The sequence below is a fragment of the Pan troglodytes genome, chromosome 1 (genome assembly GCF_028858775.2).
Source record: "Pan troglodytes isolate AG18354 chromosome 1, NHGRI_mPanTro3-v2.0_pri, whole genome shotgun sequence".
Classification (NCBI taxonomy): Eukaryota; Metazoa; Chordata; class Mammalia; order Primates; family Hominidae; genus Pan; species Pan troglodytes.
Genome location: NC_072398.2, coordinates 195,910,927 through 196,053,163, shown reverse-complemented (window position 1 = coordinate 196,053,163; position 142,237 = coordinate 195,910,927). Strand labels below are relative to the sequence as shown.

The following is a 142,237-nucleotide window of genomic DNA, read 5'->3' as shown; positions in this document are numbered from 1 at the left end:
TTTTGGTATAAATATGTAAGACTATAAACTATCTTTAAAGAACTGTTTTAATTCCTAAATTTTCAGCTTTTCTTCTTTTTTAATATAAATATGTAAGGCTATAAACTATCTTTAAAGAACTGTTTTCACTGCATCTCATATGTTTTCATTATCATTTAGTTCCAAGTATTTTTAAATTCATATTATGATTTTTTTGACCTATGAGTTATTTGGAAGTGTATTTTTCATTTCTAGATAGTAATATTTAGTTTATATTTTTGTTGTTAACTTCTAACTTAATTGAATTGTGATCAAAGAATCTTGCCTGTATGGTACTTATTCTTTGAAGTTTGTTGAAACTTGCTCTGTGACTAGTATGTGATCAAAGTTTGTAAATGTTCTGTGTGTGTGCGCAGCTGTCAGTCTCCAAGGTGGCTTCATTTACTCTCATCTGGTTGTATGTCTGACCTTGGGTAGCCTCCTCCCACATTGGATAATAGGGATAACATGTACAAGCAATAGAATTTGCAGAAATGACAGTGTATGACTCCTTAGGCTAGATCATAAAATACATTGCAGCTTTCACCTTGCTGTCTGAGGTAGCTCAATAGCTAACTCTGGGAAGCCAGCTGCCATGTCATGAAGACATTCAAGCAGACCTACATGGGGAGGAAGTGAGCCCTCCTTCTGAGGTAGGAGGTGGGACTCAACTCCAGAGGTGGGGACACGGGACCAAATAGACAACTAGCTAAAACAGGGCTGCGGTAGAAGCAGCTTTCTATAAGACATGCCCCCCGCAGTGTGCCATGTCAGTTTACCATTGCCATGGCAATATCCAGATGTTACTGCCCCTTTCCATGGCAATGACCTGACCTGGCAATGAATCCAGAAGTTAACACCCTTTTCCTAGAAATTTCTGCATAACCTGCCCCCTAATTTGCATATAATTAAAAGTAGGTATAAATATGAGTGCAGAACTGCCTCTGAGCTGCTACTCTGGGCACACTGCCAGTAGGGTAGCCCTGCTCTTCAAGGAGCAGCAGCTCTGCTGCTACTGTGCACGGCCACTTCAATAGAAGTTACAAGGTGCTGTCTAACCACCACCACTAGCCCTTGAATTCCTTCCTGGGTGAAGCCAAGGACCCTCCTGGGCTAAGCCCCAATGTGGGGGCTCATCGGTCCTGCATCACCTCCAGCCATTAGCACCAACCTGGTGATTATGTGAGTGAGTCAGTTTGACAGCAGATCCTTCAGCTCCAGTCAAGCCATCAGATGACTGCAGCTCCTGACAACATCTCTCCAAATTTCATGAGAAATCTTAAGCCAAAATCACCCAACTAAACCACTCCTAAATTCTGACCCACAGAATCTGAGAAATAATAAATACTTGTAGTTGTTTTACACTACCAAGTTTCTGCAGCAATTGGACAACCAAGACAATTCTGAAGATTTTGTAGTCTCTGACCGTAAGAAGCAGAATTATGTATATGTTAAGTCTCTGTTTTTCAATTTCGTTGTTCATATCTTCAACATATTTACTAAATTTCTATCTGTTTGACCTATCAACAACTTTTTAAATGTATTGAAATCTCCCACCATGGTGGAGGATTGTCTACCTCTTGTCTTTTGTAGCCCTATCAAATTTTCTTTATATATTTTAATTCTATTTTATTAGGTGCACGCATATTGGGATTAAAAAGGCAAAAATAAAACTATCATTATTTTCAGATGACATAATAATTAACTAGAAAATAAAAAAGAATCTAAACAAATTGTTAGAGTACTTGTATTTAGCAAGGAGTCTGGATAAAATATCAATATACAAAAGTCATTTGCATGTTTATATTTGCACAATAATAAAACATAATTTTAAAAGTATACCATTTACAATCATTACAAAAAGTTATATATTAATAATAAATATAATAAAAGATTAATAAAATTATGAATATTTACTGATAGTCATTTTAAAAGACTGAATAAATGGAGAAATATTTCACATTCATGGATTAAAAAATTATAATTTGCAATGATGTCAGTTCTTCCAATATTAATCCCTAGATTCAATGCAATTTCAATCAAAATACATGCAATTTGATAACCTGATTCTTAAATTAGTATGAAAAAGTTAAGAATCAAGAACTAAGTTACAATTTAACTTTTTATCATGACAAGTTTCAAACATATTTTTTAAATAAAATAGAAAAATATCTCCCCATGTATTTGTTACCCAGATTCAATTATTATAAACTCTTAGCCAATGTTGTCTAATCCATATATATACATATATATACATATAGTTTTTGAGATGGAGTCTTGCTCTGTTGCCCAGGCTGGAGTGCAGTGGTGCTATCTCAGCTCACTGCAACCTCTGCCTCCCGGGTTCAAGCAATTCGCCTGTCTCAGCCTCCTGAGTAGCTAGGACCACAGGTGGGCACCACCATGCCCAGCTAATTTTTGTATTTTTAGTAGAGACGGGGTTTCACCATGTTGGCCAGGCTGGTCTCAAACTCCTGACCTCGCTGGTCTCAAACTCCTGACCTCAGGTGATCCACCTGCCTTGGCCTCCTAAAGTGCTGGGATTACAGATGTGAGCTACCATGCCCAGCCGTAATCTATACTTTCTACTCTTCCTCTCTTTGTACTATTTTGAAGCAATTGCTAAACATTGTACTTTATCAATAAATATTTTAGTAGCTATCTCTATAATAAAAAAAATTTTGTTAAACATAATCACAATACCATTACATCTAAAAATTTTAATAATTTCTTAATATCATAATAATCATTAAATATCTAGTTAAATATCCAATCAAATTTCTCTGATTTTTCTTATACATTATAATCAATTGATGTAATCTAAGCTTTTTTTTTCTGAGATGGAGTCTCACTCTGTTGCCCACGCTGAAGTGCAGTGGTATGATCTTGGCTCACTGAAACCTCCACCTCTTGGGTTCAAGCAATTCTCCCACCCCAGCCTCCAGCGTAACTGGGATTACAGGCACGCGTCACCACACTCTGCTAATTTTTGTATTTTTAGTAGAGATGGATTTCACCATGTTGGCCAGGCTGGTCTCGAACTCCTGACCTCGAATGATCCACCCACCTCGGCCTCCCAAAGTGTTGGGATTACAGGCGTGAGCTATGGCTCCTGGCCCACTTAAGTCTTTTTTAATCTGTAGATTCCCTCCTTCTTTTTTATTCCAGCAATTGTATTTGTTGAAGAAACCAAATCGTTTATCCTGAGAATTTCCCAGTTTGGATTTTGCCTCTGAAGTTTTATCATATTTCTCTATCACCTATATTTCCTGTAAACTTGTAATTAGTTTTAGTGGTTTGCTCAGATACAGGTTCAATTTTTGGGCAAGATTTCATTAGTAGTGTTGTATATTTCCATTAGTAGATATATATATCTTTTGAGTAATGGTTACATAGATATACATACAGGTCAATTTTCATCAATCAATACATTTAAGGTTGTACATTAGGTTGTATATATTAAGATCTATACTTTTAAGATGCACTTTAGTATGTGTCTTTTTTAACTCAATAAAAATGAAATAAAAGTAATAATTTGGTTCTCTTGCATATTACAAAGGTGACTAATAAGGATTTTGTGGGGTTTTCTTTGGTAAAGTTATAACTTTTTTTTTTTTTTTTTTTGAAACAGGGTCTTACTCTGTCACCCAGGCTGGAGTACAGTGGCACAATTATGACTCACTGAGGTCTCAACCTCCCAGGCTCAGAAGCTCCTCCTGCCTGAGTCTCCAGAATAGCTAGGACCACAGGCACATACCAACACCTCCAGCTAATTTTTGTATTTTTTGTAGAGACAGGGTTTTGCCATGTAGCCCAGGCTGGTCTTGAACTCCTGGTCTCAAGTAATCCACCCACCTCAGCCTCCCAAAGTGCTGAGATTACAGGCATGAGCCACTGTGCCCGGCCTTTGGTAAGATAATGAACTCATGCATTTAAACATGTTTGATATATTTTAATCCATTGAAGGTATTCTTCTATTATGCTCTATTTTTCCCAAATTTGACCAAAGGTAGCTTCTTTAAGTTGGCTGCTGGGTCCTTCACAAGCCCATATTTGGTAGTTTCCTTGCTTTTTAATACAAGAAAGCATTTCAATTAATTTTGTGCATTTTCTGTACAAAATAGCCATTTTTTCCAAGGATTTAGAATGCTTTTAATTCAAAATGGTATTAAAAGCTCCAAACTGGGTACTAGGAGATCTCATTAATTAACCTAAACACTTCTGAAGAAGAAGAATAAAGAGGTGTTATTTGCCTTATCAGGATCAGGACTTATTAAAAAGATATAGCATCAAGACCATGTGATGCTGGCTCAGAGAGACAACATGATCAGTACAATAGACTAGAGAGCTCAAAAACATATTTATATGTGGAACTTAGATATGTAACAGAGGCAGCATGGCAGATAAGTGGAAAAAGGAGGGGAAAGGATTACCCATTTGGAAAAGTAATTAATTGAATTCCTACTTCACACAATACACAATTCATCTCCAGTTGGATTGGGTTAATGATTTAAATGTCAAATGCAAAACTCTTAACAGAAGTTGCGGGCAGGCACAGTGGCTCAAGCCTGTAATCTCACCACTTTGGGAGACCAAGGTGGGTGGATTACTTGAGGCCAGGAGTTTGAGACCAGACTGGCCAACATAGCGAAACCCCGTCTCTACTAAAAACACAAAAATTACCTGGGTGTGGTGGCGCGCACCTATAGTCCCAGCTACTCGGCAGGCTGAGGCACGAGAATCACTTGAAGCCAGGAGGTGGATGTTGCAGTGAGCCAAGATTGTGCCACTGCACTCCAGCCTGGGTGACAGAGGGAGACTCTGTCTCAAAAAAAATTAATAAATAAAAAGAAGTTGCATTTGTCTGGGTTCTTTTGACAAAGAGAACCAACAAAGGTGTGTGTGTGCGCGTGTATGTGTGTGTGTGTGTGTATGGATGGATAGATAGATATAGATAGATAGATAGATAGATAGATGATAGATAGATAGATAGATAGATAGATAGATGCATAGATGCATAGATAGACAGACAGGTAGATAGATAAGTATAATGAATTGGCTCACACAATTACAGAAGCTGAGAAGTCTCAAGATCTGCAGTAAGGCAAGCTGGAGACCCAGGAAAGCTAATAGTAGAGTTCCAGTTCAAGTCCAAAGATGGAAGAAGAACTGATGTCCCAGCTTGAAGACAGTCAAGCAGAGAAAAAGAATTCTTTCTTACTCAGCTTTTTTATTCTACTCAGGGCTTCAATGAACTGGATGAGGCCCATCCACATTGGGGAGGGTGATCTGCTTTCTCAGTCTGCAATTTAAATGTTAATCTCATTCAGAAACACTCTCACAAACACACACAGAAATAATGTTTAACCAAGTATCTGGGCACTCCATGACTCACTCAAGTTAACACATAAAATTAACCATCACAGATGTATAGGTAAATGTCTTTCTGACCTTGAATTAAGAAGATTTTCTTAAACAAGTTGAAAAAAAGAAAAGCACTATCTAGGAATGAAAAGCTGGATACCTTTGACTATATTAAAGTTAAGAACTTCTATTCATAAATCATCTTAAAGAAAGTGAAAAGATAAACTATAAATGGGGAGGAGATATTTGTAACATACGTAACTGACCAAGAATCAGGATCTAGGATTTTTTTTAATATGAACTCCTTCAAATCAATAAGAAAAAGGCAATCAAATAGAAAAATGCATGATACATAAGATATATAAGCAAGATACATAAGCAGGCACTTCTCAGAGAAAACACATATAGCAGATACATGCTTGAGGACATGCTCAAATTTATTAGTAACAAGGGAAATGCAAATGAAGACCAGAATGAGAAACCAATGTGCTCTCATCAGATTGGCAAAAATTAAGAAATCTGACAATCTCAACTGTTGGACAGAATGTGAATCAATAGGATTTCTTACACATTTTTTGGTGGTGTATAGATTAGAATAAGCATTTTAAAATAATTTGGCTTGCAAAGTTTGCCATTCATAGTCCCTCAAGGATAACATACAAAGTTTTAACAACCAGTACCACACGGGACTGACCGAGCAGAACAGATCCAGCCAAACCAGATGCTAGCCAATAGTTCTGCTGATGTGTACTGGCCGACTACTAATCTTTCATACACTTAAAACTTAGCATTTCACCACTAGTTATTAATATGTACCCAATGGAATTTCTGCTCATAGTTAATCAAGAGACAGATACAAGAATATTCATAGCAAGATTGTTCGTGGTAGGGGAAAGAAAACTAGAAACAACCAAATGCCCACTAACAAAAGAATGGATAAAATAATCACAAAATAGTCACACAATGAAATATTATATAGAGCATGCAAAAATATGAATAAATCTAAGTGAATATAACATTGAGGTTTTTTCTGAAAAGTCCTAGAAGATTATATATACCATAAAGTGACTAAAACTGAATAATATTTAGGCCACATATACATTTGATAAAACTATAAAAACAAAGGGAATGTAAATCACAAATTTGGTAAAAGGCGAAAGATTTATACAATTTGAAGAGAAACCAGAGTATAAATCACAAATTTGGAAAGGAGGAGGCAGAGTTGTAGGATAGGGGAGAGTTGGGGAGAGTACTCTTGTAGCTCTTGGGTTGGGTGGTGGGAATCTAGGCATTTATTACATTCTTTTACAAATATCTGCAGATATATACTCATACACAAATAAGAGGTCCATGTGCACTGATGACAGTGAACCATAAACCAAGAATTATGATTTATCCAATTCTATGAATCTTAAGTCCATTAAAAAATAAGACAAAATATGAGCAGAAAACAGAAAATTTTAAAGAATGACCAAGCAAATAAGGAAAGGACCTAAATGGAACATCTAGAAGTGAAAAATATAACTGAAACATAAAACTCAATAAATTGGTTTTACAGCCAACTGGAAGCAGGTGCTAATAGAATCAAAGAGCAAGAAAAGAGAGCTGAAAAATACACACAAAAAGCATCCTAGAGAGAGACTGTGAGAGACAAGTTAAGAAGGGAACATGAAACAGTCCAAGGTATGTCTAATTGGAAGCCCAAAAAAGAGGGAGAGAATGGAGCAGGAACAATACGTGGAGAGACAAGGGCTGATGATTTTCCAGAACTGATGAAGATATCAAGCTATGGACGCCCAACAAATTTCAAGTAGAATAATTAAAAGGAAATCCAGATCAGGCACAGTGGCTCACGCCTGTCATCCCAGCACTCTGGGAGGCCAAGGTGGGCAGATCACTTGAGCCCAGGAGTTTGAGACCAGCCCAGGCAAGAAAGCAAGACCTCATCTTCACATAAATACAAAAAAAAATTAGCCGGAGTGGTGGCATGCACCCGTAGTCCCAGCTACATGGAGGCTGAAGTGGGAGGATTGGTTGAGCCTGGGAGGTTAAGGTCGAGGCTGCAATGAGCCATGATTGCACCACTGTACTCCAGCCTGGGTGACAGAGTGAGATCATGTCTGGAAAACACACACACACACACACACACACACACACAAATAAGTTCTGGTGGATTTCATAAACACACACACACACACATACATAAAGCTTAGATTATATATATATTATATATTTTATACATCACAACCTATGAGGTCGATTCCTATATCATTAACCTCATCTTTTACCACTATCCCCACACAGTGTAATCATTCTGAAATGGTACTTGGATTTCCACTTCTCTTGAATGTCTCTTATTTCAAATTTCCTACAACTATTTTGGAATTTATACATTCTTTCTATTCTTTTAATGATTGCTCTAGAAATTTTAGCATATATACTTAACTTATCAAAGTCTGAAGTTAATCAGACTCCAAAATACAAGAAACTTAAGACACACTGTAACTCCATTCTTTCCTCTCTCTCTATATATATATATGTATACCTACACACACACACAATTGTCTTATGTTTTAATTGTACCTTTGAAAAACCCACTAGACCTTATTATTACAGTTTTATACACTCAAGATCTACTTATATTTATCTTTTTTTTTTTTTTTTGAGACAGAGTGTCTTGCTCTGTTACCCAGGCTGGAGTGCAGTGACACAATCTCAGCTCATTGCAGCCTCTTCCACCCAGGCTAAAGCGATCCCCACCTCAGCCTCCCAGGTGGCTGGGACTACAGGCACACACCACCATGCCCAGCTAATTTTTGTTTAGTTTTTGTAGAGATGAGGTCTCACTATGCTTCCCAGGTTGGTGTCAAACTCCTGGACTCAAGCAATCCTCCTACCTTGGCCTCCTAAAATGCTGGGATTATAGGTGTGACCCACCATACCCGGCCCTATTAATCCACATATTTACCATTTGCTTTTTTATTATTTCTTGCATCCTAGACTTTCATTCTGAGGTATTATAAAATCTCACAAAGGTTTGGGTGCAGGGGCCACTTCTGAGTAGTCCCAGCTACTTGGAAGATTGAAGCAGGAGGACAGCTTGAGCCCAGGAGTTTGAGGCTTCAGTGTGATATGATCATGCCTGTCAATAGCCACTGAACTCCAGACTGGACAACATAGTCAGACTCCATCTAAAAATAAAAAAAATAAAAATTTCATAAAGGTAAGCAGAAATCTCAAACTTTCTGAGATTTTTCTTTTCTTCTTCTTCTTCTTTTTTTTTTTTTTTTTGATACAAGGTCTTGCTCTGTCACCCAGGCTGAAGTGCAATGGTACAATCTTGACTTACTGCAACCTCCTCCTCCCAGGCTCAAGCAATTCTGCCTCAACTTCCCAAGTAGCTGAGACAACAGGCACACACCACCATGGCCAGCTAATTTTTGTATTTTTTGTAGAGACATGGTTTCACCATGTTGCCCAGGCTGGTCTCAAACTCCTGAGCTCAAGTGATCCCCCTGCCTCAGTCTCCCAAAGTGCTGGGATTACAGGCATGAGCCACCATGCCTGGCTAACCTAGAATTTTTGCAAGCAAGCAAAATGTGGAGGCTTTAGGCCATGGCTAGCCAAGCCATAAATCTGCATACTCAGAACCCAACCATTCAGGGAAGGGCCTCTCCACAGTGGCAGTTGACTCCAATCATTGCCATGTGCCATTGTTAGTGGAATTGAAATGCTGCTGCTTTGGCTTGATGCCTGAGATTAAAGTTATCTCTTGTGAAATGGAGAGAATGATTTTTCTGTGTTATGCTCAGTTGGAGAAGTCCTGCAGTGAAATTGCCTGAGCTGTTAGTTATATGGCTCTTTTTCTCATTGCCATGGACATCCAGGCAGGGACTCCATAACCTCAGGCCCTAATAATTTCACAAGAGTCAAACTCCTGTTGTAACTCTATGCCTGCTGATGTTATCACCACCACCACCACCGCTAGGAACCAATGAAGCAGGAACGCAGCCATGCCACATGCAGGTGGAGCGGGAATTCGGCCGTAGCCTGAAGGCCATGGAACTTGGAGGCTGCATTGCATTCAAGGGAGAAGGTTTGTGTTTTTGCTCCTTGGAAGTAAGAAAGAGATGCTCCCTTTGAGGAGTACTCAGTGGAAGAGAGGAGGGGATCGTAGTAAGGTTGACTGAACCTCATTACGTTTTAGAGATCAGTGGTTTCATTCTTTCAACTCAAACTCATAACCCATGTCTCCCAGGGTGCACATCTACCACTGGAGTGACCAAATTTAAATCATCTCCAGTATCAGCCTCTGTCTTGTACCTGGAACCAGCACTCCGTTCCATTACTTACGATCTATTGCTAGAGTTGGTTCATGTGCCAACTCCTTCTATTTATAGTGAGTCTCCCTCACTGACTTCTGATCTCCTTCCCTGCCCTCCGGCTTCTGTGGGGGTCACCCGCAGTCCATAGTCATATTTGAATATGTCTGAAATAGGTCACGACTTCTCTTCAGAGATTACTCAGGCCTTATGTAAATCGTAAATACAAATGGATACAAAGGGAAGAGATTTGCCTAACTTTTCTCCGAAAGACCTGAGCCCTAATTCGTACCTAATCATGGCATTCTGTTACATTTATATAATTTAAAGCAGTTTTAGAGGTACATTTTTAAAGTACATTTTTCATTTTTAATGAATTAAATTTTTAAAATTTAAATAGTTTTATTAAATTGTAATTGCATTGTATATGTATATAGATGTGTATATATATCTGCATACAGTGCATAAATTAGAAGTGTACAATTTGATAACTATGTCACAAAGTAAACATATGCCTGTCACCAACCCTGATCAAGAAACAGAACATTGTCAGTATGCATGTATATGTTCAAATAAGAAGGACTCGGTGGTAGGAGAAAGAAGAGCCCTAGATCATCCCAGAGTTTGGCGTGGATGACTGAGCGGATTGTGGTGCCATTCACTAAAATAAGAAACACAGGAGGGAAAGGAGGTATGGAGGAGAAAATTATAAGTTTGATTTTGAACATGAGTTGAAGATGCCTATGGAACATGTAAAATAACATTTCTAGTACTCGGTTGGACTTATGGGATTAGAACTCCAGGGGAATGTTGGGGCTGGATAGGTAGATTTGATGACAAACACGTTTTTGTGCTTCTCCCAGACTTAAGAGAGAAGCTTTTAATACCAAAGTGTTGACATTCTTGGGATGTTTCAATGATTTAGGAAATTTGCTTAACCTCTCTATCCAGTCTCTTCATCTGTAAAATTGGGATAATCATGGTACCTACTTTATAGAATTCTTTTTTTTTTTTTTTTTTTGAGACAGGGTTTCGCTCTTGCCACCCAGGCTGGAGTGCAATGGCACGATCTCAGCTCACTGCAACCTCCGCCTCCTCAGTTCAAGCAATTCTCCTGCTTCAGCCTCCCAAGTAGCTGGGATTACAGGCATGCACCATCACACCCAGCTAATTTTTGTATTTTTAGTAGAGACGGGTTTTACCATGTTGGCCAGGCTGGTCTCAAACTCCTGACCTCAAGTGATCCACCCGCCTCAGCCTCCTAAAGTGCTAGGGTAACAGATGTGAACCTCCACGCCTGGCTAATTTTTGTATCTTTATTAGTGATGGGGTTTTGCCATGTTGATCAGGCTGGTCCCGAACTTCTGACCTCAGGTGATCCACCCACCTCGGCCTCCCAAAGTGCTGAGATTACAGGCATGAGTCACTGCGTCCGGACTTACAGAATTCTTACGAGTAAATGCTGAGTATTTAATGAGTAAATAAATGTAAAATGCTTAGAACAATGTCTGGCACATAGGAAACACTCAGTAAATGTTAGCCATTCTTTCCTATGGGGACAACAGAACTAAATATTTGAAATGAGAAGTGCTCTCAATATCGGGATATTTACAACTGCTTACTACAAACAGGTGTTAGGGGAAAAAAACAGATGAACCCCTCTCCCTCTCCCCCTCCCCCTCCCCCTCCCCGGTCTCCCTCTCCCTCTCCCTCTCTCTCCACGGTCTCCCTCTGATGCCGAGCCGAGGCTGGACTGTGCTGCCGCCATCTCGGCTCACTGCAACCTCCCTGCCTGATTCTCCTGCCTCAGCCTGCCGAGTGCCTGGGATTGCAGGCGCGCGCCGCCACGCCTAACTGGTTTTTGTATCTTTTGGTGGAGACGGCGTTTCGTCGTGTTGGCCGGACTGGTCTCCAGCTCCTGACCGCGAGTGATCTGCCCGCCTCGGCCTCCCGAGGTGCCGGGATTGCAGACGGAGTCTCGCTCACTCAGTGCTCAGTGTTGCCCAGGCTGGAGTGCAGTGGCGTGATCTGGGCTCGCTGCGGCCTCCACCTCCCAGCCACCTGCCTTGGCCTCCCAAGGTGCCGAGATTGCGGCCTCTGCCCGGCCGCCACCCCGTCTGGGAAGTGAGGAGCGTCTCTGCCTGGCTGCCCATCGTCTGGGATGTGAGGAGCGCCTCTTGCTGGCCGCCATCCCGTCTGGGAAGTGAGGAGCCCCTCTGCCCGGCCGCCCAGTCTGGGAAGTAAGGAGCGCCTCTTGCTGGCCGCCATCCCGTCTGGGAAGTGAGGAGCCCCTCTGCCCGGCCACCCAGTCTGGGAAGTGAGGAGCATCTCTGCCCGGCCGCCCATCATCTGAGATGTGGGGAGCGCCTCTGCCCCGCCACCCCGTCCGGGATGTGAGGAGCGCCTCTGCCCGGCCGCCCTGTCCGAGAAGTGAGGAGCCCCTCCGCCCGGCAGCCACCCCATCTGGGAAGTGAGGAGACCCTCAGCCCGGCAGCCACCCCGTCCGGGAAGTGAGGAGCGTCTCCGCCCAGCAGCCGTCCCGTCCAGGAGATGGGGGGCAGCCCCCGCCTGGCCAGCCGCCCTGTCCGGGAGGGAGGTGGGGGGTAGCCCCTGCCCGGCCAGCCGCCCCGTCTGGGAAGTGAGGAGCCCCTCTGCCCGGCCGTCACCCCGTCTGGGAGGTGTACCCAACAGCTCATTGAGAACGGGCCACGATGACGATGGCGGTTTTGTCGAATAGAAAAAGGGGGAAATGTGGGGAAAAGAAAGAGAAATCAGATTGTTACGGTGTCTGTGTAGAAAGAAGTAGACATAGGAGACTCCATTTTGTTCTGTACTAAGAAAAATTCTTCTGCCTTGGGATGCTGTTAATCTATAACCTTACCCCCAACCCCGTGCTCTCTGAAACATGTGCTATGTCCACTCAGGGTTAAATGGATTAAGGGCGGTGCAAGATGTGCTTTGTTAAACAGATGCTTGAAGGCAGCATGCTGGTTAAGAGTCATCACCACTCCCTAATCTCAAGTACCCAGGGACACAAACACTGTGGAAGGCCGCAGGGTCCTCTGCCTAGGAAAACCAGAGACCCTTGTTCACATGTTTATCTGCTGACCTTCCCTCCACTAATGTCCTATGACCCTGCCAAATCCCCCTCTCCGAGAAACACCCAAGAATGATCAATAAATACTAAAAAAAAAAAAAAAAAAAAAAAAGTATTCTGGACAATTCGCCAGTCAGTTGTTAGACTGTTGGTAGCTTGGCCCAGCCACGGTGCAATATTTACACCATGAGCATTGGCAATGGCTACGGCTCAGAGCTCTGAATTTTTCTGGAGAGCTGGTTTTTCAGCTCACCAGGCGCTCACCAGCCATGCTATTCTGTAGCCACTCACTCATCTGGACGTCCCAGTGAGGACAAGGTCCAGTGCATATGTGAGGTGGACACAGCAGGCTGCATGCTGCGGATTGTGGGGAAAACAGAGCGAGTGTTAGAGTGTGTGTGTTTAGATGTGTGTGGAAAGCCTCTTAGAGGAGACACAGTGCCCAGGACCGGATGCTGCCTTGGGACGCAAAGGCAGTGGGAATGAGCGAGAGAAACTCACTTTTTCTATATATCCTTTTGTAGTCTTTGAATTGTTTCCACATTCCAATTTTTTTTAATGTAAAAGACAAAAAAACAGAAAAATCTTTTTTCAGAAAAAAAAACAAAAACAAAAACAAACAAACAAAAAAAACAGATGAACCCAGCCAGTAGCCTCTTTGAATTGAGGCAAAAGGAGTCTATCTCTGGTCCCTGTGCTTTAGAGGGCCTTACATCACACACACATACACACACACCACAATTTATTAAAGAACACATCGATATCTGTCTCTCTGAATCCAGAGCTGTTGAAATTGTATCTAATAATTATATCTAAAAAAAGGCTTAAAAATAGCAACAATTGAGAGTATTAAATGAATATAAACTTTGATATAAAACGTTGGCATGATATTCTTAATAATGTTATGTTTTGATATTTAGCCAACAAAAGCACATTATTTCCAGGAAAGAAAAATATCTATTTTCTAGGTTTAGTAGAAAAGATTTTGAAATTTGATGATAGAATGGACAAACATGTAAAATGGATAAAAAAAGTAATGATAAACAATCACTGTCTGAGATGGCGAGTTCAAAATGAAATTAATAGTTTAACGGGCAACATAGTGAGAGAAGAAATAACAGTCGGCCCTCTGTATCCACAGTTCTGCATCCAAGGATTGAACCAACCAGGGATCGAAAATATTCAGGAAAAAAATGAATGGTTGTGTCTGCACTGAACATACACAGACTTTTTTCTTTGCCATTATTACCCAAACAATACAATATAACAATTATTTATATAACATTTACCTTGCATTAGATATTATAAGTAATCTGGAGATGATTTAAAGTACACAGGAGGCTGTGCATAGGTTACATGCAAATACTATGCCATTTAATATCAGGGACTTTCGCATTTGCAGATTTTGGTATCCAAGAGGGTTCTGGAACCAGCCTCCCATGGATACCAAGGAACCACTGCATACATAAAATTTCAAAATGTAACTATTACTCCATTCAACTAGATTGTGCAGGAACCAGAGTCATGTTGAACAACTAACTTTAATATATATAATGTGAACTACCAGAAGAAAATATGGAAGTCAAAAATAATTAGCACATCATTAGTTTTATGCTTGCTGTAAGAAATACAAGATTTTTTAAAATTGGGATGTAATTTATAGGCAACAAAGTGCACAAATCTTGAGTGTACAGATCCATTGTTACATATGTAATTTCCATCAGATAAAGATATAGGAATTTTCAGAACCCCATAATGTCTCCTTATGCACTATATCAGCTAATACCCCTCAAGAAATATTATCACTATTCTGAACTCTATCATCATACAATAGTTTACCTGAACTTTATATAAAAAGAGAGCCCAAAGAGGGTAATTTTTCATGTCTTCTTTTGCTCAACTTTATGTCTGTGAGGTTCACCCATGTTATTGCATCCAGTTAATCATTTGTCATTGCTGTGTAGTATTCCAGATACAACTATACCACAATGTATTCATTCTACTGTTGACTAACATTTGGTTCACTTCAAATTCGGGGCTATTACTATTAATGCTGCTATGAGTATGCTATATACATGTCTTTCAGTGGACATATGCATTCATTTCTCTTGGGTATATACTCAGCCCAGGAGCTGAGTTGCCCAGTCATGCATTATATGTTTGCTTAGCTTTAGTAGATGCTGCCTAGTAGTTTTCTAAAATGTTTATGGAAATTTATACTCACATAAGCAATATATGAGACTCCTAGTTTCTCTATATCTTCACCAACTCTTAGATTTCTCAGCCTATTCACTTTAGTCATTCTAAAATTAGATGGATATGAGGTGCTACCTTATGGTAGTTTTAATTTGCCTGTACTTGATAGATAATGACGTTGAACACTTTTAGAAATGTTTATTAGCCATTTGGATATCTTCTTTTGCGAAATGTCTATCCAAGTCTTTTGATCTTTTTGAAACTTGTGTTGTCAGTCTTTTTAAAAAATTGCTCTGAAAAGGTTCATGATATAGTCCAGTTATGAGTTCTTTTTCCAAAATATGTATTGCAAACATTCTCTCCCCAGTTGTGGTTTGCCTTTATACTGTCTTAAGTTTGTGATTGGTTGAGGAGAAGTTTTTTATTTTAATGAAGTCAATTACTAGTCTTTCTTTCAGTTATTCTTATGTCCTGTTTAAAAAATCTTTGCCTCGCCGGGCGCGGTGGCTCACACCTGTAATCCCAGCACTTTTGGAGGCAAGGTGGGCAGATCACCTGAGGTCAGGAGTTTGAGACCAGCCTGACCAACATGGAGAAACCCCGTCTCTACTAAAAAATACAAAACTAGCCAGGCATGGTGGCCCGGAGAGCAAAACTCCGTCTCAAAAAAAAAAAAAAAAAAAGAAAAAGAAATCTTTGCCTACCTGAAGGTTATGAAGATATTCTCCCATGGTTTGTTTTGAAACCTTTATCCTTTTACACATACGTCTATGCTCCATCCCCAATTAATTTATATGGATGATGTAAGGTAGGGATATAGTTCATTTTTTTCTCTATCATTTATTTAAAAGATCTTCCTCCTCCCACTAAATTGCAGTAGGACTTTAGTAATAAATCAGAGGACCGTATATGTGGGGGCCTGTCTCTTCCTCTCTATTCTGTTCCATGGGCTATCTTGTTTTTGGGTTTTCTTTTTTTTTTTTTTTTTTTTTGAGATGAAGTCTTGCTCTTGTCAACCAGGCTGGAGTGCAATGGCACAATCTCGGTTCACTGCAACCTCTGCCTCCCGGGTTCAAGCCATTCTCCTGCCTCAGCCTTCTGAGTAGCTGGGATTACAGGCCCATGCCACCATGCCTGGCTAATTTTTGTATTTTTTTAGTAGAGACGGGGTTTCAGCATGTTTGCGTGGCTGGTCTTGAACTCATGACCTTGTGATCCACCTGCCTCGGCCTCCCAAAGTGCTGGGATTACAGGCGTGAGCCACCGCGCCCAGCCTAATTACACACTCTTAAAGCAATACATGTCTTGACTTTCGCTTTGAGCAATGATGGAGTAATAGGGCCCATGCTTATGCTTCTACCAAAATAACTAGGAAACATGACAAAATATAAGAAACTATTTTTTTCATACATCAGACAAATGGTACAGAACTGTGAACTTGAGAAAAGGAAAATAAGCATAGTAAGCCCTATGAATCCTAAACTTTCTCCTTGAGGATTCATTCTGGACCATGGTGCAGGATAACAGATCCCAGGAGAGTATGGAAGTCTTGTTTAGTTGAGGTGAACAGAAACTGGCACTCATGGAGCCTACAGTAGTTGCAAGTAGCAGGGCAAAGTTATACATAAGAAGAACTCTATAGAAAAGGAGCTTCAGAAATCTGTTTAGGGGTCCCCTTGAGTTTATGCCAAAGTCTAAGCCATGCACAAAAGGGTGAACACCACAAAGCTAGATAAAGAACATGTAGAGGGTTGTAAAGTGGAAATTTATCAGAGCTCACACAAGGTTAGGACACATTCAAGCTCTGACCAGCCAGAGTGAAGAGTCTTCATTAAACACCCTTGGCATTTAGTAAAGAACAGAAGGGTCATGTATTAGTAGTAGAGCAAAATTATCTGTAGATCTGGCTGAGCACAGTGGCTCAAGCCTGTAATCACAGCATTTTGGGAGGCCAAGATGGGTGGATCACTTGAGGCCAGGAGTTTGAGACCAACCTGGCCAATACGACAAAACCCCATCTCTACTAAAAATACAAAGCTTAGCTGGGCGTGCTGGCGCATGCCTGTAGTTCCAGCTACTCAGAAGGCTGAGGCATGAGAATCACTTGAATTCGGGAGTTGGAGGTTGCAGTGAGCCAAGATGGCGCCACTGTGCTCCAGCCTGTCTGGGCAACAGAGGGAGATTCTGTCTCAAAACAAACGAACAAACAAAAATCTGTAGAGTAGAGACTATTCCAGACCAGCTCTCATAAAACTTAAAAACAAGACTCAATTCTCAATATCAAGAGGATCAATATGATCTTAAAGTAACTTAGCTGCCTCACGGGATAAAGGCCAAATTTCTTTAGAGAAAGCCACTAAAATTCTGTAACATACATTTCACAATGCCTAACATCCAATCCAAAAATAACAGATACACCAAGAAACAGCAAAATGTGATCCATAAACAACAGAAAAAATAGTCAATAAAAACAACATCAGAAATGAGAAAGATTATGGAATTAGAAAACAAAATAGCTATCATAGATATGTTTAATGTATTCAGGAATGTGAAGAAAAACATGAATATAATGAAAAGAGAATTGGAAGATTTAAAAATAACTAAGCCAGGCATGGTGGCTCACACCTGTAATCCCAGCACTTTGGGAGGCCAAAGTAGGTGGATCACCTGAGGTCAGGAGTTCAAGACCAGGCTGGCCAACATGTTGAAACCCCGTCTCTACTAAAAATACAAAAATTAGCCAGGTGTGGTGGTGGGCACCTGTAATCCCAGCTACTTGGGAGGCTGAGACAGGAGAATCACTTGAACTTGGGACGCGGAGGTTGCAGTGAGCTAGGATGACACCACTGTACTCCAGCCTGGGCAACAGAATGAGACTCGTTTCAAAATAAATAAATAAATAAATGGAACTTCTAGGTATGAAAAATACAACATGAAAAAAATCACTGGATGGAATTATTAGCAAATTAGAAACTGGAGAAAAAATATCAGTGACACAATAAAAACTACTCAAAAGGAAAAATAGAGAGAGGAAGAAAGGGTGGGAAAAATAAACAGAGACTCAATGGAACAATTTCAAGGGGTTGAATATATTTGTAATTGGAGTCACAGAAAAACAGGAGGAGGAAGACAAAATACTATTTTAAGAAACAATCCAAAACTTGTCCAAATATGGTAAAACCTCTAAAGTTGTTGATCCACAAAGCCCAAAGAACCCAGAGCAGCATAAACACCAAAAAAAGCACATAAAGGCACATCATACTTAAATTCCTAAAAAGTGGTGATAAAGGGAAAATATTAACAGCAATCAGGACAAAACACAAAATACAAATAAGAGAAACACAAACAAGGATGGAAGCAAATTTCTTATCAGAAACACAGCAAGTTCCAGAAGACAAGGAATAACATCTTGAAAGTACTGAACAGAAAACAAAAGCAAAAAAACTCCATCAACCTAGAACTCTATATGCAGAGAAGATATTCTTCTAAAATGAAGAAAATGAGCGAATCGATGGTATGTAAATTACACTTCAATAATGCTGTTTTGAAAATCAAGAGAAGCTGAAGTTTGTTTCAGACCAAAATAAACTGAGATAATTCATAGTCACCAGGCCTGCACTTGCAGAGATATTAAAGGAAATTCTTAAGGTAGAAGAAAAATTATCCTAGATGAAAACATGGATCTACACAAAGGAATAAAAAGTGCTGGAAACAGTGCCTATGAAAACATTTTTATTATTTTTTAAAGTCTGTAAACCATAATTAACGGAGGGGACATGGGGAGTTATTCAGCGGATGTAGAGTTTCAGTCACGCAGAATAGGGAGGTTCTGGGGATTTGTCACACAACAAAGGGCACGTAGTTGATAATATTATAGTTTATACTTGGAAATTGTTGGGAGGGTGAATTGTATGCTATGTGGTTTTTTTCTGCCATGATAAAAAAAAACATAACTGATGTTTAAAGAAAAAATAGTAATGATTTGTTATAGGAGTTTATAACATATGTAGAAATAAAATGCATGGCAACACTAGTACAAAGGATGGGAGGGAGGGCACAGAAGTATACTCTTGTGAAGTTCTCATATAATAGGTGAAATGTGAAGTAGAATAATATTAGTTGGAAGTTAATAGAAATAAGTTTATATATATATATATATATATATATGGTAAATCCTAGAACCACCACTAAACAAACAAAACAAAGAATGTAGCTAATAAGCCAGTAGTGCATGGAGATTAACTAAGAATTTTAAAATACTAACTCCAAAAGAAAATGGGAGAAGAGGATAAAGGAAACAAAGAAGAGATGGGAGAAATAGCTTACCAACCAAAAAGAGTCCAGGACCAGATGGATTCACAGCCGAATTCTACCAGAGGTACAAGGAGGAACTGGTACCATTCCTTCTGAAAATATTCCAATCAATAGAAAAAGAGGGAAACCTCCCTAACTCATTTTATGAGGCCAGCATCATTCTGATACCAAAGCCTGGCAGAGACACAACCAAAAAAGAGAATTTTAGACCAATATCCTTGATGAACATTGATGCAAAAATCCTCAGTAAAATACTGGCAAAACGAATCCAGCAGCACATCAAAAAGCTTATCCACCATGATCAAGTGGGCTTCATCCCTGGGATGCAAGGCTGGTTCAATATACACAAATCAATAAATGTAATCCAGCATATAAACAGAGCCAAAGACAAAAACCACATTATTATCTCAATAGATGCAGAAAAGGCCTTTGACAAAATTCAACAACCTTCATGCTAAAAACTCTCAATAAATTAGGTATTGATGGGACATATTTCAAAATAATAAGAGCTATCTATGACAAACCCACAGCCAATATCATACTGAATGGGCAAAAATTGGAAGCATTCCCTTTGAAAACTGGCACAAGACAGGGATGCCCTCTCTCACCACTCCTATTCAACATAGTGTTGGAAGTTCTGGCCAGGGCAATTAGGCAGGAGAAGGAAATAAAGGGTATTCAATTAGGAAAAGAGGAAGTCAAATTGTCCCTCTTTGCAGACGACACGATTGTATATCTAGAAAACCCCATTGTCTCAGCCCAAAATCTCCTTAAGCTGATAAGCAACTTCAGCAAAGTCTCAGGATACAAAATCAATGTACAAAAATCACAAGCATTCTTATACACCAACAACAGACAGAGAGCCAAATCATGAGTGAACTCCCATTCACAATTGCTTCAAAGAGAATAAAATACCTAGGAATCCAACTTACAAGGGATGTGAAGGACCTCTTCAAGGAGAACTACAAACCGCTGCTCAAGGAAGTAAAAGAGGATACAAACAAATGGAAGAACATTCCATGCTCATGGGTAGGAAGAATCAATATCATGAAAATGGCCATACTGCCCAAGGTAATTTACAGATTCAATGCCATCCCCATCAAGCTACCAATGCCTTTCTTCACAGAATTGGAAAAAACTATTTTAAAGTTCATATGGAACCAAAAAAGAGCCTGCATCACCAAGTCAATCCTAAGCCAAAAGAACAAAGCTGGAGGCATCACGCTACCTGACTTCAAACTATACTACAAGGCTACAGTAACCAAAACAGCATGGTACTGGTACCAAAACAGAGATATAGATCAATGGAACAGAACAGAGCCCTCAGAAATAACACCGCATATCTACAACTATCTGATCTTTGACAAACCTGAGAAAAACAAGCAATGGGGAAAGGATTCCCTATTTAATAAATGGTGCTGGGAAAACTGGCTAGCCATATGTAGAAAGCTGAAACTGGATCCCTTCCTTACACCTTATACAAAAATCAATTCAAGATGGATTAAAGACTTAAACGTTAGACCTAAAACCATAAAAACCCTAGAAGAAAACCTAGGCAATACCATTCAGGACATAGGCATGGGCAAGGACTTCATGTCTAAAACACCAAAAGCAATGGCAACAAAAGACAAAATTGACAAATGGGATCTAATTAAACTAAAGAGCTTCTGTACAGCAAAAGAAACTACCATCAGAGTGAACAGGCAACCTACAAAATGGGAGAAAATTTTCACAACCTACTCGTCTGACAAAGGGCTAATATCAAGAATCTACAATGAACTCACACAAATTTACAAGAAAAAAACAAACAACCCCATCAAAAAGTGGGCAAAGGACATGAACAGACACTTCTCAAAAGAAGACATTTATGCAGCCAAAAAACACATGAAAAAATGCTCATCATCACTGGCCATCAGAGAAATGCAAATCAAAACCACAATGAGATACTATCTCACACCAGTTAGAATGGCAATCATTAAAAAGTCAGGAAACAACAGGTGCTGGAGACGATGTGGAGAAATAGGAACACTTGTACACTGTTGGTGGGACTGTAAACTAGTTCAACCATTGTGGAAGTCAGTGTGGCGATTCCTCAGGGATCTAGAACTAGAAATACCATTTGAGCCAGCCATCCCATTACTGGGTATATACCCAAAGGACTATAAATCTTGCTGCTATAAAGACACATGCACACGTATGTTTATTGCGGCACTATTCACAATAGCAAAGACTTGGAACCAACCCAAATGTCCAACAATGATAGACTGGATTAAGAAAATGTGGCACATATACACCATGGAATACTATGCAGCCATAAAAAATGATGAGTTCATGTCCTTTGTAGGGACGTGGATGAAATTGGAAATCATCATTCTCAGTAAACTATCGCAAGAACAAAAAACCAAACACTGCATGTTCTCACTCATAGATGGGAATTGAACAATGAGAACACATGGACACAGGAAGGGGAACGTGACACTCTGGGGACTGTTGTGGGGTGGGGGGAGGGGGGAGGGATAGCATTGGGAGATATACCTAATGCTAGATGACGAGTTAATGGGTGCAGCGCACCAGCATGGCGCATGTATACATATGTAACTAACCTGCACAATGTGCACATGTACCCTAAAACTTAAAGTATAATAATAAAAGAAAAAATAAATAAAATAAAATAAAATGAGTGGCACTTACATATACACCATGGAATATTTTGCAGCCATAAAAAAGGATGAGTCCATGTCCTTTGTAGGGACATGGATGAAGCTGGAAACCATCATTATCAGCAAACTATCGCAAGGACAAAAAACCAAGCACCACATGTTCTCACTCATAGGTGGGAATTGAACAATGAGAACACCTGGACACAGCAAGGGGAACATCACACACCGGGGCCTGTCGTGGGGTGGGGGAGGGGGGAGGGATAGCAGTAGAAGATATACCTAATGTAAATGACAAGTTAATGGGTGTAGCACACCAACATGGCACATGTATACATATGCAACAAACCTGCACGTTGTGCACATGTACCCTAGAACTTAAAGTATAATAAATAAAATAAAATAATAAAATAATAAAATAAAAGAAAAAAAGCAATATGGTAAATTTAAAATCAACCATGTCAATAATTACATTAATTGTAAATAGTCAAAACACTCCAATAAAGTGCCAGAGATTGTCCACTTTATTTTTATTTTATTTATTCTTTATTTATTTATTTTTGGAGAGAGAATCTTGCTCTGTCACCCAGGCTGGAGTGCAGTGGTGTGATCTCGGTTCACTGCAACCTCCATCTCCTGGGTTCATGTGATTCTTGTGTCTCGGCCTCGAGTAGCTGGGACTACAGGCAGGCACCACCACTCCCTGCTATTTATTTTTATTTATTTATTTATTGTATTTTTAGTAGAAATGGGGTTTTGCCTCGTTGCCCAGGGTGGTCTTGAACTCCTGAACTCAGGCAATCTGCCCGCCTTGGCCTCCCAAAGTGCTAGGATTACAGGCGTGAGCCATATTTATTTATTTATTGGAGCTTTGTCATCCAAGCTGGAGTGCAGTGGCACAATCATGGCTCACTGCAGCCTCAACTTTCCGAGGCTCAAGTGATCCTCCCATCTCAGCCTCCTGAGTAGCTGGGACTACAGGCACACGCCACCACACCTAGCTAGTTTTTGTATTCTTTGTAGAGATGAGTTTTGCCATGTTGCTGAGCCTGGTCTTGAACCCCTGGCCTCAAGTGATCCTCCCACCTCGGCCTCCCAAAGTGTGGGGATTACAGATGTGAGCCACTGAGCCCAGCCAATTGTCCATGCCTGGCGCAGTGGCTCATGCCTGTTAATTCCAACACTTTGGGAGGCCCAGGTGGGCAGATCACTTAAGGCTAGAAGTTTGGGACCAGCCTGGCTAACATGGCAAAACCCCATCTCTACTAAAAATACAAAAATTAGCCAGACATGGTGGTGACATCTGTAGTCTCAGCTACTTGGGAGGCTGAGGCACAAGAATCGCTTGAACCTGGGAGGCGGAAGCTGCAGTGAGCCGAGATCATACCACTATACTCCAGAAAGCGAGATCCTGTCTCAAAAAAAAAAAAAAAAAAAAGACAGGCTAAAAGTCAAAGGATTGAAAAGATACAGCATGCAACAAAATAAAGTGAAGTGACTATATTAGTATCTAACAAAGTAGACTTCAAAACAAGGACTATTACCAGCAATAAAGAGCTACATTTCATAATAGTAAGGAGTTGATTAAACAAGAGGGCATAATAACTCTAAATTTACATTCATCTAATAAAAGAGCTTTAAGCAGGATAAAGCAAAAACTGAGAGAAGAGAAAAACAATAGACATATCTGCAATTATAGTTAGAAATTTCAATACTCCTCTCTCAGTAATTGATAGAACAAGGAGACAAAAATTAGTAAATACGTAGAAGACTTGAAAATTATCAACCAACCTGACCTAATTGGCATTAATAGAAGACTCTACCAACACAGAAGAATAAATATTTTTCTCAAGTGCATAGGGAACGTACACCAAAATAAGACCATACACTGAGCCACAAAATAAATCTCAATAAATTCAAAAGGATTTCAATCATACAGAATGTGTTCTCTGGCCATAACAAAATTACATTAAAAGTAAAAAACAGCCATATATGAAAATAACTTGTGTCTAGGAATTAACATAGTTTTAAATAATTCATGGTCAAAGAAAATATCACAAGAGAAATTAGAAAATACTTAAAACTGAATAAAAATGAAAGCACAACATATCAAAATGTATAAGGGTATGGCTAAAGTAGTGCTTAGCAAAGAATGTGTACTTTTTTTTTTTTTTTGAGACAGAGTCTTGCTCTGCTGCCCAGGCTGGAGTGCAACGGCGTGATCTCAGCTCACTGCAACTTCCACCTCCTGGGTTCAAGCAATTCTCCTGCTTCAGTGCCTGGGATTACAGGCACCTGCCACCACGCCTGGCTAATTTTTGTATTTTTAGTACAGACAGGGTTTCACCATGCTGGCCAGGCTGCTATCGAACTCCCGACCTCAGGCGATCTGCCCGCCTCGGCCTCCCCAAGTGCTGGGATTACAGGCATGAGCCACCGAGCCCGGCCAAGGTATACTTCTAAACGCTTATATTAGAAAAGAATACAGGTCAAAAATCAATAATCTAAGACTCCACCTTCAGAAAAAAAAAAGAAGCATATATTAAACTCAAAGAGAGTTTCCTTCTACTTATTAGTAGAAAGAAAGAAATAATGAAGATAAGAGCAAAATTTAAAAAGTAGAAAACAAATAATAGAAAAATCGCCGGGCACGGTGGCATGTGCCTGTAATCCCAGCTACTCGGGAGGCTGAGGCAGGAGAATTACTTCAACTCAGGAGGCAGAGGTTGCAGTGAGCCGAGGCCAGCCACTCCAGCCTGGGTGACAGAGCAAGACTCTGTCTCAAAAAAAGGAAAAAGAAAAAAATCAATGAAATTTAAAGCTGTTCTTTAAAAGGTCAATAAAATTTATAAACCTTTAATTACAAAAAGAAGACACAATTTATTGATGTCAAATATGAAAGGGGAAACATCATGATCCTACAGGGATTAAAATGATAACAAGATAATCTTATGGCGATTTTGTCTAATAAATTCAACAATTTGGACGTAATTGACAAATTCCATGGAAGAAACAAATAGCTAATACTGACTGGAGAAAAAATGGAAAACTTCAATAGCTCTATATTCTTGAAGCATTGGGCCAGGCACGGTGGCTCACACCTGTAATCCCAGCACTTTGGGAGGCTGAGGTGGGAGAATCACTTGAGTTTGAGACCAGCCTGGGCAACACAGGGAGACCTCATCGCTACAAAAAATAAAAATAAAAATAAAAAAACAATTCAGGTGTGGTGACACATGCCTGTGGTCCCAGCTACTCAGGAGGCTGAGGTGGGAGCATCGCTTGAGCCTGGGGGGGTCGAGGCTGCAGTGAGCCATGATTGCAACACTGCACTCCAACCTGGGCAACAAAATGAGATCCCATTTAAAAAAAAATTGATTTTCTAATTAAAAACCTTCCCACAAAGAAACCTCTCAACCCAGATGAATTCTGGTGAATTCTATCATTGTTCCATCCAGCTGAACCCATAGCTAGAGTTTCCCCAAAAGTAATGGCAGGGGAATTCCTTCAAGGGTCTACTCCAGACCTTCTGGATATGGGGCTGGTTCGAATTCCAAAGAAAGAGGCACTAAACACCAAGGTGATCAGTCCAAAACATGTATTAGGGCAATTTATAGCCTGATGCAGTGATCATTGCATTGAACAGTGAGAGAAAGAGAGGTTCTGCCTAAGTATGTCTGTAAGGAAGGGGATCAGGTTATGGAGTTGATATGAGGGTTTAAGGAATTTGGCTCAGAGTAAGAGCTAGTTTTTTCTACATGTTTAGCAATGTGTATTTCAGGCAACAACCTAAACAAGTTTATCAGTGTCTGGAAATATTCAAGGCCCAGGTTTGGGTTCAAGCCTGCATATGATAAAACATGCAGCTGGCCAGGGCACAGAGCAGTCAAGGCACTCTGTGTTTCTGTCCGAACAAGAGGAAAAATGGGAAGAACTGAGGGACCCTAGAAACATCAAATAAGAAATAATACCTTCTACACAAAACGTTTTCAGAAAATAGATAAAAACACTTCCCAACTTGTTTATAAGATCAGCATTACTGTATTACCAAGGTCATACAAAAACCTCTCAAGAACAGAAAGCTATTGGTCAACATACCTCATGAATATAAATACAAAAAGTCTACAACAAATATTAGCAAACTGAATCAAGCATGAAATTTAAAATATGTCTTGATACCTGAAGTGTAAGTATTCCAAATTAGTTCTACTGTCAAGACTGCCTTGGCTATTCTAGGTCTTTTATATTTCTAATATGAATTTTCGAATCGGCTTGTCAATTTCCACAAAAATAACCCTGTTTGGATTGTTACTGGATTGTATTAAATCTATGGATCAATTTGAGGGGCACTGGCATTTTAAAAACATTGAGACTTCCAATTTATGAGCATGGTATATCCCTTCATTTATATAAATCTTCTTTAAGAATATCTTAAACATTTTGTAGTTTGCAGTTTATAAGTCAAGAACATCTTTCATTGGCTTTGTTCATAGGATTTGTGTGTGTGTGTGTGTTTGTCTGTGCGTATGAGTGTATACACTATAGTGACTGATACTATTTTATTTTATTTCCTAATTATATGCTTCAATACCATTGTTTTTGCACATTGATCTTATATCCAGTGGCCTTGGTAAATTCATTTTTAAATTCTAATTGTCAATTCTTTGGATTTGTACACAATTATCTACAAGTATTGATAGTTTTATTTCTTCCTTTCCCATCTTTTTAATATTTATTTCTTTTTCTTTCTTTATTGCACCAAGCAACGAAACTAAACCTCATAGGCACATAATAGTCAAACAGCCAAAATCCAAAGACAGTAGGAAGTCTTAAAATCATACAGAAGAAAAGACACATTTCAGTCAAAGGAGTAATAAGACTGATAAATATTTTTCCAAAGGAAATATACAAGCTAGAAGACAATATAATGACATCTTTAAAGTGTTGGGGGGGGGAAAACTGGAAACCTAGAAAAAATTCTTCAAAAATAAAGGTAAAAAGGTCAGGTGAGATGGTTCATGCTTGTAATCCCAACACTCTGGGAGGCTGAGGCAGGAGGACTGCTTGAGGCCAGGAGTTCAAGATCAATCTGGGAAACATAACGAGACCTCATCTCTATAGAAAATTTAAAAATTAGCCAGGGGGATAACATATACCTGTAGTCCCAGCTGCTCAGGAGGCTGAGGCAGAAGGATTGCTCCTGCCCAGGAGTTTGGGTGGGATTGGGCAATGATCACACCACTGCACTCCAGCCTGGGTAACACAGTAAGTGAGACTCTGTCTCTAAATAAATAAATAATTAAGGTGAAATAAGAAATTTTTCAGAGCTAGGCTGGGTGCTGTGGCTCACGCCTGTAATCCCAGCACTTTGGGAGGCTGAGGCAGGTGGATCACTTGAGGTCAGGGGTTCGAGACCAGCCTGGCCAACATGGTGAAACCCGCCTCTACTAAAAATACAAAAATTAGTCGGGCGTGGTGGCTCACACATAATCTCCACGACTCGGGAGGCGGAGGCAGGAGAATTGCTTGAACCAGGGAGGTTGCAGTGAGCTGAGATCGCACCACTGCAGTCCAGCCTGGGCAACAGACTCGTCTCAAAACAAAAACAACAAACAAGCCACTCTCATGGTAATGGATCCAGTCCTGAGAGAGCTGCAGAGTCCCCAGGACCAAAACACCTCTTAAAGGTCCCACCACTTCTCAACACTATTACACTGGGAATTAGGTCTTCAATACATACATTTTGGGAGACAAATCGTATTAAACCATAGCAATGCCTTTTATCAGTTTTGAAAAGTTCTTGGCTTTCATTTCTTTAAATATGCCGTCTGCCCCATCTCTCCTCTCTTCTGGCACTACATTTACAAGCATAATGGCATTTTGATTGATCCCACATGTCTTTTATGACCTATTCTTTTAAAAAAATAATAATAATAATGCTTGGCTTGGCACGGTGGCTCACGCCTGTAATCCCAGCACTTTGGGAGGCCACAGCAGGCAGATCACTTGAGGCCAGGAGTTGGAGACCAGCCTGAACAACATGGCCAAACTCATCTATACAAACAATTAGCCAGTATTGGGTACTAGGCTTAATACCTGAATGATGAAGTAATCTGTACAACAAACTGCCGTGACATGAGTTTACCTATATAACAAACCTTCACATGTACCTCCAAACCTAAAATAAAAGTTAAAAAAAGAAATTAGCTGGGCATGGTAGCTCACACCTGTAGTCCCAGCTGCTCAGGAGGCTGAAGTGGGAGGATCGCCTGAGCCAGGAGGTCAAAGCTGCAGTGAGCTGTGATCGCACCACTGCACTCCAGCTAGGGGACCAGAGTGAGACCCTGTCTCAATAAATTAAATCAATAAATATAAAATAAACAAACAAATAAACAAATTTATTCTTAATTCTCTTTACATTCTGTTTGGATATTTTCTAATGACCCGTCTTCAAGTTGGCTAATTTTATTATTATCTACATTGAGTCCTCTCATATCCATTCAAGGAATTCCTAATTTCAGATATTGTACTTTTTAGTTCGAAATGTCCATTTGGTCCTTTTTTTTTTTTTTTTTTTTTTGGAAAAAGGAGAAACTCAGTCTTATTTTTTGTTTTCTTGGCAAATGGTGATACCTGGGGAGTTTAATCAGAGTTGGGCTGTAGGCTCAGTTTGGAAGCCCAACTCTGACCAGTCACTGCCAATCACAGTCTTTGCTAAGAAGTAGTGTTAGAAGGGGACCCTTCTGGCAAACACCATTCTCTGTTCCATTTGCAGTGGAAATCTGTAAGCATTTCTTTTAGCAGGGGTATAAGCTGCTGTTCCCATTTGCTCAAGTTTGTCCCACCTTGTGATAACAGCAGGCTTTTCAGAATGGTCATTCCTCTGAATTAGCCAGAGGAATCTATTTTTTCAGCACAGCCTCTTGTTTTAGTTAAAATTCACAATGCAGAAGATAAATTATAGCACAGAATTTCAAACGTCTCCGCTTCTGACATTTGTGCTGCTAATTAGTTTCTGCTCATTGTTACATTCCATCTTCTCTGTTTTACTTTGGAAAAAAATACATAAATGTAAATACATTTTCACATATTCAAATTTCCATTTCAATATTCAGAAGTAGATGTATAGTTTCAGAGTCTGTTCAGAGCATGTGACATGTGTTTAGATGCCACATTTCATATTCAATCATATTGTATTTTATTTATACAGCACCATAGAAGCAAATCTGCTCAAACAAAGCCCAATTAAAAACAAAATCTTACTTGGGAGGCTGAGGTGGGAGGATTGCTTGAGCCCAGGAGGTCAAGGCTGCAGTGAGCCATGATCACACACACCACTGTGCTCTGGCCTGGGCAACAGAGCGAGACAAAAAAAAAAAAAAAAAAAAATCCAGCATTCCATAACCTCCATTTTTTAACTGGAGGTTAAAAAAAAAACTCAAAATAATGAGTATTTTATCTCCAAATATCAGTTGCATCCCACTTGTAAGAATTATCACCACTACCAATTGACCCCTGATATATCCAAGCACTATATGAAATGTCTTATGGATGCTGCCTCCTCCTTTACACCTGGGAAAAACTGGGCATGTGGAAGGGCAACATTTTGCTAAGAGTCTATAGTTGGAGCATGATGGAGCTGAGATTTTATCCTAGGTCTCTCTAACTCCAGATCCCATGCTTTTTCCCATCTGTATTCCAGGCTTTCATCATGCCTTAATTTCCAAGCAGAATTTGACAATCCAAGCAAAATGATTTTAATTAATTGGAATATTAGACTTTCCATTTTCTTTCAAACCAAAATGATATCTAATTTTTTCTCAGCTGACATTTTTACAAAGACAGTTTTCTCCTGTGATTCCCCCTTGCCTCCGAAAACTGCTGCTGTACTTAAGAGTGTTTAAGGGTAACCTACCCCACCTCTAACTTCCTCTAATGCCCCAGGATAAAAGCCCTGGCAGCTTACAGGATGTCCGGAGGACCTGGAACACTCATCCTCCTGAATGGCTGAAGCCAATAAAATATTTCATAGCAGACTTTTCTTACTTTGTTTCCATCAGTGTTGAAATGCTAGTGATTCCTTCTTCCCAGATATCTCTGGTGAAATTTTACCATGTAACATAAATTACTAATGTTTATTGATAGATTTGCTTCTGGCAAGAGGTCAATTAATTTGTTGTACTTTATAGGGTTTGGACTGAGAGAAATTATACAACATCGAATTCTGTTTATTAGCTGTTATTCTATTGTAAAAGAATCCCACATCCTGCTAATGTTATCTATAGTTGTCAAATCAATAATTTTATTCCTTTTTATGAATTCCAATTGTTAAAAAATATCCATTTTTCACTCATTTGTTAATATTTTCCTCTATTTTAAAATCACTTTAATTATCATTATATCATTACATTATTATAATTATTTAAATATAGTTTGGGTTTTTTTTTTAATAGTTTGGGTTTTTTTTTTTTTTTTTTTTTTTTTTTTGGAGACTGTCTCTGTCTGTTGCCCAGGCTGGGGTGCCGTGGTGCAACCCACCTCAGCTTCCTGAGTGGCTGGGACCACAGGCATGCACCACCACCACACCCAGCTAATTTTTAGATGTTTTTCATAGTGACAGGGATCTCACCATATCGCCCAGGCTGGTCTCAAACTCCTGGGTTCAAGTGATCCTCCCACCTTGGCCTCCTAAAGTGCTGGGATTATAGGTGTGAGCCACCACACCCAGCCTATAATTATTTAATTACAGTTACTGAAAGTCCGTGTCTTATTACTTCAACATCTGGATCATTTATGGGTCTATTTCTATTGTCTCTCTATTCTCTTGATTATCAGCCACATTTTCCTGCTTCTTTGGATATCTAGTGGCTTTTTATTTAAAAAGAGCTGCATAGACCCGTATATGAAAGACCTGTAGAGGTTCTGCATGGTATCTCCCACCAAGTTCCACCTTTCTGTTAGGCAGATAGGTTGAGGGACTGATCACCTCAATCCAATCAGGAGTTAACTGAGGCAGAGCTGGGCTGCAGTTTTAATATGATGCAGTCCATGGCTGGGCGTGGTGGCTCACGCCTGTAATCCCAGCACTTTGGGAGGCCGAGGTGGGAGGATATCTTGAAGTCAGGAGTTCGAGACCAGCCTGGCCAACATGGTGAAGCCCTGTCTCTACAAAAAATGCAAAAATTAGCCAGGCATGGTGGCGCACGCCTGCAGTCCCAACTCGAGAGGCTGAGGCAGGAGAACTGCTTGAATTGCTTGAACCCGGGAGACAGAGGTTGCAGAGTCAAGATCACACCACTGCATTCCATTCCAACCTGGGCAACAGAATGAGACTCTGTCTCAAAAAAATATAGATAGATAGATAGATAGATAGATAGATAGATAGATAGATAGATGGATGCAGTCCACCTGCAATGCATTCCTGTTTTCATGTGAGGGCTTCCTAGGCTTTTGATTAACAGTCTTGTGGCTCTCTGTCTCCTCAGCCCTGTTAGACACAGGAGATTCCCTTGGAAGTTTCTGAGCTTAGCACTTTAGCCTTTTTCCCAAACTCCTCTTCACCCTCGGAGCTATAAACTGGCTACTTTTTTGAAGGGGATACCATCATGTTTTTGTATCAGGCCTCATTCCTCTAGTGGGACTTTGTGTTCTAAGCATTTCAAGATTAGTGGGGATATCACCCCAGCTTTTAGAAGCCCTCAACCTAGCTTCCCAGCCTTCCACACTCAATCTCAGGACCTGGAAAATGTCATACGGCTACAACCAGCTGTGTTGTTGTTGTTGTTGTTGTTGTTGTTGCTGTTGTTGTTGTTGTTTGAGATGGAGTTTCGCTCTCGTCTCCCAGGCTGGAGTACAATGGTGTGATCTCGGCTCACTGCAACCTCCGCCTCCCAGGTTCAAGCAATTCTCCTGCCTCAGCCTCCCAAGTAGCTGGGATTACAGGCATGTGCCACCACGTCTGGCTAATTTTTGTATTTTTAGTAGAGATGGGGTTTCGCCATGTTGCCCAGGCTGGTCTTGAACTCCTGACATCAATTGATCTGCCTGCCTCGGCCTCTCAAAGTGCTGGAATTACAGGCATGAACCACCATGCCCAGCAAGCTGTGTTTTTTGAGACCCCAACTTTTCGCAAAAGCCCCACTTAACTACCAAAAGTCTTGCAATTGTAGAAGCCCTCTGTACGAATTAAGCCCAATACTCAGTTCATACACAGAACAAGCAAATGTTCCCAGGAAGAAAACATCCCATGACCATCAGCTCAACTCAGAAGGGATACTCCCTGTCTGAATTCCAATTCTAGTCATTGTTGCTTCCACAGCTCTCCAGTATCTTAAACATATGATTTTTGTCATTTATTTGGCTTTTTCTCGTTATTGCAAACAAGAGTGCAGTGTTAGGGTGCTACCTCCTATACAAATCAGAATCTCAAAGTACAAGTATGATTTGAATGAGGAACTGAAAAAAAAAAAAAAACCAGCTTTCAATTGTCAGCAATGATTTAAAGGATTGCCAATGACAAGCCTACAGTCATGATGCTAATGTGACGAACAAAGAAAGGTATGCCGGGCAAAATTCCGGCCAAAATTCTAGAAGTATTCTTTGGCCATGAAGACATAGTTTCAACTGTGCTAATACCAATGACATTTTTGGGTGTAATCTAGATTATACACAATATTTTCTGGATATACCCAAAGATGGAACATATTGATGAAACACATCAAATCTGACCTCGGAACTACTCTCAGACACATTATGGCAATCCCAACTAAATGCTGCTAAATAAATTAAATTGAATGTATTTAAGATATGAGATGTACTGAAAAAGTTAAATGAGACAACCAACATTCTCAAATAACAAATTATGGTCTTTGATGGAAAAACATATTAATTTTAGAGATGTATTATTGTTAGTTGATTTGCACTATTGTTTGCTATTTAAAATGTTAGTAAAAGCTTATGTAAACAATTGACTAATGCTGTCATTTGGATGTTTGTCCCCTAAGCCTCCTGTTGAAATTTGATCCCCAGTGTTGGAGGTGGGGACTAATGGAAGGTATCTGGATCACGGGGGCAAATCCCTCATGAAAGGCTTGGTGCTGACCTTGCAATTACGAGTGAGTTCTCACTCTGTTAGCTCCTGCAACTGCTCGTTACAATGAGCCTGGCACCTCCCTGCTTCTCTCTCTTGCTTCTCCTCTCACCATGGGATATCTGCACAGCCAGCTCCCCTTCACCTGCCGCCATGAGTGGAAGCAGCCTGAGGCTTTCACCAGATGCCCTATCTTGAACCTTCTAGGCAGCAGAATCATAACCCAAATAAGCCTTTTTTCTTTATAAATCACTCAGTCTCAGATATTCCTTTATAGCAAAACAAACAGACTTAGACAACTAAGTTTAACTACTTTACTTTTAAAATTAAAAAATATTTCTGTAGGTATCAGAACATGGTTTTTCTAGTTTGGAAGAAAACTGCATATGAAATATACAACCAAAGTGAAATTTCAATGAAATATAAGGCAATTAGGACAATGAAAGGAAAATGTTTGCAAGACAGTGACTGAGTTCACAGTCAAATAGTCTCAAAACTAATTTCTACAGAGACTATTTTTTGACTGTTACAGATTAAGGTATTAATTGATTGAAGAGAAATTTGAACAAGTTTAACAACAAACTGTCATTATACAACAGTGAATTTCTGTTTTTTAAATTAATAGACCATCATTGAAGATTTTGAAAAAAATAAGAAATACTGTATGAATATAAATATGGCTTGAAGAAATAGTAAAAAAAATCACATTACGGATGATAGTAATTTATATGATGAAATTCAAATATTTTATATTTTCTGTGATAATCATGTATCATACATGACCCAAACACAAAGTTTAAACACAATATGTAAAATTGAAGGCAGTCGTCTTTGATAATTTGCTTACTTTCAGTCCTGAAAACCACAGCTTCCCACATATTTTTCTATTTTGTCATCACAAAGGTAGATTTGTCAATGCAGAAGGATGAAATGCATTTTATTCAGCAATGTGTTAGCTTGACTTATAATTTTTAAATATATAGACATAGAGTATGTGGGCCACCATTCATACTCTTGCCACAGATGCTACGGGTCAACATGAGTCCAGCATCCCAACCACAAATACATTTCAGAACTAGGCTGGTGAGCACTGAGAATAAGGGGATGAGGAAGCCTGATTTAATGACAATAGTTCCCTGTCAGGGCTAGGTGATTGGCACGTGCCATACCAAAGGCAAGAAAGGGCAGGCCTAAGAGAGGCCTAGGAATGGTTGATCAAGAAAGGAGGCTGCTGTCCCTGAAGCTGGAATATAGTTCAAGGAGGTGGTTTCAAGGACAGCAAAGGACAGCTGCAGCCCAAGGGAGATCTGCAGGACCCAGAGGGGCAAACACTATCCTCCTCCTACGGCCAGAGGAGAGGGAGACAGATGTCAAGGCAAAGAATCAGCTGCAGAGAATGCCTTGAGGCCCCAAGACAGAGATCAAGCTTGACTCTGGCAGGCTTCCCTACAGAGGCCTGGGGAGCAGGTGGCACGGGGGCTGGAAGTGAAGGTCCCAGCAGGAGCAGGCAGGGTCACAGAGGATGCATGGCTGGTGGAAGGGCCCAGGTGGGTGTGTGCACAGCCAAGGACCTGGGCCAGTCCTGGCCAAGGTCAAGAACTGGGTTGGGCTGGGTTCAGAGACCTGGACTGTGACTGAGCTGAGGGAAAGAGTAGAGTCCAGTAGAGAAAGGGAATTTTGTTCTTTGTGTGCCAGGAGCAGCTTCCCTGGACCATGTCTGCACTTCACAGCCACAAGGTGTGGCCTGGGTGGGTAGGAGCATGGATAGGGTATTTCTGGCCCTGCAAGACTGTGGGGGAGTCTGGGGCAGACTAATTGGTAGCTACTGAGAACAGCTGCAGATGAGTTTTCCCTGAATCCTTGGAGAAAGTGGGTGTCCAGCATCTATCTAGTCAAGCTCCTTTCTTTTCTTTCCTAGAGGAAGGGAGCTCCCTTCTCCAACCAACCTGAACAACCTGGACTCCATTCTCTTCCTTGCTAGATTGAGGAAGGATCTTAGGTCAAATTCGTGATGGTTTGAAATAAGTATAAAGACTGAGAGTCCAAAAGGACTGCCAGTGCAAGGCAGTCTGTTCTCTCTCATTCCTCGGGTTCTTCACCTTTAGGTCCTCACCCAAGGTTCCTCCTTCCCTGAGTCAACGCAGAGGGAGGAGGGGACCCCCACACACTGTCACTCTAGACAGAGGCTTCTTTCCATCGTGTCTGACCTGCCAGAAGCAATCGACTCTCAGGCTCTTTTTCCCCAGGTAAGACACAAAAGACTAAGTTAGACATTTCCCAAAGGAAACTGACTACTAGGGGAAAAGTCACATCAAAAGCATGATAGTACAAGACTGCAGGGATGGGATGCGGCCATAAGGAATTATTTTTTATTTGGGTAGAACCAAATTCCGCCTCAGGAGATTCAGCTGGCTCTAGTGTGGATGCCAGGTTATTTCTCAAAGACCCAACCCTGCATGGCCCCTGGGGCTGAGCGACTCATTCCACCACAGCAAATGAATTCATGATGTGGGCCCAGGCTGCCTCCTGGCCTTGGGCTGAGATGCTGGTCAGTGCTGCATGGCATGAGCCAGCCTAATTCCCAATGAAGGGGAGGGAATTAATTATTAAGGACCTACCAGTTTGCATTTGGGTTTTCATTTAATCCCTTCAACAAGCAAGACAGCTAAGATTTGGCTGGTATGATATCTTAGTTTGACCCAGTCAGGTTTCAAATAGCTATGGAGGAAACTGAGAAGTCTTCTAGGAAAAAGAAACAAATTGACCATGCTCACAATTAGAATGCAGATATATTCAGATACATCTAGAGGAACTAGGGCACCAACAGAAGTCCAGACTCAAGAAGGGGCAGGTGATAATGCCCAGTGCTGGTGAGGGACCATTACATGCTTTTGATGTGTATAATTTGGTGCAGTGTTTTTTTTGCTATTGTTGTTGTTTGTTTGTTTGTTTGTTTTGAGACAGAGTCTTGCTCTGTCGCCCGGGTTAGAGTGCAGTGACACGATCTTGGCTCACTGCAACCTCTGCCTCCTGGGTTCAAGCGACCCCAGCCTCCCGAGTAGCTGGGATTACAGGTGCCTGCCACCGTGCCCGGGTAATTTTTTTGTACTTTTAGTAGAGATGAGGTTTCACCATCTTGGCCAGGCTGGTCTTGAACTCCTGACCTCGTAATCTACCCACCTCGGCCTCCCAAAGTGCTGGGATTACAGGCATGAGCCACCGCGCCTGGCCTGGTGCAGCGTTCTTGAAGGCAATTTGCTGTCATTAAACATTTGCACACAGATACTCTTTGACAGCAGTTTCGTTGCCAGGAATTTATTCTACAGATTTACAAGTACGCAAACATTTGTGAACAAGAGCATTCACTGAAGCATTGTTTATAACAGTAAAATAATGGCAACAAATGCCCATCAGTAGGGGACCAATTGAGTAAAATGAATACTCTGCATCTATTGAAAAAACGAGATGAATCTATCTATATGTGCTAATATGGAACGATATATAAGAAACAATGAGAAAAGTAAATTGCAGAAGAACCTTGCAATACTATCCCATTTGTAGGTTTTTAAAGAAAACTGATGACATGTGGACTTACAGTGGAATCGAAAATATCTGGAAAGCTACACAAATGAGAAGCTGTGAATAGTGGCTATCACTAGGGGACTTTTACTTTCTTTTTATTTCTTTTTTGACATAGGGTCTCCCCTGTCTCCAAGGCTGAAGTGCAGTGGCGCCATCACGGCTCACTGCAGCCTTGACCTCCCGGGCTCAAGCAAGCCTTCCACTTCAGTCTCCCGAGTAGCTAGGACCACGCCCGGCTAATTTTTGTATTTTTTGTAGAGACAGGGTTTCGCCACGTTGCCCAGGCTAGTACTTCCTATCTTACATTTTTCTCTACTGCTTTGAATTTACTTTTATGAACCTATATTGCTTTTAAAATGGAAAAGAAAAAAGTTAAAGAAGGAATTAGGGACCAATAAGAGGTAATTCATCAAGAAAAAAAGGAATTTACCAAATGTATCCTTAGAAGTCAAACTCAGCAACAGGACCTAAAGGCAGGTAAGACATGGTGGCTGATTGATGGACCCTTCCTGACAGGCTGACATGGCCAAATGAAGAGGGTTTGCTCTCATTCATTAAGCTCGATTTCCTTGAGACCCAAGCAGTCTTGCTGTGGGGCCCCAATAATGTGGCTGAGGAGAGTGGTGCCCTTTCCCATTAGAAGCAGACTGCAGAGTTGTCAAAGCACAGAAGGGGAAGCACTGGTAGCCGGAGCCCCTGGCAGAGATTGGCGCTCATGAAAGAGTCTGGAGGCAGCAGGCGTTGGATCTCCAGCAGCCTGGATCTCCAGCTTACTTCCCACCAAGTCTTGGTACAGTGGAGGTGATGGCAGAACTGCAAGTATCCAGCAACAGCAGAAGGAGACAGTCATCAGGACTGGGCTAGGAATGCATGGTCGGGGGTGGGTAAGACAAGCTTGGAGAATCTCAGAAACACTTGAGGAAAAGCTATCAGAGACTGGAATGTCTGAGTGAGTACTTAAGCAATTTAAATTAATGATATTCAGTTTTCACTTACGCATCTGATACACTGAGCTCTTATTATATGCAAGGCACAGTACCAACCACAGGAGATACAGCAGTGAGCAAGGTAAACACAGAATTTATTAAGTTGAATTGGGTGGAAATAAAATTTCCAATATTCAACTTTTGGGGACTTATAAAAATGATAATGTCTTATGGGTCAACATGAATACATTCTGGCAAGAGAGAAAGAAAACAACAACAACGCATTACCCAATTAATTGCTTGATTACAATTATGAAAAGAGCTATCAAAGAGCAATCCGATCTGATTCAGTCGTGTGTGTATGTGTGTGTGTGTGTGTGTTGCCAGCCAAGAAAGGCTTCCCTATAAGGAGTTACTTTAGAGGAAGTGAGGGTGAAGAAGAACTAACTTAGTGAAAGAGAGGAACAGAGATCATTCCTGGCCAAGTCAGGTACAAAGGCCGTGAAGAGTAGGAGACCGGCATTTTCCCGGGCCTAAGAAGGTGACTGCCTGCAGGGAGACGCAGGGGTGGTGGGTTAAGGTCTGGAGAGAAAGGGGAGCCAAATCAGACAGGGCCTTGTAGGCCATGATAAGGACTTTGGGTTTTATCCCAAGAGGTTTAAAAAAAACACAGTGGTATATTATTTGTATCCAAAAGCTGGCAACATCCAGGGAACATTCGGGTTACAAAGAATGTTCTATGTCCTTGGTACAGATGAGCCCGGAGGTTCACAGCTACAGAGGTAGTATGTGGTTGCGTCAGGATTAGAATCTAGGTCTTTCCAAAGAGCTTTCTCCACCCTGGATGCCACTGGGAGGGTGACAGGGGGGTGACACAGGAGGGGAGGCCAGGAGACTCTCCAAGAGGAGGCCAAGGAGGCCCCATGCGCCCTGGGCGCCCCCTTCACCAGGCGGCAGCTCAGTGCCCAGCAGCAGTCCTGGTGGAAGCGGCGCACGAAGAAGCAGCAGATGAGTGGGTCCAGGCAGCTGTTGAGGCTCAGCAGCGCCAGGCTGAGGGTGTGCAGGATGTCGAGCGTGGAGGCGGCGCGACACCGGTCTCCGTTGTCTTCCCCCCCAGCCACCTAGGGCGCCAGCAGCAGGTGGTAGGGCGCCAGACTGAGGGCGAAGACCAGCAGGAACCCCAGGACCATGGTCTTGGCCGCGCGCCGGTGCGCGCCGGCGGTTGCAGGGCCCGGGCCCGGGCCCGGGCCCAGGCCAGAGGGCGCCTTGAGCGCCCGCGCCAGGCTCACGTTGGCCGCGAGCACCAGCAGGAAGGCGGCCGCGAAGGCCACCGTGGCGGAGGCCAGCCCCGAGCTTGCCCAGCGGTGCTCCAGGCAGGGAGGGGCCAGGCCCCCAGCCAGGCGAAGGCGCAGGCAGCGCGCGCGGGGCGCCGTAGGCACCGGGCCAGGCGGGCAGCCGCCCTGGGCCCGGAGCCGCGTACGAAGCCGCAGCGGCACACGCTGATGAGCGCGGCGAAGACCACCGCCGCATAGGTGGACACGTAGTAGGTGGCCCCGGCCGCGTGGCAGGCGGCCTCCGGGCCAGGCCCAGGTAGTAGGTGAGCCACAGCTGCAGCGTGAGCGTGAAGAACTCATCAACCAGAGCCAGGTTGAACAGGTAGAGAAGCAGGGCCTGGCCCAGGCGCCCGCCGCTGCGGATGAACATTGCCAGGGCCGCCACGTTGGCTGGCAGCCCCAGGCCCAGTGCCAAGGCATAGGCCGCGGGCACCACGATGAAGCGAGCAGGGTCATCCCAGAGGCTGCAGGCGCCAACACCCAGGTCCCCAACACTGCTGTTCATCTCTGACCTTGAAGTGGCAGAAGAAAGTTTACTGCGGAGGCTAGCGACAAAGGCAGCCCCCATTCCACCTTCTCCCACCCCAGTCTCCTCTTCTTCAGCCCTTGCTGGGAGGGGACACTAGAGGCAGAGTCCATGTGAGAGGGAATGAAGACCGAACCTGGCCAGCAGCTGCTGAGAGGAGGGTATGGACTCCAGAGTTTTTGGTGACAAGCTGTGGGAAGCGAGGAAGAGGCAGGAGTCCTAGATAACTTGGAAATTTCCAACCTTAGTGACTGAGAGGGTAGAGATGCCCCTCACAGATGGAGTATGGTTCATACATGTTGGGCCACAGACCTGTGCAGTAAACCCACATAGCACTGAGCCAACAGGGAGTTCTGGAGAAACAGGCTGAAATATAAAGAAGAGGCCTTTCCAGAAAAAGCCCCAACACCCGCCCCCCCCTCCCCGCCCCCATCCCTGTGCCACCCAGATGAGAAGCATGGATGGAGGAATGGGCTTGCGGTGCAGTGCCTACGCACACTGACCTCGGACTTGCCTTGGTGAAGGTCCTCTCCCAGAGAGGTGCCCCAGCGCTTGCCTGGAGCACCCTTGGCTGGGCTGAAAAGCTTTTGCCACTCTCAAGCCTTTCATCCTGTTTCCTCCCCCCTCACTTTTTGACCACAAAGAGGTCCTGGGTCAGACTCAAACCTCTGGACAGAAAAGCAAAAAGTGCACAGACCCAGCAATCAGGCAGATTCTAGATAACACACATCTATTTGCCATGTGACCTTGGGCAAATTACTCAGCTTCACTGAGCCTGTCTTTGCTGCAGTAAAATGGAGATGAAAATACCTACCTCACAGGGTTGTTGGGAGGATTATGAGAAAACCTAAGTAAAACTGAGCCCTGTGGCTGACACTGGGGAGATACTTCATTACTGTTAGTTCCCTTCCCTTCTAGGCAGCACATAGATAAATGTGTACACTCACACAGGCATACACAGTGTGTCAGAGACACAGACACCCCAGGCACACAAAACAACACAAAAACATCTGGGCATATTCCTACCCTCTTCCCAAGGGAGTAAGTGCACAAACCAATGTCCTGTTACTATTTGTGACACACTTACACACTCCTATGATGTCCTAAAACTCAGTTCTTCCAAAATCTGCATTTTTGCCTTTGAGCATCTCAGGCTCCAATCCTTTCTGAGACCCTGGGTAACTGTATTTCCTTTCCCACCTTCTTCTATTCTGTTCTCCATGCCTGTAGCCCCACCCTGACCCATCCCCTGCCATCCTACCAGACTGTTCCTTTCTTGCCTCTTGCTATAATGGCTGCTGGAGTTCTCTCTGGGGTCCTGACTTTAAGGATCTGAGACAGGGGAGAATCCCCTCCCACCCACACATCCCAGACCCTCCTATCGCCAGCTAATCCCAAGAAACGACATGAAGAATGGGTCCAACAGCTGGAAGGGCTGGAGCCCACCTGTGGCAGCTATGAGCTGGGTTTTTGGGGCTGCAGTAGGGCCCCAAGGGAAGGGAGTGTCATCGGAGGACAAGAAAGCCTTCAGCACAGGGAGGGAGATAAAAATGTATTAGGAAGGGCAGGCAGCTGAACGTCATCGTGCTGAGCTGACCTAGATTTAGGCTGTAGTTTGGGGGGCACGTTTCCTGAGGCCTGGCTTCTCCTTGGGCTGCTAAGGAGGCACTGCTTGGGCTCAAGATCCTCCTGCTGCTGTCAATCCCAACTGCTCGTACACACCAGCTGCCCAGCCTACTCCTCTAGCACCCTGACTTTCCTGCAGCTGCTGGGCAGTCCTACAGCCAAGCTTGGGGGGCCCAGTAGCTGCTTATCAGCCTACAGACCCAGACTTGGTAAACAGGAGCCCTCAATCTAATGCTAGCTGCGAGAGGTTTTACTCAAAGTCCATCCTGGCAGGAGACGGGCTAGCGGTGGCATCCTGGAAGGGGTGGAGAAAGAATAAGGCCAGGATCCTCGGGGCTCCAGGCTCTACTTTCAGGGGCTTCAAAATTTTCAAGCAAGATGGGCACAGTGGCTAATGCCTGTAACCCCAGCACTTTGGGAGGCCAAGGCAGGTGGATCACCTGAGGTCAGGAGTTCGAGACCAGCCTGGCCAACATGGTGAAACCCCATCTCAAAAAAAAAAAAAAATTCCAATCAGAGGGGAAATGCTGGGAAAGCAGGGCAGATTTCATCACCCCAGACAGGTCATCCCATCTACCCTCAGATTGAAGAGAGCAGGGGTGCCATGCCTGTCCATTTTCAGCTTTGGCAGCTGGTGCAGTGAAAAGTTTGAGTTCTGGAATCAATTAGGACTTAGTTCTAGTTCCAGGTCTGATATATAGGCACTCAAGCTTTCCAAATGCATTTTCTCATCTGTAAAACAAATCAATATTTAATAATGACTAGCATTTACTGAACATTTACTATGTGCCAGGCTATGAAATAGTTACTATCATTATCCATAGTTTTCAAATAAGCTAGTAAGTGACAGAAACCATTGTCTACCCCCTCTTCTTCCTTGCTGACCAGTGTGGGTAAATCTTAGTCTAAGTCCATCATGGGAATTTCATTCTCCTGCCAGTCATTAGTCTAGGAATGGAAATGGGACATAGCTCTGCCCAGTGAGATCTATGCGAAAATCTAGGGTCTTCTAAGGCACCCTTCCTCTCTTTTCACCTTTCAATATTATAGCAAATGCACTGTCTGGAGCTGCTGCAGCTATTTCGCAATTCTGAGGGCAATAGCCAATACACTGAAAGCAGCAGAGCAGAAAGTTTAAAGAATGTTGATTCTTGATGCCATCATTAGGCAAACTGACCAACACTGAAACTGAAGTGGTTATCTCTGGACCTCTTACATGAGAGAAAAGGTTTCCTTATTGTTTTGACACTACCATTTATTTAGTGTAATCTATCTATCCTTACTATAGGCAGACTACACCACTATGCTTTCAGACTCAGAAGAAAAAAATCCAACTGAGAGTGTCACCTTGCCTGAGGTTCACACTAGTCAGAATGGGAATTAGCATTTTGTAGTGAACATGAAATGGAGTAACAGAGACTTCTTTTCCACCCTCAAAGCAATCTGTAGGCTGATAGCTAGAATATTTGCATAAATAAGTGAACTGTTTCTCACTATAGTCCCTCATGGGAGGTACATCACTTCCCAAAAGCCCACAGCCCTGCCAACCTAAGATAAAGATGGTGGTGACATAATAGCAGGTGCCCTAACGTGTTGTCCACTTTTCCCCCGAGAACTGTCACACATATGCACCCTTCCTACCCCCAAGGACCTCTGGGATTCCTCCCAGGCTTTGGGCCCTGCTGTACCATTCAGCATTTCATGGAGTTGGCTGTCCCTCATCTCCACGTAGGTGTCAAGGAGCACTGGACTGGGTGCCACAGATCACCACCAGAGCTTGATTTCAGGTCCTGTCAAATGACTCAATGCCTACCTGTTAGCTCTGCACATCTAATATGTCAGAGAAAAAAAGGAGTGGGAGGGAATCTCTAATGTGTCTCAAAGGGCATAGGCAGAAGCAAGTACTTAAGCTCTGCATACAGAACCTGTACGTTTTAATTATGTATTAAAAACCTTAAAAACATGCATGTGTTTTGAACCAGCACCCTCACTTCTAGGGGAAGAAAATAAGTATGCAAAAGTGATTTACTGTGAGGCTTACGAGAGCAAAAAATTGAGAATAACCCAAATGTTCCTCATGGGGGATTAAATACATTATAGTACATCCTTGCAATGGAATACTATGCAGCCATTAACAGCAATGAGGCAAAAGAGACATGAAACAGCGTTATAGTTTATAAGGTTTTAAAAGGAGGAAATAAAATAGGATATATGGTTTTATTTTCATTTAAAAATATATATATCTGTTTAAAGGCACAGAAAAAAGTTCAGAGGTATACTTACACCAAGGCATTAAAAGTGGTTATTTGGGGCATCAGAATTTTGGTTGATTTAAATTTCTTTTCTGCTTATTTTGTATTTTCATATGACATGAGGAATGTTAATATGCATAACATGTACTCCTCACAAAAGAGTAGTAAAGCTAAAAAGAGAAAGCAGTGCCAGGTAGACAAAATGTCTCTTTCAACACTGGCTGACCCTGGATATTATACTGGTAACAAGATGATAGACTGTGTTCTACCATGTTCCTGCTGTGACAGCTGCATGGCATAAAGAGACAGAGATGCTCTACTTCCAGGATTCCTTGAATGTACTTAGAGTCTTCTTCCTAGTGGGTCTGACCACCTTCTTAGTCTGGGCTAAGAGCTGGCCGACATTCAGCAGCAGCAGGAACCCCAGGCAGACAATGGCCGGGATACAGGTGCTTAGTGACTCTTTCAGAGCTGCCAAGGTGAAGATAGCCCCTGGAATGGAAAGTGAGGTCCCTGAGGCTCCTTGGAAGAACCCAGGAGATCCAGGAGCTCAGGGCTCTCTAGTTTAGGCTGACCCACTCCAGCCCAAGCCCTCCCATTAAACACCCCCACCACTCCTAACGCACATTCCCAAAACTAGCGGCATTCATCTCTAGCCTCCTGGAGAAAGCAGGACCAGGAAATTAGAAGCCTCTTGAACAACAGCAGCAGTGGCAACAGTTGCCCCTCTCAGAGGACAAGAAAGAAACGGGAATGACCCAGCCAAATAGGGCAGTGGCTAGAGTGGATAGATTTTAGAAAAAAAAATCTCCCTGATCCTTCTCCTTTCCTTTTTTTTTTTTTTTTTTTTTTTTGAGGCAGAGGCTTGCTCTGTCACCCAGGCTGGAGTGCAATGGCGTGATCTCCTGCCAGCCTTCTGAGTAGCTGGGCTACTGGGTTCTGGGTACTGGCTTCAAGCGATTCTCCTGCCTCAGCCTCCTGAGTAGCTGGGATTACAGGCGCGCACCACCACGCCTGGCTAATGTTTGTATTTTTAGTAGAGACGGGGTTTCATCATGTTGGTCAGGCTGGTCTTGAACTCCTGACCTTGTGATCCGCCCGCCTCGGCCTCCCAAAGTGCTGGGATTACAGGCGTGAGCCACCATGTCTGGCCCCTTCTCCTTTCTTAATCCTACATCTACTAAGATTAAGATGGAGGGAAGGACTAGCCCAGGGGCTGTTGGTTGGAGGTATGGGAAAGATCTGAAAATGGGAGAAGCTCCAGAGATGGAAGCAAGCCTGGTAGCAGTGGCAGCAATGGTAACAGATGCCAGGGCATATAGAAGAGCCTGAAGATATCTGGCCTTTGAAGCAACAGCTGTCTTTGTATATCAGCAGTTCCTGTGGGCAGAGCTACTTGAGGGGGACTCCCTAGGGAAATTCTCTGCCTTCCTGTTCAAGGTTCTCCAGCTTCCCTGCTCTCTACACCAATCTGCCAGACACATGCATCAAATGGCAGCTGCTCCTCCATCCCCTCATCCCAGGAGTGGATGTGTGGAGGAAGGAGCAGAGGCGCTGAGCTTGCAATATATCTTCACAAGGCAATACTATGCAGCCATTAGAATTGAGGAGGTAGAAGGTACACTTAACATGTGATAATGTTCTAGCACATTAAGTTTAAAAAGTACCTGTGCTAGGCCGGGCACAGTGGCTCACGCCTGTAATCCTAGCACTTTGGGAGGCCAAGGCGGGCAGATCACGAGTTCAGGAGATCGAGACCATCCTGGCTAACATGGTGAAACCCTGTCTCTACTAAAAATACAAAAAAATCAGTCGGGCGCTGTGGCAGGCGCCTGTAGTCCCAGCTACTCGGGAGGCTGAGGCAGGAGAATGGTGTGAACCCAGGAGGCGGAGGTTGCAGTGAGCAGAGATAGTGCCACTGCAGTCCAGCCTGGGCGAAAGAGCGAGACTCCATCTCAAAATAAATAAATAAATAAATAAATAAATAAATAAATAAATACCTGTGCTAGTTTGAAGACCATGGAAACTGTGGTAGAGCAGGAAGTGCTCTTGATCCCAGAGAAAAAAGAAGGGTGGCAACAGTAAGGGGGAACAGCCAGGTCTTTCCATAATCCTCCCCCAGAAGACCCCATTTTCTCAAGCCAGTTGGCCCCCTTACCCATCATGAGCAGAATCAAGAACAAGTTACTGATCTCTTGCAGCATCGGTGGGCCCATGACCAGCAGCAACCCAGCCAGCAGTTCCAGAAAGCCCACAGCTATTTGGTAGTTCAGGGGATCTGGCTGGTAGCCAAATACCTTCAGCGGGAACACCTCAGCAAACTGCACGAACAGGGCATTCTAGGGGTGGCAAGGAATGCCTGTTAGCCTCATTGTTCAACAAGGATGAGCTCCCCAGATGCTCCATGGCATATCTATGCGTGTGCCCTCAACTTCCCAGAGAAAAGAACTACTACTCTAGGTCAGGTCCAGGGCTGAGGCCAGCCTGAAGAGGAGAGGGCTGCCCTGTGGCGCTGAGCTTTGGAATCAGGAAACAGGCTCCATGCTCCAAGTGGTACAGAGATTGATTTTCTCACTAGACCTCTCAAGAGATTACAACCCAGCCCCAAATCCCAGGAGGAGGGGGCTGGGCTTGGCTCCCTAGTGCCAAGGCCTGGGGAATTCCACAGTTTCCTTCTTTGTGCCTGGCCTGGTTTCTCTTAAGGCTGCTGTACAGGGAATATTTGGAGGTGAGGCAGAGTTAGGTGGGCTCAAAGTGACTCTTCTTGTCAAGGCAGGCCCTCCCCTGAGTCAAATGACAACTTCATCCTTACTTTCGGGGATACTTTTTCCTGTTCCCACTCCTCAGCTCTACCTCCCCTCCTCAGCTCTGCTGGGAAGCAGCTCTAAGCTGTCTGTCTCTGGGGATTTATCCAGGCCTTGGAGAGAGATGCCAGCAGAGGTCTACAAGTCTGGCTCTTTTGAGGGACTGGGGAGATTGGTGAACAGGATATGAAAGCTTTCCCATGAGTCTGGAACTAGACAGAAGGCTGAAAGACGACTTCAGGGCATCCCTCTCAGGCTTCCGAGAGAGGCTTCCCTCTCTGGGTTCCGAGTTAGGAGTGTCTAGCTTGTGTCCTGCTTCCTGACTAGATGTGCAATCTTTAGCAGATATACCTGCCCTTCAGGGCGGACTTCCTTCCCTGCAAAGCCAGGATTACTACACCCCAACCCCACGAACCTCCCAAAAACTGAAGCAAACGGCGAAAAGAGGGAAGAGAGCGGGGAGTGAGCTCATTTTCCCACCGCATCATCCTCCCCCAGGGTCCGGGGTGGTGGGAGGGACCTCCTAAGGCTCTAGATTTGCCTGGGGCCACCAATATTCTGCAGGAAGGGGAGGTTCTGTCCCCTTCCGTCTAGGGAAGATCCAGAGAACTCGAGGAACTCCCCAGGCAGGACCTGCGCCTCAGTCGAAAGCCAGGCGCGTTCCCCCAGCTCCAGCTGAGCCTCGGAAGCCCGAAGGCTGCCTGCCGGGCCGGGGGCGAGGAGCGGCAGGGCGGAGCACACGCCGCCGCGGGCCCGATCCCCTGCCGCCCGCCCGCGCCTCTCACCATCCGCTCCGAAACTGGAGCCGAGATCTCCTCCGAGAGCTTGGCCAACCCCACGAGCGCGAAGAAGCCGCCCAGCAGTACACGCAGCACCGAAAGCAGGAGCGCCATGGCCGCGCTCCCCCCACCGTGGGTTGGCCCCGCCGAAAACCCGCCCCTGCCGCCGGCTCATTTCCTCCCTCCCCGGGGCAGCCGGAAGACTCTCGCCTGAGCTACCGTCCCCCACCCTCCAGGGGGTCGCGAGGCTGCAGTACTGGGGCAGGGCGCCCCCATCTTACAGGTGGGGACACTTGAGGACCACTGGCTGGTAACTGACTAAACCGGCACCTTTGGATTCAGGGAGTGTTTCCCAGCCAATACGGAGTGCTAGCAGACACGGGTGGGTGTCTGGGTGCGGTTCAGCTACCATCAAAAGACCCCGGGCTTCGTTCCTGCCTGTGCCACACTAGCTGTGGGATCTGAGCTGTCACCCACCCCAAAGGGCCTCAGTATCTGCATCTGTATATGGGGATAACTCAGTTCTCCAGAGTTTGTAACAGGCCTAGCACAGTGCCTGCACATGTTAAGAGCTCAGAAAGTTATTTGTAAATTAGTAAATTAATTTATAAAATTGTAATAAATCAATAACCATTAATTATTAAACAAGTCTCTTTGCCTGAGATATCTTTTCCCTCTAATTTATCTCGGCTGACAATGAAATGTGAAAGGTGTTTGAAAATTCAGATACTTGCATGGATAGAGAGGCTTTCACTGAACCAAGCCCTACAGTCCACTCCTGGCCCATTTGCTCTTACCTGGAAATCTGTCTAAAGCTGGGATGGGCAAACCATGGGCCAAATTTGGCCAGATGTCTGATTTTTTTCCATGCTTCTCCCCTTCCCCCAAGCTAATAATGTTTGTTTACATTTTTTATGATAAAAACATTTTTTAAAGAAGCTTGTGTGACATAGGAAAATTATATGAAATTCATATTTCAGTGTTCACGAATAAGTTTTATTTAAAAACAGCCACACATCTGCATATTGTCTATGGCTGCTTTTGCACTGCAACTGCAGAATTGAGTAGTTGTGACAGTATGGCCTGCAAAGCTGAAAATATTTACTATCTGGCTCTTTATTTAAAAAGTTTGCTAAGCCCTGGTATATTGGGCCAGAAAGCCCCAAGCAGGGGTCTCAAATCCCCCTGCTGCTTCCATTTATAGTTACCCAAGCTGCTTAGATCTATCTTTTTCCAGCTGGGCACGGTGGCTCACACTTGTAATCCCAGCACTTTGGGAGGCCGAGGCAGGTGGATCACTTGAGGTCAGGAGATAGAGACCAGCCTGACCAATATGGTGAAACCCCGTCTCTACTAAAAAAAAAATACAATAGACGGGCATGGTGGCACATGCCTGTAACCCCAGCTACTTGGAAGGCTGAGGCAGGAGAATTGTTTGAACCTAGGAGGCAGAGGTTCCAGTGAGCCGAGATCACGCCATTGCACTCCAGCCTGGGCAACAAGAGCAAAACTCCATCTCAAAAAAAAGATCTATTTTTCCACCTACTCACAACCTTGCAGGGGTAAGTAGCTGGTTGGCTAGAAGACTGAAATGTTCCACTTGCTTCTAAAGGCCAAGCTGTTTCAACATCCAGGTTGTGCTGTTACATTATAAACTGGGCTTCTCATTACCTGCAGTCTTTGTCACTAATCCAAATTTAATGAAATAACTAAATTTTCTACCCTAGATTATAATTATACATAATTATTTATAACAATCATAATTATTAAATTCCTCAACAAAAAGGGAAAAATTATTAAAACATTTAATAACTGAAAACACAAATCCACATTAGGAAATTATCTTTTAGGATACTTATACAAAACTTAACACAAGATTATTGACTTCACTGATAAGCAATGTGCATATTGCTACTCTTTCTCCTTCACTAATTTTTCTATCCTTGGAATTAAAGATGTGACTGCAAGTCTTAGGGCAGGGCCAGAACCCAACAGATTTTTTTGTTTTGACTCAGTCAAAGCTGAAAAGGCAGCATCACATAAATAAACAGTTGAAAAGGGTAATAAAAATTTCATTGCCCTTTCATGGAGTTCTGGGTAACTTGTCTTTGCATTTATCCAAAACTGAGTTACAGACACTGATTTAAATAGTGCTTGTAATCCTAAATCTGAAGATAGCTGTGTTAGCTTTTCTTCTTCGAAGTCGGTGAGATTATTATTTTGGTGATTCATAAAAGGGTGAATTATCCACAAATTTCCTGAACGCAAGTCTTGTTCTGGTGGAAAACAGTCACTGAACACTTGAGAAAGTCCTTCCAGGTGCTCAAAAATAATCCTTGTGATGTCTGTCATATTTAAGCCTGATGAATTTGAGAATTCAGAAAATGAAGGGAACATGTCATAATCATTCTCTTGTGTGCGCTTCAACCACATTTTTAACTTTCTCTTAAATACATCAATTTTATTACACAAATTGAAGAAAGTAGTCAAAGTTCCTTGGAGACTTAAATTTAATTCATTTATAAGTGAAAATATATCTGATAAGTAGGCCAGCTTTCCAACCCATTCCTCATCATGAAAATACTTGGCCAAATCTGAATGCTTTTGACTTAAAAATATTTCAATCTCATGTCGTAATTCAAATAATCTTTTTAACATCCTCCCTCTTGATATCCAACGTACTTCAGCATGAAGCGGTAAACTCACATGCTCAGATCCCATCTCTTCACACAAAATTGTTAACATACGTGAATTTAATGCATTGCTCTTTATAAAACTTAAAATTTGTGCTGACTGCAAAAGAATTTTATGTAAACATGGAGACAACTTTTCTGCCACTAAACGTTCACGGTGAATAAAACAATGTGTAAATGCCGCTGTATTCATGGCAACTTCTTGAATTTTTGCTTTTAAACCAGAATACCTGCCAGTCATGCTTGCAGCCCCATCGGTACAGAGACCAACACAATGTTTCCAATTCAGAGATTTACTATCAATATATTTATTTATTAGTTCAAATATTTCAAAGCCAGTTATTTGAGTAGGCATTTCAATGCAAAATAATAATTCTTCTTTTACATCACGACAATCATAATCAATGAAACGAATATAGCACAAAAGAAGTGTGATATTTGAGATTTCTGATGACTCATCTATCTGAAGGGCAAACCACTTTGACTCTCTGACCTTTTGAATCAGCTGGTCTTCAATGTCTGCAGATAGTTCATCAATCCTGTGTTGAATTGTAACATTAGAAAGTGGAATAGTTTTCATTTTGTCTCCAGCACTTGAACCCAAAACTTCTGAACACATTTCTACTAAATATGGTTTAATTAATTCTTCAGCAATGGAGAATGGCTTCTTGCTTGCAGCAGTTTGGAAAGCAATTAAATAAGAAGCTTTCACAAGTGACTTTTCAACTAGTAAACACTTTTTTAAAGAACTATTTTGACATTCCATTTCTAAAGATTTTTGTTCAAAAAAATCTACTGGTTTGTTTTCTAATTCTGAATGTTTTGTCTTCAAATGATGAGAAAGATTTGCTGGCTTCATGTTTTCACTGGATAAGATCTCTCCACAAATGACACACTGTGGCCTTGGTGAACTTTCTTTTGATCCAGGACAGATAATAAAACCAACTTTTAAATATTCTGTATCATAAGTCTGGAAAAAACCTAATCTTTTTTTCTTTGAAGGTGGAGAATCAAGTTCTGCATCATTTTTTTCATTAGGCATAGGTAAATCTAAATGAAATATTTGAATCACTGTTATTTTCAAGAACAAATAAGCAATGTTCTTTATGTATCTCCCCACATATTTAAAATTCATATTTTGTTACTATTTCTATTTATCAAAAGAATGCACTGGTAAAAGTTTAAGCACAAGTCATAATACTTCCAATGATGCTACTGAAAACTGAATTTCTCCTTTGCCCAAAGCTTGATCACTAGGTATAATAAAACTGTAGGATGTGGTACATGTACAAGTAATCCCAAGCACCCAATAGGTTATTGAAATTAGGGCTGAAGACCATGATACACATCAAATTAACAATAAACTTTTTGGCTGAGCAGGGTGGCTCACACCTATAATCCCAGTGCTTTGGGACGCCAAGGTGGGTGGGTCACTTGAGCCCTGGAGTTAGAGACCAGCCTGGGCAACATGGTGAAACTCCATCTCTACATTTAAAAAAAAAAGAAGAAAAAAAAAAATTGGCTGGATGCAATGGCACACACCTATAGTCCCAGCTACTTGGGTAGCTAAAGCAAGAGGATTGCCTGAGCCCAGGAGGTTAAGCCTGCAGAGAGCCATGATCACACCACTGCACTCTTGAGACTACGTCTCAAAAAAAACCAAAAAGAATAAATTTTTTATTGGTGATTGACACTGGTGTCAAAAAAATTTTTTAAAGAAAAAGAAAAAAAAGGCCAGGCATGGGGCTCACACCTGTAATCCGAGCACTTTGGGAGGCCAAGGCAGGCAGATCACCTGAGGTCAGGAGTTCGAGACCAGCCAGGCCAACGTGGTGAAACCCCGTCTCTACTAAAAACACAAAATTAGCCAGGCATGGTGGTACATGCCTATAATCTCAGCTACTTGAGAGGCTGAGGCAGGAGAATCGCTTGAACCCGGGAGGCGGAGGTTGCAATGTGCCGAGATCATGTCATTGCACTCCGGCCTGGGAGACAAGAGTGAAACTCCATCTCAAAAAAAAAAGAAAGAAAAGGAAGAAAAAGAGACAGAAAAATAATGTTTTACTTTCAAACAATCCAGAAAAAAAAAGAAAATAAATATTGCAAAAAGTTAACATTTCATTAATCTGGATGAAGAGTATACTAGTGTTGACTGTACTGTATATTCAACCTTTCTGAATTTTGATACTCAGTGTCAGTGAGGTTGTAGAGAAATGGATCCTCCTGAACACTGCTGGTTGGAGCATACATTGATGTAACTTTTCAGGAGGGCAATTTAGTCAACAGGTATCAAAATACTTAAGAATAGATGATAGGCCGGCGCGGTGGCTCACGCTTGTAATCCCAGCACTTTGGGAGGCTGAGGCGGGCGGATCATGAGGTCACGAGTTCGAGACCAGCGCTGCCAACACTGTGAAATCCCGTCTCTACTAAAAATACAAAAGAAAATTAGCTGGGCATGGTGGCGGATGCCTGTAATCCCAGCTACTCAGGAGGCTGAGGTAGGAGAATCGCTTGAACCTGGCAGGTGGAGGTTGCAGTGAGCCGAGATCGCGCCACTACACTCTAGCCTGGGCGACAGAGATAGACTCTGTCTCAAAAAAACAAACAAACAAACAAACAAAAAAAAACGATGATAGTCTTTGAATCAATACTTCCACTGATTAGGATTTATCCTAAGGACATAATTAGGCAAGTGGACAAAGATCCATTAACATAGCTTAACCCAACATTGCTTATAATGCAAATATCTAAATTTCCAATCTTACGGAGTTGGTTATATTATATACACTGAAATCTATGTTAAGAATCTCATACCCAGGTAACAAATCTGCACATGTACCCCCTGAATAAAATAAAATAAACATAATAAAATAAAAATTGGAAAAAAATAATCTCAATGTATATTTAAATTTATATTGTTGTGGAATAATGTTTCCAATGCAATGTCAAATGAAAAAGTAATTTCGATTGTTAGAAAACAATTCGAGATTTATTCTTTTAAAAAAGACGGAGTTTCACTCTTGTTGCCCAGGTTGGAGCACAATGGCGCGATCTCAGCTCACCGCAACCTCTACCTCCCAGGTTCAAGCGATTCTCCTTCCTCAGCCTCCTGAGTGGCTGGGATTACAGTCCTGTGCCACCATGCCCAGCTAATTTTGTATTTTTAGTAGAGATGGGGTTTCACCATGTTGGTCAGGCTGGTCTCAAACTCCTGACCTCAGGTGATCCGCCCATGTTGGCTTGCCAAAATACTGGGATTATAGGCATGAGCCACCGCGTCTGACCAACAATTCAATATTTAATCTAGAACTCAAAACATAAGCACACACACACACACACAAACATACACACACACATACACACATATAGATGCCCACAGATCCTTTAGTACTCTCCATGTGTGAACGTGTATATAATATAAATTCAGGTACAAATAATATATTGTTTTAATAGGAATATAAAATAAATTTCCTGAGGATGGAAAACAGGATTCTGCTTGACTTCTACCAAAATAAAGGTACCCTACATAAAAACTTACTACTTGTTGACAGACTAAGCTTTTAAATATAGTGTATTCTATGAAGTAAAATTATTATTAAAAACAAAAATCAGGCCAGGGGCGGTGGCTCATGCCTGTAATCCCAGCACTTTGGGAGGCCGAGGCAGGCAGATCACCTGAGGTCAGGAGTTCAAAACCAGCCTGGTCAAAGTGATGAAACCCCGTCTCTACTAAAAATACAAAAATTAGCCGGGCATGGTGGCAGGCACCGGTAATCCCAGCTGCTCAGGAGGCTGAGACAGGAGAATCGCTTGAACCCAGGAGGCAGAGGTTATAGGGAGCCAAGATCACGCTATTGCACTCCAGCCTGGGCAACAAGAGTGAAACTCCATCTCAAAAAAAACAAACAAACAAACAAAAAAAAAACCAATGCTTTAGGCACAGTAGACTATTAAAGCAATTGAAAATCTAAGGGTAGTGGGATTAAAAGTAATACTTCACAACTTTTTCAAGTAAAGCTCAAACAATTTTCATCGTCACCAATACCTCAGATAAATTAATTGTACTGTTAGCAACTGACAACTGAATTCGCAGTATTTAAAAAAAAAAACAGGTTAAATCATTAATGCTTTTAACTAAAACTGTATGTTAGTAATTATAATAGCTTGTTATGATAGCTGGTTATTAGTGTTAATAATTATGAAAGCAATAAATTAAGTATTCAAAGCATGTGATCCAAGAAAAGGAATGTTTTCACATTTAAGAATCTGTCAATTATTTTCTTTTCCTTTCTTAAAAAACAAAAACAAACAAGCCAGAAAACAAGCTTTGTACATGGGAACGCACAAGGATACATACCTGTCTGACATTCTTTGTGCTGTGTATGTGGTTTGCAAGAAGTGGCCTTGGTCTGTGTGACGGGTTTGCATGATATGCCTTTGTTCTTTAAAAGCCTGGAAGGCTGGGAAGATTGGGAAGATGGAAATTTCATAGCATCTGCCTGTGTACTTTCCTAGTTAAAAGCAAATTCAGAAACCAAAGAAAGATTTTTTTTAGTACCTTATCACTGACTATAATTGCTATCAATTGAAAGTTCATATACATCAAGAGAAATATAATTCCTCTGAAAGAGTGGTTGCAATAAAAAAGTCACCTTGGAAAATACACAGATTCCTACTTCTCCCAATCAGTATTAGTTTAATTTACTGATTTTAAAAAACATTTATAAATATAAATAAAAAAATATATGTATAAACTATAAATATAAAAATATATGTATAAACTATAAATATAAAAATATATTTATAAACTATATAAAAATTATACATATAATATATATTTTTAAAATAAGTATGATCAAAACAATGAAAACAATTGTTAATCTTGCTGATTAGGACAACTGGCTACTCAGAAAAATTAGATCCAACCTCAGACCATACACAAAAATATATTCCACATCAATTAAAGATCTCAGGAAAAAAAAAAAGAACTAAAGTCACTAGAGAACTTTCAAATAAACAGATCACAAAGTATTCTTTTCTTTTTTCTTTTTTTTTTTTTTGAGACGGAGTCTCACTCTGTCAACTCAGGCTGGAGTACAGTGACACAATCTCAGCTCACTGCAACCTTCACCTCCCAGGTTCAAGCAATTCTTGTGCCTCAGCCTCCTGAGTAGCTGGGACCACAGGCGTGCGCCACCACGCCTGGCTAATTTTTTATATTTTTAGTAGAGATGGTGTTTCACCATGTTGGCCAGGCTGGTCTCAAACTCCTGACCTTGTGATCCGCCCACCTCGGCCTCCCAAAGTGCTGGGATTACAGGCGTGAGCCACCACTCCCGGCTGGGATCACAAAGTATTCTTAAATAAAACACAAAAGAGTAAATCAAAGTAGAAAAGACTGATACATTTGACTACCTCAAAATTTAAAACTGCTCAGATGATCCAGGATAATCTCCCTATTTTAAGGTTAGCTGATTAGGAACCCTAATGCCACTTGCCACCTTAATTCACCTTTGCCATGTAATGTAACATATTCACAGATTCTGTGGACAAGGACATGGACATCTTTGGGGGGCTACTATTCTGCCTATCATAATAAAGCTCTTAAAAAGTAAATTAATTTTTTTTTTTTTTTTGAGACGGAGTCTCGCTCTGTCACCCAGGCTGGAATGCAGTGGCATGATCTCAGCTCACTGCAACCTCTGCCTCCTGGGTTCATGCCATTCTCCTGCCTCAGCCTCCCGAGTAGCTGGGACTACAAGCACCCGCCACCACGCCCAGCTAATTTTTTTTGCATTTTTAGTAGAGATGGGATTTCACCGTGTTAGCCAGGATGGTCTCAGTCTCCTGACCTCGTGATCCGCCCACCTTGGCCTCCCAAAGTGCTGGGATTACAGGCGTAAGCCACCGTGCCCGGCCAAAAAGTAAAGTTTTTTAATCCAAAAAAAAAAACTTCTGTAAACAAAGGTCTTTATAAAACAAAGTTATAGGGCAAACAACAGAGTGGAGGAATGTACTTAAAACATGTGTATTCACTCAATATTTATTTCCTGAATGTTTACTACAAGCCAGGCACTGTTCTAAGCCCTGGAGATACCGCAGAAAACAAGACAAAGTTCTGCTCGTATGAGCCTTACATTCTAGAGGAAGACACAAAAAATAAACAACTAAAACAAATAATATATAATTCTAGGTAGTGATAAGTGCGATGAAGAAAATAAAGCAGCGTACAGGAATGGAGAGTGATGGCATGGAGGAGGGGCAATTCTGAAGTAAACATCTGAGCAGAGACCTTTTGAATTATTCAAAAGAGTAAGCCATGCAAAGGTCTAAGGTCTGAAGAGTCCAGGCAGGCAGACTATAGGTGCAAAAACCCTGAAGTGGGAGAAAGCTTGGCATGCTTTAGGAACATCAACAAGAACAAGGCTGAAAGACAGTAAGCAAGGGGAGAATGATACATTTGGAGAGGTAGGCAGAAACTAAATTGTATAGGATCTGGAAGGTCTCAGTCAAAAACAAAATTAGGATTGTATTTTAAATGTGATGGGAAGCCATTGGAGGTTATATTTAAATTTAATTTAAACAAAAGTAATACATGAACTCAGTGCAAAATTCAAAATGTATAGAAGTATTGCATTGGTACAAAAATAATTGTGGTTTTTGCAATTAAAGTAATATATACATGAATGACTGCCGTCCACCCAGACTCAACCTTGAACACAACCACTGTTCCCAGTTTCTTAGACAGTTGTTCCCCCTTATCTGCTGGGAATATGTTCCAAGACCCCCAGTGGTTGCCTGAAACCATGGATCATACCGAACCCTATATACACATGTATATATGTGTGTATATATAGACATATATATATATATGTCTATATATATCCATAATATATCATAATATGGATATATACATATCTATACGTATATATGTATACATATATACTTACGTATATATAATATGTATACATATATACTTACATACGTATATATGTATATACGTATGTAAGTATATATGTATACATATACATATATACACACACACACACATACACACACACATATGTATGTGTGTATATATATATATAGTTCCAGGTAGTGGTAAGTGCTAAGTGCTCTCTCTCTATATATATACATATGTATATATGTATATAGGGTTTGGTATGATTCATGGTTTCAGGCAACCACTGTGTTGCCTGAAATATGTCTACAGGATTGTATACACATATACAATATATGTATATACGTTGTATATGTATATATGTTGCCTATATGTATATAGGGTTCTATATATATATACACACACACACTATGTTTTTTCTATACATATATACCTATGATAAAGTTTTATTTATAAATTAGGCATAAGAGGTTAACAGTAACTACTAAATAGAACAATTATAACAATATACTATAATAAAAGTTATGTGAAGGTACTCTCTCTCAAAATATCTTAATGTGCTGTACTCATCCTTCTTCTTGTGACCTGATAACTGAGATGGCTACTGACTAGTGATGGGTAGTATACACAGTGTGGATATGCTAGACAGAGATGATTTACATCCCAGGCAGAATGGCATGAGATTTCATCGTGCTACTCAGAATGGCACACAATTTAAAACTTACGAATTGTTTATTTCCGGAATTTTCCATTTAATATTTTCAAGCCACAGATAAGTGGCACTACTATATATCCTTCTAGAGATGGTGTATGTAATTAAACAAAGTTGCTTCTGACTACAAAGTGTAGCCTATTATTACCAAGATTCAGAACCTTGCTCTTGTCACTTAGCAAACTATCTTGGAGGTCCATTTACATAACATTGTATAAAGCTGCCTAATAACAGCTTGTATAGTATTCCATTATTAAATGTACCATAAGTAATCTGAAGAATCCCTGATGAACATATCTAGGATGTTATAAATATTTTACTATTATAAACAATGCTACAATGAGTATATTTAGACATAAATTAATTCTACATGTGCTAGTTTATCTACAGAATAAAGTCTTAGAAGTGTTGTTGGTGGGTCCCAAATATATAATTTTAATTCTGATGGTACTGATAGACATTATATCAAATTATGTGACCATTATCAATAGATGTGGGCCTTTCCCAGTATCCTAGTCAATAGAGTATTACCATTTTGTTATTTCTCAATGAGTGAAAAATTATTTTACTTTAGTGTAGTTAGATATTTTTCACATGTAAGCATTATTTGTAGTCCCTCTTCTGTGAACTCTCTATTCATATTCATTACCACTTTCCTTTATCTTTTGAAAAAAAAATTCTATGAATGTTTCTTTAACAGATGTGCCAAAAAATTCAAAGATTCACGTAATACACAATGAAAAAATAATTTTCCCTTTTAAAATTCTCCCCTAGTCATTCAATTATCCTTAGAGGCAACCACTATTACCCATTTATTAGTTGTCTTCCAGGGATAGTCTATACATATATACAAGTGTGTGTGTGTGTGTGTGTGTGTGTAGCACAAATGGCACCATGTTACACAATTGTGTCTTTTTTCACTTATGATATTTGAGACTGCTCTATGTCTGTATATACTGAGCTGCCACATTCTTTTTTAACAACTGTGTAATATTCCATTGTTATGGATATATACCTTGTTCAGTTTTAACTACAGCCTGAACAAGGCCACTGTGTATGCCTGCACAGCAACTCTACTTGCCAGGCCATATAAATAGGTGTGAAATTCAAAAAGGGTACATTTCAGACCCTGCCCATGTAGAGCTATTTTTTTCTAATTCACACAATAACTCAGAGTGAATGCACCATGGCCCTGACCACTGGTGAAATTTTAATTAGGTTGTTTTCAAGCTTCTGCTACTATAAACAATGCTATGATTAAAATCCTTGTACATGCTTCATTTCATAAATGTACAAAATGTATCTGGAAGATAAATTCCTAAAAATGGAGTTCCTGGGTAAATGGAAGTTAAAATTTTAACAGGTTCTACTAAATTGCCCTCTGCAGCACTTTTATCAATTTACACTCCTACTGGCAATAAGAATACCTTAGCAGTGTTATCCATCGTTTTTCTTTGCCAATCTAATTAAGCCATAGTTCTAACCAGCATTTCTCTCATTTTGAAGTTAAATATCTTTGCATATGTTACTTTTGCCCATTTTCCTACTGGCATTTAAAATGATTCATAGAAGCTCCTTGGGAATTTTTTGTTTTTGTTTTGTTTTTTGAGACAGTCTCACTCTGTCACCCAGACTGGAGTGCAGTGGCGTGATCTCGGCTCACTGCAACCTCCGCCTCCCGGGATCAAGCAATTCCTCGTGCCTTAGCCACCTGAGTAGCTGGGATTACAGGCATGTGCCAACACATTCGGCTAATTTTTGTATTTTTAGTAGAGAGAGGGTTTCACCATGTTGGCCAGGCTGGTCTTGAACTCCTGCCCTTAAGAGATTTGCCCACCTCGGCCTCCCAAAGTGTTGGGATTACAGGCATGAGCCACCGCACCTGGCCCATAGAAGCTCTTTACATATTAAAAAACACTAGATTTTTGTAACATGAGTTGTATGTAACCTTTTCATTTTGTCATTTGTCTTTTGATTTTGAAATATGGTTGAATTTCCCCATTGATTCTTTTATGGCTTCCGGGTTTTGTGACATATTTAGAAAGACCTCTACACTGTTAAAATTTTTTCCTATATTTTTCTGAGTACATACTTACAATTTCTTAAGTCTTTCTCCATCTGAACTTTATTTTGGTCTAAATTGTGAGGTGCAAATCTATATTTTCTTCCATATGTCTACTCAGTTGTCACAGCATTATTTATTAAATAATCTATATTTTTCCTACTGATCTGAAATGCCACCTCTATCATTACTAAATTCCCATATATTAAATATATATTTGGGCCAGGTGCTGTGGCTCATGCCTGTAATCCCAGCACTTTGGGACACCGAGGCAGGCGGATCACAAGGTCAGGAGTTCAAGACCAACCTGGCCAAGATGGTGAAACCCTGTCTCTACTAAAAATACAAAAATTAGCCAGGCGTGGTGGCACGCGCCTGTAATCCCAGCTACTCAGGAGGCTGAGGCAGAGAACTGCTTGAACCCAGGAGGCGGAGGTTGAAATGAGCTGAGATTGTACCACTGCACTCCAGTCTGGGCAAGACTCCGTCTCAAAAATATATATATATGTTTGGACCTATTTCTGGATTTCTTTTCTACTGGGTTGTCTGTCTATTCGTGCACCAGTACCAATTGTTTTAACTACGTAGCTTTATATCTGTAGTTTTCCTATAATTTCAATATGTGGAAACTTGCTCTTTGCCTCCCTTATTCTTTTCAGAATGTCATTGAAGGTTTTTGAGCGGAGGAATGACATGATCTGATTTGGGTTTTTAAAAGATCATTCTGGTAACAGTGTAGAGAAAAAACTGCAAAGGACAAAAATGGAAGCAGGAAGACAGATAGGTCACTGCAATAATCCAAAAGAATGATGATGCTCAGACTAAGGAGGTGGTAATGGAGGTGGTAAGAAGTAGGGATCACTGAAGAGAAGTCTGGAGGGATAAAAGGGTTCTGTTTTAGATATATTATTTGAGATGGCTGTTAATCATATAAGTGTAAATGTCAAGTTGGCAGCTGGATACAGGAATCTGGAGCTCAAAGGTCAGGGTAAGAGAAATAAATCTAAATAAATCTAGAAGGAATCAATCACCATCTAGGTGGTATTTAAAACCACAGGACTGGGCCAAGAGAAATGGCTCACACCTGTATCCTAGCATTTTGGGAGGCTGAGGCGGGAGGATGGCTTGAGTCCAGAAGTTTGAGACCAGCCTGGGCAACATAGCGAGACCTCATCTCTACTAAAAATGTACAAAGTTAGCCAGACATAGTGGCGTGCCGCTGTGGTCCCAACTACCAGAAGGCTGAGGTGGGAGGGTCTCTCAATCCCAGAAGGTGGAGGTTGCAGTGAGCTGAGATCATGCCACTGCACTCAAGACCCTGTCTCAATCAGTAAATAAATAAAACCACAGGACTGCATGAATTCACTAAAAGTAATGTAGACTGAGAAAAGGGCCAAGTATGATGTCCTGGAAGTTGAATGAAGAAAGTATTTCAAGAAAGGAGGAAAGAGTGACTGTGTTAAATACAGTAAATTGACTACCAGATTTGGCAATATAAAGACTGATAGCAATATTGACAAGAACAGTTTCAATGCAGTGGTGCAGACAAAAGCCTGACTGGAATGACCTAAGGAGAGATTACAGATAAGGAGACAGAGGTGGCAAGAACAGGCTACCTTTAGAGGAGTTTTTCCATAAAGAGAGCAGAGAAAAGGGATAGTTGCTGGAGGGCCATGGTGTTAAAAAAGGATTATTCTCAGATAAGATGTAGGACTGCATATTTTTGTGTTGATGAAAATAATGAGTTGAAAAGGGGGAAAATCCAGATTATAGAGAGACCACCTAAAAATCATTAAGAAAAAGATAATTCAACACAAAAATAGGTAAAAATTAAAAACAGGAAATTCAAACAAAATTCAAATGACCAAAAAACAGAAATATAAGCAAACCTACTGGTAATCAGTGACACATAAAATAAGATAACAGTAAGATACCACCAAACAGATTAGCAAAAAAAGTTTAAATTTGACAACACTAAATGATGGTGAGGCTGTAATATATGGGTACAGTCATAACTGTTGGTAGGGATAAAAGTTGGAACAGCCCTAAAAATGAAAATGCTCTTTGACCTAACAATTCTACTCTCCCATTTCTACACATCTACACACACAGGAGACATATACAAGGATATTCACTGTAGCGGATATTTTTATTTATTTATTTATTTAGAGACAGGGTCTCACTCTGTCACCCAGGTTGGAGTGCAATGGTGTGATCTCAGCTCACCGCGGCCTTGACCTACCTTCTAGGCTCAAGCAACCCTCCCACCTCAGCCTCCCAAGTAGCTGAGACTATAGGCGTGCACCACCATACCCAGCTAATTTTTTGGTATTTTTTTATAGAGATGAGGTTTCATCATGTTGCCCAGGCTGGTCTCAAACTCCTGGACTCAAGTGATCCTTGGCGTCCCAAAGTGCTGGGATTACAGGCGTGAGCCACCACACTTTGCCCCAGAGATTTTTTTTTTCTTTTTTTTGTTTTTGAGACAGGGTCTCTGTCACCCAAGCTGGAGTGCAGTGGTGCAATCAAGGCTCACTACAGCCTTGAACTCCTGGATTCAGGTGATTCTCTCATCTCAGCCTCCCAAGTAGCTGGGACTAGAGGCACTTGCCACCACCTAGCTAATTTTTTGTATTTTCAGTAGAGATGGGGTTTTGCCATGTTGTCTAGGCTGGTCTCAAACCCCTGAGCTCAAGAGATCTACCTACCTTGGCCTCCCAAAGTGCTGGGATTACAGACGTGAGCCACCGCGCCTAACTGCAAAGATTTTTAATAGCAAAAACCTGGAAACGATCTAATGTTCATCAGTAGGACAATGGATAAATAAAATGTGGTACCTATAGGCAAAACATTACTATAATCAACAGGAATGTACCAAACCTACTCAGTATCAACATGGATAGATATTTTTTAAAACAATATTAAATATTTTCCATTTAATATTAAATATTAAAGATTGTCTAAAAGAACACATGCTAAACTCATAATAGCAGTTGCTTCCAGGGATGTAAAAGGGAAACTAACTGGTAGTAGTGGTTAATTTTTTAAAAAAGAAGAAAAAGGTAGGGGAAAGAAACTGAGCAAATAAACCAAATCTAACAATGGTTAATTCTGGATAGTGGGAATATCATAGAGCAGGGGTTGCCAAACTATGGCCTGTGCACCACATCCAGCCCACCATCTGTTTTTGTAAATAAAATTTTACTGGAACACAGCCACACTCACTCTTTCATGTATTATTTATGGCAGCTTTTCACTACAATGGCAGAGGTGACAGAGTCTACAATTGCAACCATAGAGCCTGCAAAGTTTAAAATATTTACTATCTAGACTTTTATAGAAAAAGTTTGCTGAGTTTTACAGATTTTCCTCTTTGTAATTTTCTGTATTTTTCACCTTTCCCAAAAATTTAAAATCATTTAAGTAACTTGAGGGAGATTCACAACAAAGTTCTCAGAGAAACCAAGAAAAGATTCTAAAACTGTCAGGTGTTTTTTTTTTTTTTCACATTGTAAGAGCACTAGATTATTTATTATACTTTTTATAGACTAAAGTAAAAATATTAATCAAAACTATTCTGTAACATAGTTTAAATGACTGGTGAATTATAGAAATACTCCACATAGGGAAAACATATATAGGGCAGCTACATGAAATATGAGGTATATGTTCCTAAAGAACTAAATAATTCAAAACTAACATAATTCAAGACTAATTATCTCATATATACAGAGGAAAGAAGCATTCTCAGAGTACATAAATCTACAACTAATATAGAATGTTTTTATGAATACATGTTAATACTTACTAATATATAATAATACATTAATACCTTGATTATACAATTGTGTGGTTAATAATTAATGTACAACACAGTGATTTATTATGTAATTTTAAAATATAATTTAATGCACAATACATAATATTCAAATAAATACCAAGTTAACTTAATGACAGTTAATTATCTAATGTGGTATACTGCTTGAAAATAATTAAGGAGAAATTACTATCATCTTTCAATAACACAAATAATGAGAGAGTTACGAGACACTAAATTAGGATAAGCTACCTCTCCACATTACAGTGAAGGCTGGTCTGATTCCTTGGAAGATTTTTGCTAAAGAATGACTCTAATGTGGTTTGAGAGCTTTTTCTTTCTTTTTTTTATCACTGAGGATTTCTTGGTATGCAGACACATTTTTCATCTTTAGACTTGCCACCACGAACAGCAATCCACATTTAGATCACCTTCAAAAATAGTAATTGCTGCTAAAATATGGTCAAAAGCCTATGGCAGTCACTTTACTGTTAGTTGTGCCCAAGGCCCGGATTGACTGCAAAGCAACTCTTCCAGTTGCTTTTGTTCTTCTAATTCTAGCAAGACTTCCTTTATTAATCCATGGGGGACAACCCAAGCAAATATTCAATATCCTCTTCAGGAACTCTGTGCAAATCTACCTTCTGTTCTACTTACACAGATTCCCTATTAGCAGGTGTTATGTTGTCTTCCAAGTTAAAGCCTCTTTAAATTATGGTAAAGCTGAAATGTTTTCATAGCTTTGGAGTTAGCAGATACAGCTTGCCAGCGCATTTTTATATTCCTAAAACCTTGGTGGGCTTTAAAATTGGAGAACCAGCCATAACTTGTAGTAAACCTTTTGTCTCACTGTCACCTCTTTTCAAATCAAAATCAAAATACTGATGCCTTAGCATAGATGATAGATTGCCCTCAGGGGTGCATTATGGCAGCACTGATCTTGCAACTTGTGTTACCAGAATTTTTTTCCATTTATTCCATTATCATTGCCTGGTTATAATTTTTGTGAACTAAGAGGCATACCTGCTTTAATACTGCTTTCAGTTTTTTGAGCACTACTGCTAATATTCTGCTGGGTACACTCTCCTAAATTAATAGCATGAGATATCACAGCAGTGGTTTGGTCATCTTCATAGATTTTTTTATCACATCTAACTTTTGTTCTAAAGTTATTAAATTTGGGGCACATTTTTTAGCACTAGCACCACCACTTAATATAACACTTAAATGGCATTGTTCTACGATATAAAAAAAGTTTTAATTATATCAAGAGCAAATGTTAGGACAGCAGCACAAGCTGGGCGCCATCGGCTCATGCCTGTAATCACAACAGCTTGGGAGGTTGAGGCGGGAGGATCACTTGAGGCTAGGAGTTTGAGACTAGCCTGGGCAACATAGCAAGACTGAGACCCTATCTCAACAAAAGAAAAAAAACAAAATAAGCTGTGTGTGGTGGCAGACACCTGTGGTCCTAGCTCCTCAGGAAGCTGAGGTAGGGGACTGCTTGAGCCCAGGATTTCGAGGTTGCAGTGAGCTATGATCATGCCACCGCACTCCAGCCTGGGCAACAGAGCAAGACCCTGTCTCAAAAAAAAAAAAAAAAAAAAAAAAAAAAAAAAAAAAAAAGCATAACAGTCATCAAAAACATTAACCCAAGACCTGATACAGTATCATGTGATACTAATAAAGGATGATGGGAATTTTGTTTTCCTGCTAAAGTGATGCTGATACAGGGCAACAATGCCATAATTTGCAATCAGCCGGCCAGACTTGGAAGTATGCATTTCTTGAACGTTTCTTTTAATTTTGAGAAGTCTCACAATATTTCAAATTTGAGACATAAAGTGAAAGTCTAAATATATTTTTACTTTGCACTATTTTCAGTCTCACATAATTCAAAGTTGCATAAAACAGGACTACACTGAACTTTCAAAACTTAAAGGAAAATACTTGAATATAGTAAAAGAGAAAAATAATGTAGTTTTGTTATTTCCAACCAGGTGGAATTAACAAGAATTTAAATAAATTAAAGAACCTGAATACAAATAATAAAATAAATCAAGAATGCATTCTTACTAATGATCTAAGATTAAACTGTAAGATTCAAAACAAAAGCACACCATCTATTACTCCACTTTTTTAAAGACTAAGCTTGCCACTATGAACAGCAATCCACATTTACGTCATCTTCAAAAACAGTAATTGCTGCCGAAATATGGTCAAAAGCCTATGCCAGTCACTTTACTGTTAGTTGTGCCCAAGACCTAGATTAATGACTAGGACCCTCTTCCAGCAAAAAGAAAAGTATTCAGATATATTAGAATGCCATATCCAAAGTGAAAATAAGCCCAAGTGGCATTATCAAGAAAAGTATTAACAATTAAACTCACATCTTGAATGATCTTTGCTGCCTCTTTAGTAACTGCACCTGTTGTAAATTAAAACAAATATTATTATCCTTAGAATATACAGAAGTAAACACTGAAATCAAGAAGTTACTTTCCTCCCATTAAGCTGGGCTAGAGTCTAAATCAGAGTTTCTCAGAAAAATGGTACAAGGAAACTGCATCAGTATCACCCAGGGTGCTTAATAACGGTAAGGATTCCTGGGCCCCAATCCCATCCAACTGTATTAGAATCTCTGGCAGTAAAGGAGTAGGTATATTAAAATCATGTGGGCTCCTAAAAAAATATCACTTCCCAGGGAGTATCTCTGAGCCTTCTATGGCTCAAGAGCCTGCCTGATTAAAAAGAAAACAAACAAATTAGCCCAGTGTGGTGGCCTGTAATCCCAGCACTTTGGGAGGCCAAGGCGGGAGGCCAGGAGCTCTAGACCAGCCTGGCCAACATGGTGAAACCGCATCTCTACCAAAAATATAAAATTAGCTGAGTGTAGTGGCAGGCACTTGTAAACCCAACTATTCAAGGGGCTGAGACAGAAGAATCGCTTGAACTCGGGAGGCGGAGGTTGCAGTGAGCCCAGATTGCGCCACTGCACTCCAGCCTGGGTGACACAGTGAGACTCCGTCTCAAAAAAAAAAATTTTTAATTGAAAAAACAAAAATAAAAACACTTCCTTTCCCATCCACACCACCTTGCTTGCTACCCACTCCCCTGAGGCGGGGCTGGGGAGGCGGTGGGAGGGGGTGCATGTTCCCCTACATCACGTAAAGAAAGATATTACCAGTAAGAACTACTGGCCAGGCACGGTGGCTCACACCTGTAATCCCAGCACTTTGGGAGGCCGAGGCAGGTGGATCACCTGAGGTCAGGAGTTTGAGATCACCCTAGCCAACACGGTGAAATCCCGTCTCTACTAAAAATATCAAAATTAGCTGGGCGTGGTGGCAGGCACCTGTAATCCCAGCTACTCGGGAGGCTGAGGCAGGAGAATTGCTTGAACCCAGGAGGCGGTGGTTGCAGTGAGTTGAGATCACGCCATTGCACTCCAGCCTGGGCAACAAGAGTGAAACTCTGTCTCAAAAAGAGAGAACTACTTAGGCTAGACAACACTCACTTCTATGGCTCAGCCAAATGCCATTATATCAAGTCATACCTTTTAAAACACTGTTAGTGTTCCCTGTAGATAAGGTAGCAGGTATTTTTGCCAATGACATCACACTGGTTATAACTGGTGTTGTATCTGTCCTTGCAGAAGGGAGCTCCGTCACAGCAGTTTTTGCTTTAGAAATATTTACTGATTAAAATAAAAAGTTAAGATCTGGAATAAGCAAAAGGGTCTCTCTCTCATACACACTCACACTCACACACAAAACCCTGTTTAGTAACTAGGTTTTCAAGAAGCAATATAAATATCTGATTCTGTATCATGTTAGGTTGGGTGACTCTGGTCAGATTAGTGTTCTTTAGGACTTAAAGAGAGTCCAATTATATAAAGTCATAAACCTCAAATGACATTTAACAGGTAAAAATACAGGTGTTGGATACAGTGGCACCAGCCTGTAATCCCAGCTACTTGGGAGGCTGAAACAGGGGGATCACTTAAGCCCAGGAGTTCAAGACCAACCTGGGCAACATAGCAAAACCTAGTCTCAAAAAAAAAAAAAAAAAAAAAAAAGACAGGTATTAGCTTCAGGATTCACTGGACTGTTCTATTAGTGACTATTAAAACTCCTAGACCTAAGCATGCATCGTATAAAAACTTAACATGACAATTTTTATAAATAAGTTAATGAGGGAGCTGTCCAACCCCATAACACTAGTTTTCTTAACCCATATTATAAAATGAATATTCTACTACCAGCCTGACTGGTTCTGGGGAATGGAGGGCTAACACGAAAGATTAGCACAAGGCATTTATAATTAAGGTAATCATTAATAAGACTGCAGAGGTAGGCAATGGCCAGACTGCAAAGAGCCAAAGCTCTGTCAATCAGGTAGCACTCCAGGCTTTGATCAGAGAACATAATAGCAAGTGGCTTTTTTTTCTGAGAGAGAGAATATCGTTCTGTAGCCCAGGCTGGAGTGCCATGGCACGATCTCGGCTCACTGTAACCTCCATCTCTTGGGTTCCAGTAATTCTCGTGCCTCAGCCTCCTGAGCAGCTGAGCTTACAGGCACACACCACCACACCTGGCTAATTTTTGTATTTTTAGTAGAGATGGGGTTTCACCATGTTTACCAGTCTGGTCTCGAACTCCTGGCCTCAAGTAATTTGCCCATCTCAGTCTTCCAAAGTGCTGGGATTACAGGTGTGAGCTACTGCACCCGGCTACCAAATGTTTTTAATCTAATACTTAGAAAGAAATACTTAGGAGAGCTACTTTATGAATATATCATGGATCTATCTACTCACCTGGATATTCTGACCACATTAGCTGTCCTACTTGCAAAATTATTTTATTCTTAGCTAGGATAAACTTTGCTACCCATGAAGAACTGTTCCATTTTATATTTTCTGAGATAATTAACGTGTTGTCCTTTTCTCCTTGCCTATAAGCAAGCTCTGAAACAAATTTTACACTAGTCACAGCAACTATATTAACTATACTCTCCCTTTGTTTGCCCTGATTTTCTGTTTTTATTTCTGGTTTATTAACTAAATAGTATATATCCCTAGTTTAAGTTATTTATGTACAGATACATTCAATCAAAAAGCAATCAAATCTAAGTTTCCTATAAAAATTAGTGCATATACATTATTGGCCTTTTGGTGTGCTTGACTATCAGAGCAAAAAGTATTAGAATTACTTTTCCCTCAAGGGGAAATCTTAAAGACTTCTTAAAGAAAAATTTAAGGAAATTCAGGCTATTTGAATCCAATGAAATTTTGTTTTTATTATATTATTTATAACTGTATATGCTGATAGTGTCCTAGCACTGACATAAAAATCCCATTAGCTAAGTTTAATTTTACCTTTATTTTGTGGAAGACAGTCATTCATAATTTGCTGATGACAAAACTCCAAGACACAAAATAGGTTACAGAAATGTTTAATGTTGCCTCGCCACTTTATGGACTCGCTTAGTTTACCCTGTCGTTTACAACCATCACACTTGGCCATCTGAGAAAGAAATGTTAGACAAGATAGGCTTAAAACTATAAAATAATGAAAAGATAACATTAATCATAAAAAGAGGCACTACGAAAACAGGATATATGAGTCAGTTGAGACTACAAAATGTAAGGTTCTTACCTTAAAATACTGATTTTATTTAATTATTTGTTTTATATAGATGCCCTAAATCAAGATAATATAAAAATTGTGGCCAGGCACAGTAATTGTGGGATCACGCCTGTAATCCCAGCATTTTAGGAGGCTGAGGTGGGCGGATCATGAGGTCAGGAGTTCAAGACCAGCCTGACCAACATGGTGAAACCCCGTATCTACTAAAGTACAAAAATTAGCCAGGTGTGGTGGCGCACGCCTGTAATCCCAGCTACTTAGAAGGCTGAGGTAAGAGAATCGCTTGAATCCAGGAGGCAGAGGTTGCAGTGAGCCGAGATCGCGTCACTGCACTCCAGCCTGGGTGACAGAGTAAGACTCTGTCTCAATAGAAAAAAAAAAAAAAATGCTCTTCTGTTTTCAAAATTACCAATAAGGGAATCTATCTAAAGATAGGTTCATAACTGGGCATGGTGGTGCCCACCTCTCCTGGTTACTTGGGAGGCTGAGGCAGGAGAATCACTTGAACCCAGGAGGCGGAGGCTACAGGGAGCCAACATCGCCCACTGATCACGCCACTGCACACCAGCCTGAGCAATAGAACAAGATTCTGTCTGGCTGGGGGATGGGGGGTGGGCAGGTGGGATGGGGGAAGAAAAGATACACAATGAAAAAAATAAGTAAAAAAAAAATAAAGATAGGTTCAACTTCTAAAAAATTAAGAAGCAGCTTACAGTAGTTGATATAATATGGGCTTTGGAGTCATAAAGATTTTGATTCATTCAGCAAATATTTAATTAGACATCCTTTGTCTTAAGCACTGTGATTGGCCCTAATTATATAATCATGAAAAATATATGACCCTCCCCCAACAATAAAATTCTATTTTTTTAGAGGTAGAAAAACAAACAGTGATTTACCAGAGTGTTATAGATGCTGTCTTGCTGTCACCTACCAGCTTCCTCAAGAGCATATTACTTAACTTCCCTGGACCTCTCTCCTTTTCCTTATTTATAAAATGGCAGTAATATACTTACCTCTTGGGACTATGGTAAGGATTAAATGAAATGACACTTACAGAGCACCAGACATGTATTAGTGGTTCAATTAACTGTAGCTACCATTGTTAGCCTTTCAAAAAGTTAATCTTTTTAAAAATGAGGTAGGAATGGTTGCCAGCTATTGTCCTTTGACCTATGAAGTGAGACAAGGTCTAACTTCAAATTCCTCAGAGTAACCTGAATGAGAGAGCCACTTCAGGCAACATTATGTGAAGTTCTAACCTGAAAGAAGTCAAATAAGGGCAAAGTGCCTCATAAGAAGGCAAAAATAAAAGGAACGTATCCAACCAACAACAAAGTCTGCAGAAATCCTATACTTTTTATCCCGAAGATTTCATGTTTATATTCAATTGAATTTTTCTATTATAGCCCATAACTTATTTTATCCAGTGCTAAACACCAAATTTTTCTTCACATAATTTGAATACATTTTAAATAAAAACAATTTGCACTGATTTCAGAAAGCCAAAAAAAGTATATTATCACATTTACCTGATAAAACAGAACTGTAAATTTGGACATACAATCTTCACAACAAAACTCTTCTAACTTGCCCTCCAATCGATTTTCTACCAAATTTGGGGATGTCTGTGAACAGTAGCTGCACATCTTACAGTAGTTTCCCCATCGTTCTCCAAAGTCACGGGCAGAGAGGAATTTGCAAACTGAGGATCAGAGGGATGAAAGGAAGAAAAATCAAATTTACATTAACTGAGGAGGTATAATAAGTTTCTGTGGTCTTAGATATGAAACTTTAAGCTAATTTCTAATACACAATTATTTGCCTCTAGATTACAGGACAGTCTCTATATTCACAAAGCAAACTCATACCACCTTTTATTTTATTTTATTTTTTGAGACAGAGTCTCACTCGTTTTGCCCAGGCTGGAGTGCAGTGGCACAATCTCAGCTCACTGCAACCTCTGCCTCCCAGGTTCAAACGATTCTCCTGCCTCAGCCTCCCGAGTAGAGCAGCTGGGATTACAGGTACCTGCCACCACACCCAGCTAATTTTTGTATTTTTAGTAGAGATGGCATTTCGCCATGTTGGCCAGGCTGGTCTCAAACTCCTGACCTCAGGTGATCTGGCTCGCCTTGGCCTCCCAAAGTGCTGGGAATACAGGCGGGAGCCACTGCGCCCTGCCACCACCTTTTAAATATACTCTAAATATTAGGCCATTTATATTCAGAAACATTAGAGGTATAAAAGTTTTTTAAGCCAAGAAGCAGCAACTGTTTTAAGTTCCTCTTCACAAATGAGTGCAAGAACAAAAAGATCTCTGATGTCATAGCTAAACTTATGAAGAGATTTTCTTTATTAATACCACTGATGTAATCATTTTTACAGTTTTTTATTGCAATTACTGCAACATTTAAAAAGACTGACTTTCAGCCAGGCACAGTCGCTCACGCCTATAATCCCAGCACTTTGGGAGGCCGAGGCAGGAGTACCACCTGAGCTCAGGAGTTCAAGACCAGCCTGGGAAACATGGTGAAACCCCCCGTCTCTACCAAAAATAAAAAAAATTAGCCAGGCATGGTGGCACGCTCCTGTAGCTTCAGCTACTTGGGAGGCTGAAGTGGGAGGATCCCTTAAACCGGGGAGGCAGAGACTGCAATAAGCCAAGATCATGCCACCACACTCCAGCCTGAGTGACAGGGCAAGACCTTGTCTCAAAAAAATAAACAAACAAAAATAATAAATAAAAAGATTGACTTTAAAGTGAATTAACTATAAACACAATTCAAAAAAACCTTTTTTTTTTTGGAGACAGAGTTTCGCTCGTCGCCCAGGCTGGAGTGCAATGGCATGATCTCAGCTCACTGCAACCTCTGCCTCTGAGGTTCATGCAATTCTCCTGCCTCAGGCTCCCAAGTAGCTGGGATTACAGGCGTGAGCCTCCATGCCCGGCCTCCAAAATACTTCTAATTACACCTTGTAAGACAAAAAGAATGTGAAAACTAATCATGGCTTAATTGCCCAGGTCGTCATGAATTATAACAACCCATGCTCTATGAATAAAACAACTTTGTCTTTACCTTCACTACAGAATGGCTTATCAACCCCTGAGAATCGCACAGTCTCCTTTATAATTTTCTGCAGTTTACAGTAGTCACACATTGCCACAACTTTATTTTTCTTCTTGTATTCATCAGAGCAATTCTTGCCACAAAACAGAAACATTTTACCCTGCAGAGAAACAACAGTCATTAAGAGCCAACTAAACAGTTGCTTTATCTTTAAGAACTCCTTTTCATGTCAAAGCAAATTGAGTGATCAAAATTGAAAACACAAAAGTGTTTCTACTGGATGAGTTTATATACAATCCCTTTCATGATCTCTCTTTACCTTGTAAAAAAGAAGTTCTGGTTTTGTGGCAAACAGATGGTTACAGTGCTGACACTTGAGTTTAACAACTGTATGGGTTAAAGCAACTTGCTGGGATTGTTCAGCAAGAGGTTGGAGGCTGGCTGCAGCAGAGCCACGGATGGAGCTGGGGGAAACGGCAGAGGTGTTACCTCCTCCTATTGACACTGCTGACCTGGAGGAGGGCGGACTTACAACCACTTGGCCCTGAGACAGGGGCACCGCCGAAGAGTTTGTTCCTTTTGGCTTGCTAAATACATTCTGAATGAAAACAAATAAGGTAAAGATTTTATCAACTGAGAAATAAGATAACTTTGTACTTTTCATTTCCTCATTTTAATAAATCAAGTCTCCCACAAACATTTTTTAAAATTTTCTATCTCACAGAAAGAGTTTAAATGGTATACTTCCAGAATAAAAGGACTGAGAAATACAACATTAAAAGGTCAAGGACTGGAATTCAGGCTTTCCTGACAAAGACCTCCAGTATATGCCTCTAATAAATTAGAGCAGGCCTCTCCTTCCCCCTAAAACTTCCCCCTACCTGCACTCCCATCATCAACCAGCTTCTGATGGCTACTAAGACACAATAGCTACCAGCAGTCTCTTTCTCCCTAATGCCAGGGATACTACATCAGGCATGTTCCTACCCTGGAGATTACTAAACTCTACTCTTTGTGTGTGTATTGCAGAGAGGGAGGAGAAAATGGGACAAGTGGATGCTTACAATTCCATGCCAGGAGTCACTATGTTTCTGACATAGGATGAGAGGAAGGGGTATGTGAATCCCATCAGGCTACTGTTCTTCACCATACCACCTACCCAAACCACAATCCTAGCTTCCATCTTTTTGAAGGGGAGAGACCCAAGGGAGAAAGTGGGAGGGAATGACAGTTTAGGCTAGGATCCTAAATAAAGAAGAAACTGCTGAGACCCAATATCTGGGTTCAGATATTTTGTAGAAATGACCTGGTTGGGCCCCTGGATGAAACAAATTTTTTTCTTTTTAATTCAAATTTAAACTTTCGTAAGAACAGGCCTTCGGCAGTTAACACTGTGCCACAGATCGATGCCTAACAGAACCACATGCATGATGTGCTACCTTAGATCGTACCTGGAAAGCGACCACACAACTGGAGCTGCAGAAGCTGTATATAGTTCCATTTGACATGGCTAGGTGATACTGAGGGATTGCTGAGGTTTTACAACTATGACATGAAACCTGGACACCTTGGTGACAAAAAATTAAAAACAATGATTAAGTTATACCAATGAACAAACAATACAAAAATGTATTGGGAGAATGAAAAAATTAAATAATCAATAATATACCAAAAAAATCAAGGTACTTTATAAAAATCTGAAATCTAACCACAACTAACCTCTATTAAGTCCCACTTACACAAAAACTAACTTGGAAATTTTAAGTGTTTTTTCTTTCCTCTCACATATGAAATTATAAAATACCGTATATATTGCAACCAAGAAAATCGGGGAAAAACTATTTTCACATAAAAGTCAGTTATTTAAAAGTCAATCTTGGGTTTTTATTTAACTAAATAGATAAATTTAGCTTGTAACAAAATCAGAGAAAAGCAGTTACGTTTTTCTTCAATAGTTATTAAATCTATAAATTTATCAAATTTAAACATTACCTGAAGAAGTAACAGTCTTAACTCTGTAAGCAGATAAGCAATTAATAGAGCAGAAAAGCTCTGTTTTTCCTGAATCATTTGTAGTCTCAATCATTTCAGCTGAGGGCCTCAATGACTTCCCCAGGGCATATGGAGGAATTTGGGCAGAATTCTATTAAAATAAAATAACATTAGATACCTAGTACAAGCATACATATTTACTTATTGTTCAAAAAAGTAAAAAGAAAAGCTACCTACAACCACGGTCCTTGGTTGAAATATTTGAGCATGATGATGAAACCACACTATTGGGAGGTGGGAAAATAAGTTCTTCCAGACAATAATAAAATAGAAACTGAAGAAAATTAGTAACTATTCAGATAGAGATCTTAGCAAACAAAACACATGAATTCAAACACAAGTAATGAACTAAATAGTCATTACATACTTTTTAATCACCAATAACCAGAGAAGACCAGCTAACCCATGAACCAAAGGGCCATTCTTGGTATAGTCTTGTACATCAATCTAGAAGAGTCTACCACCTTTAAGGTTACTTAATTTGTGAGATTCTTTAGCAGGAGATAGAAATGATACTTAATGTATATTAATAGAGATACTACACAACTACCTATTTTTCAAGCTGAGTTTCATAATAAAATCTGCTTATAAGTTTATTCATGTTTTAAGAAATAATAAAAATAGCTACCATTTACATAACCAATATTATAACTTACTGAATGCTTACCATGAGTCAGGCCCCAGGCTAAGAAATTTGTATATAGTGTATCACAGAATCCTTTCAACGACAGAGTGAGGCGCTCTCAAAAATTACATTAACAAAAAGTTTAAATTAACAGATGAGCAGAAGAAGTAGGAAATTAAACTCATTTCATCAGGCTCCAAAGTTCAGGCTCCTAACCACTACACTATGCTGTCAGTGATACATTATAAGGTCTCTCGATATGAAAAGAAATTGTAGGAAAATATAAATTGTGAGGTTTCACTACATAATCTTCCTAGTAAAAAGACAGAGTACAATACTAGTAACAAAATTAGAAATGGAACTGATTTTGGGATCATATATAAAATAACATGGATTCTTTTCCTGTGAAAGTAGAACCAGACTGCCAAAAATGGCAAATCTTAAAAAAAGAGATTCTTTTCAGTGATGAATGTCCATATGTCCATTACCAACTGCTCAAAGGAAGCAACAAATCAAACTTGCTAACTGAAAAAAAGTTTAATTATCATTTACAAGATACGTCTTTGTTTTTTTTGTTTGTTTGTTTGTTTGTTTTTGAGACAGAGTCTTGCTCTGTCACCCAGGCTGGAGAGCAGTGGCACAATCTCAGCTCACTGCAACCTCCACTTCCCGGGTTCAAGCAATTCTCCTGCCTCAGCCTCCTGAGTAGCTGGGATTACAGGCGCCCGCCACCACGCCCAGCTAATTTTTGTATTTTCAGTACAGACAGGGTTTCACCATGTTGGTCAGGCTGGTCTCGAACCCCTGACATCGCGATCCACCCGCCTTGGCCTCCCAAAGTGCTGGGATTACAGGCGTGAGCCACCGCGCCGGCCTTACAAGATACTTCTTTAAGAAAAACTTTTTAAAACCACAAATCAGTAATAATTAAATTGACACAAGGTGATATATTTAGTAACCAGCTTAATCCATTATTCATTACAATAAATAAAATTACTTGAAGTATTCTCATGAGACAGTGTTGACCAAATAATTACAATTCATTCCCAAACACATTTTGAAATGAAAAAGACAAGCTTTGTTTAGATTCATTGATTTTATCATCTTAACTCTTGCTTATGGTTTATTTATAATATGGTTTTCTTGCTATCAATACATCACAAAATATTTCATGCTCACAGAAAATCATGAAACTACATTTATGAGGCCGAGGTGTGGTTGCTCATGCCTGTAATCCCGGCACTTTGGGAGGCTGAGGCGAGTGGATGGCTTGAGCTCAGGAGTTCAAGACCGGCCTGAGCAACATGGCAAAACCCTATCTCGATTTCAAAAAAAGAAATCATATTTGTAAATTCTTAGCTATGAAGGCAGCCTTAAAAAAGGGACCTATTTTACCTATATCAACTTACCACCACAATCATCCCTCACACCATCAGAATCTATCCCATTTTCTGGAAGGGAAATCACATATCAGGATGGACTAATGGGAGGAGCTCACTCTCATTTTGTAGTTCATCCCTGTGCAGCCAAATCAGAAGGAGTGGGCCTAAGTACATGCAACAAATAGATATTCATACCTGCTTGTATGCCGTGACACTTGTTGAACTAAAAACCTTCTGGGATTGGCAAGGACCAGAGCTACTATAGCAATAGCTCCCACAGTTCTCACAACAGTTCATGGTGAGGTTGTTTGTAGAGTGAAATTTTGAAAAACAGGCATCACTACAAAGACCATGTACCACATTTTGATATTTAACTTCAAATCGAGTCTAGGAAATAAACACACACATACACACACAAAATAAGCAGAGCCAGTTTAAAAAAAATCTCTTTCAGCAGAATCCCAATAAAAGTAAAATGTAACTTACATCAGCATTCTTCTGACACATACTGCACTTAGTTGAAATGCTTTTGGTATATATGGTAACAACAGGTTTTTTCTTTAGCTCATAAGATGACAAGCATGATTGGCTGCAGAAATCTTTGCTAGGATAGGAATTCTCAAAGCGAGTTGTGATCACATCCTTAGGATTTAAAATGTCTCTAAAAATAAATAACAAAGGTAAAAATGAAATGTATTCTTCACAACTGTAACTTCCTCCTCTTTGTGAGCTGAAATAACACTTACTAAGGGCAGGTACTGTATGGTAGAAAAAGGATAAGGCATCTGCAAACCTGGGTTTGATGAGTTCTGCTATTTATCAGGTGAGTGACAATGAATGATGCAATTACTATCTCAATTTCTTCATGTATAAAATGGGGCTTATAATATCTAATTCACAAATTTGGCAAGAGTGAATTATATTTAAAATATAGCCAGCCAGGGCCAGGTGCGGTGGTTCATGCATGTAATCCCATCACTTTGGGAGGCCAAGGTGGGCAGATCATGAGGTCAGGAGTTCGAGACCAGCCTGGCCAACATGGTGAAACCTCGTCTCTACTAAAAATACAAAAACTAGATGGGCGTGGTGGTGGGCGCCTATAATCCCAGCTACTCGGGAGGCTGAGGCAGGAGAATCGCTTGAACCCGGGAGGTGGAGGTTGCAGTGAGCCGAGATTGTGCCACTGCACCCCAGCCTTGGCAACAGAGCTAGACTCCGTCTCAAAAAAAAAAAAAACAAAATATATATATATATATATATATATATATATATATATACATGGCCAGCCAGATGCTGAAGACAAAAATAGGAAGGCTTCCAGCCCCAACCAAGTTTCATCTGCTATAGCCAATGGGACCAGTCAGTGTCCATCCCACAACTCCAGACCACAAGACACTGGTTCTCTCATTAACCAGAGGCTGCCCAAAGTAGAACTGAAATGAGACAATAAATGAATCTTTTTTTTTTTTTTTTTGTGAGACGGAGTCTCGCTCTGCTGCCCAGGCTGGAGTGCAGTGTCATGATCTCGGCTCACTGCAACCTCCACCTCCTGGGTTCAAGCGATCCTCCTGTCTCAGCCTCCGGTTCGAGTAGCTGGGACACCAGCACGTGCCACCATGCCAGGCTAATTTTTGTATTTTTAGTACAGACGGGGTTTCGCCATATTGGCCAGGCTGGTCTCAAATTCCTGACCTCGCGATCCGCCTGCGTCAGCCTCCCAAAGTGTTGGGATTACAGGCATAAGCCACCGTGTCCAGCCAAGACAATAAATGAATGTTTAAAAATTAAAAGTGCAAGATTTTGAGAAACAAATGAGCTAACAGAAGACAAAAAATAAGCATGATATATGACAAAAGGGCTGTTAAGGCTTTGTATCAGAGGACAGATGGAAACAAGAACGAGACAGGAAGAACAAAAATAATTGGGTGGTTCTGTGAGATTCCTAGAGCCAATTTGTAAGAGCTAATTATTGCAATAAGCACAAATAGCAATACCCTGGTAAAACAGAGGTTAAGTATTGCCATTCTTCTGACAAGTATAAAAACTAAAGGAAATAGTCACTAATTATAAACACTAGTGCAGGCCACAAAGTAAATAATAATGGCAATAATATATACTACAATAAGTGTGTTGAGTAATTACTATGTGCCAAGCATTATTCTCTTTACTCAAATTACCCAATTTAAATACCACAAAAATTATGGAGTGCAGTGGCTCACCCCCATAATCCTAGCACTTTGGAAGGCCAAGGCAGAAGGATTGCTTGAGCCCAGGGAGTTCAAGACTCCAATGAGCCATGATCACGCCACTGCACTCCAGCCTGGGCAACAGAGCAAGACCTGATCTCTACAAAAAAAAATGTTTTAATTAGCAGGGCATGCTGGCTCATGCCCATGGTCTCAGTTACTCAGGATGCTGAGGTGGGAGGATTGCTTGAGCCCGGGAGGTAGAGGCTGCAGTGAGCTGGGATCACACCACTGCACTCCAGCCTGGGTGACAGAGTGAGACCCTGTCTCAAAAAAAAAAAAAACAATCCCCAAACCACTATGAGGTTAAGTATTACTGTAACTGCCACTTTACAGATGAGGAAACTGAATGAGAGGTTAAATAGCTTGTCAAAGTCATATTGCTAGTAGGCAATAAAGCTGAAATACTAATCCAGGCAATCTGATTCTAGTCTATGGAATTAATTATTCCACTATCCTGCCTCCCATCCTACACCTTTATTATACAGGTGTATTCAATGGTAAACCATGAGAAAATAACAACAACAAAAATTATTATAATTCTTTAAAACTCAACTGTAAAAATATGACAGCAAATCTTAGAAACCAAAAGAATATGCTTATACACAGATGAAGTATTAATTTTGAAAAGTGATTTTTCTACTGAAAACAGAGCAATAAAGAGTTTCACTTAATAAGGTGAATCTGCCAGTGGCATAATAAGTACAAAAATAGCAAGTAAAAATATGTAAATCAAAGAGAATGACTTTATAATGAAAATCTGTGCACACAAATTATAAATGTACTCTGAACCTTACACATGCAAATGAGTGTTATATCGTAACATTTACTGTAGAAAAACCACACCTTCCAACAATAACATAGCTCAAAACATTTTTCTAATTTTTTTAAGATAAAACTTAAGATAAACCCTTAGACTATTTTTTAACTTTTAATTTTATAAATATCATGTTTTAACAGTATGACTTAATTTAATTAGCTAATATATTGGCCTGATTAAGGTATCAAGCAGCCTTTGAAAATTTGTAAAAATCAAATGCATGCTGAAAAGATAAGAATCTGTCTCCTAACCTTATGCTAAAAAGTCATTGACGAGGGTGACTACTTTTAAGAAAACAATAGGCATTTGGATGTATAAGTTGTGTTATGTTCTTTAAAATTATTTAATTTTATTTTGGTATTTGGTATGTTGAAACAATATCTAAAAATAGAAAACTAAGTTTACTCTTTCAGATTAGTTTCATGAGAATGACATAAAAGCATTAATTAGGAGGGTATTTTGCAACAAACTAATTTAGAGTATATAAATATTTTAAAATTCCTCTCTCCTGGCCACATGTGATGGCTCACACCAATAGTCCCAGCACTTTGGGAGGCTGAGGCAGGCTAATTGCTTGAGCCCAGGAGTTTGAGACCAGCCTGGGCAACATAGCAAAACCATCTCTACGAAAAAATACAAAAATTAGTCGGGCATGGTGGTATGCGCCTGTGGTCCCAGCTATTTGAAAGGCTGAGGTGGGAGGATCATCTGAGCCCGGGGAGTTTAAGGCTGCAGTGAGCTGTGATCACGCCACCGCACTCCACCATGGGCAACAAAGAAAAAAAAAAATCCTCTCTCCTCTTTACTTGGAAATTTCCATACAGCAGGATCTACTTTTAGATAGTTTAAGTCAAGACACAAAGCAGATAAACACGGCCAAAGACAAAATAGGGGCCTACAAGTGATATGTTAAGTATACATAGTAATATGTATTATATACACATATATTTATTATATTTATTTATGTTAATTATAAATAGTAACACGATATAATTTTTATTATTAATAATAACAGGATTCCATTTTTTAAGTACTTGCTCTGTGCTAGGCCATTTGCTAACACTGTCTCATTAAAGTCCTAGGAAGCAACTATTATTTACTGATGAGAAATGGAGGCTTAGAAAGTTAAACATCTAGCCCGAAGTCACAGAGATAAATGACAGAGCCACAATTTAAAAGAAAGCTCTTACTGTTTTTTGCCTGTAGTGACTATTAACAACACACTGTATTCCTCAAATTACACTACCACAGAAATAGGCAAAATATGCCAAATCCTTCAAATGTACTAAGGCAGGGAAAGATTTATGTGACTTTGTTGCTGTTTTTTCCTCTCTCTGCATCTAAGCATTATTGTAAAGCAACAATGACCCCACAAGGACATTAGAAATAAACACATTTTTGTGACCATGTAGAGTTTTTACTTTTTAAAGAATTAAATAGCTTTTGTATACTATTAAAAGAGTGATATTATTTTATGCTATACCAAATAGCTTTCAAGATAACTGTTAAATAAATTTAAATGGTGGGTGTCTACAATTACAGGATAGTCCTGCAATTCCCACATGTCATTTGTTATTTCTTTCCATAGTAAAATTTAAAGTGATAGAAAACTGGTTTAGGCAATATTCTAACACCAAGTCACTTATTTAATGTTGCAAAACTTTAAAATTGGTGAATTCTTCCATTAACTAAAAAGTTATTTCTACAGATACATGCTAAAGAGATTTAAAGTATCAACAGTATGTTTGAACTAAACAATATACACACTAAAAAAAAGGTAAAGTAAAAAGGGATGTTAAGAATTTTATACTTCGAGCAGTTTGTGCAGGTTTTCTTGGGAGGAGGTGGCAGGCAGGCAGGTGAAGAATGTCTGGTGATGCATCGTGTGGAGCAGAAGAGCTGAGTAGATCCTGTCTTATGATATGCAGTTTGGCCCTTATAAAGCATTTTTTTACAACCAGAACAAAAAACCTTAATAGCAACAGCTGGAACTGAAGGAAGCAACACACTTGGGCCAGATGATGCAAAAGAAAGCTGAAAGCCTGGGTTCAACTGCTGGGCTATCAAAACAAAATAAAAAAAGTTTTAGTATCAATACTAATGCATATATAGTCTCAGTCTCTCTCTCTCTCTCTCTCTTTTTTCTTTTTCTGAGACAGGGTCTCACTGTCACCCAGGCTGGAGTGCAGTGGTGCAATCAAGGCTCACTGAAGCCTCAAACTCCCAGGATTAACCAATCCTCCCGCCTCAGCCTCTTGAGTAGCTAGGACTACAGGCACATGCCACCACACCCAGCTAATTTTTTTTTAATTTTTAGCAAAGATAAGGTATGTTGCCCAGACTGGTCTCAAACACCTGAGCTCAAGCGATCCTCCTGCCTCAGCCTCCCAAGTTGCTGAGATTACAGGTGTTAGCCACTAAACCCAGCCCAGTCTCTCTTTTTTAGGACAAATTCCCAATCTTGAAATCCAGTTAATGAGGCAATAAGAGCTCTAAAACAGAGGTTTCAATTTTTTTTTAACCATTACTCAACGCAAGAAATACATTTAATATTATAACCCAGTTCTCACATACATATGTTTGTAAATGTGGGGATGTATGTACAATTTAATCACTGAAACAGAAGTTTTATGAAACAATATGTTTCCTTACTACACATATCATATTCTGATATAATCTTACTCTATTTTTTAAAACGCTGCTGAAAACCAGCTACTCACAGTTTGAAAAAACACAGCTCTAAAGAAAGAGAAAGACATACATGAAAAGATGCTTTCCCTCAATTTTAAAAGTCAGAATAAGCAAATACTAATTGTAATTAACTTATACAGTTCCATTTCTTACCAATAGGTCTCTCATTAACTGAAGACACACCACCAATTTTCAATTTACTTTCTTGAGTTTTTGGCTGTTGGACACATCCATACTCCTTTAAAAAAAAAGAAAAGAAAAAAGAGCAATGAATACAATGTATGTAAGTAAACTAGAAATTCAAGCAAAAAAAAATTATTCTATCCTATTCATCTCTTTTTTTTTTTTTTTTTTTTTGAGATGGAGTCTCACTTGGGCGCCCAGGCTGAAGTGCAGTGGCGTGATCTCAGCTCGTTGCAACCTCTGCCTCCCAGGTTCAAGTGATTCTTCTGCCTCAGCCACCCGAGTAGCTGGGACTACAGGTATGTGCTACCACACCCAACTATTTTTTGTATTTTTAGTAGAGACAGGGTTTCACCATATTGGCCAGGCTGGTCTCGAACTCCTGACCTTGTGATCTACCCACCTCAGCCTCCCAAAGTGCTGGGATTACAGGCGTGAGCCACCACACCCGGCCCTATTCATCTCTTAAACAGTCTAATCATAAATACCTTCACAAACACCTCAAAAGTCAAAATTTACAAGTTATTACACTAATCTTTACAAAGACAATCTTTCAGAATTAGAGAATCTTTTAAAATACTTTTATCTACTTTTCAAATGGAATTTTGATATATGGGAGTAATACATAGCTATTCCAAATGCTGAGCACTACCTATTTTTTAGGTAGTGCGTTTAAAAGGGGGTAATAAATGAGAAAAAAAAAATTTTTTTTTTTTTTTTTGACATGGAGTCTCATTCTGTCACCCAGGCTGGAGTTTCATTCTGTCACCCAGGCTGGAGTGCAATGGCGTGATCTTGGCTTACTGCAACCTCCAACACCCAGGTTCAAGCGATTCTCCTGCCTCAGCCTCCCAAGTAGCTGGGAATACAGGCTTGCGCTACCACACCTGGCGAATTTTTGTGTTTTTTTCCAGCAGAGAAGGGGTTTTGCTATGTTAGCCAGGCTGGTCTGGAACTCCTGACCTCAGGTGATCCGCCCACTTTGGCCTCCCAAAGTGCTGGGATTACAGGTGTGAGCCACTGCACCCGGCAAAAAGGAGCAATAAATGAAATTAAATCTGGCTGGGTGTGGTGGCTCACACCTATAGTCCCAGCTACCCAGGAGGCTGAGGCAGGAGAATCACTTGAACCCGGGAGAAGGAGGCTGCAGTAAGCCAAGATTGTGCCACTGCACTCCAGCCTGGGCAACAGAGCGAGCCTCTGTCTCAAAAAAAAAAAGAAAAAGAAAAAAAGAAAAGTTAAATCTGAATGATTTAGAGTTTGGATTTCAATCATTTTAGATTTACAAGCTGCCTTTTCTGTTAATGGCAGAAAAGATACAAGAGTGTCAATGCAATCTGCTCATTATACATAAAATCATCACAGACAAAATCCTATTTATTCTTACCACATTCTTTAAAACGTTTTAAAACAAAATGCAATCATGAAACATTTTTAAAATGTAAATGCCTATCTTTATTCTGAAATTGCAACCATCCTTTTTTTAATGTTAAAATACCCTTACATATTTCAAAACAGGAAGTTTTTTAAAAAGTCTTACTTTTCTGAATCAATGATGGTAATAAATGGCAGTTGTATTTTTAATCTCTCCACACATAGCAAAATAAATGAGTAGCTATGTTAGTTCCAAAGTTACTTTAGAAATTTCTTTAGACTATTAAATGCCAAAAACTAGGAACCATTGCATTAATTCACCACTTCCCATGATATGTATTATGAGCACCCAAAGAGGTGCTCTCTGTAAGATATGCCTTCTTTATAGATGAGGAAAGTGAAGCTAAGAGATGTTCAGCAACTTGCCCAAGGTCACAAAGAGACTTACGTGCACAGATGGGAATCAAACCCAGTCTCTCTGTTTTTTTTTTTTTTCTTTTTGAGACAGAGTCTCGCTCTGTAGCCCAGGCTGGAGTGCAATGGTGCCATCTCGGCTCACTGCAACCTCTGCCTCCCGGGTTCAAGTGATCCTCAGCCTCCTGAGTAGCTGGGATTACAGGCACTCACCACCATGCCCAGCTAATTTTTGTATTTTTAGTAGAGACAGAGTTTCACCATGTTGGTCAGGCTGGTCTTGAACTCCTGACCTCAGGTGACCCTCCCACCTCCACCTCCCAAAGTGCTGGGATTACAGGCATGAGCCACCGCACCCAGCCAGTCTCTCTGTTCTAAAACCCAAGATAGCACTGTCATAGATGTGAAAATATAAAGTAATTACTACAATGAATTCAAACTCTGGTCCAACTGAAATTAAGTTCCCCTGTTGTAGTAGTCTCTCCCATCTCCTTTCTCTCACAGCAGTTACCACAGTAAATCATTTCATTGCTTATTTGGATAATTTGATTAATGCTTAACATTCATCCTTCCCCCTACACACACATTAGACTAAAAAGATCACATCCATTATGGACAATATCTGTTTTTCTCACCCCTGTATACCCAATCGCCCAACACAGTCAACATAACAGTAATGACTATAGGTTCTAACAGCAGACAGAAACAGATATGATCTTGACTCCTAAACAAGCTATTTAATCTTTCTTAGTTTCAATTTCTTTATCTGTAAAATAAAGATAATATTACCTAACCCATAGGGCCAACAGGGAGGGAGGGGGCAAATGACTTAATATAAATAAGGTATACAGAATGACGTCTTACAGTTAGTCAAAAGCAAGCACGATATGTACACAAAATGCTAGTTCTTTTTTTTTTTTCTTTTGAGATGGAGTTTCGCTCTTGTTGCCCAGGCTGGAGTGCAATGGTGGATCTCAGCTCACCACAACCTCCACCTCCAGGGTTCAATCGATTCTCCACCCTCGGCCTCCCCAGTAGCTGGGATTATAGGCATGCGCCACCACGCCTGGCTAATTTTGTATTTTTAGTAGAGACGGGGTTTCTCCATGTTGGTCAGGCTGGTCTCGAACTCCTGACTTCAGGTGATCTACCCGCCTTGGCCTCCCAGAGTGCTGGGAGTACAGGCGTGAGCCACTGCACCTGGCCAAAATGCTAGTTCTCATACTTATTTATTAGTTTCATAACTGGCATTTAATAAATACTTGCTAAATGAAGGAATCTAAGTCTATTCAATCCAAAGTGCATGTTCTTAAACATTATACTTAAATAACAATATTTATTGACACTTGCAAAATGAAGAGGACATTAAAAATATATACATCTTCAAATTACCAAAATGAGCGTTTAAGATTCAATAAAATTTTTTTTTTTTTTTTGGAGACGGAATCTCGCTCTGTCACCCATGCTGGAATGCAGTGGACGATCTCGGCTCACTACAAGCTCCGCCTCCCAGGTTCACGACATTCTCCTGCCTCAGCCTCCGGAGTAGCTGGGACTACAGGCGCCCACCACCACGCCTGGCTAATTTTTTTGTATTTTTAGTAGAGACGGGGTTTCACCATGTTAGCCAGGATGGTCTCGATCTCCTGACCTCGTGATCTGCCCGTCTCGGCCTCCCAAAGTGCTGGGATTATAGGCATGAGCCACCGCGCCCGGCCAGATTCAATAAAAATTTCTTTGCCTTATCAACTTGATTTCTAAAATTTTTCTAGTATTTCTGTTATATTTCCCTGACCAGTTTCTTTCACCTCACAAAGTAATTTTTCTAAACCTTCATAGCTCACGAGTCCCAACTCTACATCTTTCCTGCTCATTGATGTTTCAATTTCACCAGGTAAAAACAAGTAACTAAGAACTCCCTCAACATCCCTCAACCCCCTCCACCTTACCTACAAATTGCTCAGCAAACTGTCCTGCTATCTTACAGGAAAAGGAAACCTTCTTTTTAGCTATAGCTGAAATAGTGCTATTTTAGAATAATTATGTTCCAAGTATTGCAAGCAATACACTTATAGTAAAAATCACCATTGTTTATTTGATAGTCAAATTTAACCTGGCATCCTGTATTTTATCTGGAAGCCCTACATCTCCAAGTAGATAACTTTCCAATCTCAAATCCCAGATTTTTATGTGCAAATGCCTCCTTGTGCAGTTTACCACTTGAATGTCCCACAAGCCCTTTAAACACAACAGACCTCAAACTGCACTTAGTACTTCCTCCAAAATCCTGTTCTAACCCCTCAGTAAATGGTATCACCATAAACCCCAAAACCTGTAAGTATCCTTGGACTCCTCTTTGACCTTCACACCCATAAACAATCTCTAAATTTGATCAATCCTACCTAACCATTTTTAAATCTATTATCTTTTCCCACTTTATTATTGATACTCAACTATTAAACACACCACATTCTCTCACCCCTCCATGACGTGGCTATTTTCTCTGCTATATTTTCTCTGTCTGAAACTCTTAGTCAATTTTTATAATTCAATTGCTACCTGCTATGTGAAACCTTCCTCTCCTTCCCATATAGATTTAGGGCTCCTTCCCCTATGCTCCCAATGCACCTCACACAATTTTAAAGCACTTACATAAGACTGTGATTTTGTATTTTTTTTTTTCAGATGGAATATTGCTCTGTTGCCCAGGCTGGAGTGCAGTGGAGCAATCTCTGTTCGCTGCAGCCTCTGCCTCCTGGGTTCAAGTGATTCTTCTGCTTCAGCCTCCCCAGTAGCTGAGATCACAGGCATGTGCCACGAAGCCCGGCTAATTTTTTTGTATTTTTAGTAGAGATGTGGTTTCACCGTGTTGGCCAGGCTGGTCTTGAACTCCTGACCTCAAGTGAGCCACCTACCTCGGCCTCCCAAAGTGCTGGGATTACAGGTATGAGCCACCACTCATGGCCTTGATTTTGTATTTGCACAAAAGGTGGCACAGGCCAGGCGCGATGGCTCACGCCTGTAACCCCAGCACTTTGGGAGGCCGAGGCAGGTAGAGTTCGAGACCAGCCGGCCAACATGGTGAAACCCCGTCTCTATTAAAAATACAAAAATTAGCCAGGTTTGGTGGTGGGCACCTGTAATCCCAGCTACTCGGCAGGCTGAGGCAGGAGAACTGCGTGAACCCAGGAGGTGGAGGTTGCAGTGAGCCGAGATGGCGCCACTGCACTTCAGCCTGGGCTACAAAGCAAGACTCCATCCCAAAAAAAAAAAAAGAAAGGAAAAAAAAAAGGTGGCACAAAGCTGCAGAAAGCATACAAGTTTGAAGACAATTAGGTTTAAATGAGAATGCATAAGATATGCTTAGCATAGCTTCTCACAAGGCACAGTCACTCAACAAATATTACTTCTCTCATTCTCATAACTTTTCTCTCCATTACACTATCAATTACCTTGAGAGCAGAAGTCCTATCTTTTCATCTCTGTAGCCTTTCTGAAAACAAAGTAACTAATACAGTTTACCATCCTGGTTAAGGGTTTGGGCTCTTGAATCAGACTGCTGGAGTCCAAATCCTGACTCAACCATTTATTAATTATGTGACTTTTAATGGGTTACTATCTAGGACTCAGCTTCCTCATGGGTAAAGTGGGAAGAGAAACAGTACTTAACTCAGGGTTGTGAGCATCGAATGGATTAAGGTATGTAAACTGCTCACAACAATGTTCAAGTATTATGGATTACAGTAGGCAAGAATAAAAACTCACTGAATGAATATGAATACTCAACATATATGAATATAAGGACTAAACTGCAACTTTTTTTTTTTAGATGGAGTCTCCCTTTGTCGTCCAGATTGGAGTGCAGTGGCACAATCTCAGTTCACTGCAACCTCCGCCTCCCAGGTTCAAGTGATTCTCATGCCTCAGCCTCCTGAGTAGCTGGGATGACAGGCGCCCACCACCGCGCCCGGCTAATTGTTGTATTTTTAGTAGAGACAGGGTTTCACCAGGTTGGCCAGGCTGGTCTTGAACTCCTGACCTCAAGGGATCTGCCCACCTCAGCCTCCCAAACTGCTGGGGTTACAGGCACAAGCCACCGCGCCTGGCCTTCAACTATAATTTTAATATCCAGAACAAACTCTTAGAAAATCGGAAAATAAAAAACATTTTTATTTATCTCTTATTTTCCAATATTCAAAGGAGATTCATCAATGCAACATAGAAAATAATACACAATTTGTTCAATTGGCTTTTCAATCATAGTCTATACCCTCGATCATGAAAAAATATAGCCTATTCACCTGAAAACATTAATATAAACCTAAGACAACTGAGCAGTTCCTACCCTCTTAAATATACAATCTAAGCTGCTAGGGAGATTTCCATTATCACAATTTTTATATTCAGAAAGAACACTGAATTAACTTAAAGCACATTATTTGTTAAGTGTATAGGCAAGGTATAATGAAAGAAATATTGCATCTGGAGTAACAACAAACTGGTTTGTATCCCAGTTTTACCATGAGACACTGTTGAAGTCACTTATTCCTTCAGGTTCAGCTTCCTTATATGTGAAACAGGCTCTTTTATTCTAATTATTGAACATGTACTTTGTGCCAAATCCTGTGCTAGGAATTGGAGATTCAGGTCAATAAGACCAATTTCTGACTTCAGAGAGACTGCAGTCTAGTGTGTCAATGAAAGATGAGGAGGAGATGGCCAGATTAGTATAATCAGTATGAAGACAAAATTCATTGACCTGTAGATACCATAATAAAAGTGATTGCACTATACAATTAAAAAAAAGAGAGAGAGAACAGCTCATTCTACTTGTGAGTGAGAAACTTCATCTTAAAAGAGGACAAAATTTTGCCAGCCTACCTAGCTTATTTCTTCTTCCACCGGCACAAGAAATGGCAGGTGCAAAGGCAGGGAAATAAAATGCAACCGAGTTTTAGAAGATAGTTTTGAGTGAACTGCAAATAGTTGGCAGCAGCATAGATTAGAAAAGGTGGAAACAATGAATGATGACACTGGAGAGGGAAACAAAGGCCTAAACATGGATGGTTTGGATGTCACATTGAAAGATCTTTGCTTCATCACACTGGAGGAAACAGGGTCTTTAAAGGGAGAAATATCACTCGATCTATACAGTACAATGGCATCACTGTAGAGTGTTTTGATGGGATATGTGACTGAAGGAAAGAGAATAGGTAGGAAACTATTATAAAAGTCCAAATGAAAAATAATGAAATAGTTCAGGCATGATGGCTCATGCCTGTAATCCCAGCACTTTGGGAGGCCAAGGCAGGAGGATTGCTTGAGGTCAGGAGTTCAGGACCAGCCTGGGCAACATAAGGAGACCCCATCTCTACAAAAACTAGCTGGGTGTGGTGGAGCATGTTTGTGGTCAGCTACCTGGGAGGCTGAGATGGCAGGATCGTTTAGAGTGCAGTGGCCATACTCACACCACTGCACTCCAGTATGGGCAACAAAGTGAGACCCTGTCTCAAAAAAAGGAAACAAAAAAAAGAGAGAGAGAAATAATGAAATATAGAAGAACATCATGGGTCAGATACAAAAAATATTTAAAAGCTAAAAACCACAAAACCTGGCAAAGAAATGGTTACTTTAGGCAGAGAAAGAGTAAGAATTTACCATCTGGAGGGAAAACAAGTAGCATGGATGCCACCATCCCCCACTCCACACCTAACAGACACTACCTCAGAACTCTTCTTAGCCCAGCACTCTAGCAAGGCATAGAGTTCATGAGTGAAACAAAACCTACCTGACATCCCTGTCTTCTTATGATACTGCCTGTGGCTGGGCATGGTGGCTTACAACCATAATCCCAGCACTTTGAGAAGCCGAGGTGGGCAGAGCACTTGAGGTCAGGAGTTTTGAGACCAATCTGGCCAATATGGCGAAACCCAGTCTCTAACAAAAATATAAAAAATTAGCCAGGCGTGGTGGCGCACACCTGTAATCCCAGCTACTCAGGAGGCTGAGGCAGGAGAATCGCTTGAACCTGGGAGGCGGAGGTTGCAGTGAGCCAAGATCGCGCCACTGCACTCCAGCCTGGGAGTGACAGAGCAAGACTCCATCTCAAAAAAAAAAAGGAATGATACTGCCTGTGAGATGGTGTGAAAAATAAAATTGTTTTTTATTATTTTAAAATATAATTGCTTTGCTTATACAATAAAGTCAATAACTATGAGTGTAAAGCAAAAGAACTGTCCCAGAAGAAAAATTCCTTGCCAAAACAACTAACTCATCTCTCCCATTGATTTTATTTATTTTTTTTTTTTGAGACGGAGTCTCACTCTGTCGCCCAGGCTAGAGTGCAGTGGCGCAATCTTGGCTCACTGCAAGCTCCGCCTCCTGGGTTCACGCCATTCTCCTGCCTCAGCCTCCCAAGTAGCTGGGACTACAGGCGCCCGCCACCACGCCCAGCTAATTTTTTGTATTTTTTGTAGAGACGGGGTTTCACCGTGTTAGCCAGGATGGTCTCGATCTCCTGACCTCGTGATCTGCCTGCCTTGGCCTCCCAAAGTGCTAGGATTACAGACGTGAGCCACTGTGCCCAGCCTCCACATTGATTTCCGTGCTCTCCATTCTGGGTCCCTATGGGGTAGCCAGAATGATCTTTCCAAACACAAATCTGTTTCATCTTACTTTCTCACTTAAAACCCTACAATTGGCCAGGTGTGGTGGCTCACGCCTGTAATCCTAGCACTTTGGGAGGCTGAGGTGGGTGGATCACCTGAGGTCAGGAGTTTGAAACCAGCCTAGCCAACATGGTGAAACCCCGTCTCTACTAAAAATACAAAAAATTAGCCAGGCGTGGTGGCAGGCGCCTGTAATCCCAGCTACTGGGGAGGCTGAGGCAGGAGAATCACTTGAACCCGGGATATGGAAGTTGCAGTGAGCCACCAAGATTACAACATTGCAGCAAAACTCCATCTCAAAACAAAAACAAAAAACCCTATAATGGCTATCGACTGCTCTTAGGATAAAAACCAAAATTTATAACAAGGTCTGCTACGTCCTACATAATCCAGCCTTAAACTATATATACAGCCTTATCATAGAGAAGCAGAATAGCACAAGTTCTGGAGTCTGACCACCTGGATTTGAATCCAGTCTTTGTCATTTACTACTAACTGTGATCTGTGGTAAACTATTTGGCTTTTTTGAGCTTTGGTCTCCTCATCTGTAAAATGGGGATAATAATATGGTGGTAAGAATGGTGCCTGACACACTCTTAAGCATATATAAATATTAAGTTAATAATGTCACATATGATTATGATATAATATATACTACATACTGATATACTAATGCCAGCTATTTTTATTGTTGTTGTTTTAATCATTATCATCATCACCATTTTCATATCTTTTCTGTTCCAGGCTCACTGTTCCTGCAGGTCTTAAAAAGAACCATGCATCTTTCCAACTCAGGGCTTTCCTATTCACAGTTCCCTCTGTCTGTAATACTCTTCTCCATACCCTTTGCCTAATCAATTCATTCTTCATAATTCAGCTTACACATCCTTCCCTTAGAGAGGCCTTCCCTAGCCATCCCCAGGCAGACCACAACCAAAACTAGGTCAGATTCCCCATTTTAGGCTTTTCTTCCAGAGTACTTGTCATAGTTTGTAATTATATATATTACTTGACCAATACTTTTGTAATCTCTGCCTCCTCTACTAACATATAAGCTCTACAAGGGAAGGGACTAAGCTGACTTTGCTCAATCCTGGATCCCCAGAGACTAGCACAGACCACAAATTCTTAACAGAATAAAGGAAAGTACTACCAGATACAAGAGAATTTTTTTTAAGTGACAAGTATGGAAAAATGGTAAATATATTACTTTCCTTCCACACACAAAAAAATCATGTAGTTATAGCTTTCATTCAAAGAGCAAAAAACCAGCCAGGAATGGTGGCTCATGCCTGTCATCCCAGAACTTTGGGAGGCCAAGGTGGGTGGATTGCTTGAGCTCAGGAGTTTGAGACCAGCCTGGGAAACGTGGCCAAACCCCGTCTCTACCAAAAATACAAAAAAATAGTTGAGCATGTTGGTGTGTGCCCTGTGGTCCCAGCTACACAGGAGGCTGAGGTGGGAAGATCACTCGAGCCTGGGAGGTGCAGGCTGCAGTGAGCTAAGGAGATCGCACCACTGCACTACACCCTCAGCGACAGCGAGAGCCTGTCTCAGTGTGGGTTATTTTAAACTTACAAACCAGAAACCGTTTAACTAAAATTTTTCAGTTGACCAGATGGAAAAGAAGGAATTTTTTTAAATTTTTAAATCAAGATGAAATGCTTACTTGAGCATTGTCTGGTTCTTCTTTAATTTTGTCCAGAAGCTTCTGCTGTGGTACCACTGCTTTGCCACATTCACCATCCAAAGGTTCTTTCATTCTAATTTTTTACCTCAAAGAGTGTCTCAGGCTCAAACGAATAGATTTCTTCTTGGTAATGGATAGCTGGACACCTAAAATACATACTCAGGCTTACTCTTTTTTTTTTTTCAGGCTTATCTATATGAAAGAAAAACTTTGTGTTGAGTGCATGAGGCTTCACGGCTTGGCATTTGAAAAACAACTCTTCTGGGGCCACAACTAACTTTTTTCTTTCTTCCTGCTTTCTGTTCCTTCAGTAGCTACATAAGAAAACAGTTTTGGGGCAACAGCTCCCACTTCTCTAATATCTTTAAAGACACACAACACACTCTGGTTTTTTCCTATGTTGAAGGTTATTGAAGGAAATTAGACCAGCAGACCAAGACGTGGGAGGAAGTAATAAACTCTGAGAAGAACGGACTCAAGAAATAGTTTCTGACCCCATAAGAATCAGTACTTAGAGGCCCATGTCGGCTTTTATTTCTCAAAGAGGGGCACAACAACCTCCCGGCCCTGACCTAATAACTCAACCTTCACTGGAAGCCTCCCTAAGGGCCCCATTTCTCGGCCTAACGCTAGATGTGAGCTCAAGATGCCATCCATCGCAGGCCAACAACAGGAACGCCCCTACTGAAAGTGAGTCACCTGCCTCTTTCAAGGTCTCCGTGTGAGGGGTGGGGGGCATCAAGCCCCTCAGAGCCCCGCTTCACAATCGCCTTCCTGTAGAAAAGAAACTCAATTGGCCATTCAGTAAATTCCCTTCCCCTAAAAGTCAAAGAACTAAACGGGACGAATTAAACCTAAAACAAAAAGCTCTTCAAAGTTGTCTTTATCCGAATAGTCAGGGATGGAAACGGACAACTGGTTGAAAAGCCTGTTCCAAAGAAGAAATGAGAACTTTTGCGCACTCGCCACAAAATATCTACGGGCGCTCATTCCTCCTCTGAGAACCGCACGCTTTCCGAAATTCTCCTTCCCACCAAGAATTCCCACTCCCATCATTGAGGACTAACGAGGCAATGTGGTCTCCGACTGAGAGCGGTGGACTAGCCAGTGAGTGTCAACGCGTCCCTAAGGCGACATCCGCAGCCGCCCCAGCCGCGTAGCCCACCTGGCACCGCCCCCGCCGCAACGCCTCGTCACGTGGCGTGGCCTCCGCCCCGCCGTCCCGCCCACTACCACTGCGGTCGCACCCACCTTCTGTCGCCTCCCTGCTACCGGAGGAGCACTGGACGGGAAATTTGCGAATAGGAACCAAGTCCTCCGCGTCTAGACAGGGATTATTTTCTCTTCTGGAATTCCGCCTGATCCATCCCAACGCAACAGCCGGCCAACCACGCCTGCGCAGCCTTGGTCTCCGCCCTCTTTTCCCGTCAGGCTCCGGACCTGATCTGAGTAGAACTTCCCAGCATTCCTCTTTCCTCAATTATGGTTCACTTCTTAAAGAGACCGAGGCTCAATAGTGAAAAGGTGGAGATGGCGTTAGAAGGCGCTGTAAGTGCTCTATAGCATTCTTTTTTTTTTTTTTTTTTTTTTTTTTTTGGAGACAAGAGTATCACGGTGTTGCCCAGGCTGGGGTGCAGTGGCACAATCTCGGCTAACTGCAACCTCCGCCTCCTGGGTTGAAGCGATTCTCCTGCCTCAGCCTCCCGAGTAGCTGGGCTTACGGGCACGTGCCACCACACCTAGCTAATCTGTAGCATCCTTTAGTGCCCATTTCCTGAAAGGTGGCCTACTGAGAGAGCATGATATTAAATAATACTTGGCTTGCTGAGCACTTCACATGCACCATCCCACTTAATCCTCACCATTTAACCCTAAGAGGTATAATTTTTTAATCTCTTGAGATATAAATGAAAAAACTTGCTCAAAATTGAGATTTGGTTTTTTTAATTCAACATTGTTTCACAGATACATGTATGATTTGTGACTGTTCATTCATTTTGACTGCTGTATAGTATTCTATTTTATGAATATGATACAATTTTAATCATCTACTATTGATGGACATTTGAGTTGTTTCCAATTTGTGGCTATTAGGAATAATGCTTCTGTGAACATTCTTGTCATTGGTGATGTTAAAAGACAAAATTACAACAAATTTAAATATCTCAATTAGCTTTATTTGTGATTCTAGAATCTGGCAACACTTCATTCCATAAAATAGAACAAGTGTTCCAATGAGCTGAGCAGAAGAGGTAGGTTTTATAGACAGAGAAGGGCTGGAGAAAGCAGAAATAAAGAACAAAAAACAGATTGGTTCATTTCAAAGTAACTTTCCAAAAAATAAATAAATAAGTTAATTTCCTTGTAAAGCAGAACCAAGAAACAAAACAATAGAGAAATAACTGATTGGTTAACATCAGGTAACTTCAGTTTATCTTTTTTTGGTAACGATTAAAGCAGAAGAAATTTCATGATTATGCTAATTGAAACTGGCACTCAGGGGAAATTAGACTCTTATTATCTCTTTTTCCTGACTTTTCAGAACTTCAAATAACAACGTAGTTTCCATTTGATGACATGGAACCTCAGTGTGAGTGACTCCATTTTGATTTTTAGTCTGGTTCATTGAGACCTACTGCAGGAGCTTAGCCCGAAACAATGGCCTACAAGTTTTATTTAACAGTGATACATATGCACACATTTCTGTTGGGTTCATACCTAAAAGTGAAATTGCTTGTTATGTATATGTAAAATTTAGGTAGATAATCTCAGGCAATTTTAGAAAATGGTGGTTTCAGTTTATACTCCCTTCAGCCATGTATGAGAGTTTCAGTTTCCCAACATCCTTGCCAATAATTACTACTGCATATCTTTTTAATTATAACCATTCTGATGGGGGCATAGTGGTATCTCACTGTGGTTTTAATTTGCATTTCCCAGATTATTAATGAGGATGAGCCCATTTTCTTGTTCCTTGGGTATCTGGATATCCCCCATAAGTGCCTGTTCAAGTCTCTTGCTCATTTTTGTATTGGATTGACATTTTCTTATGGGCATATATTTTAGATATGAATCCTGCTATGGTTTGAATGTATGTGTCCCTTCAAAATTCATATATTGGAACTTAAACATTAAGGCGATGGTATAAGAAGTGGAGCCTTTGGGAGGGGTTAGGCTATGAGGACTCCATCCTCTTGAATGGGATTCATAACCTTACAAAAGAGAGCATTCATGCCCTTCACAAAGATTCATTCCTTTTGCCCTTTTAACCCCTCACTGTATGATAACAATGTTCCTCCCAGCAAGAGGACAACAACAAAGTTTCATCTTGGAATTAGAGAGTAATTCCAAGACAACAAATCTGCCAGTGCCTTGATCTTGGACTTGCCAACCTCCAGAACTGTGAGAAATAAATTTCTACTATTTATAAATTACACAGTCTGTGGCATTTTCTTTTGGCAATCAGGAATACACTAAGATAAGTCTTTTTTGAATATACACTAGCCCCCCTCATCCACGGTTTTGCTTTCTGAAGTCATAGTTACCCACACTCAACCACGGTCTGAAAATCTTAAATGGAAAATTCCAGTAACAAATAATTCATAAGTTTTAAACAACTTTCATTAAAGTCTATTGTTATAATTGTTCTATTGTTAGTTGTTAGTCTCTTTCTGTGCCTGATTTATAAATTAAACTTTATCATAGGTATGTATGTATAGGAAAAAACATAGCATATATAGGGTTTGATACTACTGGAGGTTTCAGGCATCTGTGGAACATCTTCGAACATATCCCCATGGATAAGGGAGGGACTACTGTATATATTGCAAATATCTTCTCCCACTCAGTGCTTGCCTTTTCACTCTGTTATTGGTGTCTTTCGATGAACTTAAAAGACCTTTGTGGCCGGGTACGGTGGCTCATGCCTATAATAGCAGCACTTTGGGAGGCTGAGGCGGGCGGAACTCTTGAGGCCAGGGGTTTGAGACCAGCCTGGCCAACATGAGGAAACCCTGTCTCTACTAAAAATACAAAAATTAGCTGGGCATGGTGGGCACCTGTAATCCTAGCTACTAGGGAGGCTGAGGCAGGGGAATCACTTGAACCCCGGAGGCAGGGGTTGCAGTGAGCCAAGATCGCACCACTGCACTGCAGCCTGGGTGGCAGAGCAAGACTCTGCCTCAGGAAAAAAAAAAAAAATTAGCCGGGTATGGTGGTGTGCACTTACAGTCCCAGCTGCTCGGGAGGCTGAAGCAGGAGAATCACGTGAACCAGGAAGCGAAGGTTGCAATGAGCTGAGGTCATGCCACTGCACTCCAGCCTGGGTGACAGAGCAAGACTCCATCCAAAAAACAAACAAACAACAACAACAAAAAAAACCCTTTGTGCTTAGTGCTTATTGTATTCTCTTAAGAAATATTTTCCTACCAAATGAAGAAAATTTCTAGAAGTGTTATTAGTCTTTCACATTTAGTTTTATAATCCATCTGTGGTTGGGTTATGTGTATAGTGTAAGGTAAGTCAGATTTCAACCTTTCCATGTGAATTTTGCATGGATTAAGCACTATTTTTTAAAAAGACTGTCCTTTTCCCCACTGTTCTGCATTGACACCTTTGTCATGTATCAGTTGTCTATATATGTGTGGGTTTGTTTCAGGACTATGAAGGCTGTTCCTTTTGTTTCTCCTTGTGGAAATACCATACTGTCTTAATTTCTGTAATAGCTTTATAATAAATCTTAGTATATGATAGAAAAAGTCCTCCCTCATATTATGTCCTTCAAGATTATCTTGGCTTTCCTTGGTCCTTTGCATCTTCATGTAAATTTTTGAATCAGCTTGTCAGTTGTGACAAAACTTTCCTTACAAATTTTAGAATCCGTTGGGATTTTGTTTAGTATTATACTGAAGTGGTATGCCTGTTTTGGAGAATTGGTGTTTGTTATTCATTATGTTGAATTGTGTCACCTAAAAAGATATGTTGAAGTCCTAACCCTTAGAATGGGACCTTATTTAGTCATATAGGATTGTTGCAGATGTAATTAGTTAAGATGAGGCCACACTGAAGGAAGGTGGGCGCTTCATCCATTATGACTGGTGTCCTTAAGAGAGGGGAAGATATGAAGACATACACATTGGAGGAGAACCCCATGCGATGATGGAAACAGAGATTGAAGTACTGCAGTTGCAAGCCAAGGAATGCTAAGGATTGTTGATAACACCAAAAGCTAAGAGAGGCAAGGAAAGATTCTCCCATAAAAGTTTCAGAGAAAGCATGACCCTACCGATCTTTAATTTTAGACTTCTAGCCCCAAGAATGGTGATATAAATTCTGTTTGTTTTTTTTAAACCTAGTTTGTGGTACTTTATTAAAGCAGCCTTAGGAAACTAATAACAGCATTCTGTGGGGTTGAATCTTTCAATCCATAAAAATGATATATTCCTCCATTTATTTTGGTGTCTGTAATTTATCTTGATGCTTTGTAGTTTTTAAGTGTAAATATTGCACACCTCTTTGTTAGATTTATTCTAGGCATTTAATATTTCATGTCATTTTAAATGTAAATTTTTATTTTCTAATTGTTTTCAATGTAAATATAGAAATACAATAATTTTTGTATGTTGGTCTTGAAGCTAGCACTCTTGCTGAATTATTAATTAAACTAATTAATTCTAATAGTGTAGCCATTTTTCTTACTTACTGTTTCCAGCTATGTAGAGAATAATGACCATTTTATTTCTTTCCAATTATATAACATTTCTTTTTCTTGCCTATTGCAGTGGCTAAAACCTGTAGTAATGTGTTGAATGGAAATGGTGATATTGGGCATCTATATCTTGTTCCTGTTATGTTGCTTTCAACATAAAATTATTGAATATTATATTTACTTTAAGATGTTTGTAGTTACCTGTGGAAGGTTAAATATGGCCATAAAGTTGTTACAACTTTTCCCATCGAGAGGAGTCTTTAGTGTGCAGATGGCAGATTTAAAAACAAAGAGAGAGAGAGGGAGTCTGTGATAGTTAATTTCATGTGTCAACTTGAATCTGTAGGCTCAGTAAAATAGAATGTCCTCCCAATATAGAAAAGCATTATCCAATCCACTGAAGGCCAGGCCAGAATAGAACAAAAGGTGGAGGAAGGAGGAATTTGCCCTCTCTCTCACTCTTTTTTTTTTTTCCTGCCTCACTGTCTGATCTGAAACATCCCCTCTTATCTTCTCCTGCCCTCGTACTAGGATTTATCCCATCAGCTCCCCTGCTTCTCAGACCTTTAGACTCAAATTGAATTACACCACTGGTTTCCCTGGGTCTCCAGCTTGCAGACAGCAGATTGTGGGACTTCTTCGCCTCCATATCATGTGAGCCAATTCTTCATAATAATAAATCTTCGTATCCTATTAGTTCTGTTTCTCTGGAAAACCCTGACTAATACATAGTCTTTTTTCCTACCTGTTGTTTCTTGACTGGGCTTGTGAATTATTTTGACTGACAAAATGTTATAGAAGTGATACCATATGAGTTCCTAAGCATAGGCCTCTATTGTCCTTGGAGCTTCTGCTTACGCTGTCATAGAACACTCCTACCACCATGTCAAAGTTAAATGGGATAACTGCTGACTGATGAGAAGTCACATATGGAGAGTGACCCCATGGCCAGCACCAAGGCCCCATACATATGAGTGAAGCCATCTTATATCCTCCAGATTACTAGATGATTACAGCATCTGTTGTTATATAACAAAACACCCCTTTGTAGATAACTGTTAGAGAACTGATATCTAGAAATGGGATACTGCCATAACTAAAACATAAAACATGTGGCATTGATGTTGAGACCAGGCAGCAGGCAGAGCCTGGAAAGACAGCAAGGAGGCTTTGAGTGGAGGTTAGAAGAGCAGTGAGGAAACTTATTAAAGCCTGGAGAGAGAACAACCAGTGTGATGCGTTGGCAGAATGTTTGGCAGCACTGTCATCTGTGATAACTTAGAAGCTAGGAGACATACTTAATGACCTTCTGGATCTGCCTTAGGAGATTCCCATGCAGAATGTTAAAAGCGTTTGCTGATTTCTTTTAACCACATAGGATGTTGTATTGCAAAAGAGAAATAAGCCAAAGAAGAAATTATTCAATTTTCAAGCAGAAATGAGACAAAATGTAAAGGACTTAGTGAGTAAAGGACTAAGGACTTAGCAAAAGATCACCAAAATAAGAAATGGCTTCAGAGCAAAGATCAAATTTAGGAAATTGCAAGTTAAATGAGGCCTCAGATCAAATCAAGAGTGCAGCTGTAAGACTTCATAAGGAATTAGGCAGTGCCTTGTAGACCATCTCACCTAGACAGAAGGACTTCGGAGAAACATAAGGGCATTGCACTACAGCAATCAGACACATCCAAAGTAGAGAGACTTCTGTCTCAGAAAGAAGTATGGATGTGGTTTGGGGGGTATGGTGTGAATCCAAGTAATATTCATAAAATACCCACAAAGTTTTAAAGAGAAGTATATTGGCAAAAGTGAAACTATAGATTATAAGGGGCAAAGACAGTTTGAAACAAAAAGGATCCCTGGGCCCTCAACTTTCTGTGGGTGGAAAGAAACTGAAAAAGCTACTCAACTACAAACATGGACCGTTTCTTATGGAAAATGCTTTCTCAGGGTGTGAAGCCAAGATCTCAGAGGGCAAAAGGCAGAATTAAAAGCTTCTGAAAATAAAATGGATCATGAAACCATTCCTGCCAGGGGCAGTGGCTCACACCAGTAATCCTAGCAGTTTGGGAGGCCAAGGTGGGCAGATCACATGAGTCCAGGAGTTCGAGACCAGCCTGGGAAACATGGTGAGACCCTGTCTCTACAAAAAAAAATACAAAACTTAGCTGGGCGTGGTGGCACGTGCCTACAGTCCCAGCTGCTCAGGAGACTGAGGTGGGAGGATCACCTGAGCCCAGTGGCCAAGATCATGCCACTGCACTCCAGCCTGGGCAACAAAGTGAGACTCAGTCTCAAAAAAAAAAAGCCATTCAATAAAACAAATCAAAGAACAATTCCTATCCTCAGAGTAGGAGAACAGGTGTCCAGGTAAATTTCAGAATTATTATGAATCAATAACTATTAATGTGCCTTCTATTCTTCCCCTTTTTGAATAGGAGTATTCGGTGGAGTCATTATGTCTCTATCTTTTCAAGTGTGTTGGTGTGTGGGTGTGGGGAGTGAGGAATAAGGGGAGCAGGTAAGTCATCTATTTAGTTCACAGGTCTCTGGGTTGAAGAAGTTGTACCTGTACACCCAATAAACTATACCACAGGAACTTCTTCTTCATGGGCCTTATTTAGATAGTGAAATGCTGGACTTTGATCCAAGGCCATAATGGTTTGAGACTTTTGGTGGAGTGGATGAGTGTGTTTTGATTGGGAAAGGATGTGGATTGCTGTGGCCAGAAGGTGAATGATGAAAGATTGTTTCTGGGCTGGGTGTGGTGGCTTAACACCTATAATCCCAGCACTTTGGGAGGCCGAGGCAGGAGGATCACTTGAGCTCAGGAGTTTCAGACCAGCTTGGGCAACATAGTAAGATCCCCATCTCTACAAAAAATACAAAATTTAACCAGGCATGGTGGCATGTGCCCGTGGTCCCAGCTACTCAGCAAATGGAGGCAGGAGGATCCTTTGAGCCCAGGAGGTTGAGGCTGCAGTGAGTCAAGGCTACAGTGAGCTATGATTGTGCCATTGCACTCCAGCCTGGGTGACAGAGTGAGACACTGAAAGAGAGAAGAAAGAAAAGAAAGAAGGAAAGAGACAGAAAAAAAGAAAGAAAGAAAAGATTATTTCCAAAGATGCTGTCAATAATCCCATCTTTGATGTGCATGATGCTTCTCCCATCAAGAGGTGGAATTAACTACAGGCCAATATCTCTGATGAATATTGATGCAAAAGTCCTCAATAAAATACTTGCAAAAAGAATTCAATAATACATTAAAAAGAACATTTACTATGACCAAGTGGGATTTATCTCTGGGATCCAAGGATGGTTCAACATGTGCAAATCAATCATTGTGATATATCAACAGAATGAAGGACAAAAACCATATAATCATTTCAGATTGATGCTGAAAAAGCATTTGATAAAATTCAACATCCTTCAAGATGAAAACCCTTAAAACACAGTATAGAAGGAACATACCTGAGCATAATGAAATCTGTATCCAACAGACCCACAGCTAGTATCATACTGAATGAGGAAAAACTGAAAGACTTTCCTCTAAGATCTGGAACATGACAAGGATGCCCATTTTCACCACTGTTATTCACCATAGTAATGAAGTCCTAGCTAGAGCAGTCAGACAAGAGAAAAAAATAAAGGGTATCACTGGGCACAGTGGCTCATGCCTGTAATCCCAGCACTTTGGGAGGCTGAGGTGGGTGGATCACCTGCAGTCAGGAGTTCAAGGCCGGCCTGGCCAACATGGTGAAACCCCGTCTCTACTAAACATACAAAAATTAGCTGGGCATGGTGGCACACACCTGTAGTCCCAGCTATTCCGGAGGCTGAGGCAGGAGAATTGCTTGAACCCAGGAGGTGGGGGTTACAGTGAACCAAGATCATGCCACTGCACTCCAGCCTGGGTGACACAGTGAGACTCCATCTCAAAAAAATAAAAATAAAAATAAAAAGGGTATCCAAATTGGAAAGGAAGAAGTCCAATTATCTTTGCTTGCAGATGATAGGACCTTATATTTGAAAAAACCTAAAGAGTCCACCAAAAAATTATTGGAAATGATAAATTCCTCTGGGCATGGTGGCTCACACCTGTAATCCCAGCACTTTGGGAGGCCAAGGCAGATGGATCACCTGAGATCAGGAGTTCGACACCAGCCTGGCCAACATGGCAAAACTCCATCTCTACTAAAAATACAAAAATTAGCTAGGCATTGTGGCACGCACCTGTAATCCCAGCTACTCGGGAAGCTGAGGCGGGAGAATCACTTGAACACGGGAGGCAGAGGTTGCAGTAAGCAGTAAGCCAAGATCGCACCACTCTGCACTCTAGCCTGGGCAACAAAGCAAGACTGTCTCAAAAAAAAAAAAAAGTGATAAATTGCTAGCTACGGTGACTCACCTGTAGTCCCAGCACTTTGGGAAGCCAAGGTGGGCAGATTGCTTGAGCTCAGCAGTTCAAGACCAGCCTGGGCAACAGGGTGAAACCCCATCTCTACCAAAAAGACAAAAAATTAGCCAGGTGTGGTGGTGTGCACCTGTGGTCCCAGCTACTTGGGAGGCTGCAGTAGGAGGATTGCTTGGTCCTGGGAGGTGGAGCTTGCAGTGAGCCAAGATCATGCCACTGCACTCCACCCTGGGTGACAGAGTGAGCCCCCATCTCAAAAAAATCAATAAATTCAGTAAAGTTGTAGAATACAAAATCAATATACAAAAATCAGCAGGATTTCTATATGCCAGCAGTGAATAATCTGAAAAAGAAATTTAAAAAAGTAATCCCACCTACAGTAACAACAAATAAAATTAAATACCTAGGAATTAATCAAAGAAGTGAAAGATCTCTGTAATGAAAACTATAAAATACAGATGAAAGAAATTGAAGAGGACATCAAAAAATGGTAAGCTATTCCACGTTCATGAATTGGAAAACTCAATATTGTTAAAATGTTCATACTACCCAAGGCAAGCTACAGATTCAATGCAATTTCTATCAAAATGCCAATGATATTCTTCATAGAAATAGAAAAAACAATCCTAAAATGTATATAGAACTGGCCAGGCACAATGGCTCACACCTGTAATCCCAGCACTTTGGGAGGCAAAGATGGGAGGATTGCTTGAGGTCAGGAATTCGAGACCAGCCTGGCCAACATGGTGAAACCTCGTCTCTACTAAAAACACACAAAAAATTAGCTGGGTGTGGTGGTACCTGCCTGTAGTCCCAGCTACTTGGAGGCTGAGGCACAAGAACCACTTGAAACCAGGAGGCAGAGGTTGCAGTAAGACGATGCACTCCAAACCTCAAAAAAAAAAATTTTTTTTTTACGTAGAACTACAAAAGACCCAGAATAGCCAAAGCTATCTTAAGCAAAAAGAACAAAACTGGAGGAATCACATTACCTGACTTCAAATTATACTACAGAGCTATAGTAACCAAAACAGCATGATATTGGCATAAAAACAAACACATAAATCAATACAACAGAATAGAGCAACCAGAAACAAACCCACACACCTACAGTGATCTCATTTTCCACAAAGGGGCCGATAACATACACTAGGGAAAAGACAGTCACTTCAATAAATGGTTCAGGGAAAACTGGACATCCAAACCCTGAAGAATGAAACTTGAAACTTGACCCCCTTCTCTCGCCATATACAGAAATCAAATCATAATCCCAGCACTTTAAGAGGCCAGGGCAGGAAGGTCACTTGAGCCCAGGAGTTCAAGACCAGCACGGGCAACATGGCAAAACCTCGTCTCTACAAAAAATACAAAAATTAGCCAGGTGTGGTGGTGCTTACCTGTGGTCCCAGCTACTTGGGAGGCTGAAGTGAGAGGATGGCTTGAGCCCAGGAGTCAGAGGTTGCAGTGAGCTAAGGTCGTGCCACTGCCCTCCAGCTTGGGCAACGGAACCATACTTTATCTCAAAAACAACAAAAAAGAAGTCAAAAGATTTGAATAGACATTTCTCAAAAGAAGGCATACAAATGGCAGTCACATGAAAAGGTGGACATGAAAAGGCAAAAAGATTAACATCATTGATCATCAGAGAAATGCAAATAAAAACTACAATGAGATATCATCTCACCCCAGTTAAAATGGCTTTTATCCAAAAGACAGGCAATAACAAATGCTGGCGAAAATGTGGAGAAAAGGGATCCCTCATACACTATTGGTGGGAATGTAAATTAATACAACCACGGTGGAGAACAGTTTGGAGGTCCATCAATAAACTGCAACTACAGCCACCATATGATCTAGCAATCCCACTGCTGGGTTTATACCCAAAAGAAAGGAGATCAGTATATCGAAGAGATATCTGCACTCCCATGTTTGTTGCAGCACTGTTTACAACAGCCGAGATTTGGAAGCAACCTAAGCACCCATCAACAGATGAATGGATAAAGAAAATGTGATATTTATACACAATAGAGTACTATTCAGTCATAAAAAAGAACGAGATCCTGTCATTTGCAACAACATGGATGGAATGGAGGTTATTATGTTAAATGAAATAAGCCAGGCACTGAAAGACAAACATAAGATGTTCTCACTTATTTGTGAGATCTAAAAATCAAAACAATTGACTTCTTGGAGATAGAGAGTAATGGTTACCAGAGGATGGGAAGGATAGTTGGGTGGTGGGAAAGTAGGGATTGTTAATGGGTACCAAAAAAATAATTAGAAAGAATGAATAAGACCTAACATTTGGTAACACAACAGGGTGACTATAGTCAATAATAATTGTACATTTTACAATAACTAAAAGTATAATTGGATTGTTTGTAACGCAAAGGATAAATGCTTGAGGCAATAGATACTCCATTTTCCATGATATGATTACTACACATTGCATGCCTGTCTCAAAACATCTCATGTATCTCATAAGTATATATACTTGCTATGTACCCACAAAAATTAAAAATAAAAATAATTTTTAAAAGAGGTGGGAAGGCCAGGCCTGGCGGCTCACACCTGTAATCCTAGCACTTTGGGAGGCCGAGGCAGGTGGATTGCCTGAGCCCAGGAGTTCAAGACCAGCCTGGGCAAGATACCTCAAAAATTAGCCGGGCCTGGTAGTACATGCCTGTGGTCCCAGCTACTCAGGAGGCTGGGAGGCTGAGGTGGGAGGATTGCTTGAGCCCCAGGAGGTGGAGGTTGCAGTGAACCGAGATCACACTGCTACACTCCATCCTGGGCAACAGAGTGAGACCCTGTCTCAAAAAAAAAAAAAAAAGAGAAAAGAAAGTGGAATGAGTTTCCCACCGCTTGAATCTGGGCTGGACTGTGACTTACCTTGACCAATCAATTGCAAGGGAAGTGACCCTGTGACAGTTACAAGTGTAGGTTTTAAGAGGATTGGCAACTTCTGCCACCACATAAATAGGTCTGGCCAACCTGCTGGAGAGACCGCATGGAGAGAGAGGGAAAAAAAAGTCCCAGAACCTCCCTGCCAATGTCCCAGGCTCATGAGTGAAGCCATTCTGGATGTTCCAGCCAAGCTCCTAGAAGAATGTAGCCACAGAAATAACCCCAGTCAACATGAAGTGGAACAGAACTCCCACGTTGAGCCCAGCCAATCACAGAATCGTGAGAAATAACAAATTATCGTCTTAAGTCACGAAGTTTTGGGGTACTTTGCTATATAACAACAGACAACTGACACACTAAAATAGTTTGCAGCTTTTAGTCTGATGTTATTAATAATTTCCTCTCAGTATGCGTGTTCAGTTTCAAGAATGTTTTCTTTGTCCTTCTATGAAAAATTCCCAGTTGCAATGTTATGTTGTATTTAGATTTCACTGTATAGATTACAGATTTATTATTACTCTTTCTTTTTATTTTCTCCTACCTTGAAAACTAGTTAGAGTACTCTTTCAATTACTTTTCTCAGATAAAGTTATGGATGATATACTGCCTGAATCCCTGATTATTAGTTAATGACTAAATTTCTATAACAAAGAAACCCCAAAATGCAATAGCTCAAGCAAAATTGAAGTTTATTTTTCTCTCATGTTGCATTTCAGAGCATTGTTTTAGGACATTCGCAGTTATGCTGCTACACAATCATTTATGGACATAGTATTCCCCCATCTTGTTTCTTTATCATTGAAACTGAGTCACAGGCACATCCTCCTGAGAGTGTGAAGAGGGCACACACTGGTCTTAAGTCACTGGGCTCAGAAATGGCACATAACACTTCTGATCACGTTCTATTAGAGACAGCTTAGTCCACGTAGCCACGTCTAACTACAGTGGGGGCTGGGAAATAGAATGTCATGTTTGAGGCTACAATTATAATCCCACAGGAAAGGAGAAGATTGAATTTTACTGGAAGGCTAGCAATCTCCCTGACATCTTGTACAGTATTCCCAAAACTGTCATCAATTTGCCCAAGAATGATAGCTATGCATAAAATTCTTGGATTTTAGTTTCTATCACAGTACTGTAGAAGAGAAATGCAAAGCTAGTCTAATTCTCTTTCCTTTATAAGTAAAATGTTCTTTTTAATGCCTGGAATCATATAAGCCTTTTTTCTTTATCCTTGTTTCAGTTAGGATTTTCCCCAGTTACTACTCACCCACCCTGCACTATGCTCAGTAACTGGAGAGCTGCCTATCACTTTCCAGCAACTCTTTTTTTTTTTTTTTTTTTTTTTTTTTGAGATGGAGTCTCGCTCTGTGGCCCAGGCTGAAGTGCAGTGGCACGATCTTGGCTCACTGCAACCTCCACCTCCCGGGTTGAAGCGATTCTCTCCCTCAGCCTCCCAAGTAGCTGGGACTACAGGCACATGCCACCACGCTCAGCTAAGTTTTGTATTTTTAGCAGAGACGGGGTTTCACCATATTGGTCAGGCTGGTCTTGAACTCCTGACCTCAAATGATCCGCCTGCCTTGGCTTCCCTAAGTGTTGGGATTACAGGCGTGAGCCATGGCACTTGGCCTCCAGCAACATTTTAAAAACATTTCATAACCCAATATATTATTTTTTCAGCAAAACTTAGTGATTATTTCTCCTAAATAGAGTAAATAAAACTAAACATAGCCTCACATCAGTTCTGGTCAGGCTTTGCTGCTAAAAGAGTTCAGGTCTAGTCATATTATGCCAACTGAATTATGAAAAACTTTCATTTTTAGAGCCTTTCAAATTTCAAGATTGTTAAGTAAGAGACTGTGGACCCGTAAATTTAAGTTTAAACTTTTCCTACTTTCTCATGAAGTTTCTGTTTATGATGGTAAGAGTCAAGGAAAAGGTTTTGTTTTGTTTTTGTTTTTGTTTTTTGAGATGGAATTTCACTCTTGTTGCCCAGGCTGGAGTGCAATGGCATGATCTCAGCTAACTGCAACCTCCGCTTCCCAGGTTCAAGTGATTATCCTGCCTCAACCTCCCAAGTAGCTGGGATTACAGGCATGCGCTACCATGCCCGGTTAATTTTGTATTTTTAGTAGAGACAGGGTTTCTCCATGTTGGTCAGGCTGGTCTTGAACTCCCGACCTCAGGTGATCCACCTGCCTTGGCCTCCCAAAGTGCTGGCATTACAGGCATGAGGTTTTTGTTAATATGCACTTTACATCACCCCTTTTCTGGTGATTTGGGAGCACTACCTTGGTCTGCATATGTGGCTTAAACAAGATGGAAATTTATTTCTCTTTTACATACATAGAAGTTCACAGGTTGTTGGTATGGCAGATCCATAAACATAAAAAAGTACAAATTATAAGTGTAAAACTCCATGAATTTTTTAATTATTATTATTATTACTGTTATTATTGAGACAAGGTCTGACTCTGTCACCCAGGCTGGAATGCAGTGGCACAATCTCAGCTCACTGCAACCTCTGCCTCCTGGGCTCAAGTGATCCTCCTGCCTCCGCCTCCTGAGTAGCTGGGACTACAAGCATGCACTACCATGCCTAGCTAATTTTTGTATTTTTATAGAGACAGGGTCTCACTATGTTGCTCAGGCTGGTCTTGAACTCCTGAGCTCAAGCGATCCATCTGCCTCAGTCTCCCAAAGTGCTGGGATTACAGGTGTGAGCCACCATACCTGGCCAGGTCCATGAATTATTACAAAGCAAATATAGTATTTTAACCATTAACCAGACCAAGATATAGGACATTACTAGCCCTCCAGAAGGCCTACTTCTGAGGAAATGAACTTTGGAATCCTTCTGTGAGTGCCTTATTTTATTTTATTTTATTTATTTGAGACAGGGTCTTGCTCTGTCACCCAGGCTGGAGTGCAGTGGTGCAGTCATAGCTCACTGAAGTCTTGAGCTCCTGGGTTCAAGCAATCCTCCCACCCCAGCCTCCTGAGCAGCTGGAACTATAGGGACACCCTACCATGACCAGCTAATTTTTAAAAAAAATTTTTGTAGCAATAAGGACTCACAATCTTTTCCAGGCTGGTAATGATAAATTTTAAATTGGGAGGATAAATAGTCTTCTGGCAACCAGATGAGGGGGTGGACTTAGGGGAAAATTGGGGGAACAATGGTGCCAACACGAAGTCACATGACCTATAGCAAGACCAAACAAGAACCTGCAAATAGAGGTAAAAGGGCCCAGTTCATCGTGCCAAAACCAACTCCAACACCAAGCTTCTGGGTTCAGGGCAGAAAAACAAGTCAATGCAAGGGCTGTACCCAGAGGCATCTGGAGAAGAGTCAGACAGTGAATATGAACTATCCCAAGAACGTGAGCCCACACAGGATAGTGTTCAGCCAATATTCTCAGCATGCCTCCGCTGTAGGTTTATTTCAACCTTCAGAGATTTGATGCAAAGTCCCTTCCTCAACCCAGAATGAGGACAAATGCATCCATGGAATTACGTGGACTGAAGCCCTGGTTTGGCCTTGACCACATGCTGGTCCCAGACCTGAGAAAAACTCTCTTGCTACACCTCAGCAGCTACCATCTGACTGCCTTGGGCTCCCCCTCTCTCCAGCAGAGAGAACAATACTCAATCACTGCCCCCACCCACAAACACTCTGGTTATGCCCTAATTCTGTGGGGCCAGAACTGGTTCAGGCTCTAATCCAGAAACTGCTGCTTCCCAGAGACCATAGAAATATTCTCACTCTCTCACTCTCCCTCAGCCTTGATCATAGATCTCCCACCCATGGCCAGAGCTGACCCAGCTCCTCAGCTCTGCACACACCTGCACACACTGGCCCTGCATCCTCTGACTGGACCCACTCTGGCCTCGATTCTCACCCTCACCTCCAGCTGTTGCTCCACAGGCCTCAGAAGTGAGGTCTCTTTCATTTTTCTTCCTTTACGTCAAGGCTTGACGCACTCTGTCTGCTGGGCTTCTCTGCACTTGGCATTTCCTTTTTCTCTGGTTATAGGAGGAGGAAGACGATTTCTCCCATGGGTCCCAGAATTCCTTTGTGGGATTAAATTGTCCTTATGTGACTCAGAAACCACCAGCTTGCCTCTGTTATCTGACCTCTAGGAATGGAACTTCTTTTTTGTAACTCTGCTGGCCAGAAAGGGTCTCAGGAGGCTCTCTCTGGGACTTCCCCTTCTGGTACTCTGGTGCTTTACCTGCCTCTAAATTGAGCATGTCCTGTAAATGGCTCTCGTGGAATGGTTTTCTTCTTTGAAAAATAAGTTTATAACAGCTTTTTTGAGATACATTTCACATACCATACAATTCACCCATTTAAAGGGTACAATTCAATGGATTTGTTTATTCACAGAATTGTGCAACCATTACCACAATTGATATTACAACATTTTCATTGCTAAAAAAAAAAAAAAAAAGGCCAGGCACGGTGGCTTATGCCTGTAATCCCAGCATTTTGGGAGGCCGAGGCGGGCGGATCATGAGGTCAAGAGATCGAGACCATCCTGGCCAACATGGTGAAACCCTGTCTCTACTAAAAATACAAAAATTAGCTGGGCATGGTGGCGTGCGCCTGTAGTCCCAGCTACTTGGGAGGCTGAGGCAGGAGAATCACTTGAACCCAGGAGGTGGAGGTTGCAGTGAGCCGAGATTGCGCCACTGCACTCTAGCCTGGCAAGAGAGCAAGACTCCATCTCAAAAAACCAAAAAAAAAACCAAAAAAACCCTGCCCATTAGCAGTCACTCCCCATTTCCCACTGACCCCTAGGAAACTATCAATCCACTTTCTGTCTCAATGGAATTGTTTGTTCTGAACATTTTGTATGAGTGGATTCATACAATATGCGGTTCTTTGCGACTAGCTTTTTTCACTTAGTATAATACTTTCAAGGTTCATCCATGTTGTAGCAAATATTACTATTCCTTTTTTTCCTTTTTTTTTTTTTTTTGAGATGGAGTCTCACTCTGTCACCCAGGCTGGAGTGCAGTGGCGCAATCTTGGCTCACTGCAACGTCTGCCTCCCAGGTTCAAGCGATTCTCCTGCCTCAGCCTCCAGAGTTGCTGAGATTACAGGAGCATGCCACCATGCCCGACTAGTTTTTGTATTTTTAGTAGAGATGCAGTTTCGCCATGGTGGCCAGGCTGGTCCAGAACTCCTGACCTCCAGTGATCCACCCGCCTCAGCCTCCCAAAGTGCTGGGATTACAGGCATGAGCCACCATGCCAAGCCTCTTTTTATTGCCAAATAATATGGATGGATTACCATATTTTATTTATCCCTTGTATGGCTATACCACATTTTATTTATCCATTCACCAATTGATGGACATTTGGGTTGTGTCTACCTTCTGGCTATTATGAAAAATGCTGCTATGAACAGTCATGTACAAGCTTTTGTGTGGACATGTTTTCATTTCTCTTAGCTATATACCCACGAGTGGCATTGCTGGGTTATATGGTAACTCTATGTTTAACCATTTGAGAAACTGCCATACTGTTTTCCAAAGTGGATGCACCCATTTGACATTCCCTCTAGCAGTGTATGAGAGTTCCATTTTCTCCTTGCCCTCAAAAACATTTGTTGTTATCTCTGTTTTTTATTATAGCTATCTTGGCACAAAGAGGTATCGCTCTCTCTCCATGATTTTGATTTGCATTTCTTTGTGACTAATGACGTTGAGCATCTTTTCTTTTCTTTTTTTTTTTTTTGAGGCGGAGTCTTGCTCTGTCACCCAGGCTGGAGTGCAGTGGCGCGACCTCGGCTCACTGCAAGCTCCGCCTCCCGGGTTTCACGCCATTCTCCTGCCTCAGCCTTCCGAGTAGCTGGGACTACAGGCGCCCACCACCACGCCCAGCTAATTTTTTTGTGTTTTTAGTAGAGACGGGGTTTCACCATGTTACCCAGGATGGTCTCGATCTCCTGACCTCTTGATCCGCCCGCCTCGGCCTCCCAAAGTGCTGGGATTACAGGCGTGAGCCACTGCGCCTGGCCGATGTTGAGCATCTTTTCATATGCTCATTGGCCAACTGTGTATGTTCTTTGAGGAAATGTCTATTTAGATTCTTTGTCCATTTTTATTGGTTTAATTGTCCTTTTATTATTGAGATGTAAGACTTCTTCTTTTTTTTTTTTTTTTTTTTGAGATGGAGTCTCACTCTGTCACCCAGGCTGGAGTGCAATAATGCCATCTCGGCTCACTGCAACCTCTGCCTCCTGGGTTCAAGCCATTCTCTTGCCTCAGCCTCCCAAGTAGCTGGGATTACAGGGACGTGCCACCATGCCTGGCTAATTTTTGTATATTTCGTGGAGACGGGTTTCATCATGTTGACCAGGCTGGTCACAAACTCATGACCTCAAGTGATCCTCCCACCTTGGCCTCCCAAAGTGCTGAGATTACAGGCGTGAGCCACCACGCCCAGCGGAGATGTAAGAGTTCTTTGTATATTCTATATACAAGTCCCGTATCAGATATAGAATTTGCAAAACTTTTATCCCATTCTTTGGGTTGTCTTTTCGCTTTCTTAATGGTGTCCTTTATTAAAGCACAAAAGTTGGCTGGGCAATCCCCTGACCTCTGCCTCCCAAAGTGCTAGGATTACAAGTGTGAGCCACTGCAACCAGCCTATTCTATTAAATTTCTAATATTAACTACTGTATTTTTAATTTCCAAGAGCTCTTTCTTACTCCCTTATTCTGGTTTTTTTTTTTTTCATAGCATTGCTTCTTGTTTTATCCATATGAAAAGTATAGTAACTCTTCAGGTATATTAACTAATGTTGGTGAGCTTTTTGAGTAATTTTCTTTCTTTCTTTTTTTTTTTTTTTTGAGACAGAGTCTCACTCTGTCCTCTGTCTCCCAGGCTGGAGTGCAGTGGCACGATCTTGGCTCACTGCAACCTCCGCTCCCGGATTCACACCATTCTCCTGTCTCAGCCTCCCGAGTAGCTGGGACTACAGGTGCCTGCCACCATGCCCGGCTGATTTTTTTTGTATTTTTAGTAGAGACGGGGTTTCACTGTGTTAGCCAGGATGGTCTCGATCTCCTGACCTTGTGATCCGCCTGCCTCAGCCTCCCAAAGTGCTAGGATTACAGACGTGAGCCCCTGTGCCTGGCTTAAGTAATTTTCTTAAATAATTTTCTGTTTCTTGTATTGTCCTTATTTACTCCAGGTTTCTTTTTCCTGCTTCTTATTAATAATTGTAGTCTCTCTTTCACCTTTAAAGTTTCCTCAAATGTCTATGATCCCTGCTGCTTTACTCATTTTTTAGTAAAGCACATGGAGAAGTGGGCTCCACTGGCTTTTTCATTGAGGGATCACCAAATGGCCCATCTAAAGATCTTTACTCTAGAGTCATTCGGTTTCTCCAAAGAAAAATCCTTCAAGTTCTTGCCTTATGACCACGGATCTGAGAACAACATGGAGGAAGAGGGCTGCAAGCCCTATCACTCTGTAGACTTCCACTCTTTTCATTCCCTATTCCCCCCATTTTCATCGTCTCTACTCTCCATCGTGCCAGATATCCCCAAACATGAAGTCTCTCTGGTTGTTTCTCCAAAATGAAAGAGTCTGGTCTGGGTTGTTGTCTGGCTGTAATGGATGCTGGAGAGATTACTAGGGGATCTAGCTGATCCACATTTAGAGTTTCTACCAATTCCTATGTTTTCATCCCGATGTCACCACTCACCCTCTGAGACGCCAAATGCCTCTGCACCTTGAGCCCTTCTGGAGTTCTGTGGAATGGATTGACTTCCTTCTAAGGTACCTACCTCTGCAGGTACATAGTAGTTTTCACCTTCTGTAAGTTTTCGGTCTTCAAAAATGTGTTGAACTCTTTCATTCTTTGGTATCTCCTTTCCCATTCTTCTTGCCCTTCTGTAGCTTTAAAAAAAAAATTCCTTTAATGTCATTTTACTCAGGTTTCAGGAGGAAGACATTTTGTTTTTGTTTTGTTTTTTTCTTAGATGGAGTCTCGCTCTGTCGTCCAGGCTGGAGTGGCGTAATCTCAGCTCACTGCAGCCTCCAGTTCCTGAGTTCAAGTGATTCTTTTGCCTCAGCCTCCCTAGTAGCTGGGACTACAGACGCATGCCACCACGCCTGGCTACTTTTTGTATTTTTAGTAGAGACGGGGTTTCATCATGTTGGCCAGGCTGGTCTGGAACTCCTGACCTCAGGTGATCCACTCGCCCTTGGCCTCCCAAAGTGCTGGGATTACAGGCGTGAGCCACCTCACCCAGCCAGGAAGACATTTTAAATCAGAATTTAGTTCTTGTCAATTCTACTATCAAATACTTATCACTATTTTTATTTTACTTTTTGTTTTTCTTTTGTTTTTTTTGTTTGTTTGTTTGTTTGTTTTGAGACAAAGTCCCACTCTGTCACTCAAGCTGGAGTGCAGTGGTGCTATCACAGCTCACTGCATCCTCAACATTCCTGGCTCAAATGATCCTCCCACCTCAGCCTCCCAAATATCTGGGACCACAGGCGTGTGCCACCATATCCAGCTGATTTTTATTTTTTGTAGGGTCTCACTGTGCTACCTAGGCTGGTCTTGAACTCCTGGGCTCAAACAGTCCTCCTGCTTCAGTCGCCTAAAGTGCTGGGATTACAGATGTGAACCATCACACCCAGCCTATTTTACTTTCTGAAGGGAACCAAAGAATCTGTGTAGAAGACATCATCTCCTGCCATTCTGCCAAACCAGAAAATAGGCCTGTCACTACTGAGAGCTGGGGATCCCAGGAGGAATGTTGACCCTATGCCTGATGAAACTCAAGGTTCCAGGCAATTTGTGAGTCCTGTATACTATTTCTACTATTCCTATACACTCCCAGGATGCTTCCCATGGAGGGGCAGGAAGGGCTCTGGGGAGGGCTGAAGAGGGCCCAGACCCTCCTAACACCCTGTTTTAGTGGATGATGGGAGGCTTTCTTTCCAGGGCTTCTCCATTTCCTCTTGGAAAGAAAGATTCTGTGGCACTAGCTAGGTGTATCTGCCTTCCTGCCTACCTGCCTACTGGTTTTCCTTCTGGCCTAAAAAGTTCTGTCTGTGCCACTCTTCCTAAGTCCCTCTCCATTTCTAGGATATTGGTCTGGGCCTCAGAGCCCCCTCCCTCCCTCAGCTATATCAGCCGTGCTAGCTTAGGGGTGATTAAGAATTTAATTATTTTGTTTCTTCATCTTAGAAGATTAATCCTATCCATCACAGGCAGGCCATGCCTTCTCCTCTTGTTCCTTTCTCAGGGCTACCTAGCCAATTCCAAGAGGAAGAAACTCCATGGCTCTCTAGGTCTAGAAACAATGGATGAAGTTTTAGTTAGGGTGAGGGGGTGTGTATCAATGTAGACAAGTGAGTGTTTGTTTAGTGTTGAGTATAGGTTTTAACATGTTTGCCTGTGAAGACATTCAAGCCTTTTGGTTTTCTGCTCAGAGGAGGCCAAGGTGCAACTTGCTTTTTTTTTTTTTTTTTTTTTTGAGATGGAGTCTCACTCTATTGCCCAGGCTGGAGTGCATTGGCACAATCTTGGCTCACTGCAACCTCCGCTTCCTGAGTTCAAGCAATTCTCCTCCCTCTACCTCCTGAGTAGCTGGGCTTACAGGTGTGTGCCACCACGCCTGGCTAATTTTTTGTATTTTTAGTAGAGACAGGGTTTTACCATGTTAGTCAGGCTGGTCTTGAACTCCTGACCTTCTGATCCACCCACCTCAGCCTCCTAAAGTGATGAGATTACAGGCATGAGCCACCATGCCTGGCCTAAGGTGCAACTTTCTTCCGTCATCTCACATCTGGGTACATCTGACACCAGCCACCTCCACCGTACTGCCTAAGTTCAACCCCAACAAGATTAATGTTGCAAACCTGAGGTGTACCGATGGGGAAGTCAGTGCCATTTCTGCCCCGGCTCCTAAGATCAAGCCCCTGGGTCCATCTCCAAAAATGGTTGGCAATGACATCACCAAGTTAATGGGTGACTAGAAGGGTTTCAGGATTACAGTGACATTGACCCTTCAGAATAGACAGACTCAGGTTGAACTGGGACCTTTTGCCTCTGTCCTGATGTTACAGTAGGTAGCTAGCCTGGTATGAGCAGAGCAAGAAAGGGCTCACACACACACCAGGAGTGCAGGGCAACCATCAGGTGATGGTCAGGCAGCTGTTAACTGTTTCTCTAAATAATTGGTCACAGCCAGTGCTGGGGAAAGGCAGTCTCCTAATAGACAGAAAACGCCTGAAAATTGATCATCAGCTTCCCAATAAGATCTCAGGGGTGGGGAGAAGTAAGGCACGATCCCAGAAGTATGCCAATGTATAAAACCCCAAGTCAAGAAGTCAAGCTGCACACTTGATTTCTCAAGTCGCCCGTTTGCCCTATTCCAAGTTGTACTTTCCTTCTTTTCTTTCCTTTTGTTAGATGTGAGTTCTAAATTTCTTTTCAAAGAATTAATATGTCAGTATGTTCAATTCTTTGCCTTCTACTTTTTTTTTTCTTTTTATTTGTTTATTTATTTTACTTTAAGTTCTAGGGTAGATGTGCACAACGTGCAAGTTTGTTACATATGTATACATGTGCCATGTTGATGTGCTGCACCCGTTAACTCATCATTTACATTAGGTATATCTCCTAATGCTATCCCTCTCCCCTCCCCCCACCCCCCAGCAGGCCCCAGTGTGTGATGTTCCCCACCCTGTGTCCATGTGTTCTTATTGTTCAATTCCCACCTATGAGTGAGAACATGCAGTGTTTGGTTTTCTGTCCTTGAGATAGTTTGCTCAGAATGATGGTTTCCAGCTTCATCCATGTCCCTATAAAGGACATGAACTCATCCTTTTTTATGGCTGCGTAGTATTCCATGGTGTATATGTGACACGTTTTCTTAATCCAGTCTATTATTGATGGACATTTGGGTTGGTTCCAAGTCTGCTATTGTGAATAGTGCCACAATAAACATATGTGTGCATGTGTCTTTATAGCAGCATGATTTATAATCCTTTGGGTATATGCCCAGTAATGGGATGGCTGGGTCAAATGGTATTTCTAGTTCTAGATCCTTGAGGAATCGCCACACTGTCTTCCACAATGGTTGAACTAGTTTACAGTCCCACCAACAGTGTAAAAGCATTCCTATTTCTCCACATCCTCTCCAGCACCTGTTGTTTCCTGACTTTTTAATGATCGCCATTCTAACTGGTGTGAGATGGTATCTCGTTGTGGTTTTGATTTGCATTTCTCTGATGCCCAGTGATGATAAGCATTTTTTCATGTGTCTGTTGGCTGCATAAATGTCTTCTTTTGAGAAGTGTCTGTTCATATCCTTCCCCCACTTTTTGATGGGGTTGATTTTTTCTTGTAAATTTGTTTAAGTTCTTTGTAGATTCTGGAGATTAGCCCTTTGTCAGATGGGTAGATTGTAAAAATTTTCTCCCATTCTGTAGGTTGCCTGTTCACTCTGATGGTAGTTTCTTTTGCTGTGCAGAAGCTCTTTAGTTTAATTAGATCTCATTTGTCAATTTTGGCTTTTGTTGCCATTGCTTTTGGTGTTTTAGTCATGAAGTCCTTGCCCATGCTATGGCCTGAGTGATATTGCCTAGGTTTTCTTCTAGGGTTTTTATGGCTTTAGTCTAACATTTAAGTCTTTAATCCATCTTGAATTGATTTTTGTATAAGGTGTAAGGAAGGGATCCAGTTTCAGCTTTCTACATATGGCTAGCCAGTTTTCCCAGCACCATTTATTAAATAGGGAATACTTTCCCCATTGCTTGTTTTTCTCAGGTTTGTCAAAGATCAGGTGGTTGTAGATGTGTGGTATTATTTCCGAGGGCTCTATTCTGTTCCATTGGTCTATATCTCTGTTTTGGTACCAGTACCATGCTGTTTTGGTTACTGTAGCCTTGTAGTTTATTTTGAAGTCAGGTAGCATGATGCCTCCAGCCTTGTTCTTTTGGCTTAGGATTGACTTGGCCATGTGGGCTCTTTTTTGGTTCCATATGAACTTTAAAGTAGTTTTTTCCAATTCTGTGAAGAATGTCATTGGTAGCTTGATGGGGACAGCATTGAATCTATAAATTACCTTGAGCAGTATGGCCATTTTCATGATATTGATTCTTCCTATCCATGAGCATGGAATGTTCTTCCATTTGTTTGTGTCCTCTTTTATTTCGCTGAGCAGTGGTTTGTAGTTCTCCTTAAAGAGGTCCTTCACATCTGTTGTAAGTTGGATTCCTAGGTATTTTATTCTCTTTGAAGCAATTGTGAATGGGAGTTCATTCATGATTTGGCTCTCTGTTTGTCTGTTATTGGTGTATAGGAATGCTTGTGATTTTTGCACATTGATTTTGTATCCTGAGACTGCTGAAGTTGCTTATCAGCTTAAGGAGATTTTGGGCTGAGACGATGGGGTTTTCTAAATATACAATCATGTCATCTGCAAACAGGGACAATTTGACTTCCTCTTTTCCTAATTGAATACCCTTTATTTCTTTCTCCTGCCTGATTGCCCTGGCCAGAACTTCCAACACCTTGTTGAATAGGAGTGGTGAGAGAGGGCATCCCTGTCTTGTGCCAGTTTTCAAAGGGAATGCTTCCAATTTTTGCCCATTCAGTATGATATTGGCTGTGGGTTTGTCATAAATAGCTCTTATTACTTTGAGATACATCCCATCGATACCTAGTTTATTGAGAGTTTTTAGCATGAAGGGCTGTTGAATTTTGTCAAAGGCCTTTTCTGCGCCTATTGAGATAATCATGCGGTTTTTGTCTTTGGTTCTGTTTATATGATGGATTACGTTTATTGATTTTTGTATGTTGAACCAGCCTTGCATCCCAGGGATGAAGCCAACTTGATTGTGATGGATTAGCTTTATGATATGCTGCTGGATACGGTTTGCCAGTATATTATTGAGGATTTTTGCATCAATGTTCATCAGGGATATTGGTCTAAAATTATCTTTTTTTGTTGTGTCTCTGCCAGGCTTTGGTATCAGGATGATGTTGGCCTCATAAAATGAATTAGGGAGGATTCCCTCTTTTTCTATTGATTGGAATAGTTTCAGAAGGAATGGAACCAGCTCCTCTTTGTACCTCTGGTAGAATTCAGCTGTGAATCCGTCTGGTCCTAGACTTTTTTTGGTTGGTAGGCTATTAATTATTGCCTCAATTTCAGAACCCGTTATTGGTCTATTCAGGGATTCAACTTCTTCCTGGTTTAGTCTTGGGAGGGTGTATGTGTCCAGGAATTTATCCATTTCTTCTAGATTTTCTAGTTTATTTGCATAGAGGTGTTTATAGTATTCTCTGATGGTAGTTTGTATTTCTGTGGGATTGGTGGTGATATCCCCTTTATCATTTTTTATTGTGTCTATTTGATTCTTCTCTCTTTTCTTCTTTATTAGTCTTGCTAGCAGTCTATCAATTTGTTGATCTTTTCAAAAAACCAGCTCCTGGATTCATTGATTTTTTGAAGGGTTTTTTGTGTCTCTGTCACCTTCATTTCTGCTCTGATCTTTGTTATTTCTTGCCTTCTGCTAGCTTTTGAATGTGTTTGCTCTTGCTTCTCTAGTTCTTTTAATTGTGATGTTAGGGTGTCAATTTTAGATCTTTCCTGCTTTCTCTTGTGGGCATTTAGTGCTATAAATTTCCCTCTACACACTGCTTTAAATGTGTCCCAGAGATTCTGGTATGTTGTGTCTTTGTTCTCATTCGTTTCAAAGAACATCTTTATTTCTGCCTTCATTTCGTTATGTACCCAATAGTCATTCAGGAGCAGGTTGTTCAGTTTCCATGTAGTTGAGCGGTTTTGAGTGAGTTTCTTAATCCTGAGTTCTAGTTTGATTGCCCTGTGGTCTGAGAGACAGTTTGTTATAATTTCTGTTCTTTTACATTTGCTGAGGAGTGCTTTACTTCCAACTTTGTGGTCAATTTTGGAATAAGTGCGATGTGGTGCTGAGAAGAATGTATATTCTGTTGATGTGGGGTGGAGAGTTCTGTAGATGCCTATTAGGTCCGCTTGGTGCAGAGCTGAGTTCAATTCCTGGATATCCTTCTTAACTTTCTGTCTCTTTGATCTGTCTAATGTTGACAGTGGGGTGTTAAAGTCTCCCATTATTATTGTGTGGGAGTCTCAGTCTCTTTGTAAGGACTTGCTTTATGAATCTGGGTGCTCCTGTATTGGGTGCATATATATTTAGGATAGTTGATCTTTGCAAAAAACCAGCTCCTGGATTCATTGATTTTTTGAAGGGTTTTTTGTGTCTCTATCTCCTTCATTTCTGCTCTGATCTTAGTTATTTCTTGCCTTCTGCTAGCTTTTGAATGTGTTTGCTCTTGTGTCTCTAGTTCTTTTAATTGTGATGTTAGGGTGTCAATTTTAGATCTCTCCTGCTTTCTCTTGTGGGCATTTAGTGCTATAAATTTCCCTCTACACACTGCTTTAAATGTGACCCTCCGAGCCAGGTGCAGGATATAATCTCCTGGTGTGCCGTTTGCTAAGGCCATTGGAAAAGTGCAGTATTAGGGTGGGAGTGTCCCGATTTTCCAGGTGACGTCTGTCACGGCTTCCCTTTGCTAGGAAAGGGAATTCCCCGACCCCTTGTGCTTCCCGGGTGAGTCGATGCCCTGCCCTGCTCCGTGGGCTGCACCCACTTGTCTGGCAAGCCCCACTGAGATGAACCCAGTACCTCAGTTAGAAATGCAGAAATCACCCATCTTCTGTGTCGTTCACGCTGGGAGCCACAGACTGGAGCTGTTCCTATTCGGCCATCTTGGTGCCACCCCCCTGCCTTCTACTTTTAAACTTAACTTCCTTGTAAAGCAACCTTTTCCGATTACCTGCTCCACCCTGACTCATTCCGATCACCTGCTCCACCTGCACTCATTACCTGCTACCTGCTCTGCCCTGACTCCTACCAAAGCACTCACCCTGTCATTCTCTTTAAATTAGCCAATAGGAATTAGTTTAGCCTGTGCAGTCTAACCCTAGCCAATAGGGGAACAACACAGCAGCAGGGGCCACGTGTGTCAGGGATAAGAACCCCTTCCGCTCCCTTGTCCAGGTGTGCGCTCACCATTGTTCCATCTGTAAGGGCGCACCCTTCTATATAGAAGTAACTTGACTTGCTGAGAATTAAAAAGAAATTTTTATATTCGAGTGCTATTTCTTTTGCGGCACCAAAACTTTATAACACTTTTCTTCCTTTCCTTGCTGTTCCAAAGCTTTTTGAGAAAGTTTCACTCCTGCTCTGAAACCTTGTCTCAGTCTCTCCTTCTGCCTTATGCCCCTCAGTTGAATTCTTTCTACTGAGGAGGCAAGGACTGAAGTTGCTGCAGACCTGTACGGATTTGCTGCCGGCATAACTCGGTTACCTGCCACCAGTAACACTGATCCTCTAAGCCCTCAAGGAACCTCCAAGAGATAGAAACAAAAATATTAAACACAGTGGAAATGTCACTTTTGATGAGATAATCAACATTGCCCAACAGGTGTGGCACCAGTCTTTGGCCAGAACCATTAAAGAGATCTTGGGGATTGCCCAGTCTGTGGGCTGCAATGTTGATTGTCACCCGCCCTCATGACATCATAGATGACATCAACAATGGTGCAGCAGAATGTTCCACTAGTTAAAATGTACAAAAAAGATGTTCAATAAAAAATAATTTGACAGCCCAAAAAAATTTATTGCAACATGTATATACAGGCAGGTGATTATGTAAGTTTTACGTGACTTTTTTTTTTTTTTTTTTTTTTTTAGAGACTTAAAGACTTTAGAGACTTTAGAGTCCTATTATGTTGCCCAGGCTGGTCTTGAACTCCTGGCCTCAAGCAGTCCTCACACCTTGGCCTCCCAAAGTACCGGAATTACAAGTGTGAGCCACTATACCCAGCCAGTTTTTTTGTTATTTAAATTGTTGTGAATATGTATTTGCATGCAAGGGATAGAAAGAGTAGAGGCTGATGAGCCTGTGACATTATCCTGAGTGTCCTCCCAGCAACCTTAACCTTGACAAAACAGATATGTAATCTTCTGAGTCTTTGCATCTCTGGGACTAGTCTTGTATTCAGACTAGTGTATTCAGAGTTGCAATGCACCTTGGTGGTTACATGATCTCAGGTTTGTGTCGTACTTGAATCCCCACGGCAGCATTCTTATAGGAGTCTCCAGCCTCTCTTTGCAGTTTTCAAGACAGGAAGTTGACTTCTTCCTTGCAGCTCCTTCCACAGTGAACAACTTGGCTGTCAGAGAGGTTCTGATTACAAAACCTAGTCCAGCCACAAAAAGGTATTTCCTTTCTCTCTCTTGCCCTCACCCTTACTTATATAATTCATCTCTAGGGTGCCACCTTTCCTTTTCTAGATCACTGAGTCTCAAGTCATTGAGTATCATTGAGCCAGAGCCAGTGCTGAGCACTAGATACATATAGATGGATGAAATAAATGTTGGCCTTTAAAGTTTACACCCTAGTAGAGAGACAAACATGGGGGAAATACTATTTGTTGTTATTATTATTATTATTATTATTATTCTGAGACAGAATTTCGCTCTTGTTGCCCAGGCTAGAATGCAATAGCGCGATCTCGGCTCACTGCAACCTCTGTCTCCCCAGTTCTCCTGCCTCAGCCTCCCGAATAGCTGGGATTACAGGCATGCACCACCATGCCCGGCTAATTTTCTATTTTTAGTAGAGACGGGGTTTCTCCATGTTGGTCAGGCTGGTCTCAAACTCCCGACCTCTGGTGATCGACCCCCTCTCGGCCTCCCAAAGTGCTGGGATTACAGGCGTGAGCCACTGTGCCCGGCCAGAAAAAATCTATTAACAAGAATAGAGGAGGGATTGATTAACTTGGCCTAGGGGAAAGAGAGGTGGCTTTCAGGAGGAATTCCTGGAGGAAGGAAGACCTCTGAACTAAGTCAGAGGGCAAAGGCAGGCAGAGGTAGCTCTCAGTCTGTGCTGCCTCCTTTGCCCCTCCTCTCCTGCTGTGTCCTCAGCTCCCACATTTCTTTTCTCCTGCTAAGTCCAGAAATCTACAAAGGAGGGCAGGGGCTTGGACATCCCTGAGGCTGGAGCAAGATCAGGCAGAGTTTCAGGCAGAGCTGAGGTGGCACCACATTAACCCAGCAGTCAGCCAACCAGCCAGCCTTTGTGGGACCTCATAGGACCCAGCCCTATGCCTGACTGTCCTATGAGAGAGGCCCAGAAGGAGACTGGCCCTGGTGCTTGAAACTCCTGTCCTAGCTCACACAGAGAGCTCACAGGACAGTGTGCTAACCCAGGAGGCAGTCCCAAGCTCTGGGCCCACCTGGAACAGGGTAGGAAAGGCCATGAGCCTGGCTAGGCTGAACAGCTCCTCCCCAGTGGACACCTGCCATGGCCTTGAGCCCCTAACTACTCTTCTCTGGCAGTCCTGCCAGGCCTAAGTCTGTCAGCACCCCCAAAAGCCAGGACACACCTTGGATTCTATGGTCACATCAGCCTAGTCTAACACTAGTCATGGATTCTTAGACTACAGAAGGCTCTGGGACACTAGAAAGGAAGAAAGGAAGCAAGTGAGTTCCTCCTGTACCAGGCACCATGCTGGGTGCTTCACACAGATTAATCTTTTAATCCTCACCATAACTCAACTTCAGCATGTTCATAAAGAAGGACACATACTACTAAACTGTTAATAACATTTAAATGTGATGGGGAGAATATTAGGGGATTTTGTTTCAATGTTTAACCCAATCATGTATCATCAGAAATAAAGTATTTCTAGCAGCCAAAACATTATCTGTCAATCAAGATAGATAGATATAGATAGATAGATACATAGATAGATAGAAATATAGACATCTTGGCCAGGTGCGGTGGCTCACGCCTGTAATCCTAGCACTTTGGAAGGCCGAGGCGGGCGGATCACAAGGTCAGGAGATCAAGACCATCCTGGCTAACACGGTGAAACCCCGTCTCTAGTAAAAATACAAAAAATTAGCCGGGCATGGTGGCAGGCGCCTGTAGTCCCAGCTACTTGGGAGGCTGAGGCAGGAGAATGGCGTGAACCCAGGAGGCAGAGCTTGCAGTGAGCCGAGATCACACCACTGCACTCCAGCCTGGGTGACAGAGCAAGACTCCGTGTCAAAAAAAGAAAAAAAGAAATATAGACATCTTATTTCCCTTTTATTTTTATTTATTTATTTATTTATTTGAGATGGAGTCTCACTCTGTCACCCAGGCTGGAGTGCAGTGGCACAATCTCAGCTCACTGCAACCTCCACCTCCCAGGTTCAAGTGATCCTCCTGCCTTAGCCTCCCAAGTAGCTGGGACTACAAGCACGCGTCACCATGCCTGGCTAATATTTTGGATTTTTAATAGAGATGGGGTTTCACCATGTTGGCCAAGCTGGCCTCGAACTCTTGACCTCGTGATCTGCCCATCTCAGCCTCCCAAAGTGCTGGGATTACAGGCGTGAGCCACTGCGCCCAGCCTTATTTCCGATTTTTTTTATGTAAAGCGTCAATTATTCGCATTCTAGTCCTGACTCCTGTCCACCCTCTCATTCTTACCCAGTTGAGGTAGTGACTTCTCTAAATGGAAACTTTGGAAGGAGAAACTCATTGTGTGCAGTCCAGCCTCTTCCTCTTTTCTTTCTACTTAGAAGCAAGTTGTCAACAGAGAACACTAGTTATTCTTTGCTCTTTTCTGCCTTAAATCTCACAGGAGCAGACCTGTCATGTAAGGAGGTTCTACCCTCCAACCTAGCTTTTTCCAGTAATGAAGGTGATACTATCTTTTATTTGCCATTTCTATTGACTCTTATTTCTCAATTGGTTTAGAAGTGAGTGGGGAAGAGCAGTGTTAATTATTGGGCTCCCTTCGAATTCCCAGTAGTACAGTAGAAAGTACACTGAAGCAGGAGATACCAGGCACAGGTTTGTAATCCTAAATCTGCCACTTAACCAGTTGTGCCCTTGGGCAAATCACTTGCCATTTAAGGCCTTAAATTCTTATCTAATAAATACATCTAAATTATTGGTTATAGCAACAGAAACCGGGTCTGGTTACTTTAAGCCAAAAAGGGGAAATGTGTAATAAGGATACTGATGGCTTACAAAACGATGAGAAGCTAAGATAAAAGGTTTAGACAATAGGCAGAACCAGGGACCTCCCAAGATCTGTCAGTAAGAACAGCTTGATCCACATCACTGCTAATGCTAAAATAAACCTTATGCCAAACATTCTGTCTTTTAATCTGGGTAAGAACAAATGCTAAAATAACCTTCCAAATCACAGAGGTTTTACACAACGGAAGTTTATTTCTGTCTCACACAACAGTCCAGCATGGGTGCTTCTGGTCTAGTGGCTTTCTTGGCAGCTCTCCTCCAGGCAGTGACTCAGGGACCCAGACTCCTTCCATCTTCTCTTGGAGAGGAAAAGAGAGGGCAAAGATCAAATGTGGGAGGTTTTAATAGGTCAGGCCTTTTTTTTTTTTTTTAAGAGACAGGGCCTCACTTTATCACCCAGGTTGGAGTGCAGTGGTGCCATCATAACTCACTGCAGCCTCAGATTCCTGGGCTCCAGTGGTTCTTCAGCCTCAGCCTCTAGAGTAGCTGGGACTACAGGAACGTGCCACCACATTCAGCTAAGTTTTGCTGTGTTTCCTTTTGTTTTGTTTTAAGAGACAGGGTCTTGCTCTGTCACCCAGGCTAGAGTGCAGTGGCATGATCCTGGGTCACCACAGCCTCAGACTCCTGGGTTCAAGCAATCCTCCCACTTTAGCCTCCCGAGTATCTGGGACCACAAGCACAAACCAATGGCTAATTTTTAAATTTTTTTTAGAGATGGGGTCTCACCATGTTGCCCAGGCTGGTTCTAGAACTCCTGGCCTCAAGCAGTCCTTCCACCACAGCCTCCTAAGTAACTGGGATTACAGTCACAAGCCACTGAACCTAGCTTCTATCTAAATTCTATCGTCCGGAACCCAAGACATAAGGCCGCAGCTAACAAAAAAAAAAAAAAAAAAAAAAAAAAATGTAGTCCATCTGTATGCCCAAGAAGATAAGGAAATAGGGTTTGCTGAACATTTGACGATCTCTATCACAATATTACGTGAACAAGATTCAAAGTTCTGAGAAGGATCACCTGATTGGACAAGTTTAGGTCACATGCTAACCTACTAGTTCTATCAGGAAAGAAATATAGGAAGGATCTGTCCCTCTTTACTTCCACTGTGAGAGGTGGCACTAAAAGAGAAGGCAGAAGAATTGCCCTCACTCATAATGGAGAATTTCCCTAAAAGGGAGATCAAGGTGTTTACAGATAGGTGGAGAGATAGATGCTAGATAGCCCGAAATGACAGATATCCAGTACATCTGTAATCTGCATGGATTTAAAAAAAGAAAGTTTCAGCCAGGCGCAGTGGCTCACGCCTGTAATCCCAGCACTTTGGGAGGCCGAGGCTGGTGGATCACGAGGTCAGGAGTTCAAGACCAGCCTGACCAACATGGTGAAACCCCGTCTCTACTAAAAATATAAAAATCAGCCGGGCATGGTTGTGCACATCTGTAATCCCAGCTACTCAGGAGGCTGAGGCGGGAGAATTGCTTGACCCCAGGAGTTCAAGGCCAGCCTGGGAAACACGGTGAGATCCTGTCTCAAAAAAAAAAAAAACAAAAAAAAAACACTGAAAGGAGAAATAGACAAATCCACAATTATAGTTGGAAACTTCAACACTCCTCTCAAAGTAGTTGATAGAAACAGTAGACAGAAAATGAGCAAGGAAATAGAAAAATTGAATAACATCAAACAATTGGATCTAATTTACATTTATAGGACACTCCACCCAACAACAGTAGAACATACATTCTTTCAAGTACATGAGGAACATTTACCGAAATAGACAATATCCTGGGTTATAAAACAAACCATAACAAATTTAAAATAATTAAGATAATAAACATTTTCCCTGGTCATACAGAAATTAAATTAGAAATCAATAACAGAAAGATAACAGGAAATCTCCAAACACATGGAAATTAAACAGTATATTTCTTTTTTTTTTGAGACAGAGTCTCTGTCGCCCAGGCTGGAGTGCAGTGGCGTGATCTCGGCTCACTGCAGGCTCCACCTCCCGGGTTCACGCCATTCTCCTGCCTCAGCCTCTCCGAGTAGCTGGGACTACAGGCGCCCGCCACCACACCCGGCTAATTTTTTGTATTTTTAGTAGAGACAGGGTTTCACCGTGGTCTCTATCTCCTGACCGCGTGATCCGCCTGCCTCGGCCTCCCAAAGTGCTGGGATTACAAGCGTGAGCCACTGCGCCCGGCCTAAACAACGTATTTCTAAAACTTCTAAACACACTGACCATGGATTAAAGAAGACTCAAATAAAATTAGAATATTTTAATTGAACAAAAAAATACAATTTATCGAAATTTGTGGGATACAACTAAAGCAGTACAATTGACCCTTCAACAATATGAGTTTGAACTGCATGGGTCCACTTTTATATGTAGGTTTTCTCCCCGCTGCCACCCCTGAGATAGCTAGACCATTGTCTTCCCTTCCTCCTCCTCCACAACCTACTCTGCCTGAAGATGAGGAGGATGAAGACATTTATGACTGGTTCATTCCCGGCTTTCGGCACCAAAAAAAAAAAAATGACTTTTATGACCCATTTACACATAATGAATAATAAATATATATTCCCTTCCTTTTGATTTTTTTAATACCATCTTCTTTTCTCTAGCTTACTTTATTGTAAGAATATAATATATAATACATATAGAAAATATAGTTAATTGACGTTTATGTTATTGGTAAGGCTTCTGGTCAACAGTAGGCTGTTAGTAATTAGGTTTTGGGGGATTCAAAAGTTACACATGAATTTTCTACTGTGCGGGTGGTTGGCCAAGAGTCAACTGTATTTAAAGGGAAATTTATGGCATTAATTCGTTAGAAAAGAAGAATGATCTCAAATAAATAATCTAAGCTTCCATCTTAAGAAGTTAGAAAAAGAAAAGGAAAATAATTCCAAAGCAAGCAGAAGGAAGGAAATAAAGAGCAGAAATCAATGAAATTAAAATAGGGAAAACTGATAAAACCAAAACTTGGCTCTTTGGAAAGATCAGTAAGATGGATAAACCTCTAGCAAGACTGGTAAAGAAAAATTAGAGTAACCACAACTTCTTAATATCAGGAATGAAAGAGGGGATATTGCTACAGGGCACACAAACATTAAAAGGACAAAAATACCACTAACAACTCTACCCATAAAAATTCAACAATTTAGGTGAAATGGACCAAGAGTTCAGAAAACAAAAACTAGCAAAACCCATCCAAGATAAACCAGATAAGCTGTTCTATACAAATTAAATAAATTGAATTCGTAGTTTAACATTTTCTAAAATAGAAATTTCCAGGCCCAGATGATTTCACTGGTAAATCTTACCAAATATTTAACGAAAAAAATGACATTAAATCTTCAGAGTAGCCTCCAGAAGACAGAAGAAAAGGAAACAGTTCTCATCTCATTTTATATAGCAGAATTATCCTGATTCTGAAGCAAGACAAAGACAGATAAGAAACTGCAAGCCAGCCAGGCGCAGTAGCTCACACCTGTAATACCAGCACTTTGGGAGGCCAAGGCGGTCGGATTGCCTGAGCTCAGGAGTTCGAGACCAGCCTGGGCAACATAATGAAAACCCGTCTCTACTAAAAATACAAAAAAAAATTAGCCTGGCATGGTGAAGGGCTCTTGTAATCCCAGCTACTCGGGAGGCTGAGGCAGAGAATTGCTTGAACCCGGGAGGCAGAGGTTGCAGTGAGCCGAGATCGCGCCACTGCACTCCAGCCTGAGCAACACAGCGAGACTCCATCTCAAAGAAAAAAAAAAAAAGAAACTACAAGCCAATATCTGTCATCAATATAGACACAAAAATCCTTAACAAAAATATGAGATTTACCAATAATCTAATATTAGTAAGTCTTCAAAATATTATTAAATTTAATATATAAAAAGAATAACACACCATGACTAAGTCACCATGACTAAGTGGGGTTTACTCCAGGAAGTCTGGTTTTATATAATTTTATGTAATTTATATAATTATGTGTTATATATATTTATATATAAATGTGTGTGTGTGTGTGTGTGTATTTTTTATTTTATTTTATTTTAAAGAGAGAGGATCTTAGGCCGGGCGTGGTGGCTCACGCCTGTAATCCCAGCACTTTGAGAGGCTGAGGCGGGCGGATCACAAGGTCATGAGATCGAGACCATCCTGGCCAACACGGTGAAACCCCGTCTCTACTAAAAATAAAAATAAAAAATTAGCCAGGCATGGTGGTGGGCGCCTGTAGTCCCAGCTACTAGGGAGGCTGAGGCAGGAGAATGGCGTAAACCCGGGAGGCGGAGCTTGCAGTGAGCCGAGATCGCGCCACTGCACTCCAGCCTGGGCGACCGACCGAGACTCCGTCTCAAAAAAGAAAAAAAAAAAAAAGAGAGAGGATCTCACTCTGTCACCTGGACTGGAGTAAAGTGGTGCAACCATAGCTAGCTCACTGCAGCTTTAAACTCCTGTGCTCAAGCCATCCTCCATGTCATCCTCGGGATTATAGGTGTGAGCCATTGCACCTAATGTGGTTCAATATTTGAAAATCAATCAGCATAATCACATATTAATAATCTAAAGACAAACCACATGATCATATCCATTTCCACAGTTGATATTCTGCATCAGATACCTTTCTAGGTATCTGACAAAACTCAGCATCCATAATTTTAAAAAAGAAAAATAACTCTCAGAATAGCAGGATAAAGAGGCACTTCCTCAGCCTGATAATAGAGATCTGCAAAAACCTGTAGCTAACATGATGCCTAGTGGCAAAAGGCTGAATGCTTTTCCCCCTAACGTCAATAAGCCAAGATTGTCTACTCTCACCACTCCAATTCAACATTGTACTGCAAGTCCTAGCCAATATAAAAGGCATACAGATTGGAAAGAAATAAATACAACTTTTCTTTCCTTTTTTTTTTTTTTTTTTTTTTTTTTTGAGATGGAGTCTTGCTGTTGCCCAGGCTGGAGTGCAGTGGCGCAGTCTTGGCTAACTGCAACCTCTGCCTCCCGGGTTCAAGCAATTCTCCTGCCTCGGCCTCCCGAGTAGCTGGGATTACAGGTGCCTGCCACCGCACCCAGCTAATTTTTGTATTTTTAGTAGAGACGGGGTTTCACCATGTTGGCCAGATTGGTCTCGAACTCCTGACCTTGTGATCTGCCTGCCTCAGCCTCCCAAAGTGCTGAGATTACAGGTGTGAGCCACTGCGCCCCGCCACTTTTCTTTTTTTCAAATCAAGCAGCCTCCTGAGCCATAATAGGCACAGAGAGACTCCCACGTGACATGATTTTATATGCACATAATCCCAAGGAATCTATTAAAAAAACCTCCTACAACTAATAAATATGTTTAGTAAGGTTGCAAGGTTAACACACAAAAACCAATTGTATTTTTATATACTGGCAATGAACAATTAGAAAATAATTTTTTGGTTTTTTGAGACGGAGTCTCTCTCTTGTTGCCCAGGCTGGAGTGCAGTGGCCTGATCTCGGCTCACTGCAACCTCCAACTCCTGGGTTCAAGCAATTCTCCTGCCTCAGCCTCCCAAGTAGCTGGGATTACAGGCACACGCCACCACGCCCAGCTAATTTTTGCATTTTTAGTAGAGATGGGGTTTCACCATGTTGGCCAGGCTGGTCCTGAACTCCTGATCTCAGGTGATCCACCTGCGTGGGCGTCCCAAAGTGCTGGGATTACAGGCATGAGCCACTGCGCCTGGCCAAAAATAAAAATTTTTAAATGGCATTCACAATAGCTCAAAATATGAAATAATTAGATATAAATCTAATAAAACATGTTCTGTGTTGTATGCTGAAAAGAATAATGAAAGAAATTAAAAGAAGATTTAAATAAATGGTGAGCTATAGGTGTTCGTGATTGAAAGACTTAATGTAGTAAAGACGCTGATTCTTCCCAAATTGATCCATAAATTTCACACAATCAAAATCTCAGCAAAGGTGGTAATTGCACCTGTTGCACCTGTAGTTCCAACTACTGAGGAAGCTAAGGTAGGAGGATCATTGGAGCCCAGGAGTTCAAGGCCAGCCTGGGCAACATAGCAAGACCCCATCTCAAAAAAAAATCTCAGCAGAATTTTTTTGTAAATATAGACAAGCTGATTCTAAAATATTATGTAAAATCAAGGGAACTAAAATAGTCAAAACAATTTTGAAAAAGATCAAAGTATTTAAATATTTTTATTTACTTATTTAATTATTTTGAGACAGGGGCTCACTCTGTCACCCATGCTGGAGTGCAGTGGTGCAATCTCGGCTCACTGCAACCTCTGCCTCCCGGGTTCAGGTGATTCTCTTGCCTCAGCCTCCTGAGTAGCTGGGATTACAGGAACACGCCACCACGCCTGGCTAATTTTTGTATTTTTAGTAGAGATGGGATTTCACCATGTTGACCAGGTTGGTCTTGAACTCCTGACCTCAAGTGATCTGTCCACCTTGGCCTCTCAAAGTGCTGGGATTACAGGCATGAGCCACCGCGCTCAGCCTAAATATTTTTATTTAAATAAAAATAAAACTCAAGGTCTCCTTCTGTTGCCCAGGCTGGAATGCAGTGGTGTGTCACAGCTCACTGCAACCTCTAACTCCTGTGCTCAAGCAATCCTTCCACTGCAGCCTCCCAAGTAGCTGGGACTACAGGCACGCACCACCATGCCTGGCTAATTTTTTTTTTAATTTTGTAGAGGGGAAGGTTGGCAGTGGGGGTGAGGGATAAAAGACTACAAATAGGGTTGCAGTGTATACTGCTCAGGTGATGGGTTCACCAAAATCTCACAAATCACCACTAAAGAACTTACTCATGGCCGGATGCAGTGGCTCACTCCTGTGGTCCTGGCATTTTGGGAGGCCGAGGTGGGTGGATCACCTGAAGTCGGGAATTCGAGAGCAGCCTGGCCAATATGGTGAAACCCCATTTCTGCTAGGGATGCAGAAATTAGCCAGGCGTGGTGGTGCGCGCCTGTGGTCCCGGCTGCTTGGGAGGCTAGGGAAGCAGAGTAACTTGGATCCGGAAGGCGGAGGTTGCAGTGAGCTGAGGTTGCACCATTGCACTCCAGTCTAGGCGACAAGAGCAAAGTTCTGTCCAAAAAAAACAAAAAAACAAAAAACCTTATTCATGTAACCAAACACCACCTGTACCCCCGATAACCTATGGAAAAATGAAAAAATTTTTTAAATTGTAGAGACAGGGTCTCGCTATTTTGCTAGGCTGGTCTTGGACTCATGGTCTCAAGTGATCCTCCCTGCTTGGCCTCCCAAAGTGCTGGGATTACAGGCGTGAGCCACAGCACTCAGCCTAAAATTTTTAAGACTTACTGTATAACTACTGTAATCAAGAAATTGTGTTGGCCAGGTGCAGTGGCTCATGCCTGTAATCCAAGCACTTTGAGAGACCAAGATGGGAGGATCATTTGAGGCCAGGAGTTCAAGAGCAGCCTGGCAAACATGGCAAAACTCCGTCTCTACTAAAAATACAAAAATTATCCAGGTGTGGTGTCAGGCGCCTGTAGTCCCAGCTACTCAGGAGGCTGAGACACAAGAATTGCTTGAACCCGGGAGGCAGAGGTTGCAGTGAGCCAAGATCACACCGTTGCACTCCAGCCTGGGCAACAGAGTGAAACTCTGCCTCAAAAAAAAAAAAAAGAAAAGAAAAGAAAAAAGAAGAAGAAGAAAAGAAACTGTGGTATTTGCAAAGGGATAGACACATAGATTCATGTAACAGAGGGTAGACAGTCAAGGAGAAATGCAGGCGAATATGGCCAATTGATTTTTGACAAAGGTAAAAGGGAAATTCCATGAAGAGACAGCAGACTTTTCAACATATGGTGTTGGAACAACTGGAAATCCATATGCAAAAAAAAAAAAAAAATATATATATATATATATATATATATATATAAAACTACACCTCTCATCTCACACAAAAATTAGCTCAAAATGGATCCTAGATCTAAATGTAAAATATAAAACTATAAAATTTTTGGAATAAAGAGTATGAGAAAAATCTTCATAACATGGGATTAAGCAAGAATTCTTAGACGTGACATCAAATGGAAGTCCTTTTTTTCTTTTATTTTCTTTTTTGAGATGGAGTCTTGCTCTGTCACCCATGCTGGAGGGCAATGGCATGACGTTGGCTCACTGCAATCTCCGCCTCCTAGGTTCCAGCGATTCTCCTGCCTCAGCCTCCCAAGTAGCTGGGACTACAGGTGCGCCCGGCTAATTTTAGAGACGGGGTTTTTTAGTAGAGATGGGATTTCACCATGTAGGCCAGGCTGATCTCAGACTCCTGACCTCAGGTGATCTGCCTGCCTCAGCCTCCCAAAGTGCTGGGATTACAGGCATGAGCCACTGCACCTGGCCTGGAAGTTCTATTTTTAATATTTTGAGGAACTTCTATCCATTTTTCTATAGTGGCTGTACTAGTTTATAATTTCACCACAGTGTGTAAGTGTTCCCTTTTCTCCATATCCTCATTGACACCTGTCTTTTTGTCTTTTTGATTATAGTCATTCTAACTGAAGTGAGGTGTTATCTCATTGTGATTTTGATTTGCATTTCCCTGATATGTGATGTTGAGTATTTTTTCATGTACCTGTTGGCCATTTGAATTAATTCTTTTGAGAAATGTCTCTTAAGTTATCTTGTCCATTTTAAAATCAGATTATCTGTTTTTTTGTTGTTGAGTTAACTTCCTTATATATTCTGGATATTAACCTTTTGTCAGATGTATAGTTTGCAAATATTTTCTCCCATTCTATAGACTGTCTTTCTTCACTCTATTGTTTCCTTTGCTGCACAAAAACTTTTTAGTTTGATGTAGTTCCATTTGTCTATTTTTGTTTTTGTTGCCTGTGCTTTTGAGGACTTATTTTTTTTAAAAAATTGCCCAGTCCAATGTTATTAAGCATTTTCCCTGTGTTTTCTTCTAGTAATTTAATGGTTTCAGGTTTTACATTTAAGTCTTTAATTCATTTTGAATTGAATTTTGTATATGGTGAGAGGTAGGAGTCTAGCTTCATTCTTGTGCATATGCATATCCAATTTTCCCAGCATTGTTTATTGAAGAAACTGTCTTTTACCCAATGTGTGCTCTTGGCACCTTTGTTGAAAATCAGTTAGCTGTAGGTGCATGACTTTATTTCTGGGCTTTCTATTCTGTTCTATTGGTCTATGTGTGTGTGTTTGTGCCAGTACCATGCTGTTTTGGTTACTATAGCTTGATAGTATATTTTGAAGTCTGATAGAATAATGCTTCCAGCTTTGTTCTTTTTGCTCAGGATTGCTTAGGCAATTTGGAGTTGTTTGTGGTTCCATTTGAATTTTTAGATTGTTTTTTATATTTCTGTGAATAATGTCATTGGTATTTTTGTAGAGATTGCATTAAATCTATAGATTGCTTTGGGTAGTGTGGGGATTTCAACAATATCAATTCTTCCAATTTGTGAATATGGGATATCTTTCCATTTATTTGGGTATTTTTCAATTTCTTTCACTAATGTTTTATGGTTTTCCATGTAGAGATCTTCCACCACCTTAATTAAGTTGGTTCCTAGGTATCTTTTTTGTAGCGATTATAAATAGAATTGTTTTCTTGATTTACTTTTCTAACAGTTCACTATTAATATATAGAAACACTGCTGATTTTTCTATGTTGATTTTGTATCCTGCAACTTTACTGAATTTGTTTATTGGTTCTAACAGATTTTTGTGGAGTCTTTAGATTTTCTATATATAAGATTATGTTGTTTAAAATAAAAACATTATGCTGTCTTCAAACAGAGACAATTTGACTTCCTCCTTTCCAATTTAGATGTTTCTTATTCCTTTCATTTGCTTAATTCTTCTGGCTAGGACTTCCAGTACTATGATGAATAGGAGTGGTGAAAGTGGGCATCCTTGTCTTCTTCCTGTTCTTACAAGAAAAGCTAATATTAGCTGTGGGTTTGTGATATATGATAATGTTAGCGACAGGTTTGTCATATATGGCCTTTATTGTGTTGAGTTACATACCTTCTATGCCTAACTTCTTGAGGGTTTTTTTTTTTTAATCATGAAGCGATGTTGAATTTTGTCAAATCCTTTTTCTGCATATATTGAAATAATGGGTTTTTGTTTTTTGGGTTTTTTTGAGATGGAGTCTCACTCTGTTGCCCAGGTTGGAGTGCAGCGGCATGATCTTGGCTCACTGCAACCTCCACCTCTCAGGTTGAAGCAATTCTCATGCTTCAGCCTCCCAAGTAGCTGAGATTACAGGTGTGCGCCACCACACCCAGCAATTTTTTTAATATTTTTAGTAGAGATGGGGTTTCGCCACGTTGGCCAGGCTGTTCTCAAACTCCTGACCTCAGATGATCTGCCTACCTCAGCCTCCCAAAGTACTGGGAATACAGGCATGAGCCACTGTGCCCAGCCTTCTATTTGTTAATGTGGTATATCATATTGATGTGAATATGTTGAACCATACTTGCATCCCTAGGATGAATCCCACTTGTTCATGGTGAATGATATTTTTGATGTGCTTTTGAATTTAGTTTGCTGCCATTTATTTATTTATTTATTTATTTATTTTGGAGTCAGGGTCAGGTCTCACTCTATCACCAAGGCTGGAATGGAATGGCGCAATCATGGCTCACTACAGCTTTGACTTCCCAGGCTCAAGTGATCCTTCCACCTCAGCCTCCTGAGTTGTTGGGACTGCAGGTGCATGCCATCATGCCTGGCTAACTTTTCTAATTTTTTGTAGAGACAAAGTCTCAGTATGTTGCCCAGGCTGATCTCTAACTCCTGGGCCCCAGCAATCCTCCCACCTCAGCCTCCCAAAGTGCTGGAATTATAGTCATGAGCCACTGCACCCAGCCTTCCAGTTTGCTAGTATCTTCTTGAGAATTTTGCATTTATGTTCATCAGGGATATTGAACTGTAGTTTTGTTGTTGTTTTGTCTTTGTATGGTTTGGAATCAAGGTAATGCTGGCATCTTAAAATGAGTTTGGAAGTATTCCTTTCTTTTCAATTTGCAGGAATGGTTTGAGAATAATTGACATTAGTTCTTCTTTAAATGTTTGGTAGAATTCAGCAGTGAAAACTGGGCGCAGTGGCTCATGCCGGTAATCCCAGCACTTTGGGAGGCTAAGGCGGGCAGATCATCTGAGGTCAGGAGTTCGAACCAGCCTCACCAACATGGTGAAACCCTGTCTCTACTAAAACTATCAAATAAGCCAGTGGTGGTGCATGCCTGTAATCCCAGCTACTTGGGAGGCTGAGGCAGGAGAATTCCTTGAACCCAGGAGGTGGAGGTTGCAGTGAGCCGAGATCACGCCATTGCATTCCAGCCTGGGCAATAAGAGAGAAACTCCATGTCAAAAAATAAAATAAAATAAAATTCAGCAGTGAAGCCATTGGGTCCTGGATGTGTTTATGTTTTGGAGTTTTTTGATGGCAGACTTTTTATTACAGTTTCAATTTCCTCACTCATTTTTGCTCTGTTCAGATTTTCTATTTCTTCATCATATAATCTTGGCAGGTTGTATTTGTCCAGGAATTTAATCTTCTAAAGTTTATTGGCATATAGTTATTCATGATAGTCTCTTATGGTCCTTTGAATTCCTGTGATATCAGTTGCAGTGTCTTCTTTTTCATCTGTCATTTTATTTATTTGGGTCTTTTCTCTTTTTTGCTTGGTTAGTCTAGCTAAAAGTTTGTTAATTTTTTTTTCAGAAAACCAACTCTTCATTTTATTGATCTTTTGAATTTTTTTTTAGCCTCTATGTTTTTATTTCTGCTCTGAGCTTTATTATTTCCTCCCTTCTATCAATTTCAGGTTTAGTTTTTTCTTGTTTTTCTAGTTTCTTGAGGTGCATGGTTAGGTAGTTAATTAGAAATATTTCTTCTTGGCCAGGCGTGGTGGCTCACACCTGTAATCCCAGCTCTTTGGGAGGCTATGGAGGGTAGATCTCTTGAGGCCAGGAGTTCAAGACCAGCCTGGTCAACATGGTGAAACCCCATCTCTACTAAAAATACAAAAAAGGCTGGGAGCAGTGGCTCATGCCTGTAATCCCAGCACTTTGGGAGGCCAAGGCGGGTGGATCCCCTGAGGTCAGGATTTCCAGACCAGCCTGGCCAATGTGGTGAAACCCTGTCTCTACTAAAAATACAAAAATTAGCCGGGCATTGTGGTGGGAGCCTATAGTCCCAGCTACTTGGGAGGCTGAGGCAGGAGAATCACTTGAACCTGGGAGGCAGAGGTTGCAATGAGCTGAGATTGCACCACTGTACTCCAGCCTGGGTGACAGAGTGAGATTCCATCTCAAAAAAAAAAATACAAAAAATACGAAAAATTAGCCAGGCATGGTGGCACATGCCTGTAGTCCCTGCTACTCAGGGAGCTAAGGCATGAGAATTGCTGGAGCCTAGGAGGTGGAGGTTGCTGAGATCACGTCACTGCACTCCAGCCTGGGTAACAGAGCAACACTCTGTCAAAAGAAAAAAGAAAAAAGGAAAGAAAGAAAGAAGGAAGGAAAGGAAAGGAAGAAGGAAGGAAGAAGGAAGGAAGGAAGGAAGGAAGAAAGGGAGAAAGAAAGAAAGGAAGGAAGGAAAGAAAGGAAGAGAACTATTTCTCCTTTTTTAGCCAGGTATGTTGACACATGCCTGTAGTCCCAGCTACTCAGGAGGCTGAGGCAAGCAGATTGCTGGAGTGAAGGAGTTCCAGGCTGCAGTGAGCTGTGATCACACCACTTCACTCCAGCCTAGGTGATAGAGTGAAACAAGAAAGAAAGGAAAGAAAAAAAGAAAAGAAGAAAAGAAAAGAAGGAAAGGAAAGGAAACAACAAAGAAAGGAAATAAAAAAAGAAAAGAAAAGAAAAAAAGGAAAGGAAAGGAGGAAGGAAGAAAGGAAGGAAGGAAAGGAGGGAGGAAGGAAGGAAGGAAGGAAAATCATTCTTTTTTGATCCATTTTTTGGTAGGAACTTCCCTCTTAAAACTGCTTTTCCTGTGTCCCTATGATTTTGTGATGATGTGTTTCCATGTTGTTTGTCATTCTGTCCCCCAGCCTGGAGTGCAGTGGTGAAATCTTGGCTGACTGCAACTTCCGCCTCCCAGGTTCAAGCGATTCTTCTGCCTCAGCTGGGATTACAAGTGTGCGCTATCATGCCCAGCTAATCTTTTTCTGTATTTTTAGTAGAGATGAGCTTTCACCATATTGGCCAGCCTGGTCTCAAACTCCTGATCTCAAGTGATCCACCCACCTTAGCCTCTCAAAGTGCTGGAATTACAGGTATGAACCACCATGGCTGCCCTCAAGGAATTTTTAAATTTCCACTTTAATTTCTTCATTGACCAATTGGTCATTCAGGATCATCTTGTTTACTTTCCACACATGTGTAAGATTTCTGAAGTTTTTCTTATTGTTGATTTTATACCATGTGGTCCAAAAAGATACTTGCTATGATCTCTATCTTCTTAAATTTGCTGAGATTTGTTTTGTGGCCTAATATATGGTCTATCCTGGATAATGCTCAGTTGAGAAGAATGTGTATTCTGCAGCTGTTGGATGGAATGTTCTGTAAATGTCTGTTAAGTCATTTGGTCCACGGTGTAGCTAAAGTCTGATGTTTCTTTGTTGATTTTCTTTTTTTTTCTTTTTTTTTGAGACTCTGTCACCAGGCTGGAGTGCAGTGGCGCCGTCTTGGCTCACTGCAACCTCCACCTCCTGGGTTCAAGCGATTCTCCTGCCTCAGCCTCCCAAGTAGCTGGGATTACAGGCACGCACCACCATGTCCAGCTAATTTTTGTATTTTTAGTAGACATGGGGTTTCACCATATTGGCCAGGCTGGTCTTGAACTCCTGACCTCGTGATCCACCCGCCTCAGCCTCCCAAAGTGCTGGGATTACAGGCATGAGCCACCGCACCCAGCCCTCTTTGTTGATTTTCTAGCTAAATGATCTATCCATTTTTGAGGGTGGGGTGTTGAAGTCCCGTACTGTTATTGTATGCAGTCTATCTCTTTAGCTCTAGTAATATTTGTTTTATATATTGGGGTGCTCTGGTGTTGGGCACATATATATTTTTTTTTTTTTTAATTTTTTTGAGACAGTGTCTCCCTCCATCGCCCAGGCTGGAGTGCAGTGGCGCGATCTCGGCTCACTGCAAGCTCCGCCTCCTGGGTTCACGCCATTCTCCTGCCTCAGCCTCCTGAGTAGCTGGGACTACAGGCGCCCGTCACTGCGCCCAGCTAATTTTTTGTATTTTTAGTAGAGATGGGGTTTCACTGTGTTAGCCAGGATGGTAGCACATATATATGTATAATTGTTATATCCTCTTGTTAAATTGACCCCCTTGTCATACATAATGACCTTGTCTCTTTTTACAGTTTTTGACTTAAGTTCTATTTTATCTGATATAAGTGTGGCTACTCCTGCTTACTTTTGGTTTCTGTTTGCATAGAAAATCTTTTTCCATCCTTTCACTTTGCTTGTGTTTGTCTTTAATGGTGAGGTGAGTCTCTTGTAGGCAGCAATATGTTGGGTCTTGCTTTTTTGTTGTTTTTTGTTTTTTTTTTTTTGAGTCAGAGTTTCACTCTTATTGCCCAGGATGGAGTGCAATGGCACAATCTCAGCTCATTGCAACCTCTGCCTCCTGGGTTCAAGTGATTCTCCTGCCTTACTTCCACTCACATAAAGGAAGCCCCGGATTGGTTTATAGATGGCAGCCATCAAAAAACCCTCCCCTCCAAGAGGATATGCCATTACTGAGGGATATCATGATGATACCCACTCTCTCCCACCTAGAAGAGTTGTAGAGGCTGCCCCCTTGCCTTTGGGCACATCCTACCAAAAAGCAGAAATTAGTTGCCCTAATAAGAGCATTAACCCTAGCAAAAACCACACAAGTTAATATATACACCAATTCCAAATATGCCTATAACATCAACCATTCCAATGCCCAAATGTGGAGCAAGTGGGGCTATCTCACGGTTAAGGGAACAACTATCATTAATGGAAAACCAATACATCATCTACTAAAGGCAGCTTTACTTCCAGGAAAGGTTGCAGTTATTCATTGCAAAGACATCAGTCAGATAAAAGCTACATTTCTTTAGGGAACTGTGAGGCTGACTATTGTGCTCAACCAATCACCCAATTCCCCAATACCTATTTCCCCTCATACAACATATCCCCTCCTTTTATCCAGAACACCAAATACAACAACTAATCATGGCAAGGGCACAATTCAAACCCCCATACTGGTTCATACAAAACAAATTAGTCCTACCTGACCCTGAAAAAGCAACTCTTTCACGGGACATTCACAACCTCTTCCACACTAGCCATTGCCCTCTACATTTCTTAAGTTCCCATATACACATAACCCCAGATACAAAGGAACAGTTAAAAGCCATTCCCCATCAACGCTCTATTTGCCAGAAAACTTCACCCCACTGCAACACTAGACCCCCTTCTCTCCCAACCTGTCAAGCCAGGGGACACCTTCCAGGACAGGACTGGCAAATTGATTTTACCCATATGCCCCCAGTAAAAAAAGGTTCAATTTCTGGCCGGATGTGGTGGCTCACACCTGTAATCCCAGCACTTTGGGAGGCTGAGGTGAGCGGATCACTTGAGGTCAGGAGTTCAAGGCCAGCCTGACCAACATGGAGAAACCCCATCTCTACTAAAAATACAAAATTAGCTGGGCATGGTGGCGCATGCCTGTAATCCCAACTACTCAGGAGGCTGAGGCAGGATAATCACTTGAACCAAGGAGGTGAAGGTTGCGGTGAGCCAAGATTGCGCCATTGCACTCCAGCCTGGCAACAAGAGCGAAGCTCCATCTCAAAAGAAAAAAGAAAGGAAAACAAATGAATCAGCCAGGCACGTTGACTCACGCCTGTAATCACAGCACCCAGGGAGGCTGAGGTGGGCAGATCACTTGAGGTCAGGAGTTCAAGACTGGACTGGCCAACATGGCAAAACCCCATCTCTACTAAAAATACAAAATTAGCTGGGCATGATGGGGCACTCCGGTAGTCCCAGCTACTTGAGAGGCTGCAGCAGGAGAATTGCTTGAACCCAGGAGGCAGAGGTTGCAGTGAGCCACCAAGATCATGCCATTGCACTCCAGCCAGGGTGACAAGAGCAAAACTCTGTCTCAAAAAAAAAAAAAAAGAAAGAAAGAAAAAGAATGAATCAAGCTTCCTATCTCCCAGAGCTCTCCTCCTATTCCTTAGGACTTAATCTTTCAGCCAGTATAAACTATTGAGACTTCAGGGCAAGAAAGACGCATGCAACTTGTGACCTACATCTACTGCTTGAAATATTGGGCCAAATTTTCAGATCTATCACTGGGGGTGGTTGGAATATCACATCTCAAAATTATCACACATCCTTACAATTTTTTATGATATCATGAATCCTACCATTTTTTCAACTCAACTCCCAAGGAAGTTAGTAATGACGATGAAACCACCATTGCAAGATTATGACTGAGACCATGAAGGAGATCTAACCTAATGGACTCCATCTTGGTTCTAACTTTAAACTGTCCTTGTTCCTTCCTGGGCATAGGCTAAACTAACTTTGGGAGGAATTTAGTTTATAGTTTAAAACAAAGACAATAACAGCCCTTTCCCAAAACAAACCTCCTCCTTGCCTGGGGACTAGAGTGCCTTTATAAGATTAACAAATTAGCCACAAGATTAGAAATTATGGTTTAGGAGTCATGCAGCTGGAGGCCAAGATTCTGACCCTCCCTAAACTGCTCCTGAGATCAGTGCTTGAGATATTTTGCAGACCCTGCACTTGATGGATCAGCTGGTACTACCCAGATCGATAAACAGGTTCATCTGATCTTGTGGCCCCCACCAGGGAACTAACTCAGCGCATGAGGACAGACAGCTTCAACTTCCCATTATTTCATCTCCTACCTAACCAATCAGCGCTTCTGGCTCACTGGCTTCCCCCCACCCACCAGTTGTCCTTAAAAACTCTGATTCCCAAATGCTCGAGGAGACTGATTTAAATAATAATAAAATTTCAGTCTCCCGCACAGCTGGCTCTGCGTGAATTACTCTTTCTCTATTGCAATTCCCCGTCTTGATAAATGGACTGTGTTTAGGTAGTGGGCAAGGTGAACCCACGGGGCATTTACAATGACATCACTTGCCTTTGGATGCCCACTGAACCAGGACTCATTTCTGGGTTCCAATCTAATCCCAGTCACTGAGTTGCTGTGTAACTTGGGGCAAATTACCTTTATCCTCTTGCCTTCAGCTTTTCCTTTGGTAGGAAGGGAGCATTAGAGGAGAGATCATTTCAGTAAGGTCCTTTCTAATCCTAACAGTCTAAATAGATTATTATGAATATTAGAAGGTAATAATAAATGTTGGAGAAATTAACTTCAGTTACTCGTATAATATTTCAAATTACCAAAGGGTTTATATTAGATTTGAGGCTAATTCCAAAGGATATTTAAGGACCATAGCAGCAAGGATTAGGAGGCCCTTTTGGTCTGGACCTCACCTTCACAAGGGCCTCAAATTTAGATTTTTGAGAATATCTCCTTTAAAAGTAATTGTCAAATATGATTATAATAAGTTCATCATTCAACCTTATATATATATTTTAGAATCCTCTTATGCCTTTAGGAATAGCACAGTTAGTTCGTCCTATACTTTTTTAGGTGTTGAAAGTATTGTCAAAAAACATTTAAAATATGCCATTATTTTTGACATGCAGTTTGGGGTTATTTTAATTTTTTTTTTTTTTTTTTTTTTTTTTTTTTTTTTTTGAGACACAGTCTCTCTCTGTCGCTCAGGCTGAAGTGCAGTGGTACAATCTCAGCTCACTGCAACCTCTGCCTCCTGGCTTCAAGCGATTCTCCTGCCTCAGACTCCCAAGTAGCTGGGATTACAGGCGCCCGCCTCCATGCCCGGCTAATTTCTGTATTTTTAATAGAGACGGGGTTTCACCATGTTGGTCAGGATGGTCTTGAATTCCTGAACTCAAGCAGTCCACCCGCCTCGGCCTCCCAAAGTGCTGGAATTATAGGTGTGACCCACCACACCCAGCCTGGGGTCATTTTAATTTTAACGTACTAATGAAAGAAGTCTGAACTCCCTCCCTACCTCTGAGGATAAT

General features: G+C 41.2%; 2 protein-coding genes across 30 annotated transcripts; both read right to left on the bottom strand.

Moving 5' to 3' along the window:
• Positions 1–43,208: 43,208 nt before the first annotated feature.
• TMEM35B (transmembrane protein 35B) lies at positions 43,209–47,048 on the bottom strand. Of its 2 annotated transcripts, XM_009453422.4 has the most exons (4): positions 46,893–47,048; positions 45,462–45,642; positions 45,304–45,351; positions 43,209–43,795 (listed from the first exon to the last, which is right to left on the bottom strand). In XM_009453422.4, exons 1-4 carry the CDS (start codon positions 46,998–47,000, stop codon positions 43,620–43,622), a joined length of 513 nt encoding a protein of 170 aa, XP_009451697.1. In that variant the 5' UTR covers positions 47,001–47,048; the 3' UTR covers positions 43,209–43,619. The 2 variants fall into 2 exon arrangements, with proteins under 2 accessions (XP_009451697.1, NP_001414843.1); NM_001427914.1 differs by lacking the exon at positions 45,304–45,351 and having other exon boundaries at positions 46,893–47,043.
• Positions 47,049–48,675: 1,627 nt separating this feature from the next.
• Positions 48,676–93,404, bottom strand: ZMYM6 (zinc finger MYM-type containing 6). 28 transcript variants are annotated; one of them, XM_063804412.1, is made up of 18 exons: positions 93,006–93,125; positions 92,638–92,712; positions 91,918–92,084; positions 81,763–81,847; positions 80,729–80,978; positions 76,339–76,513; positions 76,048–76,239; positions 73,786–73,936; positions 73,245–73,360; positions 72,113–72,391; positions 71,803–71,953; positions 70,255–70,427; positions 68,452–68,599; positions 66,631–66,771; positions 65,465–65,502; positions 53,940–54,093; positions 51,913–52,008; positions 48,676–50,629 (listed from the first exon to the last, which is right to left on the bottom strand). In XM_063804412.1, exons 3-17 carry the CDS (start codon positions 92,008–92,010, stop codon positions 51,953–51,955), a joined length of 2,202 nt encoding a protein of 733 aa, XP_063660482.1. In that variant the 5' UTR covers positions 92,011–92,084; positions 92,638–92,712; positions 93,006–93,125; the 3' UTR covers positions 48,676–50,629; positions 51,913–51,952. The 28 variants fall into 28 exon arrangements, with proteins under 28 accessions (XP_063660482.1, XP_063661381.1, XP_063661730.1 ...); XM_063805311.1 differs by having other exon boundaries at positions 51,913–52,005; XM_063805660.1 differs by having other exon boundaries at positions 51,913–52,005; positions 92,901–93,111.
• Positions 93,405–142,237: the final 48,833 nt, after the last annotated feature.

Bases quoted from the DNA above. Each gene is read 5' to 3' on its own strand.
- TMEM35B (XM_009453422.4), bottom strand. From the start codon at position 47,000: ATGGCGCTCCTGCTTTCGGTGCTGCGTGTACTGCTGGGCGGCTTCTTC. The intron at 45,643-46,892 runs GTGAGAGGCGCG...TGCCACCCCTAG, and splicing joins CTCCAGTTTCGGAGCGGATG to AATGCCCTGTTCGTGCAGTT. The intron at 43,796-45,303 runs GTATTTATTTAT...TTTCCATTCCAG, and splicing joins TGGTCTTCAAACTAGCACAG to GGGCTATCTTCACCTTGGCA.
- ZMYM6 (NM_001427913.1), bottom strand. From the start codon at position 92,010: ATGAAAGAACCTTTGGATGGTGAATGTGGCAAAGCAGTGGTACCACAG. The intron at 81,848-91,917 runs GTAAGCATTTCA...TTTTTTTTAAAG, and splicing joins AAGAACCAGACAATGCTCAA to GAGTATGGATGTGTCCAACA. The intron at 66,772-68,451 runs GTAAAATTAAAC...TATTTTAATCAG, and splicing joins CTGTCTTCCACAAAATAAAG to TAAATATTTCTAAAGCAAAA.